The sequence below is a fragment of the Aquarana catesbeiana genome, linkage group LG04 (genome assembly GCF_042186555.1).
Source record: "Aquarana catesbeiana isolate 2022-GZ linkage group LG04, ASM4218655v1, whole genome shotgun sequence".
Taxonomy (NCBI): domain Eukaryota; kingdom Metazoa; phylum Chordata; class Amphibia; order Anura; family Ranidae; genus Aquarana; species Aquarana catesbeiana.
The window spans coordinates 22,423,741-22,567,919 of NC_133327.1; the positions used below are offsets into that span (position 1 = coordinate 22,423,741).

General features: G+C 44.4%; 1 pseudogene; it reads right to left on the reverse strand.

The window, feature by feature from the left end:
• Window positions 1-23,952: 23,952 nt before the first annotated feature.
• On the reverse strand, window positions 23,953-75,113 carry LOC141139096 (alpha-1,4-N-acetylglucosaminyltransferase-like; annotated as a pseudogene).
• Window positions 75,114-144,179: the final 69,066 nt, after the last annotated feature.

Here is a 144,179-nt window from a genome sequence, read left to right on the forward strand (position 1 = left end):
AATCTTGATGAAATATTGAATTATATTTATTGCTTGCCTTTCTTTTTGTCTTTCTCCTAGGTTATGGTAGAGCACTTGTAGTGCCAAGTGTATTTTCCTTGACTAAATAAGCACCATTGTCACTGTAAACAACTATTTTAAATTTAAACAAACTGATACTGAGCATTGAAATAACAAACCACACATTTAGTTACTAAACAGATGTTTTAATATTCTGTATACATTCACTTATGCATTAGTATAAAATGTTCATAGTCAAAAAAATCTAAATATATTTACAAATTTAGAAAAATATAATTAGTTATATTATTTTTATTTTAAAATATTTTTTTTTATTTGTGTTTTAACAAACAGGCCTTTTTTTTTTTTTTTTTTGTTTTTTTTAAAACAGGCCTCTATTTTTTTAAATTTTTTTTTAAACATTTTTTTTTGTTTTTGGGGAAAACAGGCCTCTATTTTTATTTTATTTATTTATTTATTTTTTTTTGTTAAACAGGCATATAATTTCAGCAAAATACAAAAGAGAATGCCCAGAATGGGGTCAGCAAACAAGGAAATGAAGGACATGATCAATGTTTTTTGGGTTGAAAAAGGGCATTTAGATTCGACCCAAAACATCGATCATGTCCTTCATTTCCTGCTGCATACGATCCAGCCGATTCCGCATTTGATCAATCTCCCCATTCCAGGCCATTATTTGAGCAATTAGTCGTTGGGCACTGTCTGTTGTGAAATAGTCACTGGGACCTAAAATTGAATGAAAAAAAAGATGTGTTTAGAAATATGCAGACATACATAGTTTACCTTACCATAAGCTGGTGTCTCAGACACTGACCTGGTGGGGTGCCCATGTCGCATACTTTCCGAAACATCCTCGGGGGTGGCGCTGTTGCTTGAGTCAAGCATAACCAGATCACCTAAAATAGAGTTAAAAATTTACATAAAAAAAAAAAGGCAGTCATGCATAGATTACCGTAAGCTGGTGTGTCTGACACTCACCTGGTGGGGTGCCCATGTCGCCCACCTCTCCTTCCTCCACATCCTCAGTGGGGCTTGGGCTGATTTCCCAAGTATGTTCTTTCGGTTGGGGGGGACTGGGTTCTTCTTGGCTGAGTGTTTTTTCCCCTATGTGAACCAAAAAATTAATATACTTAGCACACAGATATTTTAGTACATAGTAATCTTCAAACATTGTAGTGAAATGGTGTACAAATTGTCTGTTTGTGTAGAGTTCCTAGTTTAATAAATGTTTAATTTTAGAAAGACAAATCTAGATAGATAGATAGATAGATAGATATATCGATATCTATCTATCTATCTATAAATATCTAAATATATATATATAAATATCGATCTATCGATCTCTATATCTCTCTCTCTCTAGTATATATATATATATACATATCTCTATATATATATAGATACATAGATATCTATATATCTATATATATAGAGATCTATAGATATATATATATATATATACTATATATATATATATTAATATATATATATATATATATATATATATATATATATATATATATATATATGTATATATATATATATATATAGATATATATATATATGTATGTATATAGTATATGAATATATATATATATATATATATATATACTATCTATATAATATATATATATATATATATATATATATATAGATATATATATATATATATATATATATATATATATATATATATATATAGATATATATATATATATATATATATATATATAATATATATTATTATATTATATATATATATATATATATATATTATATATATATTATATATTATAGATATATATCTAGATAGATCTGTATATATGTAACGAGATTTATTAAAAGATCGTTTCAAACGATGCAAAACTTGTATAGTGAAGAAAAGCACATGGAGCAGTATACAAGGTAATAAACAGAAGGTGAACACACGACAAGTACTTACTTTTTTTCAGCACTTTACGGATCCGTCTGTACTGATCCGGCTCCCGGAGTTTGAGGTCGGACCATCTTTTCCGAATCTGATCTTTCAAGCGCTGGACCCCAAAAGAAACATGTAATGTCTTCACCACCTTCGCCATTATTTTGGCTTTTCTCAAATTTGGCCGGGCGTACGGCCCATACTTCCCATCATAGTCCTTTTTTTTCAGAATTGCCACCATTTCCACCATCTCTTTAAAGGACATATTGGAGGCCTTAAATCTTGGCTTCCCAGATCGTGACGTTCCGGCCTCCGGGCTTTCGTCGCTACCTGAGGTAGTACACACCTGATGTGTCTCCGCCATTATTCAACCCCGCTACGCACCGTAGAAAGAACGGGCGGAGAATATGAGTTAAACTCGAACATCAGGGGCGGGCGATGCAGGCGGAGTTTCACACATGCGCAGTGTATAAAACGGGGTCTTGCGCACGTGTCGTACATATGTTCTGTGCGTAGAGTTAAGGGGCAGAGAATATGAGTTAAAATTGAACGTCAGGGGCGGGCGACGCAGGCGGAGTTTCACACATGCGCAATGTATAAAGAGGGGTCTTGCGCACGTGTCGTACGTACGTTCTGTGCGTAGAGTTAAGGGGCGGAGAATATGAGTTAAAATTGAACGTCAGGGGCGGGCGACGCAGGTATAAAGAGGGGTCTTGCGACGCAGTGTATAAAGAGGGGTCTTGCGCACGAGGGGTCAGGGGCGGGCGACGCAGTGTATAAAGAGGGGTCTTGCGCACGTTTCGTACGTACGTTCTGTGCGTAGAGTTAAGTGTTAAGGCGGAGTTTCACACATGCGCAGTGTATAAAGAGGGGTCTTGCGCACGTGTCGTACGTACGTTCTGTGCGTAGAGTTAAGGGGCGGAGAATATGAGTTAAAAATTGAAAGTCAGGGGCGGGCGACGCAGGTATAAAGAGGGGTCTTGCGACGCAGTGTATAAAGAGGGGTCTTGCGCACGAGGGGTCAGGGGCGGGCGACGCAGTGTATAAAGAGGGGTCTTGCGCACGTTTCGTACGTACGTTCTGTGCGTAGAGTTAAGGGGTGGAGAATATAAGTTAAAGTTGAACGTCAGGGGCGGGCGACGCAGACGGAGTTTCACACATGCGCAGTGTATAAAGAGGGGTCTTGCGCACGTGTCGTACGTACGTTCTGTGCGTAGAGTTAAGGGGCGGAGAATATGAGTTAAAAATTGAACGTCAGGGGCGGGCGACGCAGGCGGAGTTTCACACATGCGCAATGTATAAAGAGGGGTCTTGCGCACGTGTCGTACGTACGTTCTGTGCGTAGAGTTAAGGGGTGGAGAACATGAGTTAAAATTGAACGTCATGGGTGGGCGACGCAGGCGGAGTTTCACACATGCGCAGTGTATTAAGAGGGTCTTGCACATGTGTCGTACGTACGTACGTTCTGTGCGTAGAGTCAAGGGCGGGGTATATGCGTAAACAAAAAAGAACGTTAGGGGCGGGCCAAGCAGGCGGAGTATTACGCATGTGCAGTGTATAAAACGTTGTTACGTATTGTGTTGTACGTACGTTCTGTGCGTAGGTGATAGTGGACCGGGACGCTACAAAACGAAGGTAATTTTAAATTTATAAATTTGGTAAAAACTTTGTAGCAAGCAGCCTATATGGCTTGACAGATTGATGAGGCCTTCATAGGGATAAGATGATGAGGGTTTAGCAGAAACATAAGTGTTTTTTGTCTTGTGTCTTTATCTTTTACAGACATTATGAATGCCAAATTTAAAGATCCAGAATTTTTGTCAGCTTTCATAGACAAATATAGAGAGATGAGGAATCTGTGGGAGGTCAAACACCCTCAATATTATTTGAAACATGTCAGGAAGTCAACGCTGGAGAGACTTCTGACATTTGTCCAGACGACCATCCCGGAAGCAACGATGGAGATGTTGTTAAAGAAAATTGGGATCTTGAGGAACATGTATAAGAGGGAGCATAACAAGATCCAGGAATCCATGAGATCAGGAGCATCAGCAGATGATGTATATGTACCCAGGCTGTGGTACTACAATAAACTACGGTTTCTTGATGACCAGACTGAAGCCAGGGCATCACTTTCAACCCTTCCCTCCACCCTTCCATGCACCCTTCCATGCACCCTTCCCTCCACCCCAGCAGAGGCTGATGAGGACCAAGCTGGGTCTTCCATCCTGGATGAACCGGATGTGACTATCTGGAGTCAGGTCAATTAATTTCACAAATATTTACTGTCCTAATGTTAATGATGTTAACTGGATGTTATTATTGATTCAAATAATTTTCGCCTAAAAATGATGTAGACATATCAATTGACAGTAGTGGCCAAATATGTTTGTCACCTGCTTCAAAAAATTAGGGTGTCTGATTTCTAGACTCTTTTATTAAGAGATGTATTCACATTGAATTTGCTAGTCATGAGAAGCAAATTGTGTGTCATTGATGAACCCAAAAAAAAAACTAAAACTATGTCCCTTTTTTATACACAGGATGAGGGCAGCCAGGAGAGATGGGGGGAAAGTGGCAGGCAGGAGGAGACCGGGCCCATGGACAGCCTAGAGGAGGCCGGATACAGCATCATCCTGGAGGAGGCCGGACCCAGTGTCAGGCAGGAGGTGGCTGGGCCCAGTAGGAGCCTGACACAATCACAAGTGCCTCCCCTACGCCTTCCTAAAAAAAGGGCCAGGAAGGGGACGGTGACACAGGAGGCATCCCTGCGCCTCATTCGAGAGGCCACCAATTTTTTAAGGAGCCCCCCCGAAGCTGAAGAGGCCTATGGGTGCTACTTAGCCAGCAGGCTGTTTAAAATGGAGTGGGGCCAACGCCTCATTTGTGAGAGACTGTTTGGGGAAACAATACACAAGGGGCTAAACGGCGAGCTAACTGCCAACACACAATTACATGAGGCAGCCCCCCCTCCTCCTCCTCCTCCTCCTCCTTCTCCTCCTGCCACAACTCAAACACCAGAGCCACAGCCTCCAAAGAAGGCTGCAGGGAAGGGTGCAGGGCAGCGTGGAGGAAAGGCTGCAGGGAAGAGAAGAAATTGATAACCTGGGTTCAGTCTGGTCTGACAGAAGACGCAAGCTGTTGTAGTACCACAGTCTGGGGACATCTATATCATCTGCTGGTGCCGTTGATCTCTGGGATTCCTGGACCAGATTGTGCCCTATTATATGGACTCCTCAAGATCCCAATTTTCTTGTCCACAGACTTTTTCCAGCGTTGACTTCCTCTTTATTTTCTTTAGACCATGAATAAATGGATATTTGAGTTTATGAAAAGACTTTATGTGTTTTAATTTAAATCATTGATTTAGACACAATGTCAAATTAATAAGAGACAACAATCTCCTTGAGGTTGCAAAAACACACACAAAAAAAATTAATAATGTTCTAGTGGTAACTTAAAAAAAATGTATACATAACCAAAAACGGTTAACTTTATATACAAAAGAAAAAATCACAATAAACAAAAAAATGGTTCTTTGTGGTAAGTTAAAACAAACAACATTAAAAACAAACAAAAATGAAATAAAAATATATTTGTGTTCTATTTAAGAAATACAAAACTAATAAATAAATAAATAAATAAATAAAATGGTTCTTTGTGGTAACTTTACAAACCCAAAAAAATATAAAAAATAAATAAAATGGTTCTTTGTGGTAACTTTACAAACCCCCCCCCCAAAATAATAATAATAATAATTAAAAAAATGGTTCTTTGTGGTAACTTTACAACCCCCCCCCCAAAAAAAAATATATAAAAATAAATGGTTCTTTGTGGTAACTTTACAAACCCCCCCCAAAAAAAAATAAAAAAAATAATAAAATGGTTCTTTGTGGTAACTTTACAAACCCAAAAAAAAAATAATAATAATAAAAAAAAAATGGTTCTTTGTGGTAACTTTACAAACCCCCCCCCCAAAAAAAAATAATAATAAAAAAAAAAATGGTTCTTTGTGGTAACTTTACAACCCCCCCCCCCAAAAAAAAATGGTTCTTTGTGGTAACTTTACAAACCCCAAAAAAATAAATGAATAAAAAAATAAAATGTTTTTTTGTGGTAACTTTACAAACCCAAAAAAAAAATAAATAAAAAAAATTAAAAAATGTTTTTTTGTGGTAACTTTACAAACCCCCAAAAAATAATAAAATAAAATAAAATGGTTCTTTGTGGTAACTTTACAAACCCCCCAAAAAAAAAAATATAAAAAAAAAATAAAATGGTTCTTTGTGGTAACTTTACAAACCCCCCAAAAAAAATAATAATAAAAAAAATGGTTCTTTGTGGTAACTTTACAAACCCCCCAAAAAATGGTTCTTTGTGGTAACTTTACAAACCCAAAAAATAAATAAATAAATAAATAAATAAATAAAATGGTTCTTTGTGGTAACTTTACAAACCCAAAAAAAAAAAAAAATAATAAAAAAAAAATGGTTCTTTGTGGTAACTTTACAAACCCAAAAAAATAAAAAAATAAAAAAATAAAATAAAATGGTTCTTTGTGGTAACTTTACAAACCCCCCAAAAAAATAATTTAAAAAAAATGGTTCTTTGCGGTAACTTTACAAATCCAAAAAAAAAATAAAAAAAAATAAATAAAAAAAAGGTTCTTTGTGGTAACTTTACAAACCCAAAATAAAAAATAAATAAATAAAACGGTTCTTTGTGGTAACTTTACAAACCCAAAAAAAATAATAATTAAAAAAAAATGGTTCTTTGTGGTAACTTTACAAACCCAAAAAATAAATAAATAAATAAATGGTTCTTTGTGGTAACTTTACAAACCCCCAAAAAAATTTAAAAAAAAAATGGTTCTTTGTGGTAACTTTACAAACCCCCAAAAAAATAAATAAATAAAATGGTTCTTTGTGGTAACTTTAAAACCCCCCCCAAAAAAAGGTAGATAAAGATAAAATAAGTTTGACAACAATCATAAAATAAACATCTGGAGAAAATCTAAAATAAAAGATGACTCCCCAAAAAAAACAAGTGTAAAAATTATTATTAGTATGGAGACATTGTTTTGAAAAATAATACTATATCATTCATGAGATCAAAGAGAAAAAGAATCCAGAAATCAGTTTGGGAGAACTCTGTTTGAATATGAACAGCAAAACATCCTCGTTCTTATAGCATTATTAAAGAAGACATTAATGCGCTGCATTCAACGATCACAGAATTTGCAGCGTGAGGAATGTGCTACCTACAATACGAACACTAGTTTTACTAGACCGAGTGCTTCCGTTTAGTTTTTGCTTATGAGCATGCGTCGTTTTTTTGTCCGTCGGACTAGCATACAGACGAGCGGATTTCTGGGTCCGGCGTAGTTACGACGTAAAGATTTGAAGCATGTTTCAAATCTAAAGTCCATCAGATTTGAGGCTGGAAAAGTCCGCTGAAAGTCCGCTGAAAGTCCGGGGAAGCCCACACACGATCGGATTGATAGCCAGCTTCAGTCCGTCGGCGTCCGTCGGACTTTTGTAGACGAAAAGTCAGACCGTGTGTACGCGGCATAAGTGATAAGTGACATTGATTCATATCATACAATGTAAATACATACATCCAAAAGGTATGCCTTAACATAATTGGTAGGCATACAATGTGATCATAGTTCTCAAATAATATAAAGTGACACACTGTTGAAAGATAAGTCCATGAAAAACATTTTTTATGAGGTGTGTGTATCTGACACCAAAAAGTGTGGAAGGCAATGTAGTGTTGATAGAAGATCCACCACCATTTTTTAAAGGGGGGGGGCTTCCCGGAACAATTGGACACAGATGGGCTTACACCCACTGTGTCAATCAGGCTTGTAAAGATGAAGATCCCTGGAGATAATATTAAGGTGACCAGGATACTTGTAGAAAATGTATATGGCAAGGAAGGACAAATCCAATCAGATATCCAAAGAATATGTGGAAGAAATGTGAGAGCACATAGCGTGATACTGCATAAAAAGCTTTAAAGCATATTTATTGAAGGCAAAAAACTCACATTTAGGAAGATTAAAAACAGCGCTGAGTACATGGATAGTATGGCAGTGTCAGTGGTGTCAGCAATCCGTGCTGACGCGTTTCGTCCTACCGGACATCATCTGGGGTGCCTCACCACTCTGTACACTGCCTCTTATATATGGTAAGTGACCCCGTGTTAGAATGTGGCTCCAATCGGTAGCGCCGTTAATGGTAAGCTACTTCCGGGTATGTAAAAGATGGCGTTGACCGCGTGCATTGCACGCCTCTCTTAGGTGGATGTGTTGGAACGCACTCGTCGCCATAGCAATATCTCATGCTCGCTCCGAGAGCGTGTGTCCGGACCCATCGACATAGACCAATAGCGCGGTGCCAGACAGGAGACGTCATGACGTCATGGTGCTATGTATCAAACCTCGCTCCGGATAGAAAATGGAACGCACCAAGGGAGGAAGTGAAAATATACAATACAGAGTTAGTTGTATATATTATTGCAAAGTCTAATCTAAGTGCGTAATAAAAAACATCGTCATATAACGAAGAATGGGTATGTACTAAAAATAAACTATATACAATCGGAAATTATAAAAATTGAGTCTCACCTTTACATACAGATATATGTCGTGAATCTGTACATTCAAGCTTAATCCTGTATAGCCTGACCGTGGAATATATAGATTGGTGTACAAAAGGCGGTACTTAGAAAGAGGAATTAATCCACTAATATACTTCGTAAAAAAGAAGAAAAGTAGAAAAAGGACAAAATTAAACCGGTAAGGAGCCACGGTCCCACATAGGGGTCTACAATGACAGAAATCAATTGTATAGATGATCGATACATATCACGATCCAACAGAAGTTGGTTGTATGGATGACCAATACATGTCATCCAGTATGTTTGGTGTCTCCCAGTTTGATTTTTGCATTTATTGAAGGTAAAAAACTCACATTTAGGAAGATTAAAAACAGCGCTGAGTACATGGATAGTATGGCAGTGTCAGTGGTGTCAGCAATCCATCCCGACGCGTTCCTTGCTGACCTCTTTCTCGACCTAACATAAAGATATTAAAACCATCATGGAACGTCATTGGGGGGTATTAAGAAATGACCGTGTATTGAGCAACATCTTACCTGAAAAACCTAAGGTCATTTACAGAGGGGTCCCTTCTATACAAAGTTACATAGTTACATAGTAGGTGAGGTTGAAAAAAGACACAAGTCCATCAAGTCCAACCTATGTGTGTGATTATGTGTCAGTATTACATTACATATCCCTGTATATTGCGGTCATTCAGGTGATTATCTAATAGTTTCTTGAAGCTATCAACGCTCCCCGCTGAGACCACCGCCTGTGGAAGGGAATTCCACATCCTTGCCGCTCTTACAGTAAAGAACCCTCTACGTAGTTTAAGGTTAAACCTCTTTTCTTCTAATTGTAATGAGTGGCCACGAGTCTTATTAAACTCTCTTCTGCGAAAAAGTTTTATCCCTATTGTGGGGTCACCAGTACAGTATTTGTAAATTGAAATCATATCCCCTCTCAAGCGTCTCTTCTCCAGAGAGAATAAGTTCAGTGCTCGCAACCTTTCCTCATAACTAAGATCCTCCAGACCCTTTATTAGCTTTGTTGCCCTTCTTTGTACTCGCTCCATTTCCAGTATGTCCCTCCTGAGGACTGGTGCCCAGAACTGGACAGCATACTCCAGGTGCGGCCGGACCAGAGTCTTGTAGAGCGGGAGAATTATCGTTTTATCTCTGGAGTTGATCCCCCTTTTAATGCATGCCAATATTCTGTTTGCTTTATTAGCAGCAGCTTGGCATTGCATGCCATTGCTGAGCCTATCATCCACTAGGACCCCCAAGTCCTTTTCCATCCTAGATTCCCCCAGAGGTTCTCCCCCCAGTGTATAGATTGCATTCATATTTTTGCCACCCAAATGCATTATTTTACATTTTTCTACATTGAACCTCATTTGCCATGTAGTCGCCCACCCCATTAATTTGTTCAGGTCTTTTTGCAAGATTTCCACATCCTGCGGAGAAGTTATTGCCCTGCTTAGCTTAGTATCGTCTGCAAATACAGAGATGGAACTGTTTATCCCATCCTCCAGGTCGTTTATGAACAAATTAAATAGGATTGGTCCCAGCACAGAACCCTGGGGGACCCCACTACCCACCCCTGACCATTCTGAGTACTCCCCATTTATCACCACCCTCTGAACACGCCCCTGTAGCCAGTTTTCAATCCATGTACTCACCCTATGGTCCATGCCAACGCACCTTATTTTGTACAGTAAACGTTTATGGGGAACTGTGTCAAATGCTTTTGCAAAATCCAGATACACCACGTCTACGGGCCTTCCTTTATCTAGATGGCAATTCACCTCCTCATAGAAGGTTAATAGATTGGTTTGGCAAGAACGATTCTTCATGAATCCATGCTGATTACTGCTAATGATATCATTCTTATTACTAAAATCTTGTATATAGTCCCTTATCATCCCCTCCAAGAGTTTACATACTATTGATGTTAGGCTAACTGGTCTGTAATTCCCAGGGATGTTTTTTTGGCCCTTTTTAAATATTGGTGCTACATTGGCTTTTCTCCAATCAGCTGGTACCATTCCAGTCAATAGACTGTCTGTAAAAATTAGGAACAACGGTCTGGCAATCACCTGACTGAGTTCCCTAAGTACCCTCGGATGCAAGCCATCTGGTCCCGGTGATTTATTAATGTTAAGTTAAGTAAGTAAGGTTGCTCCAAATATAATTGACCCTCCTAAACGCCATACTTTTTTTCATGAACTAGTGGGATACTATCCATGCAAGAAGTGTACTGTGTGTCCTTACAATATCAGTGGTAGACACAAAACTCTGGAATTTCGGTCTAATATAACCAACAAAACCTATCCAATTAAAATGTTTTGCACATGCACAACAAGATACGTTGTCTACCTCATCACCTGCCCGTGCGGTAAACACTATGTGGGTCGCACCACTAGGGCGTTTTCGACCTGGATCGGTGAACATGTAGCAAAAATCATAGAGGGAGACACCGAACATACTGTCCCTAGACACTATAGGCAGCATCACAATCGGGATCCCTCCGGATCACAATTTCTTATTATTGACCGATACGTCCCTCCTTGGTATGGAGGGGCTTTAACCGTGGCGTATCCCAACTAGAGACGTATTGGATATATGAAATCCAGTCCCACACGCCATTGGGGCTCACTGTTGAGTGGAACATTAATGCCTTTATTAATCAATCCTAAACTATTATGCCTTCTTTTGTCTGTCTCTCCCTTCTCCACCAGTAAAGGATTCTAATGCTTTATATCCATTAGATTAAGACATGTATTGGTCATCCATACAACCAACTTCTGTTGGATCGTGATATGTATCGATCATCTATACAATTGATTTCTGTCATTGTAGACCCCTATGTGGGACCTTGGCTCCTTACCGGTTTAATTTTGTCCTTTTTCTACTTTTCGTCTTTTTTACAAAGTATATTAGTGGATTAATTACTCTTTCTAAGTACCGCCTTTTGTACACCAATCTATATATTCCACGGTCAGGCTATACAGGATTAAGCTTGAATGTACAGATTCACAACATATATCTGTATGTAAAGGCGAGACTCAATTTTTATAATTTCCGATTGTATATAGTTTATTTTTAGTACACGCCCATTCTTTGTTATATGACAATGTTTTTTATTACGCACTTAGGTTAGACTTTGCAATAATATATACAACTAACACTGTATTGTATATTTTCACTTCCTCCCTTGGTGCGTTCCATTTTCTATCTGGAGCGAGGCTTGATACATAGCGCCGTGACATCATGACATCTCTACTGTCTGGGGCCGCGCTAATGGTTTATGTCGATGGGTCCGGACGCACGCTCTCGGAGCGAGCGTGAGATATTGCTATGGCGACGCGCACGCGTGCGTTCCAACACGTCCACCTAAGAGAGACGTGCAATGCACGCAGTCAACGCCATCTTTTACATACCCGGAAGTAGCTTTCCATTAATGGCGCTACCGATTGGAGCCACATTCTAAAACGGGGGTCACTTACCATATATAAGAGGCAGTGTACAGAGTGGTGAGGCACCCCAGATGATGTCCGGTAGGACGAAACGCGTCGGGACGGATTGCTGACACCAATGACACTGCCATACTATCCATGTACTCAGTGCTGTTTTTAATCTTCCTAAATGTGAGTTTTTTACCTTCAATAAATATGCTTTAAAGCTTTTTATGCAGTATCACGCTATGTGCTCTCACATTTCTTCCACATATTCTTTGGATATCTGATTGGATTTGTCCTTCCTTGCCATATACATTTTCTACAAGTATCCTGGTCACCTTAATATTATCTCCAGGGATCTTCATCTTTACAAGCCTGATTGACACAGTGGGTGTAAGCCCATCTGTGTCCAATCGTTCCGGGAAGCCCCCCCCTTTAAAAAATGGTGGTGGATCTTCTATCAACACTACATTGCCTTCCACACTTTTTGGTGTCAGATACACACACCTCATAAAAATTTTTTTTCATGGACTTATCTTTCAACAGTGTGTCACTTTATATTATTTGAGAACTATGATCACATTGTATGCCTACCAATTATGTTAATGCATACCTTTTGGATGTATGTATTTACATTGTATGATATGAATCAATGTCACTTATCACTTAATTTTTAGCGCTGCACTTCCTTTTACACTATATTATTTACAGGTTTAAATCACTTGTTCGTGCTAGCTGCTCACATTTTCTTGACAGCGCGATATTCACATTTACTTTCTACTTAACAAATGAAACCACCAAGCTCCTCATTCACTCCCTTGTTATCTCTCGCCTTGACTATTGCAATTCCCTCCTCATTGGCCTGCCTCTCCATAGGCTATCACCTCTTCAGTCTATCATGAATGCTGCTGCCAGACTTATCCACTTTACCAACCGCTCAGTGTATGCAAACCCTCTCCTCCAATTCCTACACTGGCTCCCAATCACCCAGCAAATTAATTTCAAAATACTAACCACAACATACAAAGTCATTCACAACTCTGCCCCAAGCTACGTCCTCTCCACTCTTCTCAAGACCTCCTGCTCTCAAGCTCTCTCGTCTCCTCCTCCCATGCTCATCTCCAGGATTTCTCCAGAGCCTCTCCCATCCCCTGGAACTCGCTACCTCAACCTGTCCGGCTATCCCCTACTCTTGCTACCTTCAGGCGATCCCTGAAAACTCATCTCTTCAGGAAAGCCTATGACGTCTCCAACTAATCTTCTACCACTTCCATCAGCTCATTCCCCACAGTTACAACCTTTTGTACCACTTGCTCCACCCTATTAGATTGTAAGCTCTTCTGAGCAGGGCCCTTTTAATCCTCTTGTATTTTATTGTATTATAACTGTATTGTCTCCCTTTTATATTGTAAAGCGCTGCGTAAACTGTTGGCACTATATAAATCCTGTATAATAATAATAATAATAATATAGGAAGTCAGGGGCTGACTGGCTACATCTCAAACTGAAATACCTTAGTTAAAGTTTCAGTATTCAGGGTCAGCGCCGCAGATACCTGGTTCATACAATAACTGGAATTATGAGCTCAAACCTTTCCATAATATGCCTTGTTAAAGTTTAACAACCTTGTTAACCTAACATTAGTACTAGCTGCATACCAACCTTTCCTGGTTTGCGTATGATGGCTTTGTATTCCAATTGTTTTCTAACAATAGCAATGGATATTGAGATTAGGAAAACATACTGTCCCTCCAGGCTGGACTGGGAAACGACCAGCTAGATACGCACTGACTCGCAGTGACAAGGGTTAATTCTATAGGAAGGCTATCTAGGCTCCTTCAATGGGAAGTGAGATTGTTGTGCCCTTGTTTTATTGGGTTGCAGAAAAATGGTAGAAGCACAGCCTTATCCCAGCTACATCTGTATCATGCATTCCTCTAGAACAGCCATTCTCAACCAGGGTTCCATGGAAAACAAGGGTTCCTTATAAGGTTACTAGGGGATTCTTAAGCTGTGGCTGAGCTGATTCCCATCTGATGGTGCTTGCATGATTCCGAGTCCAATGCCACTTGGCAGAGCTAGCAGCATGACACCACTGATCATTTTTTAGTTGTCTATAAGGGTGGTATTGTGACCACCACTATAAGGGTCATCCTTCCATCTGACTCCAATTATTTAATTTTAGTAGGGGTTCCTCTAGGAAGATTATTTTAAGAGTTCCTCTGAGGTATAAAGGTTGAGAAAGGCTGCCCTAGAAACAGATTCTTTTCTGCAATCATTTTAAGGCTAGCTTCTGAATTTTCATCTGCTTTTGGTAGAACTTTTACATTAGCAATTAGGAATGCGCTCAGGCATGTTCTGATCCTAGTCCAAAACCACTTGAGCAAACCCACCAGGAAGCTGTCACCTGTGCTGTGTCTATGAGTGGGGCCAGTTGGTTGGTACCCAAATTAGAGGAATGGCTCACAGTTCCTTGAGTTGAGGGGGAAACAGATATCAAGCGGAGTAATAATCCTCAATCACCAGCACTAGTAATGTGTCTGCAGGGACTGTGGCAAATCATTTAACATTGTCCAAATAGTATGGTTATCAAAGAACACAGTGACACTGGCAGAATTTCAACATAAAGGTCGTCAGTTTGGCATAGATTACATTACGGAGCAGCTTCTGCGTGGGGGGTAGTTGATAGGCAGAGTAGCAGTGCAAGCGGGACTTAGGGGACTGCTGAAAGTCCTATGACACAGCACAGCACAGAAGATAGCAAAGTTGACATTGGTGTCCCAAATCTGTCCCTCCTTGAACAGGAACCTTTCCCTAGGGCTAATCCACTGTCCCTGACATGCGTGGTTCTTTCCTACTCTAGCCACGCACAAAATATGTACCAAATACATTGGAGCATTGCTATCTATTAGCATTGCCTCTATTAAAGATGGCCACGAAGTCACCCAGTGTTGCAGTGTCCAATCAGACCACTGCTCCTCTGGTGAAATATATACGAAGTCTGCAGAGGAACAATCCTCTACTCCCTCTGTACAACAGCCAGCATCACAGCACTACCTACAGAAGGGAGGGTAAACTGCACCCAGGGCCATCTTTAAGGCAGGGCAAAATGGGCAGCTGCCCCAGGCCCAGACATTGTTGTGGGGCCAAACATCCTGCCAGCTGCAGGAAAAGGAAAGCAGTAAGGGGTGATGTCTATGACAGTGAAGCTGGCCGAGAGGAGGGACACACTGACAAGCAGGGGCAGGGGCTGGAAGAGTGAGGGAGGATCGCAGGAAGGCAGGAAGGAGGCAATGACATTTTCCTAAGGTGGCTTAGATGAGCAGAAAGCCAAAATTACAATCTGAATGAGCACATGTATATGGCTGGGATGGCGTTCTCCACTGTCTAAACTGCTAATCTAGTATCACCCTTCTTTGTCTCTTTTATTGCTATTAAAGGGCTTGTAAAGGTTAGTTTTTTTTTAAATAACAAATATGTTATACTTACCTCTTCTGTGCAAAGGTTTTGCACAGAAGAGCCCCGATGTTCCTCTTCTGGGGTCCCCCAGCTGCGCTCCTGGCTCCTTCCCACATCGAGTGCCCCTTGGAGACCCGCATTCCAAGGGGACACCCGTGCGGGCGCGCTCCTGAGACCTACTGCTGTGTCCATTGACACAGACAGCAGGACTCGGCCCGGCTCCCATGTCACTGGATTTGATTGACAGCAGCGGGAGCCAATGGCTGCCCTGCTATCAATCTATCCAATGAGGGCCTGACAATGGAACAATCGGGTTCAGGTAAGTAAAAGGGGGGCTCTGGGGGTGTGCTGCACTAGAGAAGATTTTTCACCTTAATGCATAGAAACCACAAGGGTTTACAACCCCTTTAACATTAATAGCTCTGCCTGTGCATAACACTTGTCAGCATGGATGAGCGGACAGCTGGTATATTGTGTGATTCTCAATGGGCTTATTTGCCTGGATAAGTTAAACTTTTACTGCTTTAGCTGCTAAACTATATCATGTCATCTCTGCCTCTCTGATTGCTAAGATCATTGATAGTACTGTTTTGAATGTAATCCTGGTTGGCTTCGTTAACCCCATCTTTTCTGCCAAAACGCTTGAGAAAAAATGCAGGCTGAGGACACCTATTGCTTGAACAGCAATACTGTAAATTCTCTCACCGGCAATGTCTGGAGCACAGTTTGAGGAAGAGCAGAGCAATCTAAGACCTCAGCAGTTGAAACCCATAGAAAATCTTGAGCAAGTTCAGGGCTAACTGAAACAGTCACTATCCGCAGCTGGGTACCATGAAGCTCTACTCCCAAAACCAAAGAAGAGTTCCAGAGGTTAAGGGTCTTGTCCATAACACCGAGTAGTCCAGCAGCTAGTCCTAGAAGGCTCCAGAGGCAAGCAGCCCCCTGAAGCATTAGCAGTCCATTCTCCTGGAGGTGAGACCAGACACATGCTAACTCTCTGCCTGGGCTTCAGCCTATTTACCCCCTTCCCTGACCACCTACTGAGCACATACCTTCAGGGATTGGTCAGAGGACAGTAAATATTTAAGATGAGGATTTGAATATCCCCACCTCAGACTTTATCAACAGAGCTAGGGGGAAACAATCAAACCCACAACCTGGAAGTCACAAATGACAAAAGCAGAAAATCATACTACTCTGTGAATCAGCATGAGCAAAAAACTAAATTTTCCTAGCACCCAACTTTAAGGGTGCTATATCCGTGCACAAATGTTGAGACATTTGCAAAGGCATTTTTTATAACTAGACCCCTTTGTGTTTCTTTCTGGTGGAAGTATTGGCTGTAAAAGTTATGTTCATTTTATATTACTTTTTCTTGCTGTGTGATGATGGTGTGTCAATGAATGGTTTGAAGCAACTTTGTTCTTTTATTAGAGCGCATTATTGTTGTATACTTTAAGCAAAATTTTATAAAATATATCTTTAAAAATTACCCAGGTGGTATAACTTACCTTCTACATCACCCACGCTCTTTCCTTTGTTGGCTTACCATTGTTGAAGATGCAGGAAAGAAGAACATACAAAGCCCAACGTTTGGTGATCCTACTGACTTATTTCTCCTTTTCGGAAAGAACAATTCAGCCACTGTTATCAAAATGTGGTTATGGATAGGACGGAGTCTTTAGAAATAGCCCTCTTCAATTTTCCCAGAATATCCAGTGGTAGTAAAGAAAGATCTTTTATGATTTCACTTTTCTGAAGGTAGGTCGATGATAATTGGGCACTGGAAGTCAACAACTACCCCATAGATCATGCAGTAGGTAAATTAATATACTGGGAATGAGGGAGATAGCGTAACCAGAAGACCAAAACCAAAACTTTGTTGCATCATGGAGCACTTGGATCAAATTCTCTAATGCCGCGTACAGACGATTGGACATTGTGACAACAAAATCCTGGATTTATTTCCAACGGATGTTGGCTCAAACTTGTCTTGTATACCCACGGTCGCTCAAATGTTGTCGGAAATTCCGATCGCCAGGAACATGGTGACGTACAACACGTACGACGTGCCAAGAAAAATTAAGTTCAATAGCCAGTGCGCTTGATTCCGAGCATGTGTGGAATTTTGTGCGTCGGAATTGTGTACACATGATAATTTGAGATCCAGCTCTCAAATTTTTGTTGTTGGAAATTCCGTCAAAAAATGTCCGATGGAGCCTACACAGGGTCGGAATTTCTGACAACAAGCTCACATCGAACATTTGTTGTCGGAAATTCCGACTGTGTGTACACGGCATAACTCTTTCTGTTTCCAACCTGTCTACCGATTTATTTTTTGCAAGCCATATATCTCATTCGGATGCTGTGCGGCTTTCTTAGGTGGATTTCCCACCCCCTCTATCTCTCCCTGGTTATGTGATCTACACTCTACTGTCATGCAGGGAGGGAAGTGGCACCCCTCCAATCACATGTAGAATTGTGGTTAATTGATTCACACTGTCATTCCTTGGAATGCCTTTATTTACCTCAGATGTAGTGAATGTAGATTGTTGGGGCTAACACGGGATCACATGTATCATGGGAGCACCCCCGCAAGCACTCAACACCATGCGAGGGAGCTCGCATGAAGGTGTTGAGTCCTTTCGGTGGGGAGCCAAGACAGCCGCCGAGGGACCCCAGAAGACCAGGTTCGGGGCCACTCTGTGCAAAACGAGCTGCACAGTGGAGGTAAGTATAACATGTTTGTTATTTAAAAAAAAAAAAAATTATCTTTAGTGGTCCTTGAATTAAGTCTCTCTTTTATTCATTGGAATGCTTTTACCTCAGATGTAATGATGTAACCCTTGATGATCGTTGGTGATATATAAGTACCAATAATAAATAAATCAATAAGGGAGTCTGCTTCCTATATACAGGATGTGCTCCTTGTTGATTGTGTTGAAAATCAAATAAAACCTATTCTTTTTAAAAATGAGTAGTTCAGCAAGAGCAAAGAGCAATAATCTGGTTTTAGCCCTTTGAAAAGGGACATCGAGACAAAAACTGCAGAAAGAGCTCGTCTTTTAGCATTTAAAGATAAAATAAATTAACGCATTACACAACCTACAAGTGTCGAACCAAAATGAAAAATCAATTTTGTTTTCAAAAGTTTTATTGAAGAAAAAGGTTATGCCAAATTTATAAACAGCACTAAAAATAAATCAAGTTACAATAGGTAAAAATGTTAAAGGGCAATCAGTTAAATAAGGTAGTTAGTTGTAAGAAGCGTGTTAAGCTTTCTGGCCCCTTTCTTCTCAGTAGTGTGTAACTTAGGTCCTGTTCTATGGATGGCTGAAATCTTCCACCAATTAGTAGATACATATAGTGCCATTTTTGATGGAGGAGGAACGCTATAGAGGCTGTTAGGGGAGTAAGAACTTGAAGACTGAAATTGGGTCTGCCATGTGAGCAAAAACTGTTGAGTCCCCTCTCCTGTGGAGAGCATGAGTTGGGGACAATGTCCCCCAAGGTTTCCTTGTTCTCAGAAACTTAATTGGGATGCATGCCAAGAACGCAAAAGTTTCACTGATCATAGACCATCTGTCCCTATTGTTCCTGGAACAGCCTTTGTCACGGTCAGGGATCAGGCTTGGAGACCAGTAGCTATTTAGCCATAGAGAAGTTCCACCAACCAACTGGATAAGTGTTCAAGCAGGTCTCCCTGGCGGATGATGTTGGTTGATCTGAGGTTTGGTGTCTAAGCACTAACTGGTATTCACCAGAGCTCCTGATGGTGGAGATGGGTTTTGCTGCATGTTAGTACCCAGAGGGCTGTAGTCAGTGCTGGGTTTAGGAGTACATGACACAGAGAGTGCAGGGTCCAGGAGTCTGTAAGGCACAGAATGCAGGGTCCAGGAGTACATAATGCACAGAATGCAGGGAACAGGATTGTTATCCACAAAATGCAGGGGTCAGGAGTATGTAATGCACAGAATGCAGGGGACAGGCATGTTATTCACAGAATGCAGGGGGTCAGGAGAATGAAATGCACAGAAAGCAGGGGGCAGGATTATGTAATACACAGAATGCAGGGGACAGGAATACATAATGCACAGAATGCAGGGGACAGGAGTATGTAATGCACAGAATGCAGGGGACAGGAGTATATAATGCACAAAATACAGGGGTCAATAGTATGTGCTAATGCACAGAATGCAGGGGACAGGAGTATATAATGCACAGGATGCAGAGAACAGGAGTATGTAATGCACAGAATGAAGGGGACAGGAGTATATAATGCACAGGATGCAGGGGACAGGAGTATGTAATGCACAGAATGCAGGGGACAGGAGTATATAATGCACAGAATGCAAGGACAGGGGTATGTAATGCACAGAATGCAGGGGACAGACGTATATGATGCACATAATGCAGGGGTCAGGAGTATGTAATGGTAAAAATGCAGGGAACAGGAGTATGCAATGCACAGAATGCAGGGGAAAGGAGTGTCATTCACAGAATGTAAGAGGCAAGAGTATATAATGCACAGAATGCAGGGGACAGGTGTGTTATCCACAGAATGCAGGGGGTAGGAGTATGTAATACTCAGAATGCAAGGGACAGAAGTGTGCAATGTACAGAATGCAGGGGACAGGAGTGTTATCCACAGAATATAGGAGTCAGGAGTATGTAATATTCAGAGTGCAGAGGACAGGAGTGTTATCCACAGAATGCCGGGGTCAGGAATATGTAATACACATAATTCAGGGGACAGGAGTGTTATCCACAGAATGCAGGGGACAGGAGTATGTAATGCACATAATGTAGGAGACAGGAGTGTTATCCACAGAATGCAAAGTGCAGGAGTGTGTAATGCATAGTCCGAGTCCTGAGTACAAAACGAAAAGAGTGCAGAGGTATGTAACGCACAGTGTAGGGGTAGAGCGAGTGCAAAATCCCCCACCTCTGCAAGCAATACTCTCCTCCCCTTTACCCATTAAAGGAAAAATCTTACTCCCTCCTTTTCAAAAAGAATAATAAGAATAAGAACAAAAGACTAATGTGCACACTCACCCCACCCCCCACCCCCGAATCCAATGTTACCCTCCCAGAACAAATCCTTGACAAATCCCCTCTCCTAACACAAGGTTCCCCCTCACAGAAATAATCCTTCTTCCCCCCAGTATCCCTCTCAGAATAAATCCTCTTACACCCCCCAAATCCTCCATCCCAGCACAACTCCCCATTCTAGTAAAAATCGTCTCCCACCCAATTCCCCCTCTCTATACCCCCTGCAACAAATCTTCATTCCCTCACCAATCCCCTTTCTCACAACAACAAATCCCCCCAATTTTGTTTTCCAGCAAACATTCTCTCCCCCCTTCAAGCAGCCCCCTGAATCTCTATTTTAGTGCAGATCCTCCTCCTCCCAGCGTAAATCCTTTCTCCGCTTCTAGCACAGATCTTCCACCCCCCAAATGCCCTCTCCTAGCACAACTCTTCATCCTGGCACAAATACTCCACTCCCAAATCCCCTCCCAGCAAATATCCTCTCCCTGCTTTTAGCACAAAGCCACCCCACCCCTCCAACTCAACACAAATCTTTCTTCCCCCTCTTCAAAACCTCTAGGACAAATCTGCCCCCAAATCTCCCTTCCAGCAAAAATTCTCTTCCCACTTCTAGCACAGATCCTGTGTCTCAAGTCCTCCCTTCCACAACCTCCCTCCAATCTTGGGTAAAAGACTCTCCCCCCCCCCTCCCCAGCATAAATCCTCTTTCCCTCAAATCCCCCATGCCTGCACAAGTCTTCTTCCCAGTTCTATCACAAATCCTCCCACCTAATCCCCCCTCCCAGAGCAAATCTTCGTCCCCTTCCCCAGGACAAATTTTCCTCCACCACCCCGAATCCCCCCTCCCAGCACAAGCCACCCTTCTTCCCCATCTCAGCACAAATCCCCACCCACCTTAGTTCCCCTTCCAGAACAAATCCTTTTGCCCTTCAATTTTTCCCCAGGACAAATCCACCATCTCTTTAATTCCTCCTCACAAAATAATTCCTCTTCCATCCCACAAATCCTCCCTCATGACACCCCCCCCTTTTCCAGTAAAAATCCCCCTCCCAAAATTCCCCCAGCATGAATCCTCCTTTCCTCCAATCCCTCTATCCAACCAAATCTCTCTCCCCCTCTTCAAGCACAAGTCCCCTCAACCTCCATTTTTAGCACAGACCCTCTCTTCCACCCTGCTCTACCTGTCACTGTGCCCCCCATCAGTGTACCTCCATGTCATTTTTCTGATGCAGAATAGGTAAGTGGGCTGGGGGTGTTAGGGGATTATAGGTGGATGGTGGGGGTTGGGCTAGGGTGTGAGTTGGGGTAGGTATGGGGAAATGGTAAGTGGAGGTGGGGTAGGGATAGGAAAAGCTTAAGTTGGGGCGGGGCGGGCGTTTTAACTGGAAGGTATTGAAGTCTCTGGGGAGGGGGTGGAAGAGGGTGGGAGGGTTGTGGGAAAATTGGTTGGTGGCTGGAAAGGATCACTGAAAACAGTGCCTCATGCTAGTGGGAGGAGAGGACTGGGCTAGAGGATGGATTTCAATGTTGGCTGGTGAGTGGGAATGAAAGAGGATGCTGGAAGAGCCTGTGGGGGGAAGAGGAGCCAAGGAGGGGGAAGAGGGATGATTCTGGGAGGCATGGGGCAGTTGTAATAGCTGGTAAGGGGATTCAATACTGTCGGCTATGTAGGTTTACTGCATGGTAGGGAAATGAGTGCAGGTGGCAAAGTGTGCGAGTGCAAAAATGAAGCATGTAATTGGAATGACAGGCATGTAGGCATCAAGCAGTGGTGACAGCAGGAGAGACTGCAGAAATGGCTGGGAGCAGTGGCAGATAGAAGAATGATGGAATTCATTGAAATGACAGGCAGGGAAGCATCAAGCAGGAGAGGGAGTAGCACGCTGCCTGGCTTGGATGGAGTGTTGCTGGCAGTGGAAGCTAGCAGAAGAGGGATTGGCAGACCATCCGGCTGATAGTTGGGTTGGAGCAGGAGTGATGCTGCTGGAGGGGTTAAAGGGGAGATGGAATAGGAAGGGTAGTGGATGGTATAAGGAGGTAATGATACTAACTAAATCACTGGCTGGGCTTGCATAGGCAGTGTAGAGGATGGCTCCAGTCCCTGTGCTTCTCTCACTGTGCTGTCTCTGTCCTTCACTGTCCTTTCACTTTTTGAAGCTACTTCATGGCTCCTCTTCAAAGGTGGATGCCGCTAAGAGATAGGAAGCCAGAGGCAGTGGTAGAAGCTGGGAGGTGGTCTGCAAATTGTGTGATTGGTTGCTAGGATGATGGCAGTCCTAGCAACCAATGACAGTATTGAAGATTGGGGGGGGCAGAGATTCCCACTTTGAGGATACCACCACTAAATGGAGCCTAGTACTGGAACTTGTTACGGGAACTGGAAATGGAACTCTGGATTCCAGCACTCCAGCCCAGATCTGCGGGGCACCGGGACTTACTTAAAATCTCGGGACGGTCCTGCGGAATCTGGGATGGGAAGTATGAGAATATACAATAAAAAGTTTCACCTTCATTATTACAGGATCATGCATTTGCACCTCCATTTATGAGGTATACCGCTTTCAATCAAACAAGTGCAACCAGGATGAAACAGGACAAAAAAGACAAAAAAGAATGAATATATACACACATTATAAATAAAGAGAAGTGAGATGATTTTTGCACACCTGTGGGGCATAATTTCTCACAACTAGGCCATTCTATTGAAGACATGAATATTTTGGTTCATAGGGGAGATTTTAGGAATACTTAGGAAAAGAAAACCTTTGAACTGCAAATGTTAATTCTGCATGATGCAAGAGATAATGGATTCAATGTGGACCTTCGTTTTTGAAGCCACTATCAAATAATTCTCATCTCTCTGGCTTTACCTCTCCCCTCCCATTAATTTAATGCTATTAAAATTACCTTTTATTTTCACTCTGCAGCTGTTATAATTGTCTGTAAAATTAAGTGCAATATGGCTACTTGGAGGTGTTCTGTAAATCAGTGAGCCAGTCACACAAGAAATTACATTTATGGGTGTGTTTTGTACACTGTTGGTATACAAAATGCTCCAAGAAATGTAATTTCCTGCTTGTGTGATTGGCTCACAGAATTCCCCAGAAGTCTGCATTATAAGTAATTTTTAGGGACCTCCTGCAATAGGAATGTTATTTTTGGCAAATACTCCCCAAGGGTTAAATCATTCTAAAGAGATGCAGACACTGCAGTTTTTCTCATCAGAACAGGGAAAGTTCAGTTACAATGAACCAGACCCTTTCATTCTGAATATGTCTACAAGGGACATGGTGAAACAAACAGCAGAAAACAGGAGGGATCTACAATAAAGTTTGTTAAAATCCCTGCAATGTACATTGACCACCCAGAGGGGATTTTCTTTTTATTAACAAAAATTGAGTTACATTTTAAATTAGCCAAATACCCTCAATTTAAGTTACAGGTGAGTTTTCTCATTTCTCAAGATATATCCATAAGTAATAGGGCACTGTTTCTGGTAGAGATGTTCCACTAATGTGTTGCTTCCAGGTACCATGGATTTACCTTCTTTATTCATGAAATTCCAAAGATGTAAGGCATAGGAATCATTAAATGTTGGCAAATTCTGCCAGACTGCAAAGTACCTTCTCCATGCTGGATATGAGATGGGGTAGAAACGTTGAGGATGAAAATAACTGATGTTTCCACACATGACATCATCCGTAGAGGTAAATACCGGCATGCCACAGACTTTATTCACAACACAAGTGAAAACCCCCGGCCCTTGGTGTCCCCATATTTCTCCCCTGTAGTTCTCAACAAAGTTTTCCATAAACTGCCACGCCAACTGGTAATGTGAGGAGAGGCCAAAAACACTACTGCTAGTAGTTGTGAAATCCTGGGCTGCTAGAAAATGGTCCTGGGGTATTGGATGAAGTGAGATGACATCAGCATCCATGTAAATTCCACCGTATTTCCACATTAGAGCAAACCTACAGGCATCTGAGCTAACATGGGTCCAGTAGACTTCTTTTTCAGGGTTTACCTGGTAATTCAGAAAAGTACAGCATTTCATGAGATCATAACATTAGCAAATTTTTTTCACATTTAAAATACCATGTTAATTACCCTCCCTCTGCCCCTTTTCTTACTTCTCTGTTACAGCTTGTGGGTGGCCACCCTGTTTGCCTGGGCGTTGGCCTGGCTCTGACTTATGGTAGTTTATTTACTTTATTTTGTGTTCTGTGTGTTTTTTCCTTTTTTTTCTTGGTGTGGTATTTTAGTTGTGTATTTTACATTTTCAATTTTTTTTTAAGAAAAAAAAAAAAAACATAGCATAATGAGGCTAATGAATTGGGGCTAATTTTATGGGGCTTCTGTAACTAGGGATAAACTGAAGGTGCCTGGGTTCTGTTCAAGTCAGATTTACAGAACATGAGTAAAGTATGGATGCCATATCTGCACCCTACTTCCAAGGTAATAGGCAAGAGATTGTTAAACATGGGGGGGGGGGGGGGGCTGGGGAAAGTGTACCAAAAGCAAAAACATGTTCTCTAAACTTACGTTTGGTGGAGAGTAGCAATTAAAAAAAAAAAAATAACAAACTCTAAATAAGGTGCCTGGGTGATTCCCTTGAAGTGGTTGTAAAGGCTGAAGTTGTTTTTACCTTCATGCATTCTATGCACAAAGGTAAAAAACCTTCTGTGTGTTGCTCTCCCCACAGGCCCCCTAATACTCACCTGAGCCCCCTCTCAATCCAGCGATGTGCACGAGAGCCTTGGCTGTCCAGAGACTCCCTCTCCTCTTTGGCTGAGACAGCAGCGGGAGCCTATGACAATCACAGTCAGTGAGAGATTGGGCGGCCTTATAGATGCATAGAGCAGGGCTCGGGATAGAGCACGCACCAGTGAACCCATAGCAAGCAGCCTGCTATTGGGGGCACTGGTCAAGAGGGAAGGGCCACGAGCACCAGCAGGGGAATCCGAGAAGAGAAGGATCGGGGCTGCTCTGTGCAAAACCACTGCATAGAGCAGGTACGTTCAACATGTTTGTTATTTAAAAAAAAAAAACAGCAAACAAACTTTTTATACCACTTTACTCTGCCTGTGAAGTGGCACATCTGTACAATGTATACAGCCTACTACTACGGTTTGGCCTAAGCATGAGTTTGGGCCAATCATTGGCTGTTCACCGCATTTAGGGAACACCTGAATTTGCAGCGTGTTCGGCAGGTGTTCGCCCCGCTGAACACCCTGCAATGCACTGCGTGCTGCACAGTGCATTTTACGCTCTGCTTGGGCAAAGCTTTGGGTAAAAGCTGGTTGTTAAGGAGTGGGGCCAGGAAGCCGACCGTGGCATCCTTAACAACCAATGAGTCATCAGCTACAATGGGCTTCCCCGCTGACAGCTGAATAAAAAAAAAAAAAAAATTGCCGTTAAAACAATAGTAAAACAAAAATGGTGGGGGGTCACCCCCAAATCTATACCAGACCCTTAGCTGAGCATGCATCCTGGCAGGTCAGCAAAGGGGTGGGGGGGATGAGCAAGCGCAACCCCACCTGAACCATACCAGGCCACATGCCCTCAACATAGGGGGGAGGGTGGTTGCTTTGAGCCCCCCACCCCAAAGCACCTTGTCCCTATGTTAATGGGGACAAGGGTCTCTTCCCCACAACTCTGGGCTGTGGTTGTGGGGTTCTGTGAATGGGGCCCCAGATCCTGGCGCTCCATTCACCAAAAAAGTGTCAAAAAGTAATAAAAACACAGACAGTTTTTACAATTAAGGTTTGTTCTTGGATAGAAAACTGGTTACAGGGGTGCGTCCAAAGGGTAGTGATAAATAAGGTGTACTCAGACTGGTCTGGAGTGGTAAGTGGGGTACCCAAAGGTTCTGTCTTGGGACCAATTCTGTTTAATTTATGCATAAATGATATAGAGGATGGGATAAATAGATCAATCTCGGTTTTTGCGGACGACACAAAAGTAAGCAGGGAAATAACTTCACATCAGGAGGATATAGAAATTTTACAGAAAGACCTGAACAAAATAATGGGAGTGGGTAACTACATGGCAAAGGAGGTTTAATGTGGAAAAATGTGAAATAATGAGATTAATAAATAAATAAATGCAAACTACTCACTAGGGGGAGAACCTCTGGGGGAATCAAGGATGGAGAAAGATCTAGGGGTCCTAGTGGAAGATAGACTGTGAAATAGCATGCAACGTCAAACTGCAGCTACCAAAGCCACCAGAATATTAGTATGCATAAAAAAGGGGATATACTCAGAAGGGATGTTCTGGAGCTGGAGAGAGAGTCCAAAGAAGGGTAACTAAATTAATAAGGGGGATGGAGGACCTCAAATACGAGGAGCGACTACAAGCACTAAATTTATTCTTGCTGGAGAAAAGACGCTTGAGAGGGGACATGACAGCGATTTACAGATACCTCAATGGTGACCCCAGAATAGGAAAAAAGCTATTCAATCTTAGGGGTTGTAAGAGGATACAGGGCCACACAATGAGATTGGAGGAGGAGTGGTTTAATCTTAAGCAGCACAGTGGATTTTCACTGTCAGGGCAGTAAGAACTCTCTTCCACAAGTGGTGGTGTCAGTGGGGAGCATTGATATTTTTAAAAGACTCTTGGATGCGCATCTTAAAGAACACAACGTACAGGGATATGGGAAATGATTATCACATACACCTACACAGGTTGAACTGGATGGACTGTTGTCTTTATTCAACCTTACCTACTACTGTATGTAACTATGTAACAGATCCTATATTAAAAAAATTAAAAAACAGTGTCCCCTGTTGTAAATCCATCATGAATCACGCACCCAGAAAAAAAAAAAAAAAAACGCTTTGCATTCATTGACAGCTGACCTTCGAATGCATCCTCTGCTGTTTGACAGTTCTTATGTAGGTAAGGGCGGGGCCACCTGGCAACATCACCTGGTGGCGTCGCCCTCTTGTGACGTCTCCGACCCAGCATGCACTAGTCCGTGACATCACAAGGGGGAGGCGGTGCCACCAACGACGATTCAATTTAAATGTGATTTAAATGTCATTTTTGCTGCGGTATATTCTATTTGTAAACAAAGAGGCAGGGGACTCTCTTCATCTATACCAGATCCGTATCCTGAATGAGGGTCTGATATACTGTAGATGTTAATGGGGGACCCCCACACTAAACAAATTGTGGCTTTCACCCTAAAAATACATGGCAGACCCTTATCCTTGATGAGGGTCTGCTATGGATTAATCAGGGGACCCCATGCAATGAAGTCTGGTAGCAACTATTAACAGGAAGGAAGCTGTCATGGTTAGCAGCATTATTTCTATTATTATTATTATTATACAGGACTTATATAGCGCCGACAGTTTACGCAGCGCTTTACAACATTAGGGCAGACAATACAAGTACAATACAATTTAATACAGGAGGAATCAGAGGGCCCTGCTCGTTAGAGCTTACAGTCTAGGAATTTCTACATTTCCTATGTGAAAGAGGTGGTTGAGAGCCACTCTAATATATATTTATTGTTTTGGGTTATTACTCCTTTAAATATATTGTTGCTCTCAAGTTAGAAGTAAGAGGGATGTTTCTACTGAGAAGATGGAAGTCTTGTTTAGGTTTGTGTCAACCGCAAAGCTAATGCCTTGATCAAAGTGATGTGATAGCCTGTGTAGTGTTAAAAAAGCTGTTATAAAAACTGTCTGAACATTGATGGGTGAGAAATGCTATGAATAACTGTATGTACATGGATGAGGTGTTTGGCATGGCTTGGATTGGTAATATCCTATGGGAGGGCGAGATCTTAAATGTATACTATAAATATGTTGCCCACACAACTTGGTCTCTATTCCTCTTTCCAAAACCAGCCCCCCCTTTTCCTGTGCCCTGTAGAATGCACGTTCTGTCTGCAACAAACTCACCGCCCTTCACGACCTCTTTATCACAAATTCCTTTAACCTACTTGCCATTACTGAAACCTGGCTTCATGAATTGGATACTATTTCTCCTGCTTCCCTCTCCCATGGGGCCCTTTTCTGGACTCACTCCCCCAGACCAAGCGGACGGAAGGGAGGTGGAGTGGGAATTCTTTTAGCCCCATGCAGCACCTATCAGGTACTTCACCCACCTCCCTCTCTGGCACTCTCCTCTTTTGAGGCACATTGCATTCGTCTATTCTCTCCCATTTCTCTAAGAATTGCTGTCATCTACCGGCCCCCTGGACCAGTATCAGCCTTTCTTGATGACTTCTCTGCCTGGCTACCCTACTTTCTCTCTTCTGAAATCCCCACAATTATTCTTGGGGACTTCAACATCCCTGTTAACACTAACACTACTATTACTTCTAAACTTCTCAGTCTAACCTCATCGCTTGACCTGAAGCAATGGATACAGGCTCCTACCCACTCCAACGGCAACACCTTCGACCTTGCCTTCTCCTATCTGTGCACTCCGTGCAACCTTTCCAACAATCCACTCCCACTCTCTGATCACCACCTTATTAGTTTTGCTCTCTCCCTGTCTTCCACCTCTTCTCCCTCCAACCGCCTAACAGTTACACGTAGAAACCTTCGCCACCTCAACCCTTCTCTTCTCTACTCTGCTACTGATCACCTCTATGACAAAATTTCACCTCTGTCCTGCCCCAACCTAGCTACTTTCATCTACAACAGCTCACTGTCTTCCTCCCTAGACAAACTTGCCCCCCTCACTACACTTAGAATTAGGCCCCGACTGCTACAACCCTGGCAAACAGATGATACCAGAAGTCTCAGAAAACGTAGCCGCGCTCTTGAGTGCCTGTGGCATAAGACTAAGACCCAGAAAGACTTCACACAATATAAATCTGCCCTCCTAAAATACTACTCCTGCCTTCACACTGCCAAACAGACCTACTTTATCACACTCATTAACACCTTCTCATCCAGTCCACGTCAACTCTTCTCTACCTTAAACACTCTACTCTGTCCTCCACTGCCTACACCCACCAACTCACTCACTGCCCAGGAGATTGCCAATCACTTCAAAACTAAGATTGATACAATTCATGAGGAGATCACCAATGCGCAAAAACCTCCCCCATGCAACACCCCATGTCCACATTACTTCCCTCATTCAACCCTGCTACTATTACTGAGGTTGCTAAACTTTTATCTAGCACTCATCTAACCACTTGCCCCATGGATCCTGTTCCCTCGCAAATGCTACGCTCACCCTCTGACTCGATTCTACACTCTCTAACTCACATTTTCAACCTCTCCCTCTCTTGTGGCATCTTCCCAAACTCTCTAAAACATGTGCTAGTCACCCCCATACTAAAAAAGCCCTCACTGGATCCCACCAATCTCAACAACTTACGTCCCATCTCCTTACTCTCCTTCTCCTCCAAACTTCTTGAAAGACTGGTCTACAACTGACTAAGCGACCATCTGACCATGAATAAACTTCTTGATCCCCTTCAGTCCGGTTTTCGCCCTCAACACTGCACGGAAACTGCTCTCCTTAAACTCTCAAATGACCTACTAATGGCTAAAGCCAATGGACACTATTCTGTACTACTTCTCCTGGATCTCTCTGCTGCCTTTGACACAGTGGACCACCCCCTCCTCCTCAAAAAACTCCACTCCTTTGGTCTCCGTGACTGTACTCTTCGCTGGTTCTCATCCTACCTATCCCACCGCTCCTTCAGTGTCACTTACAACTCTACTTCCTCCTCTCCTCTTCCTTTTTCCGTTGGGGTCCCCCTAGGTTCTGTTCTTGGACCTCTCCTTTTCTCAATCTACACCACTTCCTTGGGTCAGTTGATTGCCTCCCACGGCTTTAAATATCATCTCTACGCTGATGACACCCAAATCTATCTCTCCACCCCCCAGCTCTCTCCATCTGTCTCCTCACGTATTACCAACTTACTAGCAGACATATCAGCCTGGATGTCACATCACTTCCTCAAACTCAACCTATCCAAAACCGAGCTCATGATATTTCTTCCCTCAGGTGCCACTTCCCCTGATTTCCCTATCAATATCAATGGCTCAACGATCAACCCATCTCCCCACGCCAAGGTCCTAGGTGTAATACTGGACTCTGAACTAACCTTTCGACCCCACATTCTATCACTATCCAAAGCTTGCCGCCTCAATCTCCGCAACATCTCCAAGATACGCCCCTTCGTAACCAATGTCACCACAAAGCTTCTAATCCACTCCCTGGTCATCTCCCGCCTCGACTACTGCAACTCCCTCCTCATTGGTTTACCTCTAAACAGGCTATCCCCATTTCAGTCTGTCATGAACGCTGCTGCCAGGCTCATCCACCACACAAACCGCTCAGCGTCTGCTACACCCCTCTGCCAATCCCTCCATTGGCTGCCACTCAGTCACCGAATTAAATTCAAGATACTAACTATAACTTACAAAGCCATCCACAACCTGGCCCCCAGCTACATCTCTAACCTAGTCACAAAATACCAACCTAATCGTTCTCTTCGCTCCTCCCAAGACCTCCTGCTCTCAAACTCCCTTGTCACCTCATCCCATGCTCGCCTTCAGGACTTCTCCAGAGCCTCCCCCATCCTCTGGAATGCTCTACCCCAATCCGTCTGATTTTCTCCTACTTTATCCACTTTCAGACGATCCCTGAAAACTCATCTCTTCAGAGAAGCCTATCTGGCCCCCACCTAACAACTGTACATTTATCTTCTCAATCAGCACATCACCCACAGTTATTACCTCTTGTATCTCTTGACCTTCCCTCTTAGATTGTAAGCTCTAAGGAGCAGGGCCCTCTGATTCCTACTGTATCAAAGTGTATTGTATTTGTACTGTCTACCCTCAAGTTGTAAAGCGCTACGTAAACTGTTGGCGCTATATAAATACTGTATAATAATAATAATAATGTTGGGCGTGGCCTAACTCCGGACCTGAATGGAAGCCTAAGCCACTCTCTCCCGCACAAAGGAGCAGCTAAATAGGCACACAAGGAAAAATTTGCCAGCTCCAGTCATGGTTAAAGGGGATCGGAGCTCCCCAACAGCACGTGAACCCCCGGAGCCTTCCCAGCACCAGCAAAGCAACATCCCCGCGATGTTCCGGACATCGCAGGGAGAAGGCCTCAAAGCCGCGGCCTCGCCTAAGCCACCCGTCCCGGCCGGCGGCTCCGGCCCCACTAAAGACGGCGCGATCGGCACCCACAGCGCTCCCAGTCACAGCTCCACTCCACAAGCTCCACAAGCTGTACCCCCTGTGCCCCATAACCCTCCAGCATCACAAGCACTCTGCCTGTCTGATCTACAGGCAGTAGCCCTGGACATTAAAGCCACGCTAGCAGCAGCCATTACAGACCTCAAGTCAGACATCCAGAGCATTGCAACAAGGATGGGATCAGTGGAGCAGACTACAGCGCGACAAGCTGAGGCCATAAAACAGGTACAAAAATCTTCTGATATACACTTAAATCATTTAATTGAAATTCATCGCCACTTAGAGGACCTCGATAATAGAGGAAGAAGACATAATATAAGAATAAGAGGAGTTCCAGAATCTGCAGACCAAAATCCCGTTGAACATACTGCGACAACCATATTTAATGATTTACTGGACAGACCCCCAGACTCCCCCATTGACTTTGAAAGGATTCACAGAGCCCTCAGAGCGAGGGGAAGGGATACTGATCCTCCCAGAGATATAATATGCTGTTTGGTAAACTTCCCTCTGAAAGAAGCCATTTTAAAAAAGGCGAGAGAGAAAAATAGAGTGCTGTTTAACGGAAGCGAGATAAAGCTATACCAAGACCTATCAAACATCACATTACAGCAACGCAGGGCTCTGCGTCCGATTCTTGACCAATTACGCACCAGAGGTATCCCTTACAGATGGAAGTTTCCTTTCTGTCTCTTAGCCACCTGGAGAGGTCACACAGCATTGTTACGCACACCAGAAGACTTGCAATCTTTTTGTGAAACTTTAAACATCCCCCCAACAGAAGTACCAGAGTGGTATAATTCATTCATGCTGAATGAAACGTGGATCGAAGTAACAAACAACTACACGCCCAGAGTCCAGAGAAACAGAGATAGACGACGCAGATCACCTTCATTTCATCAAAACAGAAGAGGAGCAAACCAAGGAAGCCCAGGACTCTCTCCTCCTAGACGCAGAGATCGCATGGACAGACAAGACCAAATGGACACCTGAATTTCAAACATCCACAACAAACACTGCTGTCGTTCTGTGCACGCACATCTACAATCAACGTTTAAACTTCAAGACGACCTCTATTCCTCCAGATGAAACACCTTTGAACCAACCATTAAAGAATTGACCAACCACAAGTTAAAAGATTGAACTCAAGAGCCAACTATCTGCATGTTTTTACCTCTCCCCCTTGTTTTCCCCCCTTTTTTTTTTTTCTTCTCTCTCTCTTTTCTCTCTTTCTTTACAGCTGATGTTAAATAAGAACATAAGGGTATGATAGATGAGTCGTAGCTAAAAAACATCCGATTGTAAGTACGCTTTCTAAATTATTATTTTTTTTTCTTCTCCTCTGATACTCAGGGATATATTAAGATATAACTATAATGTCTATTACTTTAACTATCGACCACTAACCATACTGAAATGTTCAGGAGTTACAATATCTTTAGAGCACACATATTTTTGAGATAATTTTCTTCAGAATATATGGCTCATATATTGAACATACAGAAAATCCCATTGTCAGGTTTGGGGGGGGGGGAGGGGAGGGGGGGGGGGGGAAAAATTAAATAAAAAATATATAGATATGTACTACGGAACATATCACAAGTAGTATTATATATGTTCTCCAACATAGAAGAAGGAGCAAAAGTTTCTACGGTTATGAATATTTTACATTTATCAAGGTTTAAACTGTTTCAATAATACTTAGATATTATTAAAATGTGCTGAATAACAGCAATTTCGTATCACAGTTAATATAGATGATGTTATTTTTCATCATAAGAAAAAGGCAGTATGGCGGACCACATTGGAATTACCTCAATTCATCTTGCATAAGGTAAATCTCCTTTACAGAATCATAACCCTTTTTCCAAATTTAATTAAACAGGAGGTAATTAGCAAGGCTAAATATCATCCTCAACAATAGTCGGGCTCCGACAACGCAATAAAAAAAAAAAAAAAAAAGAAGATGAAGGAAAATAACAAATATTGATTCTTCGACCACCATAATGCCTTATACTCACTCTATCGTTCAAGTAATGTTTGAAGCAAGAATTTCTGTTTTTTTTTGTGCAACTTTGTTTGATATACTCAAGTTCCATTGACTAAATAAATAATATGGTACTTCCAAATTTGCAATTAAATTTTCATAAGATATGCAGAATAATCCCCTATTTTTACAAGAAGCTATAATTCCCTAAGACAAGAGCTCCCCCCTGTGGGTAATAAGCATATTTACTAGAGTGGTCATATTTTGCCTGCACCTGAGAAACCTAACACAATTTAGATACTAAGAAATGTCTATATAAAACAGGGTTCAATATAAAAACGCTTATTTATACAGTCATTTACAGTCCCCATATCTATATCTCACCCATAAATTGCAACTAATAATTTAAAAATCTACCATGACCAAGGTCTTCTCTTACACCCTGTAATATCTGAACAATATAATTAGCTAGCTGCTCCAGAGTGCTAAGAGTTTTGTAAATAAAAGAAAGGAAAAAAAAAAAAAAAAGAAAAGAAGAAAAAACATAATAATCCAACTATATTCCATTTGATCCTACTTAGACCTTGCTCCCACAAAAAGAGTGGAAATTCTTTCACTCTTTGTACTTTCCGGACCTTTTTATTAGGGTAGTCTAGCTGGTCTAAACCTACCTCCGGAACATTACCTTACCCCCTTCCTCGGGAAGGGAAAAACCCTCCCCCTCCTCTCTTTCCTTTTTTTTTTTTTTTTCTTTCTTCTCCCCCCCCTTCTCATTCCCGCCCCCTTGATATCCCGGGCATATTTATCAAACCCAAATCAAAACATACAAATAAGTCAAATCTCACCACACTCTTATATCCGAACACTTCTTATCTCGGGTACAGGAAGAACTCCAAAATGCCTATTCATAAACAGCAGACCACTTCAACATCGTTGAAGCTAGTCTCAGTAAATGCTAAAGGACGTAACATCCCTGAAAAAAGAACCAAGTTCCTTAATGAATTTCATAAACTCAAAGCAAATATCATTTGCATACAAGAGACTCACTTTAAAGCTAATAAAGTTCCCAAAATGCAAGATAAAAGATTTCCAATGGCATTTCACGCCACCAATCCTGAAGGGAAAACCAAAGGAGTCTCAATTCTGATTTCCAAAGAGACTCCTCTTCAAATTCAAGACACAATGCTTGACCCAGGGGGAAGATACATATTCTTGAAAGGAAAGTTAGGACCTCATCCCATCACAATTGCCAACATCTACACTCCTAATTCAAAGCAGGTAACCTTTTTCCGTAAGATTAAGGAACTATTAACAAACTTCGCTGCGGGCATACTTATCTTAGGAGGTGACTTTAACACTCCTTTAAATCCACTCATAGATACCTCTAATGGGTCATCGAGCCTTCCTTATAAAGCATTAAAACAAATCAAACTCCAACTACAGGAATTAATGCTACATGACGCCTGGAGAACTCTGAACCCACAAACTAAAGACTTTACATATTTTTCTACTGTACATCAAAAATATTCCAGAATAGATTACTTTTTTATCTCGCAACCAGACCTAGAATTAATGAAAGACTCGACAATCGAAACCATGACTATATCCGATCACCATCCAATTACCTTATCATTAACTTTCCCAGAAAAAACTACCATAACCAAAACGTGGAGACTTAACACTTCTGTCTTGAAAGACCCCATAGATGTACTACATCTTAATGACAAACTAAATGAATATTTTTCACTAAATGAAAACGATGAGACAGCTTTGATTACACAATGGGAAGTGCACAAATGCGTAATGAGAGGTGAATTTATAAAAAAACTAGCTAAAATAAAGAAAGAAAAACAATCCAAAATTAGATCGCTGCTAGACCAAATTCATAAACTAGAAAAAACTCACAAAAGAACTGTTGCTCTCTCCACATTTGAAGAATTAACTAAAGCAAGAACTCTACTATCAGAAGAGTTGAACATGAAAACAAAAAGACAATATATCTTAAGACATAAGATATATTATGAGCAAGTTAACAAAAGTGGAAAAATGCTCGCAAAGGCAGTCCAAAGCAAGAAGGCTGCATCAACAATTTATCAAATAAGAGACAAACAAGGCACACCATACTCGTCGAATGAGGAGATTGCCAAACAGTTCGAACTCTACTACCATTCCTTATATAACATTACATCTAATCCTAAATGCCCACATAATTCGGAAAAAAGAACAAAGCTTATTCAAAATTTCCTAGAAAAATATTGCCCACCCCAAATATCAAAAAATACAGCCCTAGAACTCGAGACACCTATATCAGGCCCGGAATTTGATAAAGCCTTAAAAGATATGAAAATAGGCAAGGCACCAGGTCCAGATGGATTACCTCTTCAATATTACAAAACGTTTACCAACATACTGAAACCTAGATTTCTGAAAACCTTCCAATCACTATACTCTGAACAACATCCCCCTAAACAACTGTTGGAAGCCCATATAACGGTCATACCAAAAGAGGGGAAAGATTTGACTCAGGTAACTAACTACAGACCAATTTCATGAATTAATGTCGACATCAAGATTTATGCCAAAATACTAGCAAACAGACTCCTACCCCTGCTATCTTCCCTTATTTCCTTAGATCAAGTAGGCTTTATCCCGGGAAGGGAGGGACGCGACAACACAATCAAAGCAATAAACATAAATCACTGGTTATCATCCCAAAAGAAACCGGGATTCTTCCTATCTCTTGATGCAGAGAAGGCGTTTGACAGAGTGGCCTGGGACTATATGGACGCAGTACTAAAACACATAGGGATCCTGCCCCAAATGAGATCATACATCAAAGTATTATACTCCAACCCAACAGCTAGAGTTCGTGTCAATGGCCACCTGTCAAACGCCTTCAACCTTCGCAATGGCACAAGACAAGGATGCCCCCTCTCACCACTGTTGTTCGTCATCACATTAGAGCCACTATTAAATAAAATTCGATCAAATCCAGACATTAAAGGTATAGAAATTCACAAACACACATATAAAGTGGCAGCTTTTGCTGATGACATGCTTCTATTCCTCTCTGAACCCCATATTTCATTACCCAATGTCATCCAAGACCTAGAGCACTTCCAACTATTGTCAAACTTAAAAATTAATCACTCAAAATCTAGCGCCCTTAATATTACACTACCCTCCAATTCAGTAGAATTATGTAAAAATAACTTCCCCTTCTCGTGGGCCAAACAAAGCATAACATACCTAGGAACAGAAATACCTACAAATTTAAGTAATCTCTTCAAACTCAACTTTTTACCCATTCTAAAAGACACACAAGATGATTTAAAAAGATGGAACTCTCTCAATATTTCTTGGTTTGGTAGAGCCTCTCTGATTAAGATGACAATCCTACCTAGATTTCTGTACGTTATGCAAACAATCCCCATTAGACTGCCATTATCATTCTTTAATACTTTCCGCAAAGCATGTTCTTCCTTTATCTGGAGGAGCAAACCTCCCAGAATCAAATTTACCAGACTAAACTTACCCAAAAATAAAGGGGGGATAGCTCTCCCAGACCTCCAAAAATACCACCAAGCTGCTCTTCTGACACGAATAGTAGACTGGAACATCCACCAAACAGTTAAAGATTGAGTGTCTCTAGAGCAATCACTTTTCTCCCACCAAATAAACTATCTCCCGTGGATTCGTCCAGCGCACCACTCCAAAAACATTAAAACCCATCCTCTTATAGGTCCCACACTAGAAATATTTTTTAACACCTATAAAAAAAACAATCCAGTTCCTTGGATGAGTCCTTTAACACCACTGAGGAACAATCCAGACTTTGTCCCAGGTTTAGAAAAAATTTCCTCACTAATTCATGGCCACATGGTGAAATTCTGGTCAAACACTTTTTTAAAAATGGAAAACTTTTATCTAGAGATGAAATAAACAGACATAGCGACCCTCCACAGATCTCACAGTGGAATTACATACAAATCAGACACTACCTAACCAGCAACAAGACAACTCAGCATTGGACTAGACCTCTGACGACACTAGAAGACCTATGTACAAGGACAACCCCACAGAGACATATTATTTCCTTTCTCTACAACTCACTCTTTGTGAGCAATTCGGAGTTCTCCAGTTCCTCATGTCAAGCTTGGGAACAGGACCTCAACTTAAACCTGTCAGAGGAAAACTGGGAAAAAATTTTCATGTACGCACATAAGGGTTCACTAAATGTCGCCACTCAAGAATGCTGCTTTAAAATCATCACTAGATGGTATAGAACTCCCACCCTATTGCACAAGTTCTCTCCCCGGACCTCTGACAGGTGTTGGAGATGCAAAATTGAGGAGGGCTCGATGATCCACATCTGGTGGACTTGCCCGCTTATCCAAAATTTTTGGAAAATGGTTCATGAAACCATCACGTATGTCACCTCAGAAAACGTAAGTTTTCCTTGTCAAAAGAAGTTTATTGAGTATACAATGTTATAAAGATACATAAAGTAAGTTTACAAGGATCTATAAAGTAAGCTCATTGTTTTACAGTAGGGTTTATATAGGTAAATATCATGAAATTTCAAATATTAAACATTGGGTTCACGTAAACCTAAATTAAAGATATATATCATTTCCTTAGTTACTTTTGTAGGTATTTAAATGATTTATACCTACTATACATATTGTTTACAAGTAGAGTGTATATAGGTCAAATAAATTCTGATAATGAGCTTTAATCGTAAGGTGGAGAAAAGGAAAGAGAAAGAAGAAAAAGGGTTGAAAGGTAGAGGTATGGTCCACAAGGTTGTCCCGCTCGTCAGTTTATTATTCTTTTTAGTTCTAATGAAGCCTTAGAATGGGTGTCTCTGTAAGTCTTTTAATCTGTTACCATGGCAACAGGACAGAGTCATTGAAGTTTGACAGGAACTGTTGTTTTATCCAAGGATGCCAAAGTTTTTCAAATTTTGGAATTTGATTTTGATCGATGGCTACCATCTTAGCATGGGACATTGTATTATTCATTCTGTGAATTGTTTCTGCTAGTACCAATGTAGGAGATTTCCATGCCTTGGCCACTGTTTGTTTTGCAGCCGTTATTAGTTGGATCATCAGTTTGAATTGAGAGAGTGTTAACCATTCCGGTTTTAGATTAAGTAAAGTTAAATATGGATCTGGTTGTATTATTTTTTTAAATATTTTAGATGCAATCACGAAGACTTCCTTCCAGAAGGTTTGGATTACTGGGCACGTCCACCATATGTGTAAATATGTGCCTATTTCTGGGCATCCTCGAAAACAAAGAGTTGAGGTATTAGGTGAATATTTTGCCACTCTAGCGGGTACAAGGTACCAGCGAGTTAGGACTTTATAATTTGTCTCCAGTGCTAAGATGTTGGGTGAAGATGACTTAGATGTGAGCCATATGTTAGACCAGTCCGTGTCTTCTAAAGTTCGTCCCAGGTCCTCCTCCCACCTCTGAACGTAAGGGGGTCTATTAAGATTTGCTACTCCATATAATTGATTATAAAGTGATGAAATTGTACCTTTAGCAAATGGATCTTTTGTACAGATTGATTAAAAAATGGATAATTGGGATAATGGTGTATCCCCCTTTAGGAATGGTGTATAGAAATTTTTGATTTGGAGATATCTAAATATCTCAGTTTGGTAGATCATATTTTTCTCTAAGCGATGGGAATGAAAGGAATGATTTAGATGCTATGAAGTCATTTAGTGTCTGAATGCCTGATGTTGTCCAAGCTTTAAAAGAATTTGGGTAGATCCATGCCGGATAAAAGGCCGGATTTCTGATAAAAGAAAGGAGAGGATTGTGTGGAGATTGTAACTGATATTTGGTTTTTAGTTTATCCTAGAGAGATAAGAAGTGTTTAGTTATGGGATTATGAATTTTAAAGCGGTCTTTAGGTTTAAGCCATAATAAATTTGATATTAATAGAGGGTCATTTTCTGAAGCCTCTATAAATACCCATAATGGGATTTCCTGTTTTGCATGGTATTTGGACAGACTGGCCAAATGTGCTGCTCTGTAGTAGTTAGTAAAATTAGGGTATCTCAGGCCTCCTTTATTTTTGGGAAGATGTAGTGTGTGTATAGGTATACGTGGTTTAGAAGAGCCCCATATAAACGAAGTTGCTCTTTTTTGTACTATTCTCAAAAAATAGGAAGGAATTGGAATAGGGAGGACTCTGAATAGATAAAGCAATTTGGGTAGAATAGTCATTTTGATTGCATTAATCTTCCCTATCCAGGATAAAGGAAGTTGCGACCATTGTTTTATTAGATTTGTGATCTGTCTTAATACAGGAGGATAATTGGTTGAGAATAAGTCAGAATGAGATGCTGTTAAATGAATTCCAAGATATGGGATTGATTTTTCTGCCCATGTGAATGGGAGTGCAGCCCTAGCCGGGATCAATTCCATGTTTGTGAGTGAAATATTAAGCACTAGGCATTTCTTAGGATTAATCATAAGGCCGGATAGGGCTGCAAATCCATCAAGAGCTGGTATTAAGTTAGGACCAGAGACCTGTGGTGATGATAGAAAAAGTAATATATCGTCTGCAAATATACATAATTTGTGTGTAATACCTCCTACTTCGATGCCAGTTATAGTTTGGTTTGTTCTGATGTATTGGGCCATGGGTTCGAGTATAAGGGCAAATAATAAGGGAGATAATGGGCAACCCTGTCGGGTACCTCTTTCGATATTAAAGGCTTCAGATTTGTATCCAGCATATATTATATAGGCTTTGGGTTTATTATATAATGCTTTGATCCATGTTAAAAAGTGGGGTCCAAAACCCCATTTTTGTAATGAATATTGCATATATTGCCAGGATACTGTGTCAAATGCCCTCTTAATATCGAGAGATAGAAAACATAAAGGGATTTTCCGTTTTTTAGCAATATGTGCCAATAACACTGCCCTGCGTATATTATCGCCTGCCTGTCTATTTGGCATGAAGCCTACTTGATCTCTATGTATTAATTTTCCTATAATGCTATTGAGGCGTTTTGCTATTATTTTTGCTAATAATTTAATATCAAGGTTTAACAGAGAGATAGGCCGATAATTCACACAGGAAGTATCATCAGAAAGGGGTTTTGGGATCATACAAACAATTGCCATTAGTGTTTCTTGCCGCAAAGAATGTCCATCTAGAAGTTTGTTAAAAGTTTCAGTGAGAATGGGAGAGAGTATTTCTGAGAATGTTTTATAGTATAAAGCCGAGTAGCCGTCTGGGCCTGGTCTTTTGTTAAGTTTTAGGTCTTTTATGGCGTTAGCAACTTCATCTATAGTTATAGGCTCATCCAAACTGCTTTTTTGATTCTGAGATAACTCAGGTAAGGTTATTTTTGAGAAGAAGGATTCAGCTTCTGTAGGATTAAATTCATTGTTTGTCTTGTATAAAGTTACGAGATGTGAGTGAAATTTATGGACTATTTTAACTGGATTACAAGTGTAAACATTTTTTGATAATTTCAAACGTATAGGTTTGAAAGATTTGTTAGTTGAATTTAATGCCCGAGCCAAATATGTACCTGGTTTGTTTGTATTCATGTAGAAATTGTGTTTGGAGCGTTTGAGGGATTTATCAACTGACTCAGTGAGAAATAGATCATATTCCAATCTAGATTTTTCCAGATGAGATTTTGTACTCTGAGATGGATTATCTTGAAATGATATGTAGGCTGCATTAAAATTGAGTTCTAGTTTTTTGCTAGATTTTTGCGTTCCCGTTTAAATAGTGCCATTTGTCTTTGTATTGTACCACGCAAGACAGGCTTATGAGCTTCCCACAGTGTTATTGGGGAGATGTCTGTTGTATTATTAATTGATATGTATTCCTTTAAAGCTTGTTCAATGGCCATCTGATGTAGTGGGTGTTTGAGCATTATGTCCGGTAAGTACCACGTTGGGTCATGCGCTTTTGGTATGGCTGAGGCTATAGTAGTGTATACTGCATTATGGTCAGACCACGGAATCGGAATTATATCTGATGCAATAATTTCTGGTATCATTCCTATTGTTAGAAAAATATGATCTATTCTGGTGAAGGTTTGATGAGGGTGCGAGAAATAAGTGAATTTCTTTTTCATTGGGTTACTTTCTCTCCATGAATCTACCAGATTGTATTTGGAAAGAAGTTGAGAAAAAGGTAATCTAGAGGTTATTTTGGATGGTGTAAAAGGTGATTTATCTAGAAATGGGAGGAGGACCTGATTCGAATCCCCACACATTATCACTGTTCCTATTTTGTGTGTATTAATCACTTGTAATATATGTGAGAGGAATGGTGTAGGTTGTTTGTTAGGAGCGTAGTAGGAAATCACCGTGATTGCTGTATCCATTATATAACCCATGAGTATCAGGTATCTACCTTCTGGGTCTTTAATTTCTGATGATAAGGTGAATGGTGTGGATCGGTGAAATGCAATTAGAGTTCCCCTTTGCTTGGTACAGGCAGAAGCCGTGTAAATTTGTTGATAAAAAGGAGAAATATATTTTGGAGTAGAATCTTTGGTGAAGTGTGTTTCTTGGAGGCATACTATGTGAGCCTTCTTGTTATGGAAAGTACGGAAGGCTTTGGTCCTTTTTTGAGGGACATTTATTCCCTGAACATTCAGGGAAAGTATATTCAGTGGTGCCATGGCAATAGATCAAATAGTTTTGACTTACTTTTTGTTATGCAGAGCTGACTGCGCAGATCAACCTGTGTGGACTGAAGAGATAAATAGATAGAAAAGAAACCAGTGAATTCTGGAGTAAAGAGTAAACAAAAAACATATGAGATTAGATGATACATTGTATAAATTATTTTTTACAAGTAATCACAATTTACCCGTGAAAGAGAATAAATATCTCTCTCAGGGGAATAAGTGCCTCCGTCACACTCCCACATAATTTGGTTGGGAGAATGAGGAGGGCTAATGGGGGTACACGGATCTTCCGCTTACAGGAGAGAAGTGCTATGTCAAAAGACATCAAAATGATGTTTCATTAATTGGAGTGCAGAATATAGTTTTTGTTGAAATTATTTATTCCAGGGTGGTTGTATATGGTTAGTCTTGCCCTAGGCTAAATAATTCAGTTAGAAAGGTACTGTTAATAACTTTGGTATTAATGAAGATAGTTTGAATTATTTTGGGATTTTAACCCTTTTAGAGTAAACAATTACATATTTTATTCATATGTAACTGTTTAGATATGTTAACTCATAAAATTGAGGTTGTATTGCTTCAGATTAGAATAAACAAAAACATAATTCTAGGAACTAGTTAGGTAATAATATATTTGTTTTAAGAAAAGAAAGAAAAAGCTTCCATTACTTCTGGATTATTGAACATATTTGTCCTAAAAAGTAATAAATCTATTGTTATTACCTGATAATATATAACTGAACAAGAATTTCCTTATTTCACTTATATATTCTAAGGCTATATGAATCAGAAGTAATAAGAAATATAACTGGAATGTAACATGATCCCACACAGTGTGTGACTATCAGAATGCAGTTACATTCAGTTATAAATATAGGTTTTTTATAGAGAACCATCTCTTAGTATAATAAATGAAGAGATATCAGGAATTAGGATGTCAGTCCATTGAATCTTCTTGGTCCATGGATGATGTGGCATAACGGCCTCTTTTATGAGAATGATGATTCCCATTTTGTTCTGAAATTTTCTGGGTGCTGCCTGAAGGTGAAGATGATGCCATTCTTCTGCGTGTGGGAGTGTTGCTGCTTGTGGGTTCTGTCAGATTTAATTTTAAAAGGGTTTGTTGTAGTTCATCTGCTGATCTGCTTCTGTAAATTGTACCTTGGTAGTTAAATCTGACTGAAAAGGGGAAGCCCCATTGATACATAATGTTGTGGCGTTGCAGTTCCATTAGTTGGGGTTTCATGGATCGTCTTTTAGTAATAGTAAGTTGGGATAGGTCAGCAAAAATTTGATAATTGTGTCCTTGAAAATGAAGTTCCTTTTTTTCTCTTGCAGCAATTAGTATTTGTTCTTTCGTTCTGTAATAATGAAATTTTGTGATTATATCATGTGGGGGTCCATCTTTCTTTTTGGCTGTGAGGGCTCTGTGTACTCTGTCCAGTTCTAAACATTCAATAGGGATATCTGGCTTTAGTTCTTGTAATAGAGCAGTAATAGTAGATTGCAGGTCTGTCACAGTTTCAGGTATTCCCCTTATGCGCAAGTTTGAACGTCTGGCTCTATTTTCGTAATCTTCGAGCTTAGTTTGAAGTATTAAATTCTCTTTTTTTAATTGTTCCAATTCTGTTATATTTTCTTGGGTTGTAATTTCGATTTCATCCATTTTTATTTCTAAGGCTGCGGTGCGGTTTCCCAGCTCTCTTATTTCTTTGGTTAGGCTGTTTGTTATTTGGTCTGAGGTTTGTTTTAAAGCCTTATGAAGCATCTTTTCAAATTGTAATAATATTACTGGGGATGCTGAGGAGGCTTGTGGAGAAGTTTGTGAGAGGATTTGTTCTGTATCTGACTCAAATGGAGAGTCTTGCTGTGACATGTTCTGTCTGTGAGAATGCCCTGATGCTGTATCTTGTGAGGTGACTGGAGCTGCTTCAGCTGCAGTGAGTGCCTGTGAGCTCTTTGTGAGGTGATTTTTATTTCTGCCACGGTTTCCTCCCAGTACCATATTTCCTGCCCAAACTTTCACAGTTTGTTCTCTGGGGCAAAAAGTTTCAAATGGATACCTTTTGAGCCTGCAGGCTCCGCTTTGTCCTTCTCTTCTCTCCTCAGCGGTGTGGAGCTCTAACAATGCATGTCTGCTCCGCTAGGCTCCGCCTCCTGCCCCCCAGAAAACTTAAGTTTTAACCCAGCACAATACCTGCTACACTATAATTCAATACCCAAAAGACAATACCTAAAGTCTCTAACTATGTTTATAATAAATGCTGCAAGACATTGTATCCCCTGCCACTGGCGATCTAATTCTATCCCATCAAAAATAGAATGGTTTCGTAGAATAAACAAGATAGAAAGTATAGAAGAACTCATAAGCATTTCTCAAGAAAAAATACTTAATTATGCTTCTACATGGCATAAATGGATAGAATTCAAAAACTCTCAGTCCTATAAAGCAATCAATATTTAATGACAAAAACTACTGTCCAGAAACAAGATCTATAAGAAGGTTCAAGAATAACACACGGAAAATATAAGTTAATTGCCCACTCCCTTCTCCCCCTTCCTTTTTTTTTTTTTTTTTTTTTTTTCTTTCTTTCTTCTTTCCCCCCTTCCCCTCCTCCCCCTCTCTCCCTTCTCCATTAAGACACAGTTTAAGCTAGTAAACGATTACTATTTCAATATTGCTACTTGAGTATATGTATTAGCAATAAAACATTGATACTGTATAAAATCATAATATCTCCATATACTGTCCTAAAATGTTTTCAAACCAAATGTCATATGTAACATTTTATTGGCAAATGTACCACTATAACGATATCTTGTGATTACTTGTTCTTTCAATAAAAACCTTTGAGAAACAAAAAAAAAATAATGTTGTACCAGGACCAATAAATTGAACAGTGTGAAGTTTTAATCAGTGTTAATTCACTTTTGTATATACACTGTTCCCTGCACAGATCTGGGTGTGATGAACGGAGACGTGCCGGCAATAAAAATAAGGTAAGATTAACAATAATAAGGTGATAAATAGGACTAGAGTTTGAAGGATCCAGAAGTATCCTATCAGTTTGGTGGGAGTGGTTAAAAACTCAGGTAGGGACTTAGGTTAAAAGAGTTAATTATTAATTACTTGCTGACCCCCGTATAGCAAAATGATGGCGGCAAAATGGTTTAGTTATCCTGATTGGACGTCATATGATGTGATCAGAAAAACAGAGCTGAAACGCGCCCGCGGGGGTGCGCACCGCGGCAATCGGAGGTACTGTGTGTCAGTCTGACACACTGCAACTCCAATTGTGGTATGAAGCCTCTGACAGAGGTTTATACCACGTGATCAGCTGTGACCAATCATAGCTGAAAATCGCATGAACCAGGAAGTGCCGGTAAACGGCTTTCCTTGGTTCACACTGTCAGAGGGGGGTCTGTGCTGATAAGCAGCACATTGATTATCAGCACAGCCCCCATCAAAAGGTGCCCATCAGCTGCCAATCAGTGCCCATCCCCTGCCAGCATGTCCCCCTTTATAAAGCCTGTCAGTGCCCATAAAAATGCAGATCGGTGCCCACAACAGTGCCCAAAAAAGTGCCAATCAGTGCCCCATCAGTAATGGCTGTCAGTGCCCTATCAAAGTGCCAATCAGTGCCACTCGGTAAATCCTGTCAGTAGCTCCTCATCAGTGCTGCTTACCCAGTGCCACCTATCAGTGCCCATCAGTGCCCATAAGTGCTGCCTATCAGTGCCCATCAGTGCTGCCTATCAGTGCTGTCAATCTTTTTTCGTTTATAGCGCAAAAATTAAAAACCGCAGATGTGATCAAATACCACAAAAAGAAAGCTCTATTTGTGGGAATAAAATGATAAACATTTAGTTTGGGTACAGTGTTGCATGACCGAGTAATTGTCATTCAAATTGTGACAGCGCTGAAAGCTAAAAAATGTCCTGGGCAGGAAGGGTGGAAAGTGCCTGGTATTGAAATGGTTAAAAGCGAGAAAGTTGTTTTGCTTGTGTATTTTTGGTTGGGAGGGGATGCCGCTGTTAATGTGACTAAATTGTTTAACTACTGAATTGCACCTGGGTCCCCCCCAGGACAGATGCCTCCAAAGAAGTTGCGTACTGTTTGGTGTGGCAGCCTGAGACTTCTATATTGTTGTGCCCAGGTTGGCCTTAAGCGTTGGGGTAACGCTGTAAAAGTGTAAAGCATTGGTGCTCAAGGGTAAGTTAAGGAGCCCAGGCAGGTAGGGACTTAGTTAGAAATGGGGACAAAAGTAAATTCGGGATCTCCCTTCCACACACCCAGATATCGTGACAGTGGGAAGTGCTTTTATATGTACATTTGCATAATCTGCTAAGTTTTCCTTACAGGATGAAAGAATATCAAGTTAAGGGGGAGATCTCAAATTTATCTTTGGCATCACGTAAGGTGTTAAAAAAACTGAGAAAAGGAAGAAAACCTCTATTGTTATGGTGCATATGGGAGAAAGGGGTTTTAGCTGTGCGATCTAAACTTAAAGCGGAGGTCTGCCAAAAAAAAAAAAATATTAAAAGCCAGCGGCTATAAATACTGCAGCTGCTGACTTTTAATATATGGACACTTACCTGTCCGGGGAGCCCGCGATGTCGGCAGCCAAACCAGATCTGTCCGTCAGCTCTCGGCTGCAGCCGCCCCCATCCTTGTTAAGGGAATCAGGAAGTGAAGCCATGCGGCTTCACTTCCTGGTTCCCTACTGCGCATGCGCGAGTGCGCTGCGCGTCCTCACTGGTCCCTGCTGTTTTCTGGGACCCGTGTGTCTCCCAGAAGACAGCGGGGGTGGACAGAGTAGGCGCCGGAAGTGGCATAGGTCTATCTATGCCAGGAAGTGGGAGCAAATACCTGTATTAGACAGGTATCTGCTCCCCACTCCCGCCTGAAAGGTGCCAAATGTGACACCGGAGGGGGGAGGATTCCAAAAAGTGGAAGTTCCATTTTTGGGTGGAACTCCACTTTAAAGCATTAACTTACATACAAAAGATTATGGCTAAAGTGACAGCCAGAATTCAGAGGGAGATGATAAAGATTAAAGAGGAGAACAATTCTTTAATTATAGTACCTCAGCACTCAGGTGCTGGAACTCAGGTAGCTTATCCCTGATGACTTCAGAACGCACTAACGAAACCGGTCGGACGTACCGAATGTGACACACCACTTGCGTTCGCAACATAGTTTGATTGATTGTTCGTATGTACCCACATGTGGGTGATGCGGTTTTTAGCTTGTTTTTAGCCTGTTCAATAAATTTTTTTTGCCATACTTCACGATGGGAGTTTTCCATTTAATTTCTCCCCGTTCATGGCACTAATGGTCTTCAATGACCCATCTCCATTCGGGAGTTTGTTTGCATGCATCCAAGCAGCTACAGTGTCACCTAAGCTACCTGAGTTCCAGCACCTGAGTTCCAGCACCTGAACAAAGCCGTGATCGCTAGAAGCTTCTTTGGCTGTTCTTGAAGCATTTTTGACACCTGTTATGGGAGTCACTTCAATCTGGTGAGTAGGCTGTGTGGCCGATGATGGTGGTGGATTACTGTTGTTTGATGCCTTGCTGAACCCCAGGAGGATTTATCCAGAAGTTTGATTTCATCACTATTTGAACATTTTTTGAACACATATTTTTTGAATTCTTTGGAATTCAATTTTGAATTTGAACTGTTGCTTTCACTTGTTTTGGTTTTATTTTTAATTTTTATTTTTTTAATTTTCAATATGGTTATTTGTTGATTTCACTTAGTTGTTAGCTATTTATGAGTATCACTATTGATATTATTTATACACTAGAACATACTGTATGTTTTGGTTTACATTAGAGTGTGATTCTGCACTTGCACTTTACAAGGAGCGTGGTTTGTAATTAATCCGTTAATTATTGTCCTTTTATTTTTGTTATAACGTGCTGCTCCTCAATCAATCAATTTTACATGAATTAATTTTACATTAGTTCTACAAGCTTCCATTTGCGTGAGTTGGTAGTTTCTACCATTTACTACATAAAAATTTTAAAACGGGAAATTTTTTGCCTTCATTGAAGTACGCTGATGAGACGGCACTGATGGGCACCGATAGGTGGCAGTGATGGGCACTGATGGGTGGCAGTAATGGGCACTGATCAGTTACACTGATAGGCAGCACTGCTAGGCGGCACTGATTGGCACCACTGGTGGGCACTGTGGGCACTGTTAGGTGGCAATGGCACAGATGAGGCATAATTGCCTCTTCCTCTTTGGGAGCGATGTCCCTTGCAGATGAGCCAGTGATTGGCTTTTTTTTCTATCAGCGTGAGGAGAAAAAAAACGATTACCGAGCTTTTGTTTACATCATGTGATCAACTGACAGCTGATCACATGGTAAGGGGCCGGGACCGGCCCCTTACTCGGATCGGTGATCACCCGAGTCTCAGTGACTCAGTGATCACAGCGTGCTCCGTGCACGCCCTGCAGGGCACGTGCACAGGGGAGGCCATCATATGACGGCCTTCCGGAAATTCAGGTCCGCGCTGCGGCCGTCATTCAGCTATAGTGCGGATGCCAAGAGGTTAAGGATAGCAATCACATGAAGCCATTTATTATCACATAGTTTTTGGGATCCTTTTTAAATCATAATGATAACAGAAATCACCCAAATGGCCCTGATAAAAAGTTTCCATACCCTGGAATGTTTGGCTTTGGTCCAGACACAGAAGGTGGCACACGCAGGTTAAAATGGCAATTAAAGGTTAATTTCAAACATTTGTGGCTTTTTAAATCACAATTAGTGTCTGGGTATAAATAGTCAAAGAGTTTGTTAGCTCTCACATGGAAGCACTAAGCAGGCTAGGCACTGCGCCATGAGTAGGTAGAAAAGAACAGTCAAAAGACCTGCGTAGCAAGGTAATGAAACGTTACAAAGATAAAAAAGGATTTAAAAAGACATCAAAGCAAAGTCAGTACTGTTCAATCACTTAATAAGAAGTGGAAATATCAGGATTTCTTGATACCAAGCCAAGGTCAGGTAGATCAAGAAAGATTTCAGCCAAAACAGCCACAGGAACTTTTCGGGATACAAAGAAAAACCCACAGGTAACCTCCGTTAGTAGGGATGAGCCGGATGTTCGGGTCGAACGTAAGTTCGCCTGTTCACCGAACAGCGAACAATTTGGGGTGTTCACGGCAAATTCGAAAGCCGCGGACCACCCTTTAAAAGTCTATGGGAGAAAACAAAAGTGCTAATTTTAAAGGCTTATATGTTCGGTATTGTCATAAAAAGTGTTTGGGGATCTGGGTCCTGCCCCAGGAGACATGTATCAATGCAAAAAAAAGTTTTAAAAGCGGCCGTTTTTTCGAAAGCAGTGATTTTAATAATGCTTAAAGTGAAACAATAAAAGTGAAATATTCCTTTAAATTTCATACCTGGGGGGTGTCCATAGTATGCCTGTAAAGTGGCACATGTTTCCCGTGTTTACAACAGTGCCTGCACAAAATGACATTTCTAAAGGAAAAAAAGTCATTTAAAAGTACTCGCGGCTATAATGAATTGTCGGTCCTGGCAATACACAAAAAATTAATTGAAAAAAAATGCATTGGATTCCCCCACAGTCCATTACCAGGCACTTTGGGTCTAGTATGAATATTAAGGGGAACCCCAAACCAAAATTAAAAAAAAAAAATTGCATGGGGGTCCCCCCAAATTCTATACCAGGCCCTTCAGGTCTGGTATGGATATTAAGGGGAACCCCGCACCAATATAAAAAAAATGGCGTGGGGGTCCCCCCAAAAATCCATACCAGACCCTTATCCGAGCACATAACCTGGCAGGCCGCAGGAAAAGAGGGGGGATGAGAGAGCGCCCCCCCTCCTGAACCGTACCAGGCCACATGCCCTCAAAATAGGGAGGGTGCTTTGGGGTAGCCTCATCCCCACAACCCTTGCCCGGTGGTTGTGGGGGTCTGCGGGCAGGGGGCTTATCAGAATCTGGAAGCCCCCTTTAACAAGAGGACCCCCAGATCCTGGCCTCCCCCCTGTGTGAAATGGTAACAGGGTACATATGTACCCCTACCATTGCACAAAAAAAATGTAAAAATGGTAAAAATGACATGACACGGCTTGGGACAAGTCCTTTATTAAAAAATAAAAATGTCCCACAAAGTCGTCTTCTTCTATTCTTGCTCCGCCGATGGACCGAAAAAGAAACAAAACCCGCATGCCACCACTGGCGTGATGTAACCGGGTGACCCCGCCCCCTCTGACGCTATGGGGAAGCCATAGGGATGTCTCCGTGCGTCAGAGGGGGATGGGGTCACCCAACGATGTCACCGTGTTGCCCCGCCCTCAGTTATAATATAACTGTCACCTGAGAGGGTGGTCATTACGAAGGGTGCCTCCCATGAAGGCGGATTGGTGGCGGCATGCAGGGTTTTTTTTTTCAGTCCATCGGCGGAGCAAGAGAAGAAGAAGACTTCATGGGACATTTTTATTTTTTTTAATAAAGGACTTGTCCCAAGCCGTGTCATTTTTACAATTTTCACACTTATTTTGTGAAATGGTAGGGGTACATTTGTACCCATTACCATTTCACATGGGGAGAGGCCGAGATCTGGGGGTCCCCTTGTTAAAGGGGGCTTCCAGATTCCAATAAGCCCCCCGCCCTCAGACCCCCAGGAGGGGGGTGCTCTCTCAGGAGGGTTCAGGAGGGGGGGCGCTCTCTTGCCCCCCCTTTTCCTGCGGCCTGCCAGGTTGCGTGTTTGGATGAGGGTCTGGTATGGATTTTTAGGGGACCCCCATGCCATTTTTTTTTAATTTTGCCGCGGGTTTCCCCTTAATATCCATATCAGACCTGAAGGGAATGGTATGGAATTTGGGGGGACCCCTACGCAATTTTTAAAAAAATTTTGGTTCAGGGTTCCCCTTAATATTCATACCAGACCTGAAGGGCCTGGTAATGGACTGTGGGGGAAACATGCGCCACTTTACAGGCATACTATAGACACCCCCCCCGGTATGTAATTTAAAGGAATATTTCACTTTTATTGTTTCACTTTAAGCATTATTAAGATCACTGCTCCCGAAAAAACGGCCATTTTTAAAACTTTTTTTGCATTGATACATGTCCCCTGGGGCAGGACCCAGATCCCCAAACACTTTTTAAGACAATAACTTACATATAAGCCTTTAAAATTAGCACTTTTGATTTCTCCCATAGACTTTTAAAGGGTGTTCCGCAGCTTTCGAATTTGCCGTGAACACCCCAAATTGTTCGCTGTTCGCGTCTCATAGTAAGCCTTCGTGTCCCATAGACTTTAATGGTGTTCGTGTGTTCGAACACATTTTTTGCCTGTTCGTATGTTCTGCTGTGACCGAACCGGGGAGTGTTCGGCTCATCCCTACTCTGGAGAAATACAGGATGCTCTGTAAAAAGATGGTGTGGCTGTTTTTAAGGAGCACAATACAATGATACTTGAAAAAAAAAAGAGCTGTATGGTCAAGTTGCCAGAAAGAAGCCTTTACTGTACAAGTTCCACAAAAGCCTGGTTACAATATGCCCAACAACACCTTGACATGCCTCATTGGATTTGTGGTATTGACGCAGTAAAGGCTTCCTTCTGGCAGCTGAACCATGAAGCTCTTTTTTGCTCAAGTGTGGTTGAATTGTGCTCTTTAAAAACAACCACACCGTCTTTTTGGAGAGAAGCCTGTATTTCTCCTGAGGTTACCTGTGGGTTTTTCTTTGTATCCTGAGCAATTCTTCAACCAGTTGTGGCTGCAAACTTTATTGGTCTACCAGCCCTGGCATGGTAGCAAAAGAGCCCCTAATTTTCCATTTCTTATTAAGTGATTGAACAGTACTGACAGGCTTTGGATGTCTTGTTATATCCTTTTCCATCTTTATAAAGTTTCATTATCTTGTTACACAGGTCTTTTTGTTGTTCTTTTCTACTTCCTGTGTGTCTAGCCTGCTTAGTGCATCCACGTGAGAGCTAACAAACTGATTGACTATTTATACAGGGACACTAATTGTGATTTAAAAAGTCACAAATGTGGGAAATTAATCTTTAATTGCCATTTAACCTGTGTGTGCCACCTTCTGTGTCTGTACCGAGGCCAAACATTTCAGGGTATGTAAACTTTTTTCTCAGGGCCATTTGGGTGATTTCTGTTATTAGGATTTAAGAAAGATCCAAAAAACTATGTGATAATAAATGGCTTCATGTGATTGTTATCCTTAAATAAAAGACAGTTTTTTGGCATGATCAGTCATATTTTCAATAATAATGCCAAGATTTCTAAATTTTTTCCAGGGTATGCAAACTTTTGAGCATGACTGTATATACAAAAGGTGTGAATTACTGAAAAGGGGAACATTAAGAAGAATGTTCTACTGTACTGAAAAAATACAGTTTTAACTTATTATTTCAGTTAAAGTATGACTTTAACCACTTTAGCCCCGGAAGGATTTACCCCCTTCCTAACCAGAGAACTTTTTGTGATTCGGCACTGCGTCGCTTTAACTGACAATTGCGCGGTCGTGCGATGTTGTATCCAAACAAAAGTGAAGTCTATTTTTTCCTACAAATAGAGCTTTCTTTCAGTGGTATTTGATCACCTCTGCAGTTTTAAACAAAAAAAGAGCGAACAAAAACAAACAAACATTTTTTGAAAAAAACGCAATATTTTTTACTTTTTGCTATAATAAATATCCCCAAGAAATATATAACAAACATATAGCAAACAAACTAAACAAATTTCTTTCTCAGTTTAGGCCAATATGTATTCTTCTACATATATTTGGTAAAAAAAAAAAAAAATGCAATAAGCTTATATTGATTGGTTTACGCAAAAGTTATAGCATTTACAAAATAGGGGATAGATTTATGGCATTTTTATTATAATTTTATTAGTAATGGTGGTGATCTGCGATTATTATCGTGACTGCGACATTATGGCGGACACATCGGACTCTTTTGACACTATTTTGGGACCATTGTCATTTATACAGCGATCAGTGCTATAAAAATGCACTGATTACTGTATAAATGACACTGGCAGGGAAGGGGTTAAACACTAGGGAGCGATGAAGGGGTTAAGTGTGTCCTAGGGAGTGATTCTAACTGTGGAGGGGATGGGCTACCATTGACATGACAGCAATCACTGCTCCCGATTAGATATGAGCTTCGAGTTCGAGTTGAACCCATGTTCGACTCGAACATCGCATGTTCGACCGTTCGTCGAATTACGAATGATATGGGCCGTTCGCGTCAAATTCGAGTGTTACGTCATGGCCCATAATTCACTGCGGCATCGCAGTGCATTGCTGGCTGATGATTGGCCAAGCATGCACTATGACCCGCATGCTTGGCCAATCATAGCGCCGTCTGTACATTGAGCCATAATTGGCCAAAGCCAGCGCTTTGGCCAATTATGGCTCAGGGGGTTTAGTACACGTCCCACACGATATAAGGCCGCCTGCATGTCAGCCCTGTGCAGTGTGTTCCGGCGTTGAGAGAGAGGGAGAGAGAGAGAGAGAGAGGGAGGAAGAAAGAGAGACAGTGACATTTGAATTAAGTAGGATAGAGTAGGCAGGCGAGTTAGTTAGCTGCACTTACAGTGTATTGTGTTTATATATGCATCCTAGGTGTTGTGTGTATATATATATATATATATATATATATATATATATATATACACTGTGTTCAGTTTAGCTAGAGCTGTTCCTGTTATTCTCTTCCTACTGACAGACAGGCAGGTGTTTTTACAGTATTTACAGTTAGTGTAGTGTGTCATCTGCACAGTGTGCACCTAAAGCTACCTGAAGAAAATTGATGGTGTTCTTCTGTTCCTATTAGTACCGCAGGCAGCTGCAGTATTTACAAGTTAGTGTAGTGCATCCTCTGCACAGTGTGCACCTAAAGCTACCTTAAGAAAATTGGTGGTGTTCTTCTGATCCTATTAGTACCACAGGCAGTACCACAAGTTAGTGTAGTGCATCCTCTGCACAGTGTGCACCTAAAGCTACCTGAAGAAAATTGGTGGTGTTCTTCTGATCCTATTAGTACCGCAGCTGCAGTATTTACAAGTTAGTGTACTGTGTCCTCTGCACAGTGTGCACCTAAAGCTACCTACAGGTAGCTTTAGGTGCGCCTGTCCACCGACTCGGTCGATCGACTGACCTTCATAATAATGAATCAGTCTTGGATCACCACCAGCTACCTGATGCTGATATAACCGAATATTTTTTTTTTTAATGTCAGATCCCTTCAAGACTGCCTATGCTGATGCTGAGTGACTATCCTGTTATGCTGAGTGATTATCCTCTTCCTCCTCAATGATCATGCTGATAGCTTGTAAGAACATTTTTGGTTCTGGGCGCCGCCACCAGGGGCTAAGGCCCAATTTTTCACCCCTTGTTTAACAGAGGCGTGTAATTACAATTTTTGGTGCAATATTTTGCAGGAGGGTTTGTTGCTGCATTCAAAAAGAGAATCTATGAGGGGTTGCAGTGTTGTGGCACCAGCACCAGTGCCAAAGGCCCAATTTTTCAGCCCCTGTTAACAGGGGCGTGTAATTACAATTTTTGATGCAATACTTTTCAGCAGGGCTCATTCCTGCGCTCCAATTAGAGTATCTGTAAGGGGTTGCAGTGTTGTGACACCAGCACCTGTGCCCAAGGCCCAATTTTTCTGCTCCTGTACAACAGGGACATGTAATTACAATTCTTGATCTAATATTTCACAGCAGGGCCCATTCCTGCGCCCATCAAGAGTAACTGTGAGGGCTTACAGTGTTGTGGCAATACCACCACCACCACCACCACCACCACCAAAGGCCCAATCTTTCCTCCCCTGTTCAACAGGTGCATGTAATTACAATTCTTGATATAATATTTCACAGCAGGGTCCGTTCCAGTGGCCACCAAGAGTAACTGTGAGGACTTACAGTGTTGTGGCACCAGCACCACCACCACCACCAAAGGCCCAATTTTTCTGCCCCTGTTCAACAATGGCATGTAATTACAATTCTTGATCTAATATTTCACAGTAGGACCATTCCTGCACCCACCAAGAGTAACTGTGAGGGCTTACAGTGTTGTAGCAACACCAACACCTAAGGCCCCAATTTCTGCAGAATATATAGGGCAGGCCCCTGCTTTCAAACATCCAACTTACAAACGACTCCTACTTGCAAACAGAAGGAGACAACAGGAAGTGAGATGAAATCTACCCCTAGGAAGGAAAATTCTCTCCTGTAAGAGTTAATATGGGAAAAACGTGTCTCATCTCCACTGATGCTTTATCACCAATCCTTGTTTCACTAAAAACCCCAAATTTTCAAAAAACATTTGTCATTGGGACAGAAAGTGAGGTGAAATCTTCTGAAGAGAAGCACAGACAGCAAAACAAATGTTACAGGGGTGATAACCCTTCCCTATGTTTTCCAAAAAAGCTTAAAAATAGATTTTTTGGCTGGAGCTATACTTTAAAAATGTACCAGTTCAAAATTACAAACAGATTCTACTTAACAACAAACCTACAGTCCCTGTCTTGTTTGCTCCGCCTGTATACTGCTGTTCAGAGTATATAGGGCCTGGGGGGCCCACGTCTTTCCTTTTTTTAATTTGGGTGCGGGGTTCCCCTTAATATCCATACAAAACCCAAAGAGCCTGCTAATGGACTGGGGGGTACCCATGCCATTTGTCTCACTAATTTTCATCCATATTGCTGGGACCCGACATCACATTAAAGCCGCAAGCAGTTTTAAATGACTTTTATTCCTTTAAAAATGTCATTTTGTGCAGGGACTTTTCTAAGCACGGGAAACATGCGCTACTTTACAGGCATACTATAGACACCCCCCAGGTACGATATTTAAAGGAATATTTATTTATTTATTTATTTATTTCAGTTACTTATATAGCGCCATCAATTTACGCAGCGCTTTACATATACATTGTACATTCACATCAGTCCCTACCCTCAAGGAGCTTACAATCTAAGGTCCCTAACACATTCATACATACTAGGGACAATTTAGACAGGATCCAATTAACCTACCAGCATGTCTTTGGAGTGTGGAAGGAAACCGGAGTACCCAGAGGAAACCCACGCTGGCACAGGGAGAACATGCAAACTCCAGGCAGGTAGTGTCATGGTTGGGATTCGAAGCGACCCTTCTTACTGCTAGGCGAAAGTGCTATCCACTAGACCACTGTGCCGCCCATATTTCACTTTATTCATCATTTAAATCACTGCTCCCTAAAAAAACATTTTTTTTTGCATTGTTACATATCCCCTGGGGCAGGACCCGGGTCCCCAAACCCTTTTTAGGACAATACCATGCATATTAGCCTTTAAAATTAGCACTTTTGATTTTGAACGTTCGAGTCCCATAGACTTTAATGGGGTTCTAAAGTTTGTGCAAACTTTCGGTCCATTCGCAGGTTCTGGTGCGAACCGAACCGGGGGGGGGTGTTCGGCTCATCCCTACTCCCGATGACAGGGAGCAGTAGATCCCTGTCATGTCACTAGGCAGTGTAGTGATATAGTATTATATTGGGTGGTGGTACAATATATTATCGTATAATGTAGTGATATATCGTATAGTAGTATCATGGATAGATAATTAATTAGTAGTTATTATAATGATGATGTAAGTACTCTTTCTGCAGCAACCCAATTCTTCCAGAGAGATGCACTTTATTGACTTCCAACACAGAACAAAGTCCAAAGTCCACAGATGACAAAAATCCAACAGAGTAAATATACTTTAGAGTCCCATTTTTCCTAGATTTGCGCCTTCATAGTCATACACAGACAAAACTAAACTATAGACTGAACGCCATGTTATATTCACTAGGCACTGAATGGCTGAGCAATTTGATTGGCCGTCTCCATTCAGGCCTTTGATATGCTTTAGTCTTTCAGACAGACAACAACCCCCAGCCGCGAACAGCTGCAGTCATAAACCGCCCCAATCTGCACTCCCCCATATCAACATCAACAAGTCCCCTTTGATATGTGTGATTAGATTAACATATACCACCTGAACACCCTTTTGAGTCCTGGAATGCCTACATTCCTAATCTGTATTCTTGCATATTAACATCAACAAGTCCCCTTTGATATACTAGTACCCTGGTAGGGAGTTTCTGCTAGGTCAATATTGTACTGTATGTGTACAAATATATATAATAATATAATATTCCACATAAATCGGCGAACATATTACAACAGGCAGAACGGGAAAATGCTTTGTTTACGTAGGCATCTTCCCGTTCTGCCGCTCCGTGACACGATCGCGGACCCCCGGCGGACATCGAGTCCGCGGGACCTGCCGGCACGGTAAGGGAGAAGTTTGATGAATGCGCATAGTTTACCATTTAAACTTTGAGATACTTAAGACAAGGTTATTTTATGTATATCTTAAAATGTGTATAAGGTAAAGAGGGGTTTCTAATCCTACCTAAGAGTAGGAGAAAGGGAAAGGGTGACATTATAAGTTCAAGAGATTGTGAAATTAAGCAATTAGGACCAAAATAAAGTGTTATACATATTGAATTTGTGTAGAGCTAAGGTTTTTTGGTGGGAAAGTTTGAATACATTCGTAACCACTTGCTTACAGGGCTCTTAAACCCCCTTCCTGCCCAGACCAATTTTCAGCTTTCAGCGATGTCACTCTTCGAATGACAATTGCGCCGTCATGCAACACTGTACCCAGAATTTTTATCATTTTTTTCACACAAAGGTGTCCTTTTATGAAGCAGTGAAATCTATTCACTGCTTTGTTCTCCAGCATTCACCCTGAAGATCTTTCTCCTCTGTGTGCCAGTTTATGAAGCTGTGTAGATTGCTTCACCTTTGGAGGAGTGAAGCGATCTACAATTGCTTCAAACAGTGGAGAACGGCCCCTGATACTGGAATCTCGTGAGACTTTACGAGATTACAGCACCAGAAATTCACAGAAATACAGAGATGTCAGTTTATTAAGAGTGATAAATTATCACTGCTAAATACACTGACAGACGGTGTGGTTAATGTTAAAAAAATAAAGAGTCCCCCTACATATATATATATATATATATATATATATATATATATATATATACCGTATTTATCGGCGTATAACACGCGCCGGCGTATAACACGCACCCCAAGTTTAGGAGAGAATTTTAAGGAAAAAAAATTTTTAGGAGGGAAGTTTAAGGAAAAAAAAAACTTACATTAAAATGCCCATCAATGCAGCCTTATCTGTCCATCTGCAGCCTTTTCAGTGTCAGTGCAGCCTTGTCAGTGCAGCTTTGCCCCAGTGCAGCCTTGTCAGTGCAGCTTTGCCCCAGTGCAGCCTTGTCAGTGAAGCTTTGCCCCAGTGCAGCCTTGTCAGTGAAGCTTTGCCCCAGTGCAGCCTTGCCTCAGTGCAGCCTTGCCCCAATGCAGCTTCGTTAGTGCAGGTCTGCCCCAGTCCAGCCATGTCAGTGCAGCTTTGTGCACTCGGTGTAGATTCAAAAAATGGCGCAGAGACTGCAGGAAGCCGAGATACACATACTCGAGTGTTCTCGGCTTTTTCCGGCTCCGCCGTCACGCCCAGTCCCGCCCCTGGACCTGTGTTATGTCCATCATAGGGCGGGACTGGGCGTGACTGTGAGCGGCGCCGAAAAAAGCCGAGAACACTCGGGTATGTGTATCTCGGATCCGACAAGAGCCGAGATACACATACCCGATTGTTCTCGGCTTTTTTCGGCGCCGCTCACAGTCACGCCCAGTCCCGCCCTATGATGGACATAACACAGGTCCAGGGGCGGGACTGGGCATGACGGCGGCGCCGGAAAAAGCCGAGAACACTCGAGTATGTGTATCTCGGCTCCCTGCAGTCTCGGCGCCATTTTTGAATCTACCCACGGCTGTGTATGTCGGCGGCGACCGCGGCAATTGCCGCGATCGCTCCGATGACACAGAAATCGGCGGGGATCGGCCTATAACACGCACCCACGATTTTCCCCTGATTTTCAGGGGAAAAAAGTGCGTGTTATAGGCCGATAAATACGCTATATATATATATATATATATATATATATATATATATATATATATATATATATATATATATACACACACACACATTATATATACATGTATATGCACACACATTATATATATATATATATACATATATACTTTATATATATACACATAAATATGACAGGGGGACATGGTTACAGTGTTGGGGGGTCTGAACGAGGTGGAAGGAAGTTAAAAATCTTCATCCTTCCCCCTCAGATCCCCGGGATTCTCTCTTCACTCCCCGATTCTCCACCTCTGAGCTGGTGAATCTGGGAGAGTGAATTCTGACACAGATCACCAGTGAAGCGCTGAGATCGCAGCTTCATAAACTGGCCGTTACTGTGTCATTCAATGAGGATTCTCCTAGTGCAGAGATCATCGGCGGGAGAACAAGTTCAAACACTTCTCCCCTGATTATCTCTGTTTCATAAACTGTTTATGGACTGTGATCAGCAGCGATCCTTGGGATCACCGCTGATCACTGCTTCATAAATGGACACCAGTTAGAGCTTTCTTTTGGTGGTATTTTATCACCACTGCGTTTTTTATTTTATGTTAACAAAATTAATAAAGACTGAAAATTTTGAAAAACAAAACAGTTTTATATTTTTTATAAAATTTTGCAAACAGGTAATTTTTCTCCTTCATTGATGTATGCTGATGAGGCTGCACTGATGGGCATTAATAGGTGGCATTGATGGGCACCGATAGGCTGCACTGATGGACACTGATAGATGGCACTGGTGGGCACTGGTGGGCACTGATGAGGCGGCACTGGTGGGCACTGATAGGTGGCACTGATGGTTGGCACTGATGGGTATTGATAGGTGGCACTGAAGGGCACTGAAAGGTGGCACTGATGGGCACTGATGGGTGGCAGTGATTGGCAGTGATGGGCACTGATGGGCCCTGGTAGGTGAGACTGATAGGCAGCACTGCTAGCTGGCACTGATGAGGCACTGATTGGCACCACTGGTGAGCATTGTTAGGTGGCACTGGTGGGCATTGATAGGTGGCACTGATTGGTGGCGCTGATATGCACTGGTGGGCACTGGCAGGTGGCACTGATATCCACTGGTGAGCACTGGCAGGTGGCACTGGCAGGCAGCATTGGTGGGCACAGCTAAGGTGGCTGCATCTCTTCCTCTTCGGGACCGATGTCCCTTTCACAGAAGCTGGTGATCGTCTGTCAGCGTGAGGAGAAAAAAAACGATTACCGGTCTTTTGTTTACATCACGTGATCAGCTGTCATTGGCTGACAGCTGATCACATGGTAAGGGGCTGGGATAGGCCCCTTATTCCGAGATGTGATCACCTGAGTCTCATTGACACGTGATCACAGACCACGTCATTGACTGACAGCTGATCACATGGTAAGGGGCTGGGATAGGCCCCTTATTCCGAGATGTGATCACCTGAGTCTCATTGACACGTGATCACAGACCACGCCATGTGCGCCTCACAGGGGGCACACGGGGAGCGTGCAAAGGGGAGGACGTCTATTGACAGTCCGCGCTGTAGCCGTCATTCGGCTATAGCATGGACAGGAAAGGGTTAAAGTATTTTTTGGACATCTTACTTTTTTAAGCCCCAGAATTTCAGTTGGAAAGTGTTATGCTGCTTATTCAGTACTATTTTATTTTGTTTATGATAGTCAGATACATTTATGTGCTTGAGTAAAATATTCTGTTCTGAGACCCTTGGCCTCCACTTGGGCCCAGAGCGAATAAGGAACTACAGATGTTATGTTTTATTGAATCCTGCTGCAATATTGGGGGTTGAGAAAAATGTTCAGTTAAATATATTGAATCTATAGAATAAAAACCATTGCTAGGAAACATTTTATTTCTGCATGCTAAATGGACTAATGGACTTATGTTTGAACTAATGAAAGAATATTATACCTCCAATGGGTAAGGAAGGCTATATTTTAAAAAGTTCAAGAAATTCTGTGGTTATTCATGTTGGCTGGAGAGACTTCACCCCCTCCAGCCCCATTCATGTGAAGAAATGACCCCCCATTCATGCCTCTATCCAGGTGCCCGCTACTTGAGGAGATAGAAATGACTACATCTTTTACATGGAAATCTTTGTTGAAATGACTACATCTTTTACATGGAAATCTTTGTTGAAATGACATCTTTGTTGTTCACCTTTGTTGTGCTAATGCCACAGGAGGTCCTGGGAGGAGTTGAATCCATCATTTCAGTATGATCTTTCCTCCAGTTTTTGAATTTGAAGGTATAAGGGGAACTCCTGCTGGAAAAATGTTGGGAATGATGCCTTGAGGGGAGCCATGACGCAAACCCAAGGTCTAAGAATTCAAGTGAACACTGCAAGAAAGAGATCTGAAGTGCCAGTCCAAAGACCCAAGCCTAGCCCAATGCATCAGTTCCAGTCTGTCTGTGGATGTCAAGCTCTGTCCTTACAAAGAGGCAAGTTTTTGAGGTTCTGTTTACATGGATGACTACAGAATCAAAATCCATGGGGGTATTTTTAAAAGTTTAGGAAATGAAATTAAGGAGTGAAATAATGTGGACTTTTTTTTGTATACTGGAAACTTCATGCACATTCATAAGCCATACAAAAGATACTTTTTTTGTGTTCTTTTTTATTTTTTGATTAGGACTAATTTTCATTAACCTACAGACTGTCATGCCCCCTTGTTTTTATGGCCTGTCACACCCCCTCCCCTTTATTTTTTATGGAAAATTTCTATACAGCTGAGATCTTGATATCTACTAATTCTGATGTGTTTATTGTTCTCTATTTTATACATGCGTAAGATAATAACACATTTATGAGAGGAGTAATCCAGGTTGATGTTAAAGGGCATATTGGGGCAACAGGGATTGTAGTTGTCACATTCATGACAAAAGAGGTGGTTGAGAGCCCCCTTAATCTATATTTATTGTTTTGGGTTATTACTCCTTTAAATATATTGTTGCTCTGAAGTTAGATGTAATAGAGATGTTTCTAATGAGAAGATGAAAGTCTTTTTTAGGTTTGTGTTAACCACAAAACTAATGCCTTGATCAAAAGTGATGTGATAACCTGTGTAGTGTTATAAAAATTGTTATAAAAATTGTCTGAACATTGACAGGCGAGAAATGCTATGAATAACTGTATGTACATGGGGGGGGGGGGGGGGGGGTGTTTGGTATGGCTTGGATTGGTAATATCCTATGGGTGGGCTTGATCTTGAATGTATACTATAAATATTCTGTACCAGGACCAATAAATCGAACAGTGTTTAGATCTAATCTGTGTTGAGTCACTTTTGTATATACACTGTTTCCTGCGCAGATCTGGGTGTGGCGAACGGAAAAGTGCCGGCAATAAAAATAGGGTAAGATTAACAATAATAAGGTGAGAGATAGGACTAGAGGTTGTAGGATCCAGAAGTATCCTATCACTATGCATGCCATACAGCTCCTGCCAAACAAGTAAAAGGTGTAGCGTTTAGAAAAATGCCTGAACAGCCAAAATTTGCTTTGAACTTGTGTTCTGACAAAATGTTGAGCTCATCCTTATCTGTAACACTCATAAGCTATATAAACCCATTGCATCCTTAAAAAACACCTTAATTGCACCTTCCCCATTGATTCAAATACATTTTTACAAAAATCCCAGAACTGCAGAAAGAATAAGACTCTGCATTTCTTTCATTCCCAGTAGCCAGTGTATTTTCATTAAGACAAGTTTACTTTAACCAGTTGCCGACCGCCGCACGACGATGTACGTCGACAGAGCGGCACGGGCAGGTAAAAGGGCTTACCTGTACGTCCTTGCCTGCCCGCGGGTGGGGGGTCCGATCGGACCCCCCCCCGGTGCCAGCGGCGGTCGGATCGAGGTCAGGGTCGATCAAAGGTGAGGGGGAGGCCACTCATTCGTGGCCCCCCCCTCGCGATCGCTCCTGGCCAATGACAAGCTTCCTCGGCTTCTGTGAATGTAAACAGAAGCAGAGGAAGTGATGTCATCTCTCCTCGAGCCGGTCTTTTCGTCCGGCGCCGAGGAGAGAAGACATCCAAGTAAGTGCACCAACACTACACAAACAGTAGAACACGCAGGCACACTTGTCACCCCCCTGTCACCCCCCGATCACCTCCTGATCACCCCCCTGTACCCCCTGTCACTCTGACACCAATAGCAGGTTTTTTTTTTTTCTGATTTATTGCATTGGTGTCAGTTTGTGACAGTTACAAGTGTTAGGGCAGTTAGGTTAGCCCCCTTTAGGTCTAGGGTATCCCCCTTTAGGTCCAGGGTACCCCCCTAACCCCCCTAATAAAGTTTTAACCCCGTGATCACCCCCCGTCGCCAGTGTCACTAAGCGATCGTTTTTCTGATCGCTGTATTAGTGACACAGGTGACGCTAGTTAGGGAGGTAAGTATATAGGTTCGCTGTCAGTGTTTTATAGCGACAGGGACCCCCATATACTACCTACTAAAGGTTTTAACCCCTTGATTGCCCCCTAGTTAACCCTTTCACCAGCGATCACCATATAATTGTTACAGGTGACTCTGGTTAGTTGGTTTGTTTTTTGTAGTTTATTGTAGTTTATTACAGTTTTAGGGCACCCGCCGTTTATTACCCTATAAAGGTTTAACCCCCTAATTGCCCGGCGGTGATAGAAGTTAAGTTTTTAGGATCAGATAAGGTCTGCGTCGCCCCAGGCAGCGTCAGGTTAGCGCCAGTACCGCTAAAACCCATGCACGCAGCATACACCTCCCTTAGTGCTATAGTATCTGAACGGATCGATATCTGATCCGATCAGATCTATACTAGCATCCCCAGCAGTTTAGGGTCCCCCAAAAAAACGCAGTGTTAGCGGGATCAGCCCAGATACCTGCTAGCACCTGCGTTTTGCTCCTCGGCCCAGCCCAGCCCAGCCCACCCAAGTGCAGTATCGATCGATAACTGTCACAAAACACTAAGCACACATAACTGTAGCGTTCGCAGAGTCAGGCCTGATCCCTGCACTCGCTAACAGTTTTTTGGTAGCGCTTTGAATCAGTCGCTGACAGTCAGGAGCTTTTTTGCCTGTGAGTCTCACTAGTGTACCCCTAAATTTAGAGCCCAAAATGGCAAATCGAAGGTACACTAGTGAAGAGGCCTACACGTTTCTGAGCATGACAGATAGTGAAGAGGAAGTCACTCATCTGTCAAGTTCAAGCTCAGAATACGAACCTGTAGAGGACAGCGGCTCCATGACAGATAGCTCTGACGACGGAGTTGTGGTCCCTGCTAGGGTCAGGCGTACAAGACCCCGATCTTCTTCTTCTGTCCTTGAAGTGCAAGAACCGCAGGGCTCTCGTAGGGAGCAGAGAGGTACTAGTGCCGCTACTCCTTCTGGTGAACTGGCAAGCACCAGCGGCCTAGTACACCCTGGTCGTACATCCAGCACTGCAGTATCACGTGGTGACGTGGCGAGTCCCATAAGTGCAGTTCAAGCTGGCGAGGTGGCAAGCACAACTAGTGTCCCGCTGCCACCAATAAGACAAAGACAGGCCCGTCGTGCCCATAGTGCCCTTCCTGCTGCATTCGCCAATCCGAATTGGGTACCCACCACTTCTGCAGCACCCGTACTTCCCCCTTTCACTGGCCAACCCGGAATTCAGGTGGAAACAGTTGACTTTATGCCACTGGATTTTTATTCACTGTTTTTCACCGAAGATCTCTATAGATCTATTGTGGACCAAAGCAATTTGTACGCTGGTCAACACATCGCCGCTAATCCCCAGTCCTCCCTTGCCAGAGATTGGAGACCAATTACGGTCTCCGAATTTAAGATCTTTCTGGGCCTTTCCCTCAACATGGGCATAACCAAAAAGAGTGAGTTGCGGTCATATTGGTCCACTGACCCAATTCACCATATGCCCGTGTTCTCTGCTTCAATGGCCAGGGCACGATACGAGCAGATTTTGCAGTTCATGCATTTCAACGACAATGAACTCTGTCGTCCTCGTGGAGACCCTGCATACGATCGGCTCTACAAAATTCGGCCCCTCGTAAACCACTTCAACCAACGTTTTGCAGACTTGTTTACCCCCCATCAAGTTGTCTGCGTTGATGAGTCCCTGATTAAGTTTTCTGGCCGCTTGTCCTTCAAACAGTACCTTCCCAGCAAGCGTGCCAGATACGGGGTCAAGATGTATAAGCTCTGTGACAGGGCCACAGGCTATACATGTAGATTTATGGTTTACGAGGGCAAAGATAGTCACGTAGAGCTGATAAACTGCCCTGACTACATAGGAAGCGTTGGCAAGATAGTGTGGGACTTGGTGTCACCCTTATTCGGAAAGGGGTACCACTTGTACGTGGACAATTATTATACGAGCGTGCCACTTTTTAGTCACTTGTTTGATCAGCAGATTGGAGCATGTGGCACCGTGCGACCTAATCGCCGGGGCTTTCCCCAGCGGCTTGTAGAGTCCCGTCTTAGGCTGGGGGAGAGAGCCTGCTTGAAGTATAATAATTTGCTCGCTATGAAGTGGAGGGATAAGAAGAATGTTTTCGTTCTCACCTCCCTTCATGCAGACACGACGACCCAAATTACTACGGCGACTGGTGTTGTGGAGAAACCCCTCTGTGTCCACGAATACAACCTTAATATGGGAGGGGTGGACCTCAACGACCAGTTGTTGGCACCGTACCTAATTGCCCGTAAGGCCAGACGCTGGTACAAAAAAGTGTCTGTTTATTTATTTCAATTGGCTTTGCTGAAAGCTCATGTGCTATACAGAGCTTCAGGACGGACTGGATCCTTCCTTAAATTCCAGGAAGAGATTGTCAGAGCCCTTCTGTTTCCAGACGGTGCTCCACCTCACCTTCCCAATCCAAATGCAGTAGGCCGGCTGCATGAGAGGCATTTTCCTTATGTCCTCCAGAGTACCCCTACCCAACGAGCCCCCCAAAGAAAATGTTGTGTCTGCAGAAAGCGCGGATTTAGGCGTGACACCCGGTATTATTGTCCCTCCTGTCCTGGCAATCCTGGTCTTTGCATTGGTGAATGTTTTGAACGCTACCATACACTAGTTGAGTATTAGCGTAGGGTACAGCACTGCACAGACTAGGACACACTTCCACAGGGTCTCCCAAGATGCCATCGCATTTTGAGAGACCCAAACCTGGAACCGTTACAGTTTTAAAAGTTACAGTTATAAAAAAAAAAAAAAGTAAAAAAAAAAAAATACACAAAAAAAATATAAAATAAAAAAACCAAAAATAGTTGTCGTTTTATTGTTCTCTCTCTCTCTATTTTCTCTTTATTGTTCTGCTCTTTTTTACTGTATTCTATTCTGCATTGTTTTATTGTTATGTTTTATCATGTTTGCTTTTCAGGTATGTAATTTTTTTATAGTTTACTGTGTTTTAAACATTTTTTTGTTTTCAGGTACGCCATTCAGCTGCAGCGCGGATTTATTTATCTTGACAGCAACAGCGTTTGCTCCCACGATACATAAAGCCGTGACTCCAGCGCTGTCGGAGGTGATTTCACCACCACAGTTACATACTTCAGCATATATGCCGAAGCGTGGGGGCAGAAGTGGGTGGAGGAGCGATTTTCTCCTGCCTTTTGCGGGAGGATGCCCCCATGCTTCGGCATATATATATTTTAGGTAGGCACAGGTTGCGTTAAATGTTTTATTTTTTACTATGGTTTTTTTTTGTATTTGCTTTGCAGGTATGGTAAGTATTACTGTTATACTGTAATGTTACTTTGTTTTTTGTTAACCATCATTTGCTTAGCAGGTACGCCATTCAGTTGCAGCGCGGATTTATTTATCTTGACAGCAACAGCGTTTGCTCCCACGATACATAAAGCCGTGACTCCAGCGCTGTCGGAGGTGATTTCACCACCACAGTTACATACTTCAGCATATATGCCGAAGCGTGGGGGCAGAAGTGGGTGGAGGAGTGATTTGCTCCTGCCTTTTGCGGGAGGATGCCCCCATGCTTCGGCATATATATATTTTAGGTAGGCACAGGTTGCGTTAAATGTTTTATTTTTTACTATGGTTTTTTTTTGTATTTGCTTTGCAGGTATGGTAAGTATTACTGTTATACTGTAATGTTACTTTGTTTTTTGTTAACCATCATTTGCTTAGCAGGTACGCCATTCAGTTGCAGCGCGGATTTATTTATCTTGACAGCAACAGCGTTTGCTCCCACGATACATAAAGCCGTGACTCCAGCGCTGTCGGAGGTGATTTCACCACCACAGTTACATACTTCAGCATATATGCCGAAGCGTGGGGGCAGTGGGTGGATTAGCAATTTGCTCCTGCCTTTTGCGGGAGGATGCCCCCATGCTTCGGCATATATAAATGGTGCATGTATGCCCATCATTAGAAGTGGGTGGATGAAGGGAGGTATTCTAATGGTGGGCATACCCACCGATCAATATCTTTTTTTCGTTCAGCCCACAGGCTGCATGAAAAAAAAGTTTACAATATATGCCCAACAAGGACCAGCAACGTACTGGTATGTTGCTGGACTTTGAGTGGTTATACCAGAATGATGCCTGCAGGTTTAGGTATCATCTTGGTATCATTCTTTTCAGCCAGCGGTCGGCTTTCATGTAAAAGCAATCCTAGCGGCTAATTAGCCTCTAGACTGCTTTTACAAGCAGTGGGAGGAAATGCCCCCCCCACCGTCTTCCATGTTTTTCTCTGGCTCTCCTGTCCCAACAGGGAACCTGAGAATGCAGCCAGTGATTCGGCCAGCTGACCATAGAGCTGATCAGAGACCAGAATGGCTCCAAACATCTCTATGGCCTAAGAATCCGGAAGCTACGAGCATTTCATGACTTAGATTTCGCCGGATGTAAACAGCGCCATTGGGAAATTGGGAAAGCATTTTATCACACCGATCTTGGTGTGGTCAGATGCTTTGAGGGCAGAGGAGAGATCTAGGGTCTAATAGACCCCAATTTTTTCAAAAAAGAGTACCTGTCACTACCTAATGCTATCATAGGGGATATTTACATTCCCTGAGATAACAATAAAAATGATTTAAAAAAAATGAAAATGAAAGGAACAGTTTAAAAATAAGATAAAAAATCAAAAAATTAATTAAAAAAAAAAAAAAAAAAAAAAAAAGCACCCCTGTCCCCCCCTGCTCTCGCGCAAAGGCGAACGCAAGCATTGGTCTGGCGTCAAATGTAAACAGCAATTGCACCATGCATGTGAGGTATCACCGCGAAGGTCAGATCGAGGGCAGTAATTTTAGCAGTAGACCTCCTCTGTAAATCTAAAGTGGTAACCTGTAAAGGCTTTTAAAGGCTTTTAAAAATGTATTTAGTTTGTCGCCACTGCATGTTTGTGCGCAATTTTAAAACATGTCATGTTTGGTATCCATGTACTCGGCCTAAGATCATCTTTTTTATTTCATCAAACATTTGGGCAATATAGTGTGTTTTAGTGCATTAAAATTTTAAAAAGTGTGTTTTTTCCCCAAAAAATGCGTTTGAAAAATCGCTGCGCAAATACTGTGTGAAAAAAAAAAATGAAACACCCACCATTTTAATCTGTAGGGCATTTGCTTTAAAAAAATATATAATGTTTGGGGGTTCAAAGTAATTTTCTTGCAAAAAAAAATAATTTTTTCATGTAAACAAAAAGTGTCAGAAAGGGCTTTGTCTTCCAGTGGTTAGAAGAATGGGTGATGTGTGACATAAGCTTCTAAATGTTGTGCATAAAATGCCAGGACAGTTCAAAACCCCTCCAAATGACCCCATTTTGGAAAGTAGACACCCCAAGCTATTTGCTGAGAGGCATGTCGAGTCCATGGAATATTTTATATTGTGACACAAGTTGCGGGAAAAAGACAAATTATTATTTTTTTTTTTTTTTTTTTTGCACAAAGTTGTCACTAAATGATATATTGCTCAAACATGCCATGGGAATATGTGAAATTACACCCCAAAATACATTCTGTTGCCTCTCCTGAGTACGGGGATACCACATGTGTGAGACTTTTTGGGAGCCTAACCGCATAGGGGACCCCGAAAACCAAGCACCGCCTTCAGGCTTTCTAAGGGCGTAAATTTTTGATTTCACTCTTCACTGCCTATCACAGTTTCGGAGGCCATGTAATGCCCAGATGGCACAAACCCCCCCAAATGACCCCATTTTGGAAAATAGACACCCAAAGCTATTTGCTGAGAGGTATAGTGAGTATTTTGCAGACCTCACTTTTTGTCACAAACTTTTGAAAATTGAAAAAAGAAAAAAAAAAAAAAGGTTTTTCTTGTCTTTCTTCATTTTCAAAAACAAATGAGAGCTGCAAAATACTCACCATGCCTCTCAGCAAATAGCTTGGGGTGTCTTCTTTCCAAAATGGGGTCATTTGGGGGGGGTTTTGTGCCATCTGGGCATTTTATGGCCTTCAAAAATGTGATAGGTAGTGAGGAGTGAAATCACAACTTTACGCCCTTAGAAATCCTGAAGGCGGTGCTGGGTTTTCGGGGCCCCGTACGCGGCTAGGCTCCCAAAAAGTGCCACTCATGTGGTATCCTCATACTCAGGAGAATCAGCAGAATGTATTTTGGGGTGCAATTCCACATAAGCCCATAGCCTGTGTGAGCAATATATCATTTAGTGACAACTTTGTGCAAAAAAAAAAAAAAAATTGTCACTTTCCCGCAACTTGTGTAAAAAAATAAAATATTCCATGGACTCAACATGCCTCTCAGAAAATAGCTTGGGGTGTCTACTTTCCAAAATGGGGTCATTTGGGGGGGTTTGTGCCATCTTGGCATTTTATGGCCTTCAAAACTGTGATAGGTAGTGAGGAGTAAAATCAAAAATTTATGCCCTTAGAAATCCTGAAGGCGGTGCTTGGTTTTTGGGGCCCCGTACGCGGCTAGGCTCCAAAAAAGTCCCACACATGTGGTATCCCCGTACTCAGGAGAAGCAGCAGAATGTATTTTGGGGTGTAATTCCACATATGCCCATGGCATGTTTGAGCAGTATATCATTTAGTGACAACTTTGTGCAAAAAAAAAAAAAAAAAAAAATTGTCACTTTCCCGCAACTTGTGTCCAAATATAAAATATTCCATGGACTCAACATGCCTCTCAGCAAATAGCTTGGGGTGTCTACTTTCCAAAATGGGGTCATTTAGGGGGGGGTTTGTGCCATCTTGGCATTTTATGGCCTTCAAAACTGTGATAGGTAGTGAGGAGTAAAATCAAAAATGTATGCCCTTTGAAATCCTGAAGGCGGTGCTTGGTTTTCGGGGCCCCGTACGCGGCTAGGCTCCCAAAAAGTCCCACACATGTGGTATCCCCGTACTCAGGAGAAGCAGCAGAATGTATTTTGGGGTGTAATTCCACATATGCCCATGGCATGTTTGAGCAATATATCATTTAGTGACAACTTTGTGCAAAAAAAAAAAAAAAAAATTGTCACTTTCCCGCAACTTGTGTCCAAATATAAAATATTCCATGGACTCAACATGCCTCTCAGCAAATAGCTTGGGGTGTCTACTTTCCAAAATGGGGTCATTTAGGGGGGGGTTTGTGCCATCTTGGCATTTTATGGCCTTCAAAACTGTGATAGGTAGTGAGGAGTAAAATCAAAAATGTATGCCCTTTGAAATCCTGAAGGCGGTGCTTGGTTTTCGGGGCCCCGTACGCGGCTAGGCTCCCAAAAAGTCCCACACATGTGGTATCCCCGTACTCAGGAGAAGCAGCAGAATGTATTTTGGGGTGTAATTCCACATATGCCCATGGCATGTTTGAGCAATATATCATTTAGTGACAACTTTGTGCAAAAAAAAAAAAAAAAAAATTGTCACTTTCCCGCAACTTGTGTCCAAATATAAAATATTCCATGGACTTAACATGCCTCTCAGCAAATAGCTTGGGGTGTCTACTTTCCAAAATGGGGTCATTTGGGGGGGGGTTTGTACCATCCTGGCATTTTATGGCCTTCAAAACTGTGATAGGTAGTGAGGAGTAAAATCAAAAATGTATGCCCTTTGAAATCCTGAAGGCGGTGCTTGGTTTTCGGGGCCCCGTACGCGGCTGGGCTCCCAAAAAGTCCCACACATTTGGTATCCCCGTACTCAGGAGAAGCAGCTGAATGTATTTTGGGATGCAATTCCACATATGCCCATGGCCTGTGTGAGCAATATATCATTTAGTGACAACTTTTTGTAATTTTTTTTTTTTTTTTTTTGTCATTATTCAATCACTTGGGACAAAAAAAAAAGTATTCAATGGGTTCAACATGCCTCTCAGCAATTTCCTTGGGGTGTCTACTTTCCAAAATGGGGTCATTTGGGGGGGTTTTGTACTGCCCTGCCATTTTAGCACCTCATGAAATGACATAGACAGTCATAAACTAAAAGCTGTGTAAATTCCAGAAAATGTACCCTAGTTTGTAGGCGCTATAACTTTTGCGCAAACCAATAAATATACGCTTATTGACATTTTTTTTACCAAAGACATGTGGCCGAATACATTTTGGCCTAAATGTATGACTAAAATTGATTTTAATGGATTTTTTTTATAACAAAAAGTAGAAAATATCATTTTTTTTCAAAATTTTTGGTCTTTTTCCGTTTATAGCGCAAAAAATAAAAGCGGCAGAGGTGATCAAATACCATAAAAATAAAGCTCTACAGCATTGCATGACCGCGCAATTAGCAGTTAAAGCGACGCAGTGCCAAATTGTAAAAAGTGCTCTGGTCAGGAAGGGGGTAAATCCTTCCGGGGCTGAAGTGGTTAAACCAGAATTTCAGCTTTATTGTCACTTAAAATCGATTGTTTGGGCCAGTGTGGCTAAATCAAATGCTTACCATTGAGGAATGGTCCGCCTGCTGGGAATGCTGCTATACACTGCAGTGTACTTAGGGTACTTAGGGAAGTCAGTCAAGTAATTGCCAGACCATTGTTCCTAATTTTTACTAACAGTCTACTGACTGGAATGGTACCAGCTGATTGGAGAAATGTAGCACCAATATTTAAAAAGGGCCCAAAATACATCCCTGGGAATTACAGACCAGTTAGCCTAACATCAATAGTATGTAAACTCTTGGAGGGGGTGATAAGGGACTATATACAAGATTTTAGTAATGAGAACGGTATCATTAGCAGTAATCAGCATGGATTCATGAAGAATCGTTCTTGCCAAACCAATCTATTAACCTTCTATGAGGAGGTGAGTTGCCATCTAGATAAAGGAAGGCTCGTAGACGTGTGTATCTGGATTTGCAAAAGCATTTGACACAGTTCCCCATAAATGTTTACTGTACAAAATAAGGTCCGTTGACATGGACCATAGGGTGAGTACATGGATTGAAAACTGGCTACAAGGGTGAGTTCAGAGGGTGGTGATAAATGGGAAGTACTCGAAATGGTCAGGGGTGGGTAGTGGGGTCCCCCAGGGTTCTGTGCTGGGACCAATCCTATTTAATTTGTTCATAAATGACCTGGAGGATGGGGTAAACAGTTCAATATCTGTATTTGCAGACAATACTAAGCTAAGCAGGGCAATACTGTCTCCGCAGGATGTAGAAACCTTGCAAAAAGATCTGAACAAATTAATGGGGTGGGCAACTACATGGCAAATGAGGTTCAATGTAGAAAAATGTAAAATAATGCATTTGGGTGGCAAAAATATGAATGCAATCTATACACTGGGTGTAGAACCTCTGGGGAATCTAGGATGGAAAAGGACCTGGGGGTCCTAGTACATGATAGGCTCAGCAATGGCATGCAATGCCAAGCTGCTGCTAACAAAGCAAACAGAATATTGGCATGCATTAAAAATGGGATTAACTCCAGAGATAAAACGATAACTCTCCAACTCTACAAGACTCAGGTCCGGCCGCACCTAGAGTATGCTGTCCTGTTCTGGGCACCAGTCCTCAGGAAGGATGTACTGGAAATGGAGCGAGTATAAAGAAGGGCAACAAAGCTAATAAAGGGTCTGGAGGATATTAGTTATGAGGAAAGGTTGCGAGCACTGAACTTATTCTCTCTGGAGAAGAGACGCTTGAGAGGGGATATGATTTCAATATACAAATAACATACTGGTGACCCCACAATAGGGATAAAACTTTTTCGCAGAAGGGAGTTTAACAAGACTCGTGGCCACTCATTAAAATTAGAAGAAAAGAGGTTTAACCTTAAACTACGTAGAGGGTTCTTTACTGTAAAATCCGCCGTATACACGGGCGGACTTTGGCCGGACTGGTCCGATGTTCTTCATTGGACTTTCAGCGGACTTTTTTTGTCGAAAATCAGACTGACTTTAGATTTGGAACATGTTTCAAATCTTTCTGACGGACTCAAGTCCGGTAGAAAAATCAGTTCGTCTGTATGATAGTCCGACGGACAAAAAAGGACACAAGGGCAGCTATTGGCTACTGGCTATGAACTTCCTTATTCTAGTCCCTTCGTACATCATCACATTCAAACCAATGGACTTTCAAACAGACTTTGGTCATTGGAAAGTCCATCGTAACTCCGTCGAAAGTCCGTCGGAAAGACTGTCGGACCTTTGATGCTGAAAAGTTTGTTCGAGTGTACGTGACATTAGAGCGGCAAGGATGTGAAATTCCCTTCCACAGGTGGTGGTCTCAGCAGGGAGCATTGACCGTTTCAAGAAACTATTAGATAAGCACCTGAATGACCGCAACATACAGGGATATACAATGTAATACTGACATATAATCACACACATGGGTTGGACTTGATGGACTTGTGTCTTTTTTCAACCTCACCTACTATGTAACTATGTAGCTTGTGCTCCGTACAGAAAGCAGCTTTCTCTTCCTGCACAAATTTCAAACCCTTCCTCCCTGTTGCCAGAAAGAAAAAGAGTTGGCATCTTGGCCTTTCAAGAACAGCCTTGTGTTTTTGTCAATGAATACAAGGCATTGTTTAATTGGCGAGGTGGGGAGGTAGATAATGTAATGAGTGTCTGGTACACCTGCAGGAAGACAGCACCATTTACTATATGTAGCACCAGCTACCACAATGTATTACAGCATCACCAGCATCCAGACCATTCTATAGTTGTAAGTGTTAGTTTCAACCAAGCTAGCCCAAACTGTTTATTTAAAGTTGAAGTTATTATTTAATACATTTAAGAGCTTCATTCTCCTGTAAAGAAGCTTCCTGCAGAGTAATTTTATCCAGCTTTTAACCTACAAACATTCAAATATTTTTCTGTAATGGCTTTTCCCAGTTTTTATTATGTACCTTATCGAACCATGGTTTAAGGGGTGTTTCATCCAATAGCTGATCCATTCTAAGTGGAAAGAGGTAAACATTGCTATAAGATGACAGGGTTGGAAAGTGCTGTCTTGCTCTCTTCTCATCTTCTTCTGTGTTAATATTCTCCAGTCCTTTCATGAAGAAGACCACCGGTCGGTCAGGGTAGACTCGGGCAGCTGATTCAATAGCACACAGTACCAGGGATGGAGGATCCATTCTGTCCGTGGTCTCCATAAATAAGATTCCATTTCCTTCTCTTAGAATGGTGTTTGCACTAAAAGAACTCGACATTCTATTAGTGTTGTCCATGATTACTAATTTCGATTCATTAGGAAGAAGAAAATTCAAGATGCGATAGCTTTTTTTGTCTAAAATTAGTATTAATGATAAAGCCCAAGGCTACCATCATCAAGAAAATTGCCAATAGTTTTATTGCTTTCAACATAATGGTGCTGTACAATTGCTGAGCTGTAACAAGAACAGATAGAAGCATAAACAAATGTTAAGGACACATTTATTAAAGGCAATCATAAAAACTTTGTGGCCCAGTACATTTTCCACTGACCTAGAACACACATGCATATCAGGAATCCCAACTTTACTGGCTGCATTGACTAAAGTACAAAAAAGGCCAGTGCTCTGGATCACTGAATTTCATAGTATCACCATTGGTCATGCCCCCTCACCCCTCACCCACCCCCCAATCATCAAAGGCATGTAAAGGTATGGTGCAAGGTAGAGTTTTGTGTTGTTTAGCTGCATTATCTAACATTCTTGGGTTGATGTCGTCTTCAGTAGGGATGAGCTGAACACCCCTGGTTCGGTTCGCATCCAGAACATGCGAACAGGCAAAAAAATTTGTTCGAACACTGTTAAAGTCTATGGGACACAAAAATGAATAATGAAAAGTGCTCATTTTAAAGGCTTATATGTAAGTTATTGTCATAAAAAAGTGTTTGGGGACCTGGGTCCTGCCCCCGGGGACATGTGTCAATGCAAAAAGAAGTTTTACAAACTGATGTTTTTTTTTGGGAGCAGTGATTTTAATAATGCTTAAAGTGAAACAATAAAATGTAATATACCTTTAAATTTCATACCTGGGGGGTGTCTATAGTATGCCTGTAAAGGGGTGCATGTTTCCCGTGTTTAGAAGAGTCTGACAGCAAAATGACATTTCTAAAGGAAAAAAAGTCATGTAAAACTACTATCGCTACTATCACTACTAACTACTGTAAAACTACTATCGCTAGTGCCGGTGTTCTGCCGAGAAAGTTCCGCTCGGCGGATAAGGACCCCCCTCTACTGCGCAGGCGCTGCGCCTGCACAGTAGGATCTGGCGGAAATAGCCGAAGGTGAATAGCTGAAAATCAGTCTGTAAGAGGGCCCCTCGCGGGCTCGCTTCGCTCGCCACGCTTTGGCTCTTTTTGATTCCCCCTCTAGGTCCACTTGGATGGTGGGGAAGGAACCTGGACCTAGGGCGCAGGCGCCGTGTACAGCTGATTGAAAAGTTTGAGCTTCGGCTATCTCCAGCGGCTGACAGTAGTTCGTACTGCGCAGGCACTGCGCCTGCGCAGTACAGGGGGGAACTTATCCGCCGAGGGAACTTTCTCGGCAAGACACCGGCTATAATGAATTGTCAGTCCGGCAATACACATAAAAGTTCATTGATAAAAACGGCATGGGATTCCCCCACAGGGGAACCCCGAACCAAAATTTAAAAAAAAAATGCGTGGGGGTCCCCCTAAATTCCATACAGGCCCTTCAGGTCTGGTATGGATATTAAGGGGAACCCCGCACCAAAATTAAAAAAAAAAATGGCGTGAGGTCCCCCCAAAAATCCATACCAGACCCTTATCCAAGCACGCAACCTGGCAGGCCACAGGAAAATAGGGGGGATGAGAGAGCCCCCCCCAAACCGTACCAGGCCACATACCCTCAACATTGGAAGGGTGCCCCCCAAAGCACCTTGTCCCCATGTTGATGGGGAGAAGGGCCTCATCCCCACAACCCTTGCCTGGTGGTTGTGGGGGTCTGCGGGTGGGGGGCTTAACGGAATATGGAAGCCCCCTTTAACAAGGGGACCCTCAGATCCCGCCCCCCCTGTGTGAATTGGTAATGGGGTACAAATGTACCCGTACCATTTCACAAAAAAGTGTCAAAAAGGTTAAAAACACAAGAGATGGTTTTTGACAAGTCCTTTATTAATTTCTTCTTCTTCCATCTTCTTTCTTCTGGTCTTCCTTCGGTGTTCTTCTTCTTCTTCCTCCATCTTCTTCTTCTCCATCTTCTTCTTCTCCTCAATCTTCTTCTTCCTCCGTTCTTCTCCTCCCGCATCTTCCTCCAGCTTCTTCTCTGCTCTGTCCACACGATCCGCCTCAGTGGGAGTCTTCCGCCGTGTGACGCTTCAGTTCTTCTGACACCTCTTATATAACGGAGGGTGGGGCCTCCTCTAACGCACAGGGACTTGACGGGGACTTCCCTGTGGCTTTCCCTATGTTGTCACAGGGGGAGGGGTCACCCATTTATGTAACTGGGTGACCCCGCCCCCTCTGACAACACGGGGAAAGCCACAGGGAAGTCCCCTGAAGTCCCCGTGCGTCAGAGGAGGGCAGGGTCACTGGGTGGCCCCGACCTCCGTTATATAAGAAGTGTCAGAAGAACCAAAGCGTCACACGGCAGAAGACTCCCACTGAGGCGGATCGTGCGGACAGAGCGGAGAAGAAGTCGGAGGAAGATGCGGGACGAGAAGAGCAGGGGAAGAAGAAGTTGGAGAAGAAGATGGAGGAAGAAGAAGAACACCGAAGGCAGACCAGAAGAAAGAAGATGGAAGAAGAAGCGGAAAGAAGAAGAAATTTATAAAGGACTTGTCAAAAACTGTCTCTTGTGTTTTTTAACCTTTTTGACACTTTTTTGTGAAATGGTAGGGGTACATTTGTACCCCATTACCAATTCACACAGGGGGGCGGGATTCTGATAAGCCCCCTGCGCACAGATCCCCACAACCACTGGGCAAGGGTTGTGGGGATGAGGCCCTTCTCCCCATCATCATGGGGACAAGGTGCTTTGGGGTGCTACCCCAAAGCACCCTCCCAATGTTGAGGGCATGTGGCCTGGTACGGTTCAGGAGGGGGGGCGCTCTCTCATCCCCCCTCTTTTCCTGCAGCCTGCCAGGTTGCGTGCTCGGATAAGGGTCTGGTATGGATTTTGAGAGGGACCCCCACGCCATTTTTTTAAAAATTTTGGCGTGGGGTTCCTCTTAAAATCCACACCAGACCTGAAGGGTATGGTATGGATTTTGGGGGGGACCCCCACGCCATTTTTTAAAAAAATTTTGGTGCGGGGTTCCTCTTTATATCCAAACCAGACCTGAAGGGCCTGGTATGGAATCTAGGGGGACCCCCACGCATTTTTTTTTTAAATTTTGGTTCGGGGTTACCCTATGGGGGAACCCCATGCCGTTTTTATCAATGAACTTTTATGTGTATTGCCGGACCGACAATTCATTATAGCCGGCGCTAGTGATAGTAGTTTTACAGTGGTTAGTAGTGATAGTAGCGATAGTAGTTTTACATGACTTTTTTCTTTTAGAAATGTCATTTTGCTGTCAGACTTTCTAAACACGGGAAACATGCGCCCCTTTACAGGCATACTATGGACACCCCCCAGGTACGAAATTTAAAGGAATATTGCACTTTTATTGTTTCACTTTAAGCATTATTAAAATCACTGCTCCCGAAAAAATGGCAGTTTTTAATACTTTTTTTTGCATTGATACATGATACTTTACAATTAGCACTTTTGATTTCTCCCATAGACTTTTAAAGTGTGTTCCGTGGCTTTTGAATTTGACGCAAACACCCCAAATTGTTCGCTGTTCGGCGAATGGGCGAACAGCCAATGTTCGAGTCGAACTCATGTTCGACCCGAACATAAAGCCCATCTCTAGTCTTCAATAAGTCAGACCTATAGAGTTAAAGGGTTTGTCCATCCAGTGGGGTACAGTGTTGGGCAGCACTACAGAGGAAAAAAAATCTGAGGGTACTGTAGAATTGCAAAAATTGATATGAATGCTGATAAGACATGAGAATAACATGGATCAGACAATATAACTTTGGATGGACTTTAATATGAGGCAAATTATAGCATCCACAGCCAGCCCACAGTAAACAGGGCTAGAACAATGTACAATAGGGATATGCAATTAGGGGACCTCCAGCTGTTGCAGAACTACAAGTCCCATGAGGCATAGCAAGACTTTGACAGCCACAAGCATGACACCCAGAGGCAGAGGCATGATGGGACTTGTAGTTTTGCAACAGCTGGAGGTCCGCTAATTGCATATCCCTGATGTACAGGGTCGTTTATCATCTGTCTAATGGGACTCCTGCGGCTATTCAACTGCCCCCCCACACCTGGCCAGCATGGAACCTGAGAGGTGATGAATTGGATGTACACGTGTGTCTATCTGCTCAAGAGGAGTCTGGGAGAGGAATGAACTTCTTATGACTTTCGGTTCAAATGTCTTCAATGACTGTGATTACCACACCCCCCCCCCCCCAGCCAGAGTGTGGGTCTCAAGTCTGGATAATGCAATGTATTGATATTCCTATTGTAAGTAAATCCAACCTTTATTCTAAGAATTCGTCGTCCTTTTATAGGAAGCCAGACACCCCAAACAGAGCACAGTTTACATTTGGCACCCCAGAAAGTGTGTGGTAATCCTAAAAGCCGCATAGAGCCTACAGGGCAGAAGTTTCATGGTTCCATAAGGACAAGCAGGACTTCTATGAAGCTTTCATAGTAAAATTAGCTGATAACGCCACAGAAACCAGAAGTGCTGCAAGTGTGGTGAGTCTTTTCTATGGATATGCAAACATTTTAATTATTTTGAATGATATCAGGTAAAAGTGGTAATGAATGAAGAATATTGAATGCTAGAAGAGCGATTTGTTTTTTGTTTATTTGTGATTTGTAAGAGCTAAAGGCAATTGAGTTTGGTTTGTTGCAGTGCAGTGTTGGAACGTTAGTACTAGTAGAATTGTGTATTGTGTGTGTAATAATATGCCCAGACCATTGTGACTCCATTTTCTTATGCTTTGCTATTATAGTTTATAAGATCTTGTCAAGCTTGTCATTTTAGCTTAAACCTGCAATTATGCAAGAATGCACATAGAAATGCTTGCACAGCACTATACGCTATATATATCATTATGGTTTAGTTTGTCTTTTCCTGTTCTCTGTTCTGTAGGCCATGGGACAAGATGCATGACTTATGACTGTCTGTCGATTCCTGTAACCTCGTGATATATGTATCTTAGAGGTCACAGACTTGTATAACCATATATTTTATACCAACATATCATTTACTAACCACTCCCCCCTCCCCTCTTTTGATTGGTAAGATGAACCATATATAAGCTGTATACGCACCTATTAACCACTTCAGCCTCAGAGGATTTTACCCCCTTCCTGACCAGAGCACTTTTTTTGCGATTCGGCACTGCGTTGCTTTAACTGACAATTGCGCGGTCGTGTGACGTTGTACCCAAACAAAATTGACGTCCTTTTTCTCCCACAAATAGAGCTTTCTTTTGGTGGTATTTGATTGTATCTACGGTTTTTATTTTTTGCGCTATAAACAAAAAAGAGCGACAATTTTGAAAAAAAAAGCAATATTTTTTACTTTTTGCTATAATAAATATCCCCCAAAAATATATAAAATAAAACTATTTTTTCCTCAGTTTAGGCTGATGTATTCTTCTACATATTTTTGGTAAAAAAAAAAACGCAATAAGCGTATATTGATTGGTTTGCGCAAAAGCGTCTACAAAATAGGGGATAGTTTAATGGCACTTTTAAATTTTTTTTTTTTTTATTAGTAATGGCAGCGATCTGCAAATTTTTTTGGGACTGCGACATTATGGTGGACACATAGGACATTTTTGCTACTATTTTGGGACCATTGTCATTTATACAGCGATTGATGCTATAAACATGCATTGATTACTGTGTAAATGACACTGGCAGTGAAGGGGTTAACCACTAGGGGGCAGTGAAGGGGTTTAAGTGTGTCCTAGGGAGTGATTCTAACTGTTAGGGGGCTGGGCTTCAACTCACTGCCATCAAATGCAGCCACTGTGCCCATCAAGCGCAGCCACTGTGCTCATCAAGCGCAGCCACTGTGCCATCAAATGCAGCCACTGTGCCCATCAAGCACAGCCACTGTACCATCAAACGCAGCCACTGTGCCCATCAATTGCTGCCAGTGTGCTCATCAACTGCTGCCACTGCGCCAACCAATTGCCGCTACTGTGGCCCATCAATTGTTGCCAGTGTGCCCATCAATTGCTGCCACTGTGCCAATCAATTGCCGCTACTGTGCCCCATCAATTGCTGCCAGTGTGCCCATCAATTGCTGCCAGTGTGCCCCATTACTTGCTGCCAGTGTGTCCATCAATTGCCACTACTGTGCCCCATCAATTGCCGCTACTGTGCCCCATCAATTGCTGCTACTGTGCCCTATCAATTGCTGCCAGTGTGCCCCATCAATTGCTGCCAGTGTGCCCCATCAATTGCTGCCAGTTTGCCCATCAATTGCCACTACTGCGCCTCATCAAATTCTGCCAGTGTGCATCACCTGGGAGTCAGGACGTACCTGTCTCGCAGCGGGTATCGGTGGCGTCCTCCACTTCCACGCTCCTCGATGTCTCTGGTCCTCTCTATCAGGCGTCCAATCACAGCGCCTGTTGTTTCAGCCAATCAGGTGACAGGTAACAAGACCCAAGCACCTGATTGGCTGAGAGGCAAGTCAGTGTTAGGAAAGCAATTTATTTGCTTTCCTAACACAACACTGAGTAAACAGCTAACGCACAGAATTGCGCCCGCTGTTTACTATTTTGGAAGCCTATTAGAGCCTACGGCTCTAATCAGGACGCCTATTAGAGCCCGCGGCACTAATCAGGAGCTTAAAAAAAACCCTGCAGCTGTAATTCAGGTGCCCGGTGCCCGACAAGGGGCCGGACACCTGAATAGGGGGCGGCAGCAGCGACCATGGATAGATTCATGCAATGCATGAATCTATCTATGGTGAGAGAGAGGTGACAGGAGAGAGGGGGCAGCGCTCCTGCACCCTTTATAGATGCACTGCCACTGTCCAGTACTGTGAGCCAGCGATGTCTTCTCTGTCACAGGGCATGGCCCCCCCTCAGCCCCTCCCTCCTCCACATGTATTGCTGGCAGAGGCTGGACCTGCTCTCTCTTTCCTTGCCCACACTCCGGGCAGCCCGTTTGCTCTCTGTGAAGAGGGTGTGTGGGCGGGAAAGTTAAATCAGAGCAGTCGGCTGGAATCCAGTGAGTCTCCTGGGAGGCTGGGACCGTCCAAGTAAGTGAACTTCTCCTCCCTCCCCCTCTCTGCAGCTAAAAAGTTTTTTTCTAGCAGCCTGTAACAGTACCTTGCACTCCTATGTATTTTGATGTGGGCTCACACTGGCATGCTGCGGTTTGGCTGCAGTGCTGGTGTACTGGCATTCTTCCTGCATGTTGCCCCTGGTCCCATAGAGGTTACACATTTTTACTGCATGTTCTGAAAGTGCACAAAATGTCCTGCATGCTGCATCTTTGGTGCAATTTCAGAAAATGCAGCAAAAATGTGCACCCTAAAAGAAGTCTGAGGGAAGTCTGAGGGACTGTGAAACCCGCCAGTACACCCGCACTGCAGCCAAACCGCTTCACACCAGTGTGAGCCCAAAGGCTTGTATTCACTTGCTGCAGGCACTGCCACTCCTCTGAAAAGTGATCCATGCTCAGGTCACTTTTCAGAGGCATTCGACAGGCAGTGAGGAGTTGATATCACATTTTCTCCCTGCCTGTTTTAACCCCCTAAATGCCAATCCATGCAGGTAATGACACGGTTCACTTTGAACTCCACCTTATTTTCCATTACTCTCTGTAGATATTAGATGTGCTCTTACCTTATTGTTTGCACATCCAATACCTAAGGGTACATTCACAGTGGGGTGGTGTGGGTGGTAGTGGTAAAGTGGTGCTCGTTTTAGCGGTGCTTTACTGTTGTTTTAGCGGTGCTAGCAGGGCGCTTTTAACCCCCGCTAGCGGTCAAAGAAAGGGTTAAAACCGGTCCGTGTTGCATTCATTTCAATGGGCAGGGCAGTTTGGGAGCGCTCCCAAACCGCCCCAATAATGCTGCTTGCAGGACTTTTCAGAACCTCCTGCAAGCCCACCGCCCCAGTGTGAAAGCACTCGGGCTTTCACACTGGGGTGGCATGAGAGGCAGTTTACAGGAGCTATTTTTAGATCTAAAACGCCTGTAATGCGCTTTCAATGTGAAAGTACCATAAAGAGAGTTATGAAAATAAGGTGGAGTTCAAAGTGAATTTCTACACCTAAGTGGAGCACCCCTTTCAGAAGATTTGGGGATATTATTAAACCTAGAGACTGGTCACCATAGACAGATTGAAATTTCTGCTGAACCGGCAGAATTTCAATCTATCTATGTGATGACTGGTTGTACAGCATTCGATCTATCAACTGAGTTCAGTACAACCAGTATGTCTTTATTTATTTTTTTGGCAATCACTGCCGGCAGCTATAGCTGCCAGCAGTGATCACTGTATTCTGATGGCTTGAAAACTTTCACCTAAGAGCACACACCGACACACGGTTCTTACGGAAGCTTGGTAAATCAAGTGCCAGGCTTCCCTAGCATTATACCTGTGGGGCTGTGACCAAGTCTGGGCACAAGCTAGCACAGGCTTTTGGAAACACAGGAGGGTGGCCAGTAAGAGGAAAGCTGGGATATGACATTACTTACCTCCTATCCCTGCCACTCCTAAACCTGCTCCATTGCAGCACCAGGCCCACGATGCCCTTAATCTGGCCGGTGCTCTGGCATGCACCTACATGCTACATGCTGCCTGCACAGAGAGTGACCGCTTCACACTGCCTGCACAGAGAGAGATCGCTTCACACTGCCAGCACAGAGAGTGACTGCTTCACACTGCCAGCACAGAAAGAGACCGCTTCACACTGCCTGCATAGAGAGAGACCGCTTCACACTGCCCGCACAGAAAGAGACCGCTTCACACTGCCTGCATAGAGAGAGACCGCTTCACACTGCCCGCACAGAAAGAGACCGCTTCACACTGCCTGCATAGAGAGAGACCGCTTCACACTGCCCGCACAGAAAGAGACCGCTTCACACTGCCTGCATAGAGAGAGACCGCTTCACACTGCCCGCACAGAAAGAGACCGCTTCACACTGCCTGCATAGAGAGAGACCGCTTCACACTGGCCGCACAGAAAGAGACCGCTTCACACTGCCTGCATAGAGAGAGACCGCTTCATACTGCCCGCACAGAAAGAGACCACTTCACACTGCCTGCATAGAGAGAGACCGCTTCACACTGCCTGCACAGAAAGAGACCGCTTCACACTGCCCGCACAGAAAGAGACCGCTTCACACTGCCTGCATAGAGAGAGACCGCTTCATACTGCCCCCACAGAAAGAGACCACTTCACACTGCCTGCATAGAGAGAGACCGATTCACACTGCCTGCACAGAAAGTGACCGCTTCACACTGCCCGCACAGAAAGAGACCGCTTCACACTGCCTACACAGAGAGTGACCGCTTCTCATTGGCCGCACAGAAAGAGACCGCTTCACACTGCCTGCATAGAGAGAGACCGCTTCATACTGCCCGCACAGAAAGAGACCACTTCACACTGCCTGCATAGAGAGAGACCGCTTCACACTGCCTGCACAGAAAGTGACCGCTTCACACTGCCCGCACAGAAAGAGACCACTTCACACTGCCTGCATAGAGGGAGACCGCTTCACACTGCCTGCATAGAGAGTGACCACTTCACACTGCCCGCACAGAAAGCGACCGCTTCACACTGCCTGCATAGAGAGAGACCGCTTCACACTGCCCGCACAGAAAGAGACCGCTTCACATTGCCTGCATAAAGAGAGACCGCTTCATACTGCCCGCACAGAAAGAGACCACTTCACACTGCCTGCATAGAGAGAGACCGATTCACACTGCCTGCACAGAAAGTGACCGCTTCACACTGCCTGCACAGAAAGAGACCGCTTCACACTGCCTGCACAGAGAGTGACCGCTTCTCACTGGCCGCACAGAAAGAGACCACTTCACACTGCCTGCATAGAGAGAGACCGCTTCACACTGCCTGCACAGAAAGTGACCGCTTCACACTGCCCGCACAGAAAGAGACCGCTTCACACTGCCTGCATAGAGGGAGACCGCTTCACACTGCCCGCACAGAAAGAGACCGCTTCACACCGCCTGCATAGAGAGTGACCACTTCACACTGCCCGCACAGAAAGAGACCGCTTCACACTGCCTGCATAGAGAGAGACCGCTTCACACTGCCCGCACAGAAAGAGACCGCTTCACACTGCCTGCATAGAGAGAGACCACTTCATACTTCCCGCACAGAAAGAGACCACTTCACACTGCCTGCATAGAGAGAGACCGATTCACACTGCCTGCACAGAAAGTGACTGCTTCACACTGCCCGCAGAGAAAGAGACCCCTTCACACTGCCTGCACAGAGAGTGACCGCTTCTCTCTGGCCGCACAGAAAGAGACCACTTCACACTGCCTGCATAGAGAGAGACCACTTCATACTGCCCGCACAGAAAGAGACCACTTCACACTGCCTGCATAGAGAGAGGCCGCTTCACACTGCCTGCACAGAAAGTGACCGCGTCACACTGCCCGCACAGAAAGAGACTGGTTCACACTGCCTGCACAGAGAGTGACCGCTTCACACTGCCCGCACAGAAAGAGACCGCTTCACACTGCCTGCATAGAGAGTGATCACTTCACACTGCCCGCACAGAAAGAGACCGCTTCACACTGCCTGCGTAGAGAGAGACCGCTTCACACTGCCTGCATAGAGAGAGACCGCTTCATACTGCCCGCACAGAAAGAGACCACTTCACACTGCCTGCATAGAGAGAGACCGCTTCACACTGCCTGCACAGAAAGTGACCGCTTCACACTGCTCGCACAGAAAGAGACCGCTTCACACTGCCTGCATAGAGAGTGACCGCTTCACACTGCCCGCACAGAAAGAGACCGCTTCACACTGCCTGCATAGAGAGTGACCACTTCACACTGCCCGCACAGAAAGAGACCGCTTCACACTGCCTGCGTAGAGAGAGACCGCTTCACACTGCCTGCACAAAAAGAGACCGCTTCACACTGCCTGCATAGAGAGAGATCGCTTCACACTGCCTGCACAGAAAGAGACCGCTTCACACTGCCTGCATAGAGAGAGACTGCTTCACACTGCCTGCACAGAAAGTGACCGCTTCACACTGCCCGCACAGAAAGAGACCGCTTCACACTGCCTGCGTAGAGAGTGACCGCTTCTCACTGCCCGCACAGAAAGAGACCGCTTCACACTGCCTGCATAGAGAGTGACCGCTTCACACTGCCCGCACAGAAAGAGACCGCTTCACACTGCCTGCATAGAGAGTGACCACTTCACACTGCCTGCACAGAAAGAGACCGCTTCACACTGCCCGCACAGAAAGAGACCGCTTCAAACTGCCTGCATAGAGAGTGACCGCTTCACACTGCCCGCACAGAAAGAGACCGCTTCACACTGCCTGCACAGAAAGAGATCGCTTCACACTGCCTGCACAGAAAGAGATCGCTTCACACTGCCTGCACAGAAAGTGACCACTTCAGACTGCCCGCACAGAAAGAGACTTCTTCACACTGCCTGCACAGAAAGTGACCACTTTAAACTGCCCACACAGAGAGTGACCGCTTCACACTGCCCGCACAGGAAGAGACTGCTTCACATTGCCTGCACAGAAAGTGACCACTTTAAACTGCCCACACAGAGAGTGACCGCTTCACACTGCCTGCACAGAGAGTGACCGCTTCACACTGCCTGCACAGAGAGTGACCGCTTCACACTGCCTGCACAGAGAGTGACCGCTTCACGCTGTGTGCACAGAGAGTGACTGCTTCACGCTGTGTGCACAGAGAGTGACCACTTCACACTGCCCCCACAGAGAGAGACCGCTTCACACTGCCTGCACAAAGAGTGACTGCTTCACACTGCCTGCATAGAGAGAGACCGCTTCACACTGCCCCGACAGAGAGTGACCGCTTCACACTGCCCGCACAGAGAGAGACCGCTTCACACTGCCCACGCAGAAAAAGACAACTTCACACTGCCCCCACAGAGAGAGACTCTCTGTGCATTCAGTGTGAAGCTGTCTCTCTCTCTCTGCAGGCAGTGTCAAGCTATCTCTCTCTCTGCAGGCAGTGCAAAGCTGTCTCTCTCTCTCTCTCTCTCTCTCTCTCTCTCTGCAGGAAGTGTGAAGCAGTGTCTCTTTCTGCAGGCAGTGTGAAGCTGTCTCTCTCTCTCTCTCTCTCTCTCTCTCTCTCTCTGCTGGCAGTGTGAAGTGGTCTCTCTCTGCAGGCAGTGTGACGCTGTCTCACTCTCTCTGTGCAGGCAGTGTGAAGCTGTTTCTCTCTGCAGGCAGTGTAAAGCTGTCTCTCTCTCTCTCTCTCTCTCTGTGCAGGCAATGTGAAGCTTTCTCTCTCTCTCTCTCTCTCTCTCTCTCTGTGCAGGCAATGTGAAGCTGTCTCTCTCTACAGGCAGTGTCAAGCTGTCTCACTCTCTCTCTCTCTGCAGGCAGTGTCAAGCTGTCTCACTCCCTCTCTCTGCAGGCAGTGTCAAGCTGTCTCTCTCTCTCTCTCTGCAGGCAGTGTCAAGCTGTCTCACTCTCTCTGCAGGTAGTGTCAAGCTGTCTCTCTCTCTGCAGGCAGTGTCAAGCTGTCTCTCTCTCTGTGCAGGCAGTGTCAAGCTGTCTCTCTCTTTGTGTAGGCAGTGTAAAGCTGTCTTCCCCTGTTACCCATCTTTCCTCTCCTTATTTATAACTGTAATGTATTGATATTCCCATTATAAGTAAATCCAACCTTTATTCTAAAAATTAGTCATCCTTTCATTGGAAGCCAGACACCCCAAACAGAGCACATTTTATAGGTACCAATTTCAGATAATTACAGAATGAACAAACAATGTGACCAGTAGGCATAAGCTTTGAGTTCAAGTCGAACCCATGTTGGACTCGAACATCGCATGTTCGACTGTTCGTTGAATTGCGAATGTTATGGGCCATTCGTGCCAAATTCGAGTGGCGCCTCACAGCCCATAATTCACTGCGGCAGTGCAGTGCATTGCTGGCTGATGATTGGCCAAGCATGCACTATGACCTGCATGCTTGGCCAATCACTGCGCCGTCTGTACAGAGAGCCGTAATTGACCAAATCCAGGTTGGCTTTGGCCAATTATGGCTCATGGAGTTTAGTACACGCCCCACACTATATAAGGCCGCCTGCGTGGCGGCCTTGTGTAGTGTGTTGCGGCGGCGGAGAGATAGACAGAGAGACAGTGGGGGCTATTTACGAAAGGCAAATCCACTTTGCACTACAAGTGCACTTGGAGGTGCAGTCACTGTAAATCTGAGGGGAAGATTGGAAATGAGGGGAAGCTCTGCTGATTTTATCATCCAATCATTTGCAAGCTAAAATGCTGTTTTTTATTTTCCTTGCATGTCACCCTCAGATCTACAGTGACTGCACTTCCAAGTGCACTTGCAGTGCACTTGTAGTGCAAAGTGGATTTGCCTTTAGTAAATAACCCCCAGTGTCATTTGATTTAAGTTAGCTACAGTATTTACAGTTAGTGTAGTGTTCCTCTGCACAGTGTGAACCTAAAGCTACCTGAAGACAAATGCTGTTGTTCTGATCCTATTAATACCACAGGCAAGCAGCTACAGTATTTACAGTTAGTGTAGTGCGACCTCTGCACAGTGTGCACCTAAAGCTACCTGAAGACAATTGCTGTTGTTCTAAACCTATTAATACCACAGGCAGGCAGCTGCAGTATTTACAGTTAGTGTAGTGTGTCCTCTGCACAGTGTGCACCTAAACCTACCTGAAGAAAATTGGTGGTGTTCTTCTGATCCTATTAGAACCACAGGCAGGCAGCTGCAGTATTTACAGTCAGTGTAGTGCGTCCTCTGCACAGTGTGCACCTAAACCTACCTGAAGACTAGGGATGAGCTTCGAGTTCGAGTCGAACTCATGTTCGACTCGAACATTGGCTGTTCGCAAGTTCGCCGAACAGCGAACAATTTGGGGTGTTCGCGGCAAATTCGAAAGCAGCGGAACACCCTTTAAAAGTCTATGGGAGAAATCAAAAGTGCTAATTTTAAAGGCTAATATGCAAGTTATTGTCATAAAAAGTGTTTGGGGACCTGGGTCCTGCCCCAGGGGACATGGATCAATGCAAAAAAAAGTTTTAAAAACGGACGTTTTTTCAGGAGCAGTGATTTTAATAATGCTTAAAGTCAATCAATAAAAGTGTAATATCCCTTTAAATTTCGTACCTGGGGGGTGTCTATAGTATGCCTGTAAAGGGGCGCATGTTTCCTGTGTTTAGAACAGTCTGACAGCAAAATGACATTTTGAAGGAAAAAACTCATTTAAAACTACCTGCGGCTATTGCATTGCCGACAATACACATAGAAGTTCATTGATAAAAACGGCATGGGAATTCCCCAAAGGGGAACCCCGAACCAAAATTAAAAAAAAAAAATGACGTGGGAGTCCCCCTAAATTCCATACCAGGCCCTTCAGGTCTGATATGGATATTAAGGGGAACCCCGGCCAAAATTAAAAAAAAAAAATGACGTGGGGTTCCCCCTAAATTCCATACCAGACCCTTCAGGTCTGGTATGGATTTTAAGGGGAACCCCGCACCAAAAAAAACCAAAAAACGGCGTGGGGTCCCCCCAAAAATCCATACCAGACCCTTATCCGAGCACGCAACCTGGCAGGCCGCAGGAAAAGAGGGGGGGACGAGAGTGCGGCCCCCCCCTCCTGAACCGTACCAGGCCACATGCCCTCAACATTGGGAGGGTGCTTTGGGGTAGCCCCCCAAAACACCTTGTCCCCATGTTGATGAGGACAAGGGCCTCATCCCCACAACCCTGGCCGGTGGTTGTGGGGGTCTGCGGGCGGGGGGCTTATTGGAATCTGGAAGCCCCCTTTAACAAGGGGACCCCCAGATCCCGCCCCCCCCCGTGTGAAATGGTAAGGGGGTTCTTACCCCACCATTTCACTAAAAAACTGTCAAAAATGTTAAAAATGACAAGAGACAGTTTTTGACAATTCCTTTATTTAAATGCTTCTTCTTTCTTCTATCTTCCTTCATCTTCTGGTTCTTCTGGTTCTTCTGGCTCTTCTGGTTCTTCCTCCGGCGTTCTCGTCCAGCATCTCCTCCGCGGCGTCTTCTATCTTCTTCTCCTCGGGCCGCTCCGCACCCATGGCATTGGAGGGAGGCTCCCGCTCTTCTCTTCTTCTTTTCTTCTCTTCTTCTCTTCTTCTCTTCTTTATTTTCTTCTCGGGGCCGCTCCGCAATCCATGCTGGCATGGAGGGAGGCTCCCGCTGTGTGACGGCGCTCCTCGTCTGACAGTTCTTAAAGGGGTTGTAAAGGTAAAATTTTTTTCACCTTAATGCATTCTATGCATTAAGGTGAAAAAACTTTTGACAGTACCGCCGCCCCCAGGCCCCCCGTTTTACTTACCTGACGCCTCGAATCTTTGCTCCTCGTCCTCGTCAGCTTCATTGCAGCTCAGCCTGGTCGCTAATTGGCTGCAGTGGATGGATTGAAAGCAGCGCAGCCATTGGCTCGCGCTGCTGTCAATCACATCTGATGACGCGGCGCGCCGGGGGGCGGGGCCGAGTGATACAGCGAGCGGCTATAGCCGCCGGCTGTATCACGGGAGCGCGCCCGCAAGCACTCACCACCGTGCGAGGGAGCTCGCATGAAGGTGGTAAATGCTTGCGGGGAGGAGCTGAAACAGCCGCCGAGGGACCCCAGAAGACCAGGTTCGGGGCCACTCTGTGCAGAACGAGCTGCACAGTGAAGGTAAGTATAACATGTTTGTTATTTAAAAAAAAAAAATAAATAACTTTACAACCCCTTTAAATAACGGGGGGCGGGGCCACCCGGTGACCCCGCCCCCCTCTGACGCACGGTGACTTGACGGGACTTCCCTGTGACGTCACGGGGAATGCCACAGGGAAGTCCCGTCATGTCCCGTGCGTCAGAGGGGGGCGGGGTCACCGGGTGGCCCCGCCCCCCCGTTATTTAAGAACTGTCAGACGAGGAGCGCCGTCACACAGCGGGAGCCTCCCTCCATGCCAGCATGGATTGCGAAGCAGCCCGGAGAAGAAAATGAAGAAGAGAAGAAGAGAAGAAAAGAAGAAGAGAAGAGCGGGAGCCTCCCCCCATGCCATGGGTGCGGAGCGGCCCGAGGAGAAGAAGATAGAAGACGCCGCGGGGGAGATGCTGGACGAGAACGCCGGAGGAAGAACCAGAAGAGCCAGAAGAACCAGAAGATGAAGGAAGATAGAAGAAAGAAGAAGCATTTAAATAAAGGAATTGTCAAAAACTGTCTCTTGTCATTTTTAACATTTTTGACACTTTTTTCGTGAAATGGTAGGGGTACTTATGTACCCCCTTACCATTTCACACAGGGGGGGGCCGGGATCTGGGGGTCACCTTGTTAAAGGGGGCTTCCAGATTCCGATAAGCCCCCCGCCCGCAGACCCCCACAACCACCGGCCAGGGTTGTGGGGATAAGGCCCTTGTCCTCATCAACATGGGGACAAGGTGTTTTGGGGGGCTACCCCAAAGCACCCTCCCAATGTTGAGGGCATGTGGCCTGGTACGGTTCAGGAAGGAGGGGGCCGCACTCTCGTCCCCCCCTCTTTTCCTGCGGCCTTCCAGGTTGCGTGCTCGGATAAGGGTCTGGTATGGATTTTTGGGGGGGCCCCATGCCGTTTTTTTTTTTTTTTTTGGCGCGGGGTTTCCCTTAAAATCCATACCAGACCTGAAGGGTCTGATATGAAATTTAGGGGGAACCCCACGTCATTTTTTTTTTTTTAATTTTGGCCGGGGTTCCCCTTAATATCCATACCAGACCTGAAGGGCCTGGTATGGAATTTAGGGGGACTCCCACGTCATTTTTTTTTTTAATTTTGGTTCGGGGTTCCCCTTTGGGGAATTCCCATGCCGTTTTTATCAATGAACTTCTATGTGTATTGTCGGCAATGCAATAGCCGCGGGTAGTTTTAAATTAGTTTTTTCCTTCAAAATGTCATTTTGCTGTCAGACTGTTCTAAACACAGGAAACATGCGCCCCTTTACAGGCATACTATAGACACCCCCCAGGTACGAAATTTAAAGGGATATTACACTTTTATTGTTTGACTTTAAGCATTATTAAAATCACTGCTCCTGAAAAAACGGCCGTTTTTAAAACTTTTTTTTGCATTGATCCATGTCCCCTGGGGCAGGACCCAGGTCCCCAAACACTTTTTATGACAATAACTTGCATATTAGCCTTTAAAATTAGCACTTTTGATTATTCATGTTCGTGTCCCATAGACTTTAACGGTGTTCGCGTGTTCGAATGAACTTTTTTCCTGTTCGCATGTTCTGGTGTGAACCGAACAGGGGGGTGTTCGGCTCATCCCTACTGAAGACAATTGCTGTTGTTCTGATCCTATTAATACCACAGGCAGGCAGCTGCAGTATTTACAGTTAGTGTACTGTGTCCTCTGCACAGTATGCAAATAAAGCTACCTGAAGAAAATTGGTGGTGTTCTTCTGATCCTATTAGTACCACAGGCAGGCAGCTGTGGTATTTACAGTTAGTGTAGTGCATCCTCTGCACAGTGTGCACCTAAAGCTACCTGAAGACAATTGCTGTTGTTCTGATCCTATTAGTACCACATGCGAGCAGCTGCAGTATTTACAGTTAGTGTACAGTGTCCTCTGCACAGTGTGCACCTAAAGCTACCTGAAGACAATTGCTGTTGTTCTGATCCTATTATTACCACAGGCAGGCAGCTGCAGTATTTACGGTTAGTGTACTGTGTCCTCTGCACAGTGTGCACCTAAAGCTAACTGAAGAAAACTGGTGGTGTTCTTCTGATCCTATTAGTACCACAGGCAGGCAGCTACATTATTTACAGTTAGTGTACTGTGTCCTCTGCACAGTATGCACCTAAAGCTACCTGAAGACAATTGCTCTTGTTCTGATCCTATTCATACCACAGGCAGGCAGCTACATAATTTACAGTTAGTGTACAGTGTCCTCTGCACAGTGTGCACCTAAAGCTACCTGAAGAATATTGGTGGTGTTCTTCTGATCCTATTTGGTACCACAGACAGGCAGCTGCAGTATTTACAGTTAGTGTACTGCATCCTCTGCACAGTGTGCACCTAAAGCTACCTGAAGACAATTGCTGTTGTTCTGAGCCTATTAATACCACAGGCAGGCAGCTACAGTATTTACTTTTAGTGTACTGCGTCCTCTGCACAGTGTGCACCTAAAGCTACCTGAAGACAATTGCTGTTGTTCTGAGCCTATTAATAACACAGACAGGCAGCTACAGTATTTACAGTTAGTGTACTGTGTCCTCTGCACAGTGTGCACCTAAAGCTACCTGAAGACAATTGCTGTTGTTCTGATCCTATTAATACCACATGCAGGCAGCTGCAGTATTTACAGTTAGTGTACTGTGTTCTCTGAAAAGTGTGCACCTAAAGCTACCTGAAGAAAGTTGGTGGTGTTCTTCTGATCCTTTTAGTACCACAGGCAGGCAGCTGCAGTATTTACAGTTAGTGTACTGTGTCCTCTGCACAGTGTGCACCTAAAGCTACCTGAAGACAATTGCGTGTTGTTCTGATCCTACTAATACAACAGGCAGGCAGCTGAAGTATTTACAGTTAGTGTACTGTGTTCTCTGCACAGTGTGCACCTAAAGCTACCTGAAGAAAATTGCTGGTGTTCTTCTGATCCTATTAGTACCACAGGAAGGCAGCTGCAGTATTTACAGTTAGTGTACTGCATCCTCGGCACAGTGTGCACCTAAAGCTACCTGAAGACAATTGCTGTTGTTCTGATCCTATTAATACCACAGGCAGGCAGCTGCAGTATTTACAGTTAGTGTACTGTGTCCTCTACACAGTGTGCACCTAAAGCTATCTGAAGACAATTGCTGGTGTTCTCATACTAATAATTAGGGATGAGCCGAACACCCCCCGGTTCGGTTCGCACCAGAACCCGCGAACGGACCGAAAGTTCGCACGAACGTTAGAACCCCATTGACGTCTATGGGACTCGAACGTTCGAAATCAAAAGTGCTCATTTTAAAGGCTAATTTGCATGGTATTGTCCTAAAAAGGGTTTGGGGACCCGGGTCCTACCCCAGGGGACATGTATCAATGCAAAAAAAACTTTTAAAAACGGCCGTTTTTTCGGGAGCAGTGATTTTAATGATGCTTAAAGTAAAAAAAAAAAAAGTGAAATATTCCTTTAAATATCGTACCTGGGGGGTGTCTATAGTATGCCTGTAAAGTGACGCGTGTTTCCCATGTTTAGAACAGTCCCTGCACCAAATGTCATTTTTAAAGGAAAAAATCTCATTTAAAACTGCTTGCGGGTTTAATGTCATGTCGGGTCATGGCAATATGGATGAAAATCAGTGAGACAAACGGCATGGGTACCCCCCAGTCCATTACCAGGCCCTTTGGGTCTTGTATGGATATTAAGGGGAACCCCGCACCCAAATTAAAATAAGGAAAGGTGTGGGGCCACCAGGCCCTATATACTCTGAACAGCAGTATACAGGCGGTGCAAACAAGACAGGGACTGTAGGTTTGTTGTTAAGTAGAATCTGTTTGTAATTTTGAACATTTTTAACGTGTTTAGCTCCAGCCAAAAAATCTTTTCTAAGCTTTTTGGAAAACATAGGGAAGGGTTATCACCCCTGTGACATTTGTTTTGCTGTCTTTCCTCCTCTTCAGAAGATTTCACCTCACTTTTTTGTCCCAATGAAAAATGTTTTTTGAAAATTTGGGTTTTTTTGTGGAATAAGGATTGGAAAGCATCAGTGGAAAGGAGAAATTGTTTTCCCATATTAACTCTTACAGGAAAGAATTTCCCTTCCTAGGGGTAGATTTCATCTCACTTCCTGTTGTCTCCTTCCGTTTGCAAGTAGGAGTCGTTTGTAAGTTAGATGTTTGAAAGTAGGGTCCTGCCCTATATACTCAGCAGAAATTTGGGCCTTAGGTGTTGCTGTGGCCACAACACTGTAAGCCCTCACAGGGCCCTGCTGTGAAATATTAGATCAAGAATTGTAATTACATGCCCCTGTTGAACAGGAGCTGAAAAATTAGGCCTTAGGCACTGGTGCTGGTGCCACAACACTGCAACCCCTCACAGACACTCTAGTTGGAACGCAGGAACGAGCCCTGCTGCAAAGTATTGCTTCAAAAATTGTAATTACACGCCCCTGTTAGACAGGGGCAGAAAAATTGGGCCTTAGGCACTGGTGCTGGTGCCACAACACTGCAACCCCTCACAGACACTCTAGTTGGAACACAGGAACGAGCCCTGCTGCAAAGTATTGCATCAAAAATTGTAATTACACGCCCCTGTTAGACAGGGGCAGAAAAATTGGGCCTTAGGCACTGGTGCTGGTGCCACAACACTGCAACCCCTCACAGACACTCTAGTTGGAATGCAGGAACGAGCCCTGCTGCAAAGTATTACATCAAAAATTGTAATTACACGCCCCTGTTAAACAGGGGCTGAAAAATTGTGCCTTAGGCACTGGTGGTGGCGCCCAGAACCAAAAATGTTCTTACAAGCTATCAGCGTGATGATTGAGGAGGAAGAGGATAATTACTCAGGGATAGTCACTCAGCATCAGCATAGGCAGTCTTTGAAGGGATCTGAGATTTCAAAAAAAATTATTCGGTTACATCAGCATCAGGTGCTTGGTAGCTGGTGGTGATCCAAGACTCATTCATTTTTATGAAGGTCAGCCGATCGACCGAGTCGGTGGACAGACGCACCCTGTGATCGGTTACCACGCCTCCAGCAGCACTGAATGTGCGTTCCGAAAGAACGCTGGATGCAGGACAGGCCAGTAGCTCAATTGCATACTGTGCAAGCTCTGGCCAGTGATCCATCCTCAAGACCCAGTAACCCAGAGGATTTTCGGTGGGAAAGGTGTCCAAGTCTGATCTTGCCCCTAGGTATTCCTGCACCATGTAAAACAGACGCTGGCGATGGTTGCTGGAACCGATCATACCTTGGGGCTGCGGACCAAAAAATTGTCTGAACGCATCGGTCAGACGGCCACCTTCTCCACCGCTCCTTCTTTGACTGACCGAAGCCTCAGCAACACGTTGTCCAGAAACAGGAGTTTGTAACCTCCCAGTCTCTGGGAACGCGTTGCACAGACCTTTCTGCAAGGCCTCCCGAAGATGTTTCATCCTCTGCTCCCTCTGCGATGGCAAGATAAGGTCCGCAACCTTACCCTTGTAACGTGGATCAAGGAGGGTTGCCAGCCAGTATTGGTCCTTCTCCTTGATACCACGAATACGAGGATCCTTACGCAGGCTTTGCAGGATCAGGGAGGCCATGCAGCGTAGGTTTGCTGAGGCATTCGGTCCGGAGTCCTCTGGGTCACTAAGAACGACATGGTCCGCAGCCACCTCCTCCCAGCCACGTACAAGTCCATGTGTTTCTTGGGACTGATCCCTTAAAGACTGCTGCTGATGCTGAGTGCCAGGCTCCACCTCCATACTGACACAATCTTCCTCCTCCTCCTCTTCCTCCTCGTCCTCTTCCTGTGTGATCGGCGGGCACGCAGGAACACTGTCTGGATAAAGGGGGCCTTGAGAGCTAAGGAAGTCCTCCTCTTCCTGCCTCTGTTCTGCCTCAAGTGCCCTGTCCATTATTCCACGCAGCGTGTGCTCCAACAGGTGGACAAGGGGGACAGTGTCACTGATGCATGCACTGTCACTGCTCACCATCCTCGTGGCCTCCTCGAATGGTGACAGGACAGTGCATGCATCCCTGATCATGGCCCACTGGCGTGGGGAAAAAAACCAAGCTCCCCTGACCCTGTCCTGGTGCCATAGTCGCACAGGTACTCATTGATGGCCCTCTGCTGCGTGTGCAGCCGCTGCAGCATGGCCAACGTTGAGTTCCACCTGGTGGGCATGTCACAGATTAGGCGGTTCTTGGGCAGGTTAAACTCCTTTTGGAGGTCCGTCAGCCGAGCACTGGCATTATATGACCGGCAGAAATGCACACAGACTTTCCTGGCCTGCCTCAGGACATCCTGTAAGCCCGGGTACCTGCCCAAGAACCGCTGCACCACCAAGTTAAGGACGTGAGCCAAACAGGGCACATGGGTCATTTGTCCCTGTCGGAGGGCAGAGAGGAGGTTGGTGCCATTGTCGCAAACCACCATTCCTGCCTTAAGTTGGCGTGGCGTCAACCACCTCTGAACCTGCCCCTGCAGAGCTGACAAAACCTCTGCCCCAGTGTGGCTCCTGTCCCCCAAGCACACCAGCTCAAGCACCGCATGGCATCTTTTGGCCTGCGTACTTGCGTAGCCCCTTGAACGCCTACGGAGCACCGCTGGTTCCGAGGAAGAGGCCATGGAGGAAGAAGAAGAGGAGGGGGTGGAGGAGAGAGGTGTGTCACAATCAGCATTTTGGAGGCGTGGTGGCGGAACAACCTCCAACACTACTGCACCTTGTCCTGCATCCTTCCCAGCTGCCAGCAGAGTCACCCAATGCGCCGTGAAACTTAGGTAACGTCCCTGTCCATGCCTGCTGGACCATGAGTCAGCGGTAATATGCACCTTACCGCTGACCGCCCTGTCCAGCGAGGCATGGACATTGCCTTCCACATGCCGGTAGAGAGCCAGAATCGCCTTCCGTGAGAAAAAGTGGCGTTTGGGTACCTGCCACTGAGGAACCGCACATTCCACAAACTCACGGAAGGGGGCAGAGTCTACCAACTGAAAAGGCAGCAGTTGAAGTGCTAGCAATTTTGCCAAGCTAGCATTCAACCGCTGGGCATGTGGATGGCTGGGAGCAAACTTCTTTCGGCGGTGCAGCAGCTGGGGCAGGGAAATTTGCCTGGTACAATCTGACGTCGGTGTACCAAAAGCAGATTGCCCACAAGTACTTGGCTGTGACACACCTAATTCTACACCTTCATTCCTCTCACTGCAGGTCTCAGAGAGGACTGAAGGTCTAGTGGGGTTGGAAATCTCAGCTGATGAGGAGCAAGGAGAGATCCTCTTTGTTCTTTGGTGTGGGTCTTTTAGATACGCTTGCCAACGAACTGCATGGCAGGTCAACATATGTCTGGTCAAGCATGTGGTACCCAAGCGGGAGATGTTTTGGCCACGCGAGATACGCTTGAGACATATGTTGCAAATAGCAGCGGTGCGATCTGATGCACTCGTCTCAAAAAAGGCCCACACCAAAGAACTTTTTGAATAACGCGCAGAGACTGCAGCGCCCTGCACATGTGGAGCTTTGGGGTGTGATGCAGTCAATGTGCTGCCCTTAGGCTGGCCCCTGGAGGGCATCCTGCCTCGTTGGTGATGTGCCGCCGCCTCCTCCTCCTCCTCCTCTCTCCTATCAGGCACCCACGTTGAGTCAGTGACCTCATCATCCCCTCCCTCCTCATCACTGGAGCAAACCTGGCAGTATGCTGCAGCAGGGGGAGCATGACTGCCAGATTGCTGTCCTTCTTGGGCACCCCCTCTGTCCGTGCTCATGTTACTGCCTTCATCGAGCTCAGTATCGTCATCAGAGCCTTCCAAACGCTGGGCATCCTCCTGGAGCATGTACCCAACACTGTGGTCAAACAGTTCGAGGGAATCCTCATGAGGACATGGTGGAGCTAGGGAAGGAGTCACTGATGACATTGAGCTGAGGGAAGAGGCCGCTGCTTTGCCAGACAAAGCACCCTGGGCATGGGTGAGAGAGGATGAGGAGGATGAGGACGGCTTGGTCATCCACTCGACCAAGTCTTCCGCATGTTGCGGCTCAACACGGCCAGCTGCCGAAAAAAAGGCCAAGCGTGTCCCATGGCCACGTGCTGATGAGGATGCACCGTCTCCACGACCAGCACTAGACACAGAGCCTGCTTGCCCTCTCTTATTGGCTTGTGACTGTCTGCCTCTCCTTCTTGGCCTTCCAGACATACTAATGGTCTGTAGCTGCACTAAGCTGGGATAGAACACCTGTAATTTTCTTCAAGTAGCTTTATATACTGTAACCAGACAAGCCTGCCTGTCAGTAGGAAGATAACAGGAACGGATCTAGCTGAACACTGTGAGCAGGACGCACTGTACTAAATGTAAATAGTCTAGCTGCCTGACCGTGGTACTAATAGGATCAAATAGAACACCTGTAATTTTCTTCAGGTAGCTTTATATACTGTAACCAGACAAGCCTGCCTGTCAGTAGGAAGATAACAGGAACGGATCTAGCTGAACACTGTGAGCAGGACGCACTGTACTAAATGTAAATAGTCTAGCTGCCTGACCGTGGTACTAATAGGATCAAATAGAACACCTGTAATTTTCTTCAGGTAGCTTTATATACTGTAACCAGACAAGCCTGCCTGTCAGTAGGAAGATAACAGGAACGGATCTAGCTGTACACTGTGAGCAGGACGCACTGTACTAAATGTAAATAGTCTAGCTGCCTGACCGTGGTACTAATAGGATCATATAGAACACCTGTAATTTTCTTCAGGTAGCTTTATATACTGTAACCAGACAAGCCTGCCTGTCAGTAGGAAGATAACAGGAACGGATCTAGCTGAACACTGTGAGCAGGACGCACTGTACTAAATGTAAATAGTCTAGCTGCCTGACCGTGGTACTAATAGGATCAAATAGAACACCTGTAATTTTCTTCAGGTAGCTTTATATACTGTAACCAGACAAGCCTGCCTGTCAGTAGGAATTTAACAGGAACGGATCTAGCTGAACACTGTGAGCAGGACGCACTGCACTAAATGTAAATAGTCTAGAAGATAACAGGAACGGATCTAGCTGAACACTGTGAGCAGGACGCACTGCACTAAATGTAAATAGTCTAGAAGATAACAGGAACGGATCTAGCTGAACACTGTGAGCAGGACGCACTGCACTAAATGTAAATAGCAGGAACGGATCTAGCTGAACACTGTGAGCAGGACGCACTGCATTAAATGTAAATAGTCTAGATAGAAGATAACAGGAACGGATCTAGCTAAACTGAATACAGTGTATATATATATATGCAACACCTGGGATGCATATATATACACAATACACTGTAAGTGCAGCTAACTGATTGACTGTTCTGCCTAATCTATCTAACTCAAATCAAATGACACTGTCTCTCTCTCTCTCTATCTCTCAGCACACCGGAACACACACTACACAGGGCCGCCGTGCAGGCGGCCTTATATAGTGTGGGGTGTGTACTAAATCCCCTGAGCCATAATTGGCCAAAGCCACCCTGGCTTTGGCCAATTACAGCTCTCTCTACTGACGGCGCTGTGATTGGCCAAGCATGCGGGTCATAGTGCATGCTTGGCCAATCATCAGCCAGCAATGCACTGCAATGCCGCAGTGAATTATGGGCCGTGACGCGCCACACGAATTTAGCGCGAACGGCCCATAACGTTCGCAATTCGGCGAACGATCGAACAGCCGATGTTCGAGTCGAACATGGGTTCGACTCGAACACGAAGCTCATCCCTACTAATAATACTACAGGCAGGCAGTTGATTCTGCTAGCTGCAGTATCAGTATATATATATATATATACATCCCAGCTTTGTGCAGCTACATCTCACTGCAGGCCATTAGTATGTCTGGAAGGCCAACAAGGAGAGGCAGACAGTCACAAGCCAATAAAAGAGGGCAAGCAGGCTCTGTGTCTAGTGGCAACAGTGCTGGTCGTAGAGATGGTGCATCCTCATCAGCACGTCGTCGTGGGACACGCTTGTCCTTTTTTTCAGCAGCTGGCCATGTTGAGCCGCAACCAGCGTGTCGAGTCGGAACCAGCGGTGCTCCATAGGCGTTCAAGGGGCTACGCAAGCACGCAGGCAAAAAGATGCCATGCGGTGCTTGAGCTGGTGTGTCTGGGGGACAGGAGCCACACTGGGGCAGAGATTCTGTCAGCTCTGCAAGGGCAGGTTCAGAGGTGGTTGATGCCATGCCAGCTTAAGCCAGGTATGGTGGTTTGCGACAATGGCACCAACCTCCTCTCCGCCCTCCGACAGGGACAACTGACCCATGTGCCTTGTTTGGCTCACATCCTTAACTTGGTGGTGCAGTGGTTCTTGGGCAGGTACCCAGGCTTACAGGATGTCCTGAGGCAGGCCAGGAAAGTCTGTGTGCATTTCCGCAGGTCATATAATGCCAGTGCTCGGCTGGCTGACCTCCAAAAGGAATTTAACCTGCCCAAGAACCGCCTAACCTGTGACATGCCCACCAGGTGGAAGTCAACGTTGGCCATGCTGCAACGGCTGCACACGCAGCAGAGGGCCATCAATGAGTACCTATGCGACTATGGCACCAGGACAGGGTCAGGGGAGCTTGTTTTTTTTCCCCACACCAGTGGGCTATGATCAGGGATGCATGCACTGTCCTGTCACCATTTGAGGAGGCCACGAGGATGGTGAGCAGTGACAGTGCATGCATCAGTGACACTGTCCCTCTTGTCCACCTGTTGGAGCACACGCTGCGTGGAATAATGGACAGGGCACTTGAGGCAGAACAGAGGGAGGAAGAGGAGGACTTCCTTCCCTCTCAAGGCCCCCTTTATCCAGACAATGTTCCTGCGTGCCCGCTGATCACACAGGAAGAGGACGAGGAGGAGGAGGAGGAGGATTGTGTCAGCATGGAGGTGGAGCCTGGCACTCAGCATCAGCAGCAGTCTTCAAGGGATCATTTACAGCCCCAAGAAACCCATGGAATTATACGTGGCTGGGAGGAGGTGGCTGTGGATTATGTCGTCCTTAGTGACCCAGAGGACTCTGGACCGAATGCCTCAGCAAACCTACGCTGCATGGCCTCCCTGATCCTGCAAAGCCTGTGGAAGGATCCTCGTATTCGTGGTATCAAGGGGAGGGATGATTACTGGCTTGCAACCCTCCTTGATCCACATTAGGGATGAGCCGAACACCCCCCTCTTCGGTTCGCACCAGAACATGCAAACAGGAAAAAAGTTCGTTCGAACACGCGAACACCGTTAAAGTCTATGGGACATGAACATGAATAATCAAAAGTGCTAATTTTAAAGGCTAATATGCAAGTTTTTGTCATAAAAAGTGTTTGGGGATCCGGGTCCTGCCCCAGGGGACATGGATCAATGCAAAAAAAAGCTTTAAAAACGGCCGTTTTTTCAGGAGCAGTGATTTTAATAATGCTTAAAGTCAAACAATAAAAGTGTAATATCCCTTTAAATTTCGTACCTGGGGGGTGTCTATAGTATGCCTGTAAAGGGGCGCATGTTTCCTGTGTTTAGAACAGTCTGACAGCAAAATGACATTTTGAAGGAAAAAACTCATTTAAAACTACCCGCGGCTATTGCATTGCCGACAATACACATAGAAGTTCATTGATAAAAACGGCATGGGAATTCCCCAAAGGGGAACCCCGAACCAAAATTTAAAAAAAAAAATGACGTGGGAGTCCCCCTAAATTCCATACCAGGCCCTTCAGGTCTGGTATGGATATTAAGGGGAACCCCGGCCAAAATTAAAAAAAAAAAAATGACGTGGGGTTCCCCCTAAATTCCATATCAGACCCTTCAGGTCTGGTATGGATTTTAAGGGGAACCCCGCGCCAAAAAAAAAAAAAAAAACGGCGTGGGGTCCCCCCAAAAATCCATACCAGACCCTTATCCGAGCACGCAACCTGGCAGGCCGCAGGAAAAGAGGGGGGGATGAGAGTGCGGCCCCCCTCCCTCCTGAACCTTACCAGGCCACATGCCCTCAACATTGGGAGGGTGCTTTGGGGTAGCCCCCCAAAACACCTTGTCCCCATGTTGATGAGGACAAGGGCCTCATCCCCACAACCCTGGCCGGTGGTTGTGGGGGTCTGCGGGCGGGGGGCTTATCGGAATCTGGAAGCCCCCTTTAACAAGGTGACCCCCAGATCCCGGCCCCCCCCTGTGTGAAATAGTAAGGGGGTACATAAGTACCCCTACCATTTCATGAAAAAAGTGTCAAAAATGTTAAAAATGACAAGAGACAGTTTTTGACAATTCCTTTATTTAAATGCTTCTTCTTTCTTCTATCTTCCTTCATCTTCTGGTTCTTCTGGCTCTTCTGGTTCTTCCTCCGGCGTTCTCGTCCAGCATCTCCTCCGCGGCGTCTTCTATCTTCTTCTCCTCGGGCCGCTCCGCACCCATGGCATGGGGGGGAGGCTCCCGCTCTTCTCTTCTTCTTTTCTTCTCTTCTTCTCTTCTTCATTTTCTTCTCCGGGCCGCTCCGCAATCCATGCTGGCATGGAGGGAGGCTCCCGCTGTGTGACGGCGCTCCTCGTCTGACAGTTCTTAAATAACGGGGGGGCGGGGCCACCCAGTGACCCCGCCCCCCTCTGACGCACGGGACTTCCCTGTGGCATTCCCCGTGACGTCACAGGGAAGTCCCGTCAAGTCACCGTGCGTCAGAGGGGGGCGGGGTCACCGGGTGGCCCCGCCCCCCCGTTATTTAAGAACTGTCAGACGAGGAGCGCCGTCACACAGCGGGAGCCTCCCTCCATGCCAGCATGGAGGGAGGAGCGGCCCGGAGAAGAAAATGAAGAAGAGAAGAAGAGAAGAAGAGAAGAAGAGAGGAAAAGAAGAAGAGAAGAGCGGGAGCCTCCCCCCAATGCCATGGGTGTGGAGCGGCCCGAGGAGAAGAAGATAGAAGACGCCGCGGAGGAGATGCTGGACGAGAACGCCGGAGGAAGAACCAGAAGAGCCAGAAGAACCAGAAGAACCAGAAGATGAAGGAAGATAGAAGAAAGAAGAAGCATTTAAATAAAGGAATTGTCAAAAACTGTCTCTTGTCATTTTTAACATTTTTGACAGTTTTTTAGTGAAATGGTAGGGGTAAGAACCCCCTTACCATTTCACACAGGGGGGGGCCGGGATCTGGGGGTCCCCTTGTTAAAGGGGGCTTCCAGATTCCGATAAGCCCCCCGCCCGCAGACCCCCACAACCACCGGCCAGGGTTGTGGGGATGAGGCCCTTGTCCTCATCAACATGGGGACAAGGTGTTTTGGGGGGCTACCCCAAAGCACCCTCCCAATGTTGAGGGCATGTGGCCTGGTACGGTTCAGGAGGGGGGGGGCCGCACTCTCGTCCCCCCCTCTTTTCCTGCGGCCTGCCAGGTTGCGTGCTCGGATAAGGGTCTGGTATGGATTTTTGGGGGGACCCCACGCCGTTTTTTTTTTTTTTTTGGCGCGGGGTTCCCCTTAAAATCCACACCAGACCTGAAGGGTCTGGTATGGAATTTAGGGGGAACCCCACGTCATTTCTTTTTTTTAATTTTGGCCGGGGTTCCCCTTAATATCCATATCAGACCTGAAGGGCCTGGTATGGAATTTAGGGGGACTCCCACGTCATTTTTTTTTTTTAATTTTGGTTCGGGGTTCCCCTTTGGGGAATTCCCATGCCGTTTTTATCAATGAACTTCTATGTGTATTGTCGGCAATGCAATAGCCGCGGGTAGTTTTAAATGAGTTTTTTCCTTCAAAATGTCATTTTGCTGTCAGACTGTTCTAAACACAGGAAACATGCGCCCCTTTACAGGCATACTATAGACACCCCCCAGGTATGAAACTTAAAGGGATATTACACTTTTATTGATTGACTTTAAGCATTATTAAAATCACTGCTCCTGAAAAAACGTCAGTTTTTAAAACTTTTTTTTGCATTGATCCATGTCCCCTGGGGCAGGACCCAGGTCCCCAAACACTTTTTATGACAATAACTTGCATATTAGCCTTTAAAATTAGCACTTTTGATTTCTCCCATAGACTTTTAAAGGGTGTTCCGCGGCATTCGAATTTGCCGCGAACACCCCAAATTGTTCGCTGTTCGGCGAACTTGCGAACAGCCGATGTTCGAGTCGAACATGAGTTCGACTCGAACTCGAAGCTCATCCCTAATCCACATTACAAGGGTAAGGTTGCGGACCTTATCTTGCCATCGCAGAGGGAGCAGAGGATGAAACATTTTTCCTGGTCCTCCTGGACAACGTGTTGCTGAGGCTTCAATCAGTCACAGAAGGAACGTTGGAGAAGGTGGCCGTCTGACCGATGCGTTCAGACAATTTTTTAGTCCGCAGCCCCAAGGTCTGATCGGTTCCAGCAACCATCACCAGCGTCTGATTCACATGGTGCAGGATTACCTAGGGGCAAGATCAGACTTGGACACCTTTCCCACCGAAAATCCTCTGGGTTACTGGGTCTTGAGGATGGATCACTGGCCAGAGCTTGCACAGTATGCAATTGAGCTCCTGGCCTGTCCTGCATCCAGCGTTCTTTCAGAACGCACATTCAGTGCTGCTGGAGGCTTTGTAACCGATCACAGGGTGCGCCTGTCCACCGAATCGGTCGATCGGCTGACCTTCATAAAAATGAATCAGTCTTGGATCACCAGCTACCAAGCACCTGATGCTGATGTAACCAATTGATTTTTTAATGTGAGCTCCCTTTAAGACTGCCTATGCTGATGCTGAGTGACTATCCTGTTATGCTGAGTGTCAATCCTCTTCCTCCTCAGTTTTCATGCTGATACCTTGTAAAAACATTTTTGGTTCTGGGCATCGCCACTAGTGGCCAAGGCCCAATTTTTCTGCCCCTGTTTTACAGGGGCGTGTAATTACAATTTTTGATGCAATACTTTGCAGCAGGGCTCATTGCTGCGCTCCACCTTTAGTATCTGTGAGGGGTTGCAGTGTTGTGACACCAGCACCAGTGCCCAAGGCCCAATTTTTCAGCCCCTATTTAACAGGGGCGTATAATTACAATTTTTGATGCAATACTTTGCAGCAGGGCTCATTCCTGCACTCCAACTATAGCATCTGTGAAGAGTTGCAGTGTTGTGGCAATTTTTCTGCCCCTGTTTAACAGGGGCGTGTAATTACAATTTTTGATGCAATACTTTACAGCAGGGCTCATTCCTGCACTCCAACTAGAGTATCTGTAAGGGGTTGCAGTGTTGTGGCACCAGCACCAGTGCCCAAGGCCCAATTTTTCAGCCCCTGTTTAACAGGGGCGTATAATTACAATTTTTGATGCATTACTTTGCAGCAGGACTCATTCCTGCTCTCCAAATATAGCATCTGTGAGGGGTTGCAGTGTTGTGGCACCAGTGCCTAAGGCCCAATTTTTCTGCCCCTGTTCAACAGGGACATGTAATTACAATTCTTGATCTAACATTTCACAGCAGGGCCCATTCCTGCACCCACCAAGAGTAACTGTGAGGGCTTACATTGTTGTGGCAACACCACCACCACCAAAGGCCCAATTTTTCTGCCCCTGTTCAACGGGTGAATGTAATTACAATTCTTGATATAATATTTCACAGCAGGGCCCGTTCCAGCCCCCACCAAGTGTAACTGTGAGGACTTACAGTGTTGTGGCACCAGCACTACCACCACCACCAAAGGCCCAATTTTTCTACCACTGTTCAACAATGGTATGTAATAACAATTCTTGATCTAATATTTCACAGCACAGCCCCTTCCTGCGCCCACCAAGAGTAACTCTGAGGGCTTGCAGTGTTGTGGCAACACCAACACCTAAGGCCCCAATTTCTGCAGAGTATATAGGGCAGGCCCCTACTTTCAAACATCCAACTTACAAACGACTCCTACTTGCAAACAGAAGGAGACAATAGGAAGTGAGATGAAATCTACCCCTAGGAAGGGAAATTCTCTCCTGTAAGAGTTAATATGGGAAAAACATGTCTCCTCTTCACTGATGCTTTATCACCAATCCTTGTTTCACTGAAAACCCCAAATTTTCAAAAAACATTTGTCATTGGGACAGAAAGTGAGGTGAAATCTTCTGAAGAGGTGCACAGACAGCAAAACAAATGTTACAGGGGTGATAACCCTTCCCTATGTTTTCCAAAAAGCTTAAAAATAGATTTTTTGGCTGGAGCTACACTTTAAAAATGTACCAGTTCAAAATTACAAACAGATTCTACTTAACAACAAACCTACAGTCCCTGTCTTGTTTGCACCGCCTGTATACTGCTGTTCAGAGTACATAGTGCCTGAGGGCCCCACGCCTTAATGACTTTTATTCCTTTAAAAATGTCAATTTGTGCAGGGACTGTTCTAAGCACGGTAAAACACGTGCCACTTTACAGGCATACTATAGACACCCCCCAGGTACGATATTTAAAGGAATATTTCACTTTAATTTTTTCACTTTAAGCATCATTAAAATCACTGCTCCCGAAAAAACGGCCGTTTTTAAACCTTTTTTTGCATTGATACATGTCCCCTGGGGCAGGACGAGGGTCCCCAAACCCTTTTTAGGACAATAACTTGCATATTATCCTTTAAAATTAGCACTTTTGATTTCGAACGCTCGAGTCCTATATACTTTAATGGGGTTCTAAAGTTTGTGCGAACTTTCGGTCCGTTCGCAGGTTCTGGTGCAAACTGAACCGGGGGGTGTTCGGCTCATCCCTAGTGGCCAGGCAATGGGAAAAGTTCATAGAATATTAGGATACATCAATAGAGGAATTTCCATCAGGAGTAAGGAAGTCCTGGTTCCTCAAAATAGATCTTAATATTTACTAGAGGGGACACCAGCAGGAGGGAGGAGGTCCTGATTCCTCTATATAGATCTTTATATCACTAGAGGGGTCACCAGCAGGAGGAAGGAGGTCTTGATTCCTCTATATAGATTTTTATATCACTAGAGGGGACACCAGCAGGAGGAAGGAGGTCCTGATTCCTCTATATAGATTAGGGATGAGCTTCGAGTTCGAGTCAAACTCATGTTCGACTCGAACATCGGCTATTCGCAAGTTTGCCGAACAGCGAACAATTTGAGGTGTTCGCAGCAAATTTGAATGCCGCGGAACACCCTTTAAATGTCTATGGGAGAAATCAAAAGGGCTAATTTTAAAGGCTTATATTCATGGTATTGTCATAAAAAGTGTTTGGGGACCTGGGTCCTGCCCCAGGGGACATGGATCAATGCAAAAAAAAGTTTTAAACTAAAAAACTAAAAAAAAAATGCGTGGGGGTCCCCCTAAATTCCATACCAGGCCCTTCAGGTCTGGTGTGGATTTTAAGGGGAACCCCGTGCCAAAATTAAAAAAAAATGGCGTGGGGTCCCCCCAAAAATCCATACCAGACCCTTCAGGTCTGGTGTGGATTTTAAGGGGAACCCCGTGCCAAAATTTTAAAAAAATGGCGTGGGGCCCCCCCAAAAATCCATACCAGACCCTTATCCGAGCACGCAACCTGGCAGGCCGCAGGAAAAGAGGGGGAGACGAGAGAGCAGCCCCCCTCCTGAACCGTACCAGGCCACATGCCCTCAACATTGGGAGGGTGCTTTGGGGTAGCCCCCCAAAACACCTTGTCCCCATGTTGATAAGGACAAGAGCCTCATCCCCACAACCCTGGCCTGTGGTTGTGGGGGTCTGTGGGCGGGGGGCTTATCGGAATCTGAAAGCCCCCTTTAACAAGGGGACACCCAGATCTCGGCCCTCCCCCCCTGTGTGAAATGGTAAGGGGCTACAAAAGTACCCCTACCATTTCACTAAAAAACTGTCAAAAATGTTAAAAATGACAAGAGACAGTTTTTGACAATTCCTTTATTTAAATGCTTCTTCTTTCTTCTATCTTCTATCTTCCTTCAGTTTCTTCCTCCATCTTCTTCTTCTTCTGGTTCTTCTGGTTCTTCCTCCGGTGTTCTCGTCCAGCATCTCCTCCGCGGCGTCTTCTTCCCTTCTTCTCCTCGGGCCGCTCCGCATCCGTGATGGCATGGAGGGAGGCTCCCGCTCTTCTCTTCATCTTCTTCTCTTCTTCATCTTCTTCTCAGGGCGCTCCGCATCCATGATGGCATGGAGGGAGGCTCCTGCTGTGTGACGCTTCTCCTCTTCTGACGGTTCTTAAATAATGGGGGGTGGGGCCACCCAGTGACCCCGCCCCTCTGACGCACGGTGACTAGATGGGACTTCCCTGTGGCATTCCCCGTGCCGCCATAGGGAAGTCCCGTCAAGTCACCATGCATGACACAGGAAACATGCGCCCCTTTACAGGCATACTATAGACACCCCCCAGGTATGAAATTTAAAGGGATATTACACTTTTATTGTTTCACTTTAAGCATTATTAAAATCACTGCTCCCGAAAAAAAACGGCCGTTTTTAAAACTTTTTTTTGCATTGATCCATGTCCCCTGGGGCAGGACGAGGGTCCCCAAACACTTTTTATGACAATAACTTGCATATAAGCCTTTAAAATTAGCACTTTTGATTATTCATGTTCTTGTCCCATAGACTTTAACGGTGTTCACGTGTTCGAACACATTTTTTGCCTGTTTGCATGTTCTGGTGCGTACCGAACAGGGGGGTGTTCGGCTCATCCCTAATATAGATCTTTATATCACTAGAGAGATCACCAGCAGGAGGAATGAGGTCCTGATTCATATATATAGATCTTTATATCACTAGAGGGGTCATCAGCAGGAGGAAGAAGGTCCTGATTCCTCTATATAGATCTTTATATCACTAGAGGAATCACCAGCAGGAGGAAGGAGGTTCTGATTCATCTATATAGATCTTTATCTATATCTATATACCCTTTAGTCAGGGTAAGGTACCATCTCCATGTTAAGAGAATGCTTGGATCAGTTCAGGTGTGGATTATGGGGTAACCCCATACACTTTTTTTGTATCTTTTGCTTGGGGTTCTTTATTAAAATCCCTTCAGGTCTAGTAAGAATTTTTATGGACGACCCCACCCCCTGGTTATCCTTGCTAATTTATTGACATTCAGCTATCTGCCTGGAATCTGGTTCCAGTATCCTGTTTCAGTCTGCGGTTGTTCTAGTGTGTTCCTGCTGTTCTAGTATCCTACTGTGAGAGGATTGTGTGCTGCTGGAGAAGTTGTGGTGTTTCAGGGGCCCAGAAAGAGGTTCAACATCCAGTGGGAGAGCAAATCCAGGACCAGACAGTGACCAGAAAGACTAAGAAAAGCCCAGTGCATTTTAGGCCAAAAATAGGGATGAGCCGAACACCCCCCTGTTCGGTTCGCACCAGAACATGCGAACAGGAAAAAAATTCGTTCGAACACGCGAACGCCGTTAAAGTCTATGGGACACGAACATGAATAATCAAAAGTGCTAATTTTAAAGGCTACTATGCAAGTTATTGTCATAAAAAGTGTTTGGGGACCCGGGTCCTCCCCCAGGGGACATGAATCAATGCAAAAAAAAGTTTTAAAAACGGCCGTTTTTTCAGGAGCAGTGATTTTAATAATGCTTAAAGTCAAACAATAAAAGTGTAATATCCCTTTAAATTTCATACCTGGGGGGTGTCTATAGTATGCCTGTAAAGGGGCGCATGTTTCCTGTGTTTAGAACACTCTGACAGCAAAATGACATTTGGAAGGAAAAAACTCATTTAAAACTACCGCGGCTATTGCATTGCCGACAATACACATAGAAGTTCATTGATAAAAATGGCATGGGAATTCCCCACAGGGCAACCCCGAACCAAAATTAAAAAAAAAAAATGATGTGGGAGTCCCCCTAAATTCCATACAAGGCCCTTCAGGTCTGGTATGGATATTAAGGGGAACCCCAGCCAAAATTTAAAAAAAAAATTGACGTGGGGTTCCCCCTAAATTCCATACCAGACCCTTCAGGTCTGGTATGGATTTTAAGGGGAACCCCGCGCCAAAAAAAAAAAAAAAAAAACGGCATGGGGTCCCCCTAAAAATCCATACCAGACCCTTATCCGAGCACGCAACCTGGCAGGCCGCAGGAAAAGAGGGGGGGACGAGAGTGCGGCCCCCCCCCCTCCTGAACCGTACCAGGCCACATGCCCTCAACATTGGGAGGGTGCTTTGGGGTAGCCCCCCAAAACACCTTGTCCCCATGTTGATGAAGACAAGGGCCTCATCCCCACAACCCTGGCCGGTGGTTGTGGGGGTCTGCGGGCGGGGGGCTTATCGGAATCTGGAAGCCCCCTTTAACAAGGGGACCCCCAGATCCCGGCCCCCCCCCTGTGTGAAATGGTAAAGGGGTACAAAAGTACCCCTACCATTTCACTAAAAAACTGTCAAAAATGTTAAAAATGACAAGAGACAGTTTTTGACAATTCCTTTATTTAAATGCTTCTTCTTTCTTCCTTCATCTTCTTCTTCTTCTGGTTCTTCTGGCTCTTCTGGTTCTTCCTCCGGCGTTCTCGTCCAGCATCTTCTCCGCGGCGTCTTCTATCTTCTTCTCCTCGGGCCGCTCCGCACCCATGGCATGAGGGGGGAGGCTCCCGCTCTTCTCTTCATCTTCTTCTCTTCTTCATCTTCTTCTTCATCTTCTTCTTCCTTCTTCTCTTCTTCCTGTCTTCTCCGGGCCGCTCCGCAGCCATGCTGTGGCATGGAGGGAGGCTCCCGCTGTGTGACGGCGTCTCTTCGTCTGACGGTTCTTAAATAACGGGGGGCGGGGCCACCCGGTGACCCCGCCCCCCTCTGACGCACGGTGACATGACGGGACTTCCCTGTGGCATTCCCCGTGACGTCACAGGGAAGTCCCTCAAGTCACCGTGCGTCAGAGGGGGGCGGGGTCACCGGATGGCCCCGCCCCCCGTTATTTAAGAACCGTCAGACGAAGAGACGCCGTCACACAGCGGGAGCCTCCCTCCATGCCACAGCATGGCTGCGGAGCGGCCCGGAGAAGACAGGAAGAAGAGAAGAAGGAAGAAGAAGAAGAAGAAGAAGAAGATGAAGAAGAAGATGAAGAAGAAGATGAAGAAGAGAAGAAGATGAAGAGAAGAGCGGGAGCCTCCCCCCTCATGCCATGGGTGCGGAGCGGCCCGAGGAGAAGAAGATAGAAGACGCCGCGGAGAAGATGCTGGACGAGAACGCCGGAGGAAGAACCAGAAGAGCCAGAAGAACCAGAAGAAGAAGAAGAAGATGAAGGAAGAAAGAAGAAGCATTTAAATAAAGGAATTGTCAAAAACTGTCTCTTGTCATTTTTAACATTTTTGACAGTTTTTTAGTGAAATGGTAGGGGTAAGTACCCCCTTACCATTTCACACAGGGGGGGGGCCGGGATCTGGGGGTCCCCTTGTTAAAGGGGGCTTCCAGATTCCGATAAGCCCCCCGCCCGCAGACCCCCACAACCACCGGCCACGGTTGTGAGGATGAGGCCCTTGTCCTCATCAACATGGGGACAAGGTGTTTTGGGGGGCTACCCCAAAGCACCCTCCCAGTGTTGAGGGCATGTGGCCTGGTACGGTTCAGGAGGGGGGGGGGGCCGCACTCTCGTCCCCCCCTCTTTTCCTGCGGCCTGCCAGGTTGCGTGCTCGGATAAGGGTCTGGTATGGATTTTTAGGGGGACCCCATGCCGTTTTTTTTTTTTTTTTTTGGCGCGGGGTTCCCCTTAAAATCCATACCAGACCTGAAGGGTCTGGTATGGAATTTAGGGGGAACCCCACGTCAATTTTTTTTTTAAATTTTGGCTGGGGTTCCCCTTAATATCCATACCAGACCTGAAGGGCCTTGTATGGAATTTAGGGGGACCCCCACATCATTTTTTTTTTTTATTTTGGTTCGGGGTTGCCCTGTGGGGAATTCCCATGCCGTTTTTATCAATGAACTTCTATGTGTATTGTCGGCAATGCAATAGCCGCGGTAGTTTTAAATGAGTTTTTTCCTTCCAAATGTCATTTTGCTGTCAGACTGTTCTAAACACAGGAAACATGCGCCCCTTTACAGGCATACTATAGACACCCCCCAGGTACGAAATTTAAAGGGATATTACACTTTTATTGTTTGACTTTAAGCATTAATAAAATCACTGCTCCTGAAAAAACGTCCGTTTTTTAAACTTTTTTTTGCATTGATCCATGTCCCCTGGGGCAGGACCCGGGTCCCCAAACACTTTTTATGACAATAACTTGCATATAAGCCTTTAAAATTAGCACTTTTGATTTCTCCCATAGACTTTTAAAGGGTGTTCCGCGGCATTCGAATTTGCCGCGAACACCCCAAATTGTTCGCTGTTCGGCGAACTTGCGAACAGCCAATGTTCGAGTAGAACATGAGTTCGACTCGAACTCGAAGCTCATCCCTAGCCAAAAAGACTGTTGCATGCTCATGCTCATAATTATGAGCAAAGGCTTACTGCAGGATGTGTACTGGCACTCGCATGCAAACATATTAGCGTGCAAGCTAAGCAGCGTGTGTGCACACACACACATGCACGTTCGGCAGTTGTATTGGTACCAAATGGCCTATTTAAGCTAGACTGTGACATGATTGAGTTGCAGTGTTTCAAGGACCCATAGAGAGGATCGCCATCCACCATGAGAGAATGAATCCAGGACCAGACTGCGACCAGGAGGACTTCACCATAATTTTAGTTTTGTGAGAAGCCTACTGGCCACCTTAGAGTGCATTCATTGCTACTGGTTATGGGTGTGAAGGGTTCTGCTAAAAGGAGCAAGTGTTAATTCTCTATACTGTGAATGACAAATCTGCCATTTGGGGAGAGAGCGCTACACTGCAAATAAGGGCCCCAAAGTTGACAGGACTGGCACATTACAAAAAAAGCATCATGAGGTTCTCTTTAATATTCCAACCAGACCCTTACCCAGGCATGCTACCTTACTTGTACTTTAATTCTGATTGCTAACTCTTAGGTCAATAAACCCCTTTGCCACTGTTTTTTTCCTATTAAGGTTGGCTTATATGTTTTTAATTTTATTTTGCGATTGATTTTAGGCCAGTCCACAAACAAATTATGTCAGATAGGTCATATATGCCCAATAGACGGTGTCACATCCCTGAGAAAGGTAACCAGGAGAAAATGTACTATGAATGAGACTTTGAAGGCACCATAAAACAAAAATCATGGGTAAAGTACAAAAAAGTTTATTATACAAATATGTTAACACCAGGAAAAGATTGTTAACCATGATTTTTGTCTTATGGTGCCTTCAAAGTCCTATCCATAGTACATTTTGTCAAATGTAAGGCCAGTGGTCACTTTTAGCTGCAGTTCATTTTTTTTCAGCAATGGTACCCTTTTAGAAAAAAATGGTCTTTACTTTAGGGAGCTGGATTTCTTTTATTTTGTGGTATACAGTGCCTTGCAAAAGTATTCACTCCCCTTGGCTTTTTACCTATTTTGTTACATTATTGACTTTAGTTCATGTTTTATATTTAAGTTTTTTTTAATCTGAATTATATGTGATGGATCAGAAGACAATAATCTAAGTTGGTGAAGTAAAATTAGAAAAATATATACATAAAACTATTTTTCAGAAATAAAAAACGGATAATTGGCATGTGAGCATGTATTCACCCCCTTTGTTATGAAGCCCATAAAAAGCTCTGGTGCAACCAATTACCTTCAGAAGTCACATAATTAGTAAAATGATGTCCACCTGTGTGCAATCTAAGGGTCACATGATCTGTCATTACATATAAACACCTTTTTGAAAGGCCCCAGAGGCTGCAACACCTAAGCAAGAGGTACCACTAACCAAACTTTTGCATGAAGACCAAGAAACTCTCCAAACAAGTAAGGGACAATGTTGTTGAGAAGTACAAGTTAGAGTTAGGTTATAAAAAAAATCAAAATCTTTGATGATCCCTAGGAGCACCATCCAATCTATCATAACCAAATGGAAAGAACATGGCACAACAGCAAACCTGCCAAGAGGCGGCCGCACACCAAAACTCAAGGACCGGGCAAGGAGGGCATTAATCAGAGAGGCAGCACAGAAACCTAAGGTAACCTTGGAGGAGCTGCAGACAAAATGCCATGTTTTGAGTTTGCAAAATGGCATGTGGGAGACTCCCAAAATGTATGGAGGAAGGTGCTCTGGTCTGATGAGACTAAAATTGAACTTTTTGGCCATCAAAGAAAATGCTATGTCTGGCACAAACCGGACACATCACATAACCCAAAGAACACCATCCCCACAGTGAAAAATCGGGACTGGGAAACTGGTCAGAGTTTAGGGAAAAATGGATGGTGCTAAATACAGGGATATTCTTGAGCAAAACCTGTACCACTCTGTGTGTGATTTGAGGCTAGGACGGAGGTTCAGCTCCCAGCAGGACAATGACCCCAAACACACTGCTAAAGCAACACTTGAGTGGTTTAAGTGGAACTGGGCAAAAATCCCAGTGGTAATATGAGGCAAGCTCATAGAGACTTATCCAAAGTGACTTGGAGCTGTGATAGCTGCAAAAGGTGGCTCTACAAAGTATTGACTTTAGGGGTGTGAATAGTAATGCACATTGACTTTTTCTGTTATTTTGTCTGATTTGTTGTTTGCTTCACAATAAAAAAAACATCTTCAAAGTTGTGGGCATGTTCTTTAAATTAAATGATGCAAATCCTCAAACAATCCATGTTAATTCCAGATTGTGAGGCAAAAAAACACGAAAAATGCCAAGGGGGTGAATACTTTTGCAAGGAACTGTATACTGTATATATTTTTTTATTTTATGTTGCTAGGGCCCTTACTTTAGGTTTAACTTTTGTTTTCAGCAAGGCATCCCTTAAAACAGTGGGCTTTTGTTTCAGGGGGTATTATCTTGGCGTCTTCATTTATTTTTGGGGATATATTGTTTTTTATTGCTTACGGACAATAAAAATCTTTTATTTGCCTTTCTAGGTTAATTTGTTTTTGTTTTGATTTTTTTGTTTGTTTTTGTTTTTTCATTTTGTCCTGACATTGTCAGGACCCATAAACCAGGCAGAGACAGAAAATACAGTTAAATTCACTCCTTTTATTATTATTATACAGGATTTATATAGCACCAACAGTTTACATAGCGCTTTACAACTTGAGGGTAGACAGTACAAATACAATAAACTTTAATACAGTAGGAATCAGAGGGACCTGCTCCTTAGAGCTTACGATCTAGAAGGGAAGGTCAAGAGATACAAGAGGTAATAACTGTGGGTGATGTGCTGATTGAGAAGATAAATGTACTGTTGTTAGGTGGGGCCAGATATGCTTCTCTGAAGAGATGAGTTTTCAGGGATCGTCTGAAAGTGGATAAAGTAGGAGAAAATCAGACGGATTGGGGTAGAGCATTCCAGAGGATGGGAGAGGCTCTGGAGAAGTCCTGAAGGCGAGCATGGGAAGGTGACAAGGGAGTTTGAGAGCAGGAGGTCTTGGGAGGAGCGAAGAGAACGATTAGGTTGATATTTTGAGACTAGGTTAGAGATGTAGCTGGGGGCCAGGTTGTGGATGGCTTTGTAGGTTATAGTTAGTATCTTGAATTTAATTTGGTGACTGAGTGGCAGCCAATGAAGGGATTGGCAGAGGGGTATAGCAGACACTGAGCGGTTTGTGAGGTTGATGAGCCTGGCAGCAGCGTTCATGATGGACTGATGTGGGGGTAGCCTATTTAGAGGTAAGCCAATGAGGAGGGAGTTGCAGCAGTCAAGGAGGGAGATGACCAGGGAGTGGATTAGAAGCTTTGTGGTGACATTGGTTAGGAAGGGGCACATCTTGGAGATGTTGCAGAGGTTGAGGCGGCAAATTTTGGATAGTGATAGAATGTGGGGCCGGAAAGGTTAGTTCAGAGTCCAGGATTACACCTAGGACCTTGGCGTGGGGGGGATGGGTTGATAGTTGAGCCGATGATATTGACAGAAAAATCAGGGGAAGTGGCACCTGAGGGAGGAAATATCATGAGCTTGGTTTTGGATAGGTTGAGTTTGAGGAAGTGATGTGACATCTAGGCTGATATGTCTGCTAGTAAGTTGGTAATGCGTGAGGAGACAGATGGAGAGAGCTGGGGGGTGGAGAGATAGATTTGGGTGTCATCAGCATAGAGATGATATTTAAAGCTGTGGGAGGCAATCAACTGACCCAGGGAGGTGGTGTAGATTGAGAAAAGGAGAGGTCCAAGAACAGAACCTTGGGGGACCCCAACGGAGAAAGGAAGAGGAGAGGAGGAAGTAGAGTTGTAAGTGACACTGAAGGAGTGGTGGGATAGGTAGGATGAGAACCAGCGAAAAGAGTACAGTCACGGAGACCAAAGGAGTGGAGTTTACTGAGGAGGAGGGGGTGGTTTACTGTGTCAAAGGCAGCAGAGAGATCCAGGAGAAGTACTACAGAATAGTGTCCACTGGTTTTAGCCATTAGTAGGTCATTTGAGAGTTTAAGGAGAGCAGTTTCCATGGAGTGTTGGGGGCGAAATCTGGACTGAAGAGGATAAAGAAGTTTATTCATGGTCAGATGGTCGCTTAGTCGGTTGTAGACCATTCTTTCAAGAACTTTGGAGAAGGTGAGTAAGGAGATGGGACGTAGGTTGTTAAGATTGGTGGGGTCCAGTGAGGGCTTTTTAAGTATGGGGGTGACTAGCGCATGTTTTAGAGAGTTTGGGAAGATGCCACTAGAGAGGGAGAGGTTGAAAATGTGAGTTAGAGAGTGTAGAATTGAGTCAGAGGGTGAGCGTAGCATTTGTGGGGGAGCAGGATCCAGGGGGCAGGTGGTTAGATGAGTGTTAGAGGTAGAGGTAAAGGTTTAGCAACCTCATTAATAGTAGCAGGGTTGAATGAGGGAAGTAATGATTGTATCTGTGGACATGGGGTGTTGCATGGGGGAGGTTTTTGCGCATTGGAGATCTCCTCATGAATTGTATCAATCTTAGTTTTAAAGTAATTGGCGATCTCCTGGGCAGTTAGTGAGTTGGTGGGTGGAGGCAGTGGAGGACAGAGTAGAGTGTTGAAGGTAGAGAATAGTTGACATGGACTGGATGAGAAGGTGTTAATGAGTGTGATAAAGTAGGTCTGTTTGGCAGTGTGAAGGCAGGAATAGTATTTGGGAAGGGCAGATTTATATTGTGTGAAGTCTTCCTGGAACTTAGTCTTATGCCACAGGCGCTCAGGAGCGTGGCTACATTTTCTGAGACTTCTGGTATCATCTGTTTGCCAGGGTTGTAGCAGTCGGGGCCTAATTCTGCGTGTAGTGAGGGGGGCAAGCTTGTCTAGGGAGGAAGACAATGAGCTGTTGTAGATGAAAGTGGCTAGGTTGGGGCAGGACAGGGGTGAGATTTTGTCATAGAGGTGATTAGTAGCAGAGTAGGGAAGAGAAGGGTTGAGGTGGTGAAGGTTTTTACGTGTAACTGTTAGGCGGTTGGAGGGAGAGGCGGTGGAAGAAAGGGAGAGAGAAAAACTAATAAGGTGGTGATCAGAGAGTGGGAAAGAATTGTTGGAAAGGTTGCACGGAGTGCACAAATAGGAGAAGACAAGGTCAAGGTTGTTGCCGTTGGAGTGAGTAGGAGCCTGTATCCATAGCTTCAGGTCAATCGATGAGGTTAGACTGAGAAGTTTAGTAGTGTTAGTGTTAACAGGGATGTTGAAGTCAATGAGAATAATTGTGGGGATTTCAGAAGAGAGAAAGTAGCGTAGCCAGGCAGAGAAGTCATCAAGGAAGGCTGATACTGGTCCAGGGGGCCAGTAGATGACATCAATTCTTAGAGAAATGGGAGAGAATAGACAAATGCAATGTGCCTCAAAAGAGGAGAGTGTCAGAGAGGGAGGTGGGTGAAGTACCTGATAGGTGCTGCATGGGGCTAGAAGGATTCCCACTCCACCTCCCTTCCGTCCACTTGGTCTGGGGGAGTGAGTCCAGAGAAGACCCCCATGGGAGAGGGAAGTGGGAGAAGTAGTATCTGATTCATGAAGCCAGGTTTCAGTAATGGCAAGTAGATTAAAGGAATTTTTAAAAAGAGGTTGTGGAGGGCGGTGAGTTTGTTACAGACAGAACGTGCATTCCAAAGGGCACAGGAAAAGGGGGGGGCTGGTTTTGGAAAGAAGAGGAATAGAGACCAAGTTCTGTGGGTTGCGGCTCCTGCTCCTGCGGTTTGGGGATATGTCGCCAGAGGTTAGAAGAAGCAGGAGGGTGAGAGAGGTATTGTGGGAATGTGATTTATATGAAGGGGCATGTCTCAGAGTACTGGAGGTTTTATCAGTATATGGATGTAGAATGAGCAAGGGTTGCTAGGAGCAGTAGTAGGGAGAGGATAGAAGGCAGGGTGATATGTATAAGCAGGGGGGTGGAGAAGAGGGGTGAAGGTAAGAGAGTTTGAGGAGAGAGGACAAGAGTGTCAGAAGCAGTGGTAGAGAGCGCATGTTACAGAGTGGAAGGAGAGCTTAATAGAGAGACAGGGTCACCTGCAGTCTGTTAGGTGCTTTCCAGTGCAGTTTGCTATATTTGTTTGCTTCGTGCAGAGATTGAAGTGCATATCACTTGTATAAAGAATCACTTAGAGATAGAAGCCTTAAGGATAGAAGCCCCTGCAATGTGCTCCCCCAGCAGTGTGCTGACCCCTTAAGGATGCTCAAATTTATACTGTTATAAGGGTGGGGTGGAAGTTCGTTAATTAATCATGAGTGAGTATAAGAATGCCTAACGATCAAAGTGGAGCTTTTGCTTCTAAAGTCAGAATAGCAAGAGGCCAGAGGCCAAGATAAGATCTTTAATCCAATAGCAAAAAATAACACAGAACAGGAGCATAGTCAAAAACAGAAGCCAGGGTTTGGAAGCCAGAACAGGTAATCAGATGAGCCAGGATCAGAAACCAGAAGTCAGTATTGTCAAAAGCCAAAAAACAGGATCAGGAATCAAAGACATCAGCCAGGTAGAGTTGCCACCTCATCCCTTTAAACCCAAACACATATGAATTACACAGGTTCTGAGGCTAATTAAATGCAGATAAGGCACTAAGTGAGTTTAATTACCACCTTAATCAGCCACAGAACCTGTGTAATTAATATGGGTTCGGGTTTAAAGGGATGAGGTGGCAACCCTACAGCCAGGCTAAGTCATAACAGAATCACAGCAGAAACAAACTGAAGATGTTGACCACGCAAGGGCACAGAGGGAATGAGCAAGATAGTTTAAATAGCAAAAAGGGACTGGCTGTAGGCTGGACTAATGAGGCAGGTAATGGTAACCATAACCAACAGCTGAGCAGCCTTGAGCACTGAGAAGAGAGCTGCTAGTGAGAGCCGGTTCACACAGGGGCGACTAGGGATCCGACTTGAAGTCTCCCCAGGTCGCCCCAAGTCGCCCGTAATGAGAAAATCAATGTTAGTGAATGAGAGCCATCTTAATGTACACTACTGAAGTCGCTCTGACTTCAGAAAAGGTTCCTGTACTACTTCAATCCGACTTCTAGGGGACTTGTACCCATTGATTTCAACAGAAGTCACCTCCAAGTCGGATCCCCATTCATAGTGAGGCAACTTTACAGGAAGCAGAAAGGAATTTACCCAGGTACTCCCCACTAAACAGGCAGCCCCCTCCTTCCCACACACAGAGCTTATAAGTTCTCATTGGCCACTGGCAAAGTCCCCTGTCCTGGAGGCGACTTCAAGTCACTCCAAGTCGCGCTGTGGTTCATGCTCAAGTCATGTTCAAGTCATGTCTAAGTCGCCTCGCAAAGTCACGCTGTAAGTCATGTCGCCCCTGTGTGAACCGGCTCTAATGACAAAAGCCCAGCCCTGACAGACATCTTCAAAAATAAATGAGCTTTTGCTTCAAGGATGGAATTTTGAGGTTCTTATTTCCCTTTTTTTTGCTGCTCTCTCTTTCTTGGAAACCAAGATTGCATCTCGTGATAATAAAGGTCTATTTGAAATTAATCAAGAGAACCCTACACAGGAGGTGCTGTTGGTTGGGGGAGTGGTGCCAAGTAGCAGCGTGTAGCTGTGAGCTCCCATGCGATACCCCGAGCGAATATGATAGGAGTTGCTAGAAAGCTGGAACTCCTTTAGTGAAGCCGGTCAATGCCCCTGTTTTTGGCAATTGTTTATTGACTGACATCTACCTGATTCAGGTCTCGGGGTCCTTCTGCTGCCTATTTCCCCTTGCTCTTGGTTGCTGAGAGGAGAAGAGAGGGACAGAGCCACTGAGATGCTGGTCGGTCCCCCTGCCCGTGAGAGAGGTCAGGGGGTGGTTGTGCCTGTGAGCCCATAAGCTGAGATCTGACTGGTTGCTGCACTGCATGTGAGAGAGTTCAGGGGCAGGAGTGTCTGTGAACCCATGAGCGGAGATCAGACTGGTAGCTGAAGCCAGAGCTGGAGCCGGATAGGTCCCGAGGGAATGCAGGTGGCAGTCAGCTCTCGGAAACCTCCCGGAAACCCCGAAGAACCTAAGACTGTTGAAGACTGAGTGAAGGAGTTTGAAGGGGATTGAAGAGACGGTCAGAGTCGACCAGTGTCCCTGCAGTACAAGCGGGCCAGTTGATCCGGGAGGATCGAAGATTGGGTAGGATCTACTGGTTTTTAAAAAAAAGGGAGCTTGATTGTTTTAAGGCGGTAGAAGATAAGCTGGAAGACTTTGAAATGGAAGCAGAAGGGGGTAACCCGAGGATATCCCTAACTTAAAGCTTTATCTGTTCATCAGTAAGGGGGCTGTCTGAAATAAGCTACTGAGGAGTTAATGAGGAAGGCCTATCTCCAGCTTACAGTTTGCCCTGGCATGTAGAGATTGTTCTGTGGACTGTTTGTATTGCTCCCCCCCCCCACAGAAGCTTAAAAGAGCTATAACTTATATAATGCATTGACTGCATTTATTTGCTGGAGTCTGTCTTTATATCTGCCTAGCTACCTGCTGTCCAGTCATATAGCTACTTGCCAGCTAAATAACTTTATGCAATATGACTTTTGCACCTGAAAGTGCCTGAATAACAGCTTCAAATAACACACATATTCACCTGTGTTCCTACTTGCATTCCTGCCTGTACCTCTACCTGTATACGTATTCACATACCCTCCCGCATACCTGCCTGCATACGGATTGCATATCTACCTGCACCCCTACCTACAAATTTACCTGCACCTGCACACCTTACCTGTGAACTCAATTGAAATGTCTATATGAAGGTTTAACTACTCTGCAAATTCAAGTGTATATCAGTTCGCCTAAGTGTATAAACTGCCAGCTGCTCTATTTTCACACTCAGTTGTGACTGAAAGGGTTAAATACCCACTGGCCTGAATTTATATATATATATATATATATATATATATATATATATATATATATACACACATACACTTTATCTGCCTTTTTTCTTTTGCTTTTTTTTCTCTCCCTCTGATATATTTACTAGTATATATCCTTGCATAAGGTGTTTTGCATATTTGTAGGAATTACCTTCATATTCATATGCAGACCCCTTGGTATAATTTTTCTCTGTGTAACTGTCTGCATACATTTATCTGTAAGACGATGAACACGTAGAGGGAGTAATAATTTGGATGGAAGGAATAATAGGGAGAAAAGGAGTAAAAACCAATCAAGCAGATAGCGGGAATTGCAATTCTATAAAAACATAATGGTGTATAGGGATGAGCTTCGAGTTCGAGTCGAACTCATGTTGGACTCGAACATTGGCTGTTCGCAAGTTCGCCGAACAGCGAACAATTTGGGGTGTTCGCGGCAAATTCGAATGCCGCGGAACACCCTTTAAAAGTCTATGGGAGAAATCAAAAGTGCTAATTTTAAAGGCTAATATGCAAGTTATTGTCATAAAAAGTGTTTGGGGACCCAGGTCCTGCCCCAGGGGACATGGATCAATGCAAAAAAAAGTTTTAAAAACGGCCGTTTTTTCAGGAGCAGTGATTTTAATAATGCTTAAAGTCAAACAATAAAAGTGTAATAACCCTTTAAATTTCGTACCTGGGGGGTGTCTATAGTATGCCTGTAAAGGGGCGCATGTTTCCTGTGTTTAGAACAGTCTGACAGCAAAATGACATTTTGAAGGAAAAAACTCATTTAAAACTACCCGTGGCTATAGCATTGCCGACAATACACATAGAAGTTCATTGATAAAAACGGCATGGGAATTCCCCAAAAGGGAACCCCGAACCAAAATTTAAAAAAAAAATGACGTGGGAGTCCCCCTAAATTCCATACCAGGCCCTTCAGGTCTGGTATGGATATTAAGGGGAACCCCGGCCAAAATTTAAAAAAAAAAATGACGTGGGGTTCCCCCTAAATTCCATACCAGACCCTTCAGGTCTGGTATGGATTTTAAGGGGAACCCCGCACCAAAAAAAAAAAAAAAAACGGCGTGGGGTCCCCCCATAAATCCATACCAGACCCTTATCCGAGCACGCAACCTGGCAGGCCGCAGGAAAAGAGGGGGGGACGAGAGTGCGGCCCCCCCTCCTGAACCGTACCAGGCCACATGCCCTCAACATTGGGAGGGTGCTTTGGGGTAGCCCCCCAAAACACCTTGTCCCCATGTTGATGAGGACAAGGGCCTCATCCCCACAACCCTGGCCGGTGGTTGTGGGGGTCTGCGGGCGGGGGGCTTATCGGAATCTGGAAGCCCCCTTTAACAAGGGGACCCCCAGATCCCGGCCCCCCCTGTGTGAAATGGTAAGGGGGTACAAAAGTACCCCTACCATTTCACTAAAAAACTGTCAAAAATGTTAAAAATGACAAGAGACAGTTTTTGACAATTCCTTTATTTAAATACTTCTTCTTTCTTCTATCTTCCTTCATCTTCTGGTTCTTCTGGTTCTTCTGGTTCTTCTGGCTCTTCTGGTTCTTCCTCCGGCGTTCTCGTCCAGCATCTCCTCCGCGGCGTCTTCTATCTTCTTCTCCTCGGGCCGCTCCGCACCCATGGCATGGGGGGAGGCTCCCGCTCTTCTCTTCTTCTTCATCTTCTTCTCTTCTTCTTTTCTTCTCTTCTTCATTTTCTTCTCCGGGCCGCTCCTCACACATGCTAGCATGGCGGGAGGCTCCCGCTGTGTGACGGCGCTCCTCGTCTGACAGTTCTTAAATAACGGGGGGCGGGGCCACCCGGTGACCCCGCCCCCTCTGACGCACGGTGACTTGACGGGACTTCCCTGTGACGTCACGGGGAATGCCACAGGGAAGTCCCGTCATGTCCCGTGCGTCAGAGGGGGGCGAGGTCACCGAGAAGAAAAGAAGAAGAGAAGAAGATGAAGAAGAAGAGAAGAGCGGGAGCCTCCCCCCATGCCATGGGTGCGGAGCGGCCCGAGGAGAAGAAGATAGAAGACGCCGCGGAGGAGATGCTGGACGAGAACGCCGGAGGAAGAACCAGAAGAGCCAGAAGAACCAGAAGAACCAGAAGAACCAGAAGATGAAGGAAGATAGAAGAAAGAAGAAGTATTTAAATAAAGGAATTGTCAAAAACTGTCTCTTGTCATTTTTAACATTTTTGACAGTTTTTTAGTGAAATGGTAGGGGTACTTTTGTACCCCCTTACCATTTCACACAGGGGGGGGGCCGGGATCTGGGGGTCCCCTTGTTAAAGGGGGCTTCCAGATTCCGATAAGCCCCCCGCCCGCAGACCCCCACAACCACCGGCCAGGGTTGTGGGGATGAGGCCCTTGTCCTCATCAACATGGGGACAAGGTGTTTTGGGGGGCTACCCCAAAGCACCCTCCCAATGTTGAGGGCATGTGGCCTGGTATGGTTCAGGAGGGGGGGGGCGCACTCTCGTCCCCCCCTCTTTTCCTGCGGCCTGCCAGGTTGCGTGCTCGGATAAGGGTCTGGTATGGATTTTTGGGGGGACCCCACGCCGTTTTTTTTTTTTTTTTGGCGCGGGGTTCCCCTTAAAATCCATACCAGACCTGAAGGGTCTCGTATGGAATTTAGGGGGAACCCCACGTCATTTTTTTTTTAAATTTTGGCCGGGGTTCCCCTTAATATCCATACCAGACCTGAAGGGCCTGGTATGGAATTTAGGGGGACTCCCACGTCATTTTTTTTTTTTAATTTTGGTTCGGGGTTCCCCTTTGGGGAATTCCCATGCCGTTTTTATCAATGAACTTCTATGTGTATTGTCGGCAATGCAATAGCCGCGGGTAGTTTTAAATGAGTTATTTCCTTCAAAATGTCATTTTGCTGTCAGACTGTTCTAAACACAGGAAACATGCGCCCCTTTACAGGCATACTATAGACACCCCCCAGGTACGAAATTTAAAGGGATATTACACTTTTATTGTTTGACTTTAAGCATTATTAAAATCACTGCTCCTGAAAAAACGGCCGTTTTTAAAACTTTTTTTTGCATTGATCCATGTCCCCTGGGGCAGGACCCAGGTCCCCAAACACTTTTTATGACAATAACTTGCATATTAGCCTTTAAAATTAGCACTTTTGATTATTCATGTTCGTGTCCCATAGACTTTAACGGTGTTCGCGTGTTCGAACGAACTTTTTTCCTGTTCGCATGTTCTGGTGCGAACCGAACAGGGGGGTGTTCGGCTCATCCCTAATGGTGTGTAGGATAAAGGGGACCAAAGAATGGAACAAGTAGTTGAGAACGCAGAAGAAATAACCTCTCCTCCAGAAGGACAAACAAATAAAAATATCGGTTTGGAAGGGGGAAGAAACCATGCAGAAAGACCAACAACAACAGTAAACGGAAAAAGAAATGGATAGCCTACAAGCACTACCTACAAAGCAAGCTATGGCAGAGATGATGTCTCATTTAGAACGATTAAAGGAGAACTGAACGTTACTAGAATGGACATGAATGACATGACAGAATGTACAACAAAGGGTAGAATAATCCAAAGTTCATTAAGATGAACACAAAAAAACGATTATGGATTTGCAGGAGAGGGCTGAGCTGGATTAGCTGGAAATGAGGCGTATTCAATACAGGCTTCAAGATCAAGAAAATCGAAACAGGCGGAATAACTTAAGGATTTGCGGACTTCCGGAGTCTGTGAAAAATAGTGATCTAGAAAATACGGTCCGTGGGGGTGTTCAATAAAATACTGAAAAAATAAATTGACTATATGTCCGTTTGGGGGGGCCTCTCTCAGTATATATTATTACCAGCTTTATACCACTACCTCTTCTACATTTATCCCCGATGCAACCCTCCATGACAGACGCCCATCAGGTCGGCCAGACACAATTAATTTGGCTACCCGCCCTATCTTTCACATGTTTTTACCCAATCATGTGGCTTTTGTCCTCGGCCCTCCCTTACTTATATACATTGCATTATGTAATTAAGTACTCATGGGTTTATGTCATGTTGGTGACTGCATCAGTGTCTTAGGGTATTTAATCAATCCCTAATTTACCCACTTCAAGTCTTATTATGTCATTCTTTATCATATTTATATTATTATATTATTTTTCATTATTGTCTGTGTTTATCAACTGTCTATATTTGTTTTTGTACTGGGACTCTCTGCTTCCCCTTTCCTTGTCCCCTAATTCAGGTGCCGGCGCGTGGTCCTCCCCCTGTGCTTTTCCGCGGCGACCCGGTGAGATCCCAGGCGGAGGGGTCGGTCTCGGACACGGGGCCGCCCCCTCCTCTTGCACTTGTCCTGGCAGGGACTTTGTTCCCGTCAGCCTTAGGACAGGTGCGCATGCACGTGCGCGCGATCATCTCGCGCGCGCGCTGTGTGGGACCTCTGACCCTGCGACGTCATGCGCCGGCGTTCTATAGGTGTGTGGTCAGCGTCACTCGGTCGGGAGCTACTAATAGCAGGCCTTGCCTGTTTGTTGACGGTCGGTTCCTGGTCCCGGGGATCGTGCAGTATGGCCAGCCTATAGTAAGTCAGAAGGGATTACCCATTTTACCCTATTACTTTACAGTCCCGTACCTCAGGGCACCAGCATTGGTTCAAATTGACCGTGCTTTTTTCCCCTCTAGATGCTCCAGGCATGGGCGAAGATGCTGTATCCTGCTTCCGCCCGTTGCCTGCAGTCCTGATTATCTCTTCCTCGGCCTCACACGGTATTGGCCCCTCTCAGGATGCCTCCCCGGGTACCTTCCTATGTCTATACTAGCACCAGGTATCATTGTGCCCTTAATCACTTCACATTCTCACACCTTTTCTTTTTTTCCTGTTTTTCCTTCCCCCCTTCCCCTTTCTCCCCCCCCTCGGTTTTTCCACTCTCTCCCCCTCCCTCTCTTCCTCCCTTACCCTTTGCCCTGGCCCATTTACTTCCCATCTCTTCCTTTCCCCTTCCGTTCTCCCTCCCCCTTATGTCTTTCATTCTCCTTCACCATATCCAACTCAACAATATTCCACCTTCCCACAATTCTTTTTGGCTTCTGATATCTTTTTATTTTTCCCTCGCACCCTTTTATCCTTATCTTTTTGTATTATGCAACCCTTCACATCAGTCCTCACACATCCACCATTTACTATTCCCTTATTATCTAATGTGTCACTTGTTCACTTGTTTTATATTGGCAACCTAGTATACCCAACCACTTTATAATTTTCATCCTTATTATCCCCGTCATCTCTGCAGCTCCCCCCGGGTCGCCGTGGGAGGTCACCCTATGGTGGTGGAGCCCTGCGCTTGGGGTCTGTTGGGACATGGGTAAGCAGACTTGTCCCTTTCCCCCTGTAATCTCCATTACATTTCTCTAATTATGATGCTGCAATAGTAGTTTTACTATTTATGTCTTTTTGGCAAACTTCATTGTACTTTTTCCTATTTTGTTAGGTTCAGACTGTTTAGTCAGAATAAACCATCCTCAGACTCCCTCCTGATGAAGGTTATGTCTGCGAAACTAGTTGAGGAATATGATTTCTGAGATTTGTCTTATTGTATAATAATGACCCCATTGGTGCTATATTATTAATTCTATCATGCTATATTGTATTACCAATGATTTGTTTTTTGCATCAATAAAATCTACTATACATTTTTATATCACTGGTATATTCTCTATATTATTACCGATGTTTACTGTACCGCAATAGTCCAACATGCCCCCACTTCTTTTGGTCATCTGACTGGGGATCAGGCTCCAAATTTTTCTAATTACTGATTTCTGGATGATGGTACATGTCTTTATTTTTACTTACCTCAGTATTTTACCATAGAGGCCACTGGTTTACAAGATATGTGATAGCGAGATTTTCCCACTATGAAATAAAACAACAAGTCTCATATGGCATGAGAAGTGCTGCACCGATTGAATTCAAGGGAGCTGAGATACTTATTTTTACAGACTTATCACAAGAGACCTTGGCCTGCAGGAGGGCTCTGAACCCCCTGATAAATCAGCTACTAGCAAAAAATATTTCTTACAGATGGGGCTTCCCAGCATGTTTAATAGCAAAAAACCAAGGGGTCTCAGCTACATTGCGATTCCCAGAGGACTTGAAAGAATTTTGCAGCAAACTAGACCTACCACTGGTTAATTTGGAAAACTGGGAAAAAAAAAAAACAGAATGGGGGAAACTAAAAGATCAGTTATGGAATAAAGTATAGAGCTCTAATAATTGACATAAAACAGGGGATAAACAAATAAGTGGTATAGTTAGAGGTAAGGGGAAGATGGGCCGGTAAGGGAGGAAGAATCGCTCTGGGGTGCACTGGGGTCTGGCGATGTCTGCCTGCCCCCTCAGAACCATTTCCCAATTGGGAATGAGGTCTGAGGATCCATGCAGGCATACAAAAACCCCCATGGGATGCCCTGCCTGGCAGGGTGCTCACAATTTAGGTGACAGTCCAGTGGGCCATATCATTGATATTCAATGTAGTGGGGGTTGGGAAGGGGGAGGGGGGGTGGGTGCAGTAATGCGTATGGGGAAGTTTGTCCGGGGTGATATAGATGGGGTTGTGCTGTGTTGTCGTGTTTTGATGATTTTCGTGTTATTAGTTGAACAGACCATCTCTGCAAAACTGGAAGAACTATACTTCTCTCCCATGGTTAAATGTTTTTGGTTGCCTATGTTTCACCCACTTGAGAGATGGCGCCCTTGAAGATAGTTACCTATAATGTTAGAGGCTTAAATAGTCCCAGCAAAAGGTATCAAGTATTGCAGGAATTGAAAAGTTGGTCATCTAATATTTTTTTTTGCAAGAGACCCATCTTAAGTGGTCATCTAGGGTTGGATTGAGCTCTAAAAGTTTCCCAGTCTGGTTTCATGGATACTCCCCCAATAAGAGAGCTAAAGGAATAGCATTAGGCTTTGATAGGAACACACCATTTATCTTAAAAGCAATGGAGTCTGATTCCAAAGGAAGGTACTTATTTGTTAGGGGCTCCCTGTTCAATAATGAGTACATATTTGTCAACATTTATTGCCCTAACATTCACCCGTGTCCCTTTTTGAGAAAAGTAATGAATAAACTAGAAAGAGGGGAAAGTGATCATGGCAGGAGACTTTAATTTTGTACTTGATCCGACCCTGGATACTCAACCGTTCTCTCTACGTTCAGAGGGTAAATATCTCAGTGTAGTCAAACAAGGGGGAGGGACTTTATATATTATGCCCAGGTACATTCCTCTTACTCGAGAATTGATGTATTTGTGGATCACCAGCTTTTGGAAGGACTACTAATGGCAGAAGTGAAATCAATCACCCTCTCGGACCATGCCCCGGTCATGGTCAGCCTGGGTTTAAAGGATATACCGGATAGGCTAAGGTCCTGGAGGTTGGATGAATCACTCTTATATGACCATGGTATAGTAGAGGGCTTGGAAAATGACCTAAATTTGTTCTTCAAAGAGAATAACATAGAGAATATTGCGCCCACTGTACTGTGGAAAACTCAAAGTATTTATGAGAGGGAGACTAATAGCAGAGGGGGTTAAGAGGAAAAAAATCTGAACAGCACAAAAACAGTCTCTTTTACAAGAAATTCAGGAGCTGGAACAGACACATAAAAGATTAAACAATAATAAGATTGTCATGCCTTCTTTAATAAGGCTTGTAATTTTCCTATTGACTCTTTGATTTAATTAGATTGCTCTATGCTGCCATCTAGTGGCCATTTTGTATAACTGTGCTATATCTATTTCAAAGTAGTTATTTAGAATAGCTGGTTAGATTTGGTACATGCAAGCCTCCGTACTTTCAATCCCATCAGGCCTTGCATCAGCTTCCTCCAGTCTTTTCCTCTTTCCTTCCTATGGAACCAAGTACATCTGCTGCCATACTCTACGCTAGCCATCCGGATCCATCTTCGGTATGTTTATTACTTGTATCTTCAGCTAGATAGATAGGGTGGCACTAATTATATGATCTTTATTAATTGCATTTTGTCTGTATCTGTTACAGTTTTACTCTATCTTGTATCAATAAAAGTGGGTGGCAAAAATAGTATCATCTACTAGGACCCCCAGGTCCTTTTCCATCCTAGATTCCCCCAGAGGTTCTCCCCCCAGTGTATAGATTGCATTCATATTTTTTCCACCCAAATGCATTATTTTACATTTTTCTACATTGAACCTCATCTGCCATGTAGTTGCCCACCCCATTCATTTGTTCAGATCTTTTTGCAAGGTTTCCACATCCTGCAGAGAAGTTATTGCCCTGCTTAGCTTAGTATCGTCAGCAAATACAGAGATTGAACTGTTTATCCCATCCTCCAGGTCGTTTATGAACAAATTAAATAGGATTGGTCCCAGCACAGAACCCTGGGGAACCCCACTACCCACCCCTGACCATTCCGAGTACTCCCCATTTATCACCACCCTCTGAACTCGCCCTTGTAGCCAGTTTTCAATCCATGCCAACGGACCTTATTTTGTACAGTTAACATTTATGGGGAACTGTGTCAAATGCTTTTGCAAAATCCAGATACACCACGTCTACGGGCCTTCCTTTATCTAGATGGCAACTCACCTCCTCATAGAAGGTTAGTAGATCTGTTTGGCAAAAACGATTCTTCATGAATCCATGCTGATTACTGCTAATGATACCGTTCTCATTACTAAAATCTTGTATATAGTCCCTTATCATCCCCTCCAAGAGTTTACATACTATTGATGTTAGGCTAACTGGTCTGTAATTCCCAGGGATGTATTTTGGGCCCTTTTTAAATATTGGTGCTACATTGGCTTTTTTCCAATCAGCTGGTGCATGCAAGGAGAATCAGAGACATTAACATTAATTACCCAACCAGAGGGCTGAGCATGATATGGGAGAGGATTGATGAATGTTACGGTTCCCCAGAAGTTATAGAAAACTCTCTTTTTAAAAGAATAGAGGACTTTCCCAGGATTCCTAACAAAGGCTACCAGAAGCTGAGAGAATTGAGTGACCTAGTGACAGAACTCCAAATAGCCAAAGCAGAAGGAGACTTGCCAGGCCTTGCCTTTCTGGACACAGCCTGTGGCGTTAACTCTATAGTGCAAAAGCTACCTTACAGCCTTCAAGAAACCTGGGTTACACGAGGCTCCAAATACAAGCAAAAGCACAATGTCCCCTTCCCACCATTCTCTTATTTTGTGGACTTTATTCGCTATCAAGCAAAGGTTAAAAATGATCTTAGTTTTAACATCTCATCATCTGACTTTGCTCTCCCTAGGTCAAGTAAGCCTGCTCTAACCTGCAACTTCAAAGACGCACCTGTTGCAGTATGCAAAACAAGTGTATCTCCAACACCGGATCCAAGCAGAGAGTGTCCTCTTCACAAGAAGCCTCATTCGTTGTTAAAGTGCAGAGGTTTTAGAGAAAAGACTCTCCAAGATCGCAAAACTTCCTCAAGGAAAACAGAATTTGTTACAGGTGCTGCACATCAACTTCTCACCTTGGGAAAGACTGTAAGGTGAGCATCAACTGCTCTGAGTGCAACAGCTCAGAGCACAACACAGCTCTACATCCAGGGCCAGCGCCATGGACTCTTACCCCCTCACCCTAAGTGGAAGAGCACGGCAGGAAGCAACAAGACACAGTACCTCCCATAGTTACACCCCGGTGCAACCAAGTCTGTGGAGAAGGTCTGTCTAACAAATCCTGCTCTAAGATTTGTCTTGCTACAGTTTACCCCACGGGTCGCAGAGAAAAAGCAGTGAAGCTATACGTGATCCTGGACGATCAAAGCAACAGATCACTCGCCAGCTCAGCCTTCTTTGACACTTTCAAAATCAAGGAAGCTGGCTCTTCATACTTACTCAAGACTTGTACAGGGGTAAGTGAAGAAACTGGGAGAAGAGCCATTGGTTACCAAATCGAATCCTCTGATGGTCAGACAACCCTGCCTCTGCCAACTCTAATTGAGTGCAATCAGTTCCCAACGGACAGAGAGGAGATCCCTACACCAGAGGTGGCACTTCATCACGGACATCTGAAGGGCTTAGCACATCTCATCCCTGAACAGGATCCCCAGGCTGAGATAGCACTTCTCCTTGGGAGGGACATCATCAGAGTTCACAAGGTGAGAAAACAAATCAATGGTCCTCACAATTCCCCCTATGCCCAGAAACTAGATCTAGGATGGGTTATGTAACGTATGCCTAGGGAGTGTTCACAAACCAACCAGCGTGAACTCTCTCTTTACAAAGACACTAGAAGGCGGGCATCCATCCCTATTTCAGCCTTGCACCAACAGATTCCTTGTAAGAGAGAAGCCTGCCAGTGTAATTCATTCCAACCCTTACACCGCTAATTTTCTTTGTCATGAAGACAGAGATCATTTAGGGTGCTCAGTTTTCCAAAGGACTAAAGAAGATCACAAAATTGGCCCATCTATTGAAGATCATATCTTCTTGGAGATAATGAGACAGGGATTCTACAAAACCAATGAAAACAACTGGGTGGCACCCCTGCCTTTCAAAGCGCAGAGACCCCATCTTGCTAACAACAGAGAACAAGCTTTGAAACGCTTTTCTTCCCTCAGATCCAATTTAAAAAAAAAAACAGAAATGAAAGGGCATTCCTTCTCATTCATGAGTAAGATGTTTGAGGATGACCATGCTGAGATAGCCCCACCTCTAAAAGACAATGAAGAGTGCTGGTACCTACCAATCTTTGGTGTCTACCACCTCAAGAAGCCAGGTAAAATCCAGGTAGTGTTTGACTCCAGCTCACGGCATCAAGGGGTCTCATTAAATGATGTCCTCCTAAAGGGACCAGATCTCAACAACACACTTCTTGGTGTTCTCATCAGATTCCGCAAAGAAGCAGTTGCCATAGTTGCAGAAATTCAGCAAATGTTCCACAGCTTCCAAGTCAAGGAAGAACACAGGAACTTCTTGAGATTCCTATGGTTCAAAGACAATGACCCTACTAAAAATATAACGGAATACCGCATGAAAGTGCACGTTTTTGGTAACAGTCCATCTCCTGCTGTTGCCATCTATGGACTTAAGCTATCTGCCCAAGAAGGTGAGGAAGACGTTACACAGTTTATTGAAAGAGACTTTTATGTAGATGATGGTCTGAAATCACTTTCTTCACCTGAAGCTGCAATAAGTCTACTCAAGAGGACTCAAAGCACACTTGCCTCTTCAAATCTCAGACTGCATAAGATAGCATCAAACAGCAAGGTCGTCATGGAGGCTTCCCTTCCCAAGATTATGCCAGTGACTTCAAAGATCTGGACTTAGCTACAGACTCCCTTCCTATGCAACGCAGCCTAGGACTCAACTGGGACCTCAAGTCTGAGACCCTTACCTTTCAGGTTGACCTAGAGCCAAAGCTTTTCACACGGCGAGGTCTCTTATCCACCATTAGGGATGAGCTTCGTGTTGAACCCATGTTCGACTCGAACATCGGCTGTTCGATCGTTCGCCGAATTGCGAACGTTATGGGCCGTTCGCGCTAAATTCGTGTGGCGCGTCACGGCCCATAATTCACTGCGGCATCGCAGTGCATTGCTGGCTGATTTTGGCCAAGCATGCACTATGACCCGCATGCTTGGCCAATCACAGCGCCGTCAGTAGAGAGAGCTGTAATTGGCCAAAGCCAGGGTGGCTTTGGCCAATTATGGCTCAGGGGATTTAGTACACACCCCACACTATATAAGGCCGCCTGCACGGCGGCCCTGTGTAGTGTGTGTTCCGGTGTGCTGAGAGATAGAGAGAGAGAGAGACAGTGTCATTTGATTTGAGTTAGATAGATTAGGCAGAACAGTCAATCAGTTAGCTGCACTTACAGTGTATTGTGTATATATATGCATCCCAGGTGTTGCATATATATATATACACTGTATTCAGTTTAGCTAGATCCGTTCCTGTTATCTTCTATCTAGACTATTTACATTTAATGCAGTGCGTCCTGCTCACAGTGTTCAGCTAGATCCGTTCCTGCTATTTACATTTAGTGCAGTGCGTCCTGCTCACAGTGTTCAGCTAGATCCGTTCCTGTTATCTTCTAGACTATTTACATTTAGTGCAGTGCGTCCTGCTCACAGTGTTCAGCTAGATCCGTTCCTGTTATCTTCTAGACTATTTACATTTAGTGCAGTGCGTCCTGCTCACAGTGTTCAGCTAGATCCGTTCCTGTTAAATTCCTACTGACAGGCAGGCTTGTCTGGTTACAGTATATAAAGCTACCTGAAGAAAATTACAGGTGTTCTATTTGATCCTATTAGTACCACGGTCAGGCAGCTAGACTATTTACATTTAGTACAGTGCGTCCTGCTCACAGTGTTCAGCTAGATCCGTTCCTGTTATCTTCCTACTGACAGGCAGGCTTGTCTGGTTACAGTATATAAAGCTACCTGAAGAAAATTACAGGTGTTCTATTTGATCCTATTAGTACCACGGTCAGGCAGCTAGACTATTTACATTTAGTACAGTGCGTCCTGCTCACAGTGTTCAGCTAGATCCGTTCCTGTTATCTTCCTACTGACAGGCAGGCTTGTCTGGTTACAGTATATAAAGCTACCTGAAGAAAATTACAGGTGTTCTATTTGATCCTATTAGTACCACGGTCAGGCAGCTAGACTATTTACATTTAGTACAGTGCGTCCTGCTCACAGTGTACAGCTAGATCCGTTCCTGTTATCTTCCTACTGACAGGCAGGCTTGTCTGGTTACAGTATATAAAGCTACCTGAAGAAAATTACAGGTGTTCTATTTGATCCTATTAGTACCACGGTCAGGCAGCTAGACTATTTACATTTAGTACAGTGCGTCCTGCTCACAGTGTACAGCTAGATCCGTTCCTGTTATCTTCCTACTGACAGGCAGGCTTGTCTGGTTACAGTATATAAAGCTACCTGAAGAAAATTACAGGTGTTCTATTTGATCCTATTAGTACCACGGTCAGGCAGCTAGACTATTTACATTTAGTACAGTGCGTCCTGCTCACAGTGTTCAGCTAGATCCGTTCCTGTTATCTTCCTACTGACAGGCAGGCTTGTCTGGTTACAGTATATAAAGCTACCTGAAGAAAATTACAGGTGTTCTATTTGATCCTATTAGTACCACGGTCAGGCAGCTAGACTATTTACATTTAGTACAGTGCGTCCTGCTCACAGTGTTCAGCTAGATCCGTTCCTGTTATCTTCCTACTGACAGGCAGGCTTGTCTGGTTACAGTATATAAAGCTACCTGAAGAAAATTACAGGTGTTCTATTTGATCCTATTAGTACCACGGTCAGGCAGCTAGACTATTTACATTTAGTACAGTGCGTCCTGCTCACAGTGTACAGCTAGATCCGTTCCTGTTATCTTCCTACTGACAGGCAGGCTTGTCTGGTTACAGTATATAAAGCTACCTGAAGAAAATTACAGGTGTTCTATTTGATCCTATTAGTACCACGGTCAGGCAGCTAGACTATTTACATTTAGTACAGTGCGTCCTGCTCACAGTGTTCAGCTAGATCCGTTCCTGTTATCTTCCTACTGACAGGCAGGCTTGTCTGGTTACAGTATATAAAGCTACTTGAAGAAAATTACAGGTGTTCTATCCCAGCTTAGTGCAGCTACAGGCCATTAGTATGTCTGGAAGGCCAAGAAGGAGAGGCAGACAGTCACAAGCCAATAAGAGAGGGCAAGCAGGCTCTGTGTCTAGTGCTGGTCGTGGAGACGGTGCATCCTCATCAGCACGTGGCCATGGGACACGCTTGGCCTTTTTTTCGGCAGCTGGCCGTGTTGAGCCGCAACATGCGGAAGACTTGGTCGAGTGGATGACCAAGCCGTCCTCATCCTCCTCATCCTCTCTCACCCATGCCCAGGGTGCTTTGTCTGGCAAAGCAGCGGCCTCTTCCCTCAGCTCAATGTCATCAGTGACTCCTTCCCTAGCTCCACCATGTCCTCATGAGGATTCCCTCGAACTGTTTGACCACAGTGTTGGGTACATGCTCCAGGAGGATGCCCAGCGTTTGGAAGGCTCTGATGACGATACTGAGCTCGATGAAGGCAGTAACATGAGCACGGACAGAGGGGGTGCCCAAGAAGGACAGCAATCTGGCAGTCATGCTCCCCCTGCTGCAGCATACTGCCAGGTTTGCTCCAGTGATGAGGAGGGAGGGGATGATGAGGTCACTGACTCAACATGGGTGCCTGATAGGAGAGAGGAGGAGGAGGAGGAGGAGGAGGAGGAGGCGGCGGCACATCACCAACGAGGCAGGATGCCCTCCAGGGGCCAGCCTAAGGGCAGCACATTGACTGCATCACACCCCAAAGCTCCACATGTGCAGGGCGCTGCAGTCTCTGCGCGTTATTCAAAAAGTTCTTTGGTGTGGGCCTTTTTTGAGACGAGTGCATCAGATCGCACCGCTGCTATTTGCAACATATGTCTCAAGCATATCTCGCGTGGCCAAAACATCTACCGCTTGGGTACCACATGCTTGACCAGACATATGTTGACCTGCCATGCAGTTCGTTGGCAAGCGTATCTAAAAGACCCACACCAAAGAACAAAGAGGATCTCTCCTTGCTCCTCATCAGCTGAGATTTCCAACCCCACTAGACCTTCAGTCCTCTCTGAGACCTGCAGTGAGAGGAATGAAGGTGTAGAATTAGGTGTGTCACAGCCAAGTACTTGTGGGCAATCTGCTTTTGGTACACCGACGTCAGATTGTACCAGGCAAATTTCCCTGCCCCAGCTGCTGCACCGCCGAAAGAAGTTTGCTCCCAGCCATCCACATGCCCAGCGGTTGAATGCTAGCTTGGCAAAATTGCTAGCACTTCAACTGCTGCCTTTTCAGTTGGTAGACTCTGCCCCCTTCCGTGAGTTTGTGGAATGTGCGGTTCCTCAGTGGCAGGTACCCAAACGCCACTTTTTCTCACGGAAGGCGATTCCGGCTCTCTACCGGCATGTGGAAGGCAATGTCCATGCCTCGCTGGACAGGGCGGTCAGCGGTAAGGTGCATATTACCGCTGACTCATGGTCCAGCAGGCATGGACAGGGACGTTACCTAAGTTTCACGGCGCATTGGGTGACTCTGCTGGCAGCTGGGAAGGATGCAGGACAAGGTGCAGTAGTGTTGGAGGTTGTTCCGCCACCACGCCTCCAAAATGCTGATTGTGACACACCTCTCTCCTCCACCCCCTCCTCTTCTTCTTCCTCCATGGCCTCTTCCTCGGAACCAGCGGTGCTCCGTAGGCGTTCAAGGGGCTACGCAAGTACGCAGGCCAAAAGATGCCATGCGGTGCTTGAGCTGGTGTGCTTGGGGGACAGGAGCCACACTGGGGCAGAGGTTTTGTCAGCTCTGCAGGGGCAGGTTCAGAGGTGGTTGACGCCACGCCAACTTAAGGCAGGAATGGTGGTTTGCGACAATGGCACCAACCTCCTCTCTGCCCTCCGACAGGGACAAATGACCCATGTGCCCTGTTTGGCTCACGTCCTTAACTTGGTGGTGCAGCGGTTCTTGGGCAGGTACCCGGGCTTACAGGATGTCCTGAGGCAGGCCAGGAAAGTCTGTGTGCATTTCCGCCGGTCATATAATGCCAGTGCTCGGCTGACGGACCTCCAAAAGGAGTTTAACCTGCCCAAGAACCGCCTAATCTGTGACATGCCCACCAGGTGGAACTCAACGTTGGCCATGCTGCAGCGGCTGCACACGCAGCAGAGGGCCATCAATGAGTACCTGTGCGACTATGGCACCAGGACAGGGTCAGGGGAGCTTGGTTTTTTTTCCCCACACCAGTGGGCCATGATCAGGGATGCATGCACTGTCCTGTCACCATTCGAGGAGGCCACAAGGATGGTGAGCAGTGACAGTGCATGCATCAGTGACACTGTCCCCCTTGTCCACCTGTTGGAGCACACGCTGCGTGGAATAATGGACAGGGCACTTGAGGCAGAACAGAGGCAGGAAGAGGAGGACTTCCTTAGCTCTCAAGGCCCCCTTTATCCAGACAGTGTTCCTGCGTGCCCGCCTATCACACAGGAAGAGGACGAGGAGGAAGAGGAGGAGGAGGAAGATTGTGTCAGTATGGAGGTGGAGCCTGGCACTCAGCATCAGCAGCAGTCTTTAAGGGATCAGTCCCAAGAAACACATGGACTTGTACGTGGCTGGGAGGAGGTGGCTGCGGACCATGTCGTTCTTAGTGACCCAGAGGACTCCGGACCGAATGCCTCAGCAAACCTACGCTGCATGGCCTCCCTGATCCTGCAAAGCCTGCGTAAGGATCCTCGTATTCGTGGTATCAAGGAGAAGGACCAATACTGGCTGGCAACCCTCCTTGATCCACGTTACAAGGGTAAGGTTGCGGACCTTATCTTGCCATCGCAGAGGGAGCAGAGGATGAAACATCTTCGGGAGGCCTTGCAGAAAGGTCTGTGCAACGCGTTCCCAGAGACTGGGAGGTTACAAACTCCTGTTTCTGGACAACGTGTTGCTGAGGCTTCGGTCAGTCAAAGAAGGAGCGGTGGAGAAGGTGGCCGTCTGACCGATGCGTTCAGACAATTTTTTGGTCCGCAGCCCCAAGGTATGATCGGTTCCAGCAACCATCGCCAGCGTCTGTTTTACATGGTGCAGGAATACCTAGGGGCAAGATCAGACTTGGACACCTTTCCCACCGAAAATCCTCTGGGTTACTGGGTCTTGAGGATGGATCACTGGCCAGAGCTTGCACAGTATGCAATTGAGCTACTGGCCTGTCCTGCATCCAGCGTTCTTTCGGAACGCACATTCAGTGCTGCTGGAGGCGTGGTAACCGATCACAGGGTGCGTCTGTCCACCGACTCGGTCGATCGGCTGACCTTCATAAAAATGAATGAGTCTTGGATCACCACCAGCTACCAAGCACCTGATGCTGATGTAACCGAATAATTTTTTTTGAAATCTCAGATCCCTTCAAAGACTGCCTATGCTGATGCTGAGTGACTATCCCTGAGTAATTATCCTCTTCCTCCTCAATCATCACGCTGATAGCTTGTAAGAACATTTTTGGTTCTGGGCGCCACCACCAGTGCCTAAGGCACAATTTTTCAGCCCCTGTTTAACAGGGGCGTGTAATTACAATTTTTGATGTAATACTTTGCAGCAGGGCTCGTTCCTGCATTCCAACTAGAGTGTCTGTGAGGGGTTGCAGTGTTGTGGCACCAGCACCAGTGCCTAAGGCCCAATTTTTCTGCCCCTGTCTAACAGGGGCGTGTAATTACAATTTTTGATGCAATACTTTGCAGCAGGGCTCGTTCCTGCGTTCCAACTAGAGTGTCTGTGAGGGGTTGCAGTGTTGTGGCACCAGAACCAGTGCCTAAGGCCCAATTTTTCTGCCCCTGTCTAACAGGGGCGTGTAATTACAATTTTTGAAGCAATACTTTGCAGCAGGGCTCGTTCCTGCGTTCCAACTAGAGTGTCTGTGAGGGGTTGCAGTGTTGTGGCACCAGCACCAGTGCCTAAGGCCTAATTTTTCAGCTCCTGTTCAACAGGGGCATGTAATTACAATTCTTGATCTAATATTTCACAGCAGGGCCCTGTGAGGGCTTACAGTGTTGTGGCCACAGCAACACCTAAGGCCCAAATTTCTGCTGAGTATATAGGGCAGGACCCTACTTTCAAACATCTAACTTACAAACGACTCCTACTTGCAAACGGAAGGAGACAACAGGAAGTGAGATGAAATCTACCCCTAGGAAGGGAAATTCTTTCCTGTAAGAGTTAATATGGGAAAACAATTTCTCCTTTCCACTGATGCTTTCCAATCCTTATTCCACAAAAAAACCCAAATTTTCAAAAAACATTTTTCATTGGGACAAAAAAGTGAGGTGAAATCTTCTGAAGAGGAGGAAAGACAGCAAAACAAATGTCACAGGGGTGATAACCCTTCCCTATGTTTTCCAAAAAGCTTAGAAAAGATTTTTTGGCTGGAGCTAAACACGTTAAAAATGTTCAAAATTGCAAACAGATTCTACTTAACAACAAACCTACAGTCCCTGTCTTGTTTGCACCGCCTGTATACTGCTGTTCAGAGTATATAGGGCCTGGTGGCCCCACACCTTTCCTTATTTTAATTTGGGTGCGGGGTTCCCCTTAATATCCATACAAGACCCAAAGGGCCTGGTAATGGACTGGGGGGTACCCATGCCGTTTGTCTCACTGATTTTCATCCATATTGCCATGACCCGACATGACATTAAACCCGCAAGCAGTTTTAAATGAGATTTTTTCCTTTAAAAATGACATTTGGTGCAGGGACTGTTCTAAACATGGGAAACACGCGTCACTTTACAGGCATACTATAGACACCCCCCAGGTACGATATTTAAAGGAATATTTCACTTTTTTTTTTTTACTTTAAGCATCATTAAAATCACTGCTCCCGAAAAAACGGCCGTTTTTAAAAGTTTTTTTTGCATTGATACATGTCCCCTGGGGTAGGACCCGGGTCCCCAAACCCTTTTTAGGACAATACCATGCAAATTAGCCTTTAAAATGAGCACTTTTGATTTCGAACGTTCGAGTCCCATAGACGTCAATGGGGTTCTAACGTTCGTGCGAACTTTCGGTCCGTTCGCGGGTTCTGGTGCGAACCGAACCGGGGGGTGTTCGGCTCATCCCTATCCACCATCAACAGCCTGTATGATCCACTCGGGTTTGCAGCACCAGTTACCATCCAAGGTAAGATTCTGCTTAGAGAGCTTACTGCAGACACATGTGATTGGGATTCTCCACTACCTCTTGATAAAGAGACATTATGGGTAACATGGAGAGACTCTTTAAAGACTTTATCCAACCTACACGTACATAGACCATACACCCACTTTCCTCCCACAAGGGTTCAGTCTATAAAGTTATGTGTATTCTGCGATGCTTCAGTTACAAAGTTACATAGTTACATAGTAGGTGAGGTTGAAAAAAGACACAAGTCCATCAAGTCCAACCTATGTGTGTGATTATGTGTCAGTATTACATTATATATCCCTGTATGTTGCGGTCATTCAGGTGCTTATCTAATAGTTTCTTGAAGCTATCAATGCTTCCCGCTGAGACCACCGCCTGTGGAAGGGAATTCCACATCCTTGCCGCTCTTACAGTAAAGAACCCTCTACGTAGTTTAAGGTTAAACCTCTTTTCTTCTAATTTTAATGAGTGGCTGCGAGTCTTGTTAAACTCTCTTCTACGAAAAGTTTTATTTCTATTGTAGGGTCACCAGTATGGTATTTGTATATTGAAATCATATCCCCTCTCAAGCGTCTCTTCTCCTGAGAGAATAAGTTCAGTGCTCGCAACCTTTCCTCATAACTAAGATCCTCCAGACCCTTTATTAGCTTTGTTGCCCTTCTTTGTACTCGCTCCATTTCCAGTACATCCTTCCTGAGGACTTGTGCCCAGAACTTGACAGCATACTCCAGGTGCAGCCGGACCAGAGTCTTGTAGAGTGGGAGAATTATCGTTTTATCTCTGGAGTTGATCCCCTTTTTAATGCATGCCAATATTCTGTTTGCTTTGTTAGCAGCAGCTTGGCATTGCATGCCATTGCTGAGCCTATCATCTACTAGGACCCCCAGGTCCTTTTCCATCCTAGATTCTGCCAGAGGCTCTCCCCCCAGTGTATAGATTGCATTCATATTTTTGCCACCTAAATGCATTATTTTACATTTTTCTACATTGAACCTCATTTGCCATGTAGTTGCCCACCCCATTAATTTATTCAGATCTTTTTGCAAGGTTTCCACGTCCTGCAGAGAAGTTATTGCCCTTCTTAGCTTAGTATCATTAAAGCAATAGGAGCAGTAACCTACCTCAAGACAGTAGACATCGAGGGCCAAGTTCATATTGGGTTTGTTATGGGCAAAGCCAAGCTAGCACCATGTCCTGAAACCACCATTCCAAGATTGGAACTGTGTGCTGCTGTACTAGCAGTAGAACTAGCAGAACTTATTACATCTGAGATGGATCTAGAACTCGAGGACACAGAGTTTTACACAGACAGCAAGGTAGTGTTGGGCTACATTTACAATGAAAGTAGGAGATTCTATGTCTATGTACACAACAGAGTCCTAAGAATCAGGAAGTCGACACAGCCAACCCAGTGGCATTATGTCTCAACTGATCATAACCCAGCAGATCATGCTACAAGGTCTGTACCAGCATCCCGTCTCAAAGACACTACATGGCTCACAGGACCACCCTTCTTGTACAAGCCAGTGCCTACCACTCCAGTAAGGGAGACATATGTACTGCTTGAATCTGACTTAGATATCCGTCCTCAGGTTTCCACACTACAAACAACAATTTCTAACCAACTGTTGGGATCCAAGCGCTTCCACAAATTCTCCACTTGGAAGTCTTTACAAAGAGCTACTGCTTGCTTGGTTCACATAGCCAGATCCTTTAGAGGTACCCCTACAAGACCAAGTTGTTGCAAAGGTTGGCATTACTGCCACAAGCCATATACAATAGATGAACTCACAGAAGCAAAAAATGTAATCATCCGCTGTGTCCAACAAGAGGCTTATGCAGTAACACTAGAATGGCTTCAAAATCGCAAGAACATTCCAAAGAACTATCCTCTAAGGAAACTCAACCCCTTTATAGACAATGAAGGACTGTTAAGAGTTGGAGGATGTATTTCAAATGCAGGACTTGATAGTGGTGAAAGCAATCCTATCATAATACCTAATAACCATGTGGCGTCTTTACTTGTGGAGTTCTACCACACACAGACAAAACACCAAGGACGTTTGTTCACCGAAGGAGCCTTGCATGCAGCTGGACTCTGGATAGTGGGAGCCAAGAGACTTGTAAGTAAAACCATTTTCAAATGTATCACCTGTCGTAAGCTTCGTGGTATGTTTCAAACCCAGAAAATGGCCAACCTTCCTGCAGACCGACTCAGTACAGAACCCCCTTTCACAAACGTTGGCCTTGATGTGTTTGGGCCTTGGGCTGTCATCACACGACAAACCAGAGGAAGCAGTGCCAGCAGCAAACGTTGGGTTGTCATGTTTACTTGTATGTGCATCAGAGCTGTACACATAGAAGTAACTGAATCCTTAGACACATCCAGCTATATCAATGCCCTGAGACGTTTCATCTCTATTAGAGGCCCTGTCAAGCACTTACGCTCTGATAGAGGAACCAACTTTGTTGGAGCTTGCAAAGAATTGAATATCACTTCAAACCTTGACACAGAACATGTAGAGAGATACCTTTCAGAACAGGGTTGTACATGGACATTTAACCCTCCACACTCTTCTCACATGGGAGGTGCCTGGGAGCGTATGATTGGTATGGATCGAAGAATCCTAGATTCAATGTTTCTACATTTGGGAACTTCGAAACTCACACATGCAAACCTCTGTACTTTCAATCCCATCAAGCCTTGCATCAGCTTCCTCCAGTCTTTTCCTCTTTCCTTCCTATGGAACCAAGTACATCTGCTGCCATACTCTACGCTAGCCATCCGGATCCATCTTCGGTATGTTTATTACTTGTATCTTCAGCTAGATAGATAAATATGGTGGCATTAATTGTATGATCTTTATTAATTGCATTTTGTCTGTATCTGTTACAGTTTTACTCTATCTTTTTTCAATAAAAGTTCAAAAGGATTCTGCGCCTACTGGAATGCATTGGTATGAGAGGAGTTAACAGTGTGCCCGAATACACCTCAGTCACATGTAGTGAGGGACATAACAAAGATAATGAATTAACAAGAAAGCGAGAAGCACTGAGGTATTTGACGGAGCAGGACACTAAATGAGCATTTATTAGAACTGCTAAAAGGCAGTATGAATTTGGAAATAAATGTGGGAAATTGTTGGTGGGGGTGAATAAACCTAGAAGGAATCCAAATTATATTGCGAAAATGAAAGACAAAAAGGGAGAGATGAAACACTCCACCAGAGATATTAGCAAAATCTTCCTGGAGTATTATCAGTCACTATATAAAGTAAATGAAACTCAAAACTCTGATGACATACAAAATAGAAGGGAATTAAATAGAACAGTACTTACGGAGGATAAAGCTAACAGCTATATCGGAAGAGGAATCAAGTATGCTAGACAGTGAGATCTCTAAGGAAGAAATAGAACAGACAATTAAAAATAGTAAGGTAGGTAAAAGCCCTGGCCCAGATGGGTACACGTCTCTATACTTTAAAACGTTTTTAGGAACCTTGACTCCCTACTATCACCTATATATGAACTCCATTGGGGAAGGCCTGAAGATACGTAAAGAAGCTTTGGAGGGTTATATATCACTCTTGGTAA